The sequence below is a fragment of the Sander vitreus genome, chromosome 1 (assembly GCF_031162955.1).
Source record: "Sander vitreus isolate 19-12246 chromosome 1, sanVit1, whole genome shotgun sequence".
Classification (NCBI taxonomy): Eukaryota; Metazoa; Chordata; class Actinopteri; order Perciformes; family Percidae; genus Sander; species Sander vitreus.
This window is the reverse complement of record NC_135855.1, coordinates 19,311,903-19,456,081: the sequence shown is the minus strand read 5'-3', so window position 1 is coordinate 19,456,081 and position 144,179 is coordinate 19,311,903. Positions and strand designations below refer to the sequence as shown.

General features: G+C 39.8%; 6 protein-coding genes across 14 annotated transcripts; all 6 read left to right on the top strand.

Annotated features, from left to right (window-relative positions):
- The first annotated feature begins 2,621 nt into the window (after window positions 1-2,621).
- On the top strand, window positions 2,622-8,078 carry nsun3 (NOP2/Sun RNA methyltransferase 3). 2 transcript variants are annotated; one of them, XM_078247049.1, is made up of 7 exons: window positions 2,622-2,877; window positions 4,260-4,319; window positions 4,437-4,540; window positions 4,629-5,107; window positions 5,552-5,706; window positions 6,249-6,370; window positions 7,264-8,078. In XM_078247049.1, the coding sequence occupies exons 1-7, from the start codon at window positions 2,710-2,712 to the stop codon at window positions 7,598-7,600; spliced, it is 1,425 nt and encodes a 474-aa protein (XP_078103175.1). In that variant the 5' UTR covers window positions 2,622-2,709; the 3' UTR covers window positions 7,601-8,078. The 2 variants fall into 2 exon arrangements, with proteins under 2 accessions (XP_078103175.1, XP_078103184.1); XM_078247058.1 differs by lacking the exon at window positions 4,260-4,319.
- A 27,423-nt stretch (window positions 8,079-35,501) lies between these two features.
- LOC144515842 (ephrin type-A receptor 6-like) lies at window positions 35,502-100,722 on the top strand. 3 transcript variants are annotated; one of them, XM_078247007.1, is made up of 20 exons: window positions 35,502-35,580; window positions 45,172-45,236; window positions 64,060-64,188; window positions 65,530-65,679; window positions 65,782-65,943; window positions 66,060-66,288; window positions 76,232-76,387; window positions 77,434-77,784; window positions 89,415-89,539; window positions 90,145-90,307; window positions 91,879-91,984; window positions 94,372-94,466; window positions 96,341-96,466; window positions 97,357-97,542; window positions 97,663-97,724; window positions 97,843-98,055; window positions 98,167-98,316; window positions 98,417-98,610; window positions 99,398-99,547; window positions 100,608-100,722. In XM_078247007.1, the coding sequence occupies exons 1-20, from the start codon at window positions 35,502-35,504 to the stop codon at window positions 100,720-100,722; spliced, it is 3,006 nt and encodes a 1,001-aa protein (XP_078103133.1). The 3 variants fall into 3 exon arrangements, with proteins under 3 accessions (XP_078103133.1, XP_078103124.1, XP_078103142.1); XM_078246998.1 differs by having other exon boundaries at window positions 94,372-94,442; window positions 97,357-97,724; XM_078247016.1 differs by lacking the exon at window positions 35,502-35,580 and having other exon boundaries at window positions 45,180-45,236; window positions 94,372-94,442.
- Window positions 100,723-102,619: 1,897 nt separating this feature from the next.
- arl6 (ARF like GTPase 6) lies at window positions 102,620-109,393 on the top strand. 2 transcript variants are annotated; one of them, XM_078247037.1, is made up of 8 exons: window positions 102,620-102,767; window positions 104,208-104,352; window positions 105,140-105,201; window positions 105,432-105,500; window positions 105,588-105,682; window positions 105,940-106,069; window positions 106,176-106,231; window positions 107,528-109,393. In XM_078247037.1, the coding sequence occupies exons 2-8, from the start codon at window positions 104,233-104,235 to the stop codon at window positions 107,551-107,553; spliced, it is 558 nt and encodes a 185-aa protein (XP_078103163.1). In that variant the 5' UTR covers window positions 102,620-102,767; window positions 104,208-104,232; the 3' UTR covers window positions 107,554-109,393. The 2 variants fall into 2 exon arrangements, with proteins under 2 accessions (XP_078103163.1, XP_078103155.1); XM_078247029.1 differs by having other exon boundaries at window positions 104,201-104,352.
- Window positions 109,394-113,469: 4,076 nt separating this feature from the next.
- On the top strand, window positions 113,470-118,318 carry slc5a7a (solute carrier family 5 member 7a). Its single transcript, XM_078257285.1, has 8 exons — window positions 113,470-113,653; window positions 113,998-114,111; window positions 115,361-115,516; window positions 115,636-115,784; window positions 116,054-116,197; window positions 116,615-116,768; window positions 117,300-117,517; window positions 117,631-118,318. Exons 1-8 carry the CDS (start codon window positions 113,470-113,472, stop codon window positions 118,303-118,305), a joined length of 1,794 nt encoding a protein of 597 aa, XP_078113411.1. The 3' UTR covers window positions 118,306-118,318.
- An 8,987-nt stretch (window positions 118,319-127,305) lies between these two features.
- Window positions 127,306-129,420, top strand: LOC144522286 (uncharacterized). Of its 5 annotated transcripts, none has more exons than XM_078257254.1 (7): window positions 127,306-127,619; window positions 127,714-127,776; window positions 127,895-127,927; window positions 128,061-128,162; window positions 128,255-128,287; window positions 128,572-128,726; window positions 128,829-129,420. In XM_078257254.1, the coding sequence occupies exons 1-6, from the start codon at window positions 127,601-127,603 to the stop codon at window positions 128,652-128,654; spliced, it is 333 nt and encodes a 110-aa protein (XP_078113380.1). In that variant the 5' UTR covers window positions 127,306-127,600; the 3' UTR covers window positions 128,655-128,726; window positions 128,829-129,420. The 5 variants fall into 5 exon arrangements, with proteins under 5 accessions (XP_078113380.1, XP_078113371.1, XP_078113398.1 ...); XM_078257245.1 differs by having other exon boundaries at window positions 127,306-127,625; window positions 128,258-128,287; XM_078257272.1 differs by having other exon boundaries at window positions 127,306-127,625; window positions 128,258-128,287; window positions 128,375-128,726.
- A 5,911-nt stretch (window positions 129,421-135,331) lies between these two features.
- On the top strand, window positions 135,332-136,834 carry LOC144515832 (BTB/POZ domain-containing protein KCTD12-like). The gene has a single exon (XM_078246984.1). The coding sequence runs from the start codon at window positions 135,469-135,471 to the stop codon at window positions 136,258-136,260; it is 792 nt and encodes a 263-aa protein (XP_078103110.1). The 5' UTR covers window positions 135,332-135,468; the 3' UTR covers window positions 136,261-136,834.
- Window positions 136,835-144,179: the final 7,345 nt, after the last annotated feature.

Genomic DNA, 144,179 nt, shown 5'->3' with positions numbered 1-144,179 from the left:
AATGGTCTTGCATGGCCAGACCTTACTTCACAGCTCTGCGGAGTAAGGTCTGGCCCCTTTACACATAGCTACACTTCTGGATAAAAACGGTCTGGGTTGGTTACATTTCTTTAACCCAATCTCAATTGTTTTGGGCGGCACTAAACTCCCGCCGCAGCAACGGTGGATCTGAAGAATGTTCGGGGAGGAACTTGTTCCGGTGGAACATTTGCACCCCGCAAAATATACATACAATATTACATGAAGTTAACACAATACAGTAATATGAGCTATTTCAATTCATTCTGGATAAGGGAGTGTTTATTTATTTCAGTGGCCACTGGAGGAGTTTTGGGATTTTTAATCAAAAAAGACCTGACCCTCCCTTCACCAGCAATGCATTTTGGATGACCCCCCCCAATGATATGGGAAAAAAAAAAAAAAAGGATGACCCTCCTCAATTTATTGATGCATTCTGTACTGGTTTGCACTTGGCAAAAATATACAGATACCCATTGTTTTTTTGTTGTTTTTTTTACAGCCATGACTTGTGACTAAACCTCTGCATTCTCATCTTACGCATCACACTATCTGTTATGGTGTGGTGGCCATTTCAGTAGATTTACTCACTAACACAGTTGTGGAAACACTAAGCATGGAAACTAAATGCACACTTACTGCATTACTTCAAATACTAAACTAGTATTCACATGAAATAAAACATTGAGACCATTCAACAAAGGACACTGGAAAATAACAAATTCAACACTGGTTGCTATCATATGGTTGCTATGGACTCGTCACTAGGCTTCCTCAGTCATTTTATATTTTAGCATAGGTAGCCTAAGCTTGCCGAGGCTGAACATTATCTAAAACTCCATTTCTCAGATGAGCGTCAATTTGGGAGCTTGCATGTTACCACTCCTTCCTTCTCAAATGCCTTGAAAAGGCTGTCGTTTGCACAATTTCACAAATAATCACCGGGACCGAAAAGGATATTTGAGTCGGGTATGGCTGCAGCCAGGAGACCTCCCTCTCATGCTCTCTCAGTTTGGTGCAGTCCGCGTGCTTCGACTTTTCAAAATAAAAGCTTGTGTCTGGTATGTTTTCGTACGGTGTTTTGGATGTTTTTGAACTAAACAGTATGGCAATCATGCTAATGAATAAAATATTTTTGTCTTAGTAACAACACGATGGAGCTAGCAAAGCAGTTTTGTGTTTATATGTGCAAGCGGGATTTATTCAGTTTGGGTAATCCCACGGTCTCTAAAGCTACAGCTCAAACTGTCTGGCTGACTAAACAGGGAGGGACCCATCTGCTAGCGATAGGGGCTGAGACTGAGAGAGCTACATGGATAAATATGCACCAAACAAGCCACTTTGAAATTTTGCTCTTATGAATACAAAAGTTGGGTGACCCTCCCCCCTAGACTAAAAACATTGGATGACCCTCCCCTCAACAAAGAATAAAAAGACATGACCCTCCCCTATTTTCCTCAGGTGGTCCATTCCATAAATACCGAACGGTCCCTAAATGGTTAAACGTAATTTGCTCTTGTCCCAAAACGTGCCATTTAGATAGTAAATGCCGTAAAAATATTATTTGTAATTCTTTGCAATCATTCCCCGAAAGAACAAAGCAGGCCTGCCTTATTGCATCCATATTTTCTTCAAAACTTGCAATTTGTTTGGTTTTCCAAGGCTGCCGGATTTTCCGGTGATTATCCAGTAAATTAACTGCCATCGATCCAGACTACATAAATCTCCTAGCTGTGATCTGGCTGTGATGCAGCTTCACAGAATTGTTTTTATTATTGATCAATTATTTTAATTATTTGTCCCTCAACAATCCCAGTTAATTTACTACATAACGTTAGCTCAAGTTTAAGGACCACCTGCGGTCTGTATTACTCAAGTAGACTCGACATGCTTGTCACAAATGTCTAGCTAGCTAAAATTGCAGCAACTTAACGATAACTTATTAGTTCCACAAGTAGGTCACATAGCGTTCCCTACATACACCTAAAGAAAAACCTTTACCGTATTTCTGTCACTTGTTGTCCAGCAACGGGTTGTATCTTAAAACGGTATTTTGATTTCAGAGATGTCCGCTATCTACGCGAAAATGTTGCGGAATGTTTACGTAACTTGCGTCTAGCTAATAACGTAGAGAAGAAGCACAACGGCACGGACTGGGCAGAGCCGTAACGCTAGCATCATTAAATGTACCCGGGCAAACATTTTATTATCCTGGGCAGAGTATCTGTGGGACTACACAAATGTATTTTAAGATACTGAATAACGGGTAACGAAATAAAGTTTGATTTTAAGTTTTGCGTTGGGAATCCACTGTGTGTGTACGAAGTTCTGAGGTCGCAAATTGGGAAAAGTTAAAACATCAACCACAGCAACACAAACAGTGACATTGTTTCTTGTTTAGGTGAGCAATTCTTAAAGGCGATGGTTTAAAGAGGCATCAACGAAGGGGTGACGTTTTATTACAATTAAGCTGTTGTATGGTTCTGCGGAGGCTCCACGCCGAACTTTCGCCGTACAAAAGACGCTGCAGCGAAAGAAAAATCAGCCGTTTGTCAGGTGGAACCAAAGAATGACATTCAGAGTTGATGGGAGGACGGATTTTACCAACGTACGTGTGCCCGTGGAGGGAGGATATTGAAAGAAACTCAACGGTAATGATAAATGTAATTGGACATGTCAAAGTAAAATAGAATGTCTAAATATATGTTCAAAATACAGCAGTCTTGCAGTGCGTGGAGGATAATTTCCTTCAAAACTACAAAGCCAACGCCGACAGCTGTGTTGTGGTCGGTTAAGTGTCACACGGGTCCCGAGGTGGTTTTACAACTGAAGGAGCAAGAAGGAGCCCCCCATAACCAGGTAAACATAACGTAGCTACATGGGTGGCGTTCAGCCCCGTTCTGTCACAGCTTACTGTCAAATTACACATTTTACATAAGGTCATAGCGTGAAGCTAGTCTACTAATCCCTTTAAGTTGTAAAGGCTCTTTATTTTATCAGATAAAGCATAGTAACGACTGTCTATTTGGCTTGAATATTAGCTTGATAAAACCCCAGTAGTTCATGAAAGTTTGGCCAAATGTGTTCGTCAGGGAGAAAATGTGTTTTTTTGCCCACTAGATGGGGTAATGGGTAGGTATGCTGTATCGTTACAGTATTTTCTTCCTCCGCAGCGCTGTGGAGATAGGTCTGGCAATGTACGGTACAGCTACAGAATTTTTAACTAAAAATCCATTTGCTGAACTGATAAAGAAGAATTCGGATACAGCTAAGTTGTGCACAGTATTGCCCTTAAGTTTGGTTTTGGCATTGTTTATATTGTATATATTTTGGATTTGCACCGTATTGTTGTTATCTTAGACGTTGCACTCTTCCCTCTTTGTATTGCTGTATTGATGCACAGCAATTTCCCTCGGGTTAAATAAAGTCTTATCTTAAAGGTGAACTACGCCCATTTTCATGTTATTCCTATGATCTAAGGCACTCCAAAGATATTTGTAAACATAAATAACTCTCCCAAATCGCAAAGATAAGAGTGCTAAAAATGTGAAAGTGTGGAACTGCTCCATAGAAAAATGAATTGGGAAAGATGTTATAGAGGACACTGAGAGCACCCAGCACACTTTCTGTTTCAGAACTGAGAACAATAGAATAAAGCTCATTTTGGCAAAAAAAAAAAAAAAAAATTCTGTTGGTCCATAAAATCATTCTCCCATTCATTGTCTTTGGAGCAGCTCCAGACTTTATACTTGATGACCTCACAGGTTTGAGACCAACAAAGTTAATAGCATATAGTTTAGTAATTGTTTGTGAAAATAGCAAATAATGTTCATTTAATTATCTGCATCATGGTACTGATAAGTTAATCATCAGAGCTCATGATACCTTTCACCAAAGAGACAACAAGCTGCTGCTGCTGCGACACCCACTTAAGCTAGTTGAGGTAGTTAATTAATGCCTTTGGCCTGCTCTAATGTGGACGCATGTTCCCAATTTAAAGAAATGTATAGTAGGACCAATTAGGGCCATTTTTGCTTGTGTTTACTATAGCCAGCATTTACAACCGGAGATGGAACAAACAAGAAAAGGGAATACTGTATTAAATGAAAACTATAGCCAACTGCCTTTCTTTTGGCCCAGTTACAGTAGGTCAGTTAATCTTGAATGGTTTATGGAGCACTCATGTTACGTTTAGCCATTTCAACTCTACAACCAAATATACCTGTAATCATTTCTAACAGGACAGCTTTTGCACTCAACATCCACCAGGAGTAACGAGGGTACAAGACAAAAGACAGCAGGTTTTTTTTTCAGCCTGTTTATAAACTTAATAGGGAAAATCCACCTTAAACTAGAATGTACATATTCCTCTTCCAGTGGTTTTAGATACAATTTTCACTACAGTCTGTTTGTAACAGGTAACAAAAAGGCACAGAAAAGAAAGATCTTCGTGTCAGCAAGTACTGGAGCGCTTTGACAAGCAGTACAGTCAGGAACTTGGAGACCTGTGGCCTTCTGCAAGGTACATTTTCTCAGAAATTAATATTGCAGCATACACACACAGACAGGGTTTGTACTCTTCCTTTATCGGGATTGCTTTTCTCCTGCAGAGCAGTGCTCCTGGACCCTCACTCTTGGCAGTATGGGGTCATGCTCAACCGCTTCACCACTGTGACAGGCATCACACAGATTCTCCAATCGCAGGGCTTTTCCACATTGCTGCCGCAAACAGTGTCAAATTCTAAATACCAAAAAGGCTCTCTGTTGCCACCTGACTACATCTCCAAGTGCCCTCCTAATGACTCCCATCTCCAACCTGACAGCACCTCTCATGAGCTCTGTCAAGACCTTCAATCAGAGCCTTCTCTTCGTTCGCCCCGTCCTACATTACAATGTTACCTCCATCCATATCCACTGCGGTTTCCCTCTCAGGCTCACAGGCCTGGCCAGCTGAAGCAGTACTACCTCCTGAATGCGGCCTCCCTGCTTCCAGTGCTGGCTTTGCAAGTCAGAGATGGGGAGAAGGTTTTGGATCTTTGCTCTGCCCCTGGGGGCAAAGCTTTAGCCATAACGCAGTGTTGCACCCCAGGTAATACAAGTGTTTTCAAAGGACTTTGCAAACTTTTATTTGATTTTATTTATTATCATGCAAGCAGGTATAAGATAGTGGATTTAGTACAGTTCTTTTTAACACAATGCAGTAGAAGATAAAATAAGATAAATATAATGTGTACACTGCTGAGTGTATACATCAAGTTATAACTTGACTTGTTACATTTTAAATATTGGTATTTATAATACTCTTATTTATCAACTCATATAGCTAATATATATTAATGGTTATACTTAATTAGATTGAAATGACACCAAATCATAACCTACCGTATTAGTACGTAAGGGGTGTCAACGGCACACCAAATGACATTTTCCTGAAGTTGCTGCAGTTGAATCTAGGTTGTGTAATGTCTGCTGTGCATAGCTTATTTGCATTGAATACTGGTAACAAATAATGCTGCCCTGTGTTGTGTTCCAGCACTTCTCTGCTGTAATGAACCAGACCCTCACAGACGAGACTGGCTCTCCAAAACCCTGGAGTCTTTTCTGCCTCAGTCACTAATCAGCAGAGTGATTGTGTCCGCACAGGATGGACGGTCTTTTGGGCAAAGTGAAGCAGGAACATATGACAAGGTGAGGGGAGTCTTGTTTATGCCAGCATGTGACTGATTTCTTTCTTCAGTGTCTAACAAATTGAGTTTTTTTTCAAGGCCATGGTTATAAATGAATGAGAACAGCAAGCCTTTGAATAGAAGCTAATAAGCCCAGCGGGAGCGAAGAAAACCGTTTATTCAAAATAGGAACCAAGAAGAGGCAGACACATGGCCGGGAGGTTTCAAAGGACTCAAAGTGACTGATAATGGACCAAAAAATAGAAAAAATGAAACGCAGAATGAAAAGGTTGAGACACAGTAGGAACAAAGACTGAAAGGCAGTTGAGTAGTACAAAAAGACTGCACAGCTTCAAGCTGTATTGTATAGAGGACAGATTTGTTGGAACATTTTCAGCTGAGGTGTAAAGTTTCAGAGTTTATGTGGGGGAAAATATGTACTGCTTTTACCTTAATTAACTATTTACATTTTCTTATTTCTTACCTTTTGCTGCCATTACAGTACACTCTTGAACTCTGACTCAGACTCTGGACTACTCACATTTCTTGCTCTCCCTGTTGCAGGTTTTAGTCGATGCTCCATGTTCTAACGACAGGCGCTGGTTGTATTCTTGCAGCAGCCAGCAGGGGGAACAGAGACTGAAGGAAAGAGCCAGGCTGCCTGCGCTCCAGGCGCAACTGCTTAGGTTAGTCCAATCCCCAACATAGCAAAGGGTAGGATATATATATACACGGGTATATGTGATATACCTGTTAATGTTCGCAGAAGTAAAAAAAAAAAAAAAAAGTCCTGAAATCTAACATTTTTACTTTTAGTCATGAAATATTCCCCTGCACTGTACAGTTGCACACATGTAAACAATGTAAATACTATATAAAAATTGACTTAAGTTAATCACAATTACAAATGTAGTGCTATAAAGTGAAATAACATAAGGTTAGATGGCAATTTGCATCATCTGTCAATTCAGTTCATTAATATTTGAATGTCAAAGCAACTGAAAACAACTAAGAGCACTTGTATCAGTCAAAAGATAGTCAAATATTTTACTGTGTTGAGGGAGGTGAAACTTGACAGACATATACAGTATATTGGAGGTGACCATTTGTATGCAACTTAATATAATACAGCTTTGTAGAATTGTGTGAAATGATAATTTAGATTCTTCAATGTTAAGAGAGTACAGAACCGGAGATAAATGTCTTTTTTGTTCCACACATTCTTCTTTCTTTTCAAAAACCTGGCGCCTACATTACCGACAATGCAACTCGACAGTTTAGTCAGTGTTATGCTAGTAGCGGCTTATGTAGGCTCAACCCTAACCCCCAAACAGAGCTGAGGAGCGGGCTACAGAGGTCTGGTAAGCTTACTTTTTTCTAACTCCACACCCCTAGATTTGTTTTCCCATTTTCAAACTTGTAGTCCTCAGACCCAACCGACGCCGAATCAAGTGACATCACTTGAGGCAATTTGTCAGACTTCGCACAGCTCCCTCTGGAGCCACAAAATGTCTAATGTGTAATATCGAGGAAGTTCTCTAATGAAGTGCAATATATACTGTATGTCTACTCTCTACAGGTCTGCGCTGTCAGCGGTGCGTCCAGGGGGCAGTGTGGTCTATTCAACTTGCACTCTGTCCAGCTCTGAGAACTGTGCTGTGGTTGAGACAGTGCTGAATGACTGTCCAGAGGCTGATCCCGAGGACCTGTGGGAGGAGATCGCCATTCCTTTGGCAAAATACTTTACATTTAGCCCTGCTCACCCTGGTCATGGACAAACACCTCACAGGCCATCCCTGCAGCCACAGAATGGCACTTCGTCCCCTTATCGCCACAGACTCGGCATTTTAGTGGTTCCTCAGCCCGGCAAGACCTGGGGACCCATGTTTTTGTCTCGGATCAGAAGAAGGAAATAGTGTGTGTCCTCCTGTGCAGAAAAGATATTTGGAAACAAGTGGCTAAACATACACATTTGCTTTGTAAAACATTTGTCACCCGTGGGTTTTTTAAGATGCAAAGTACCTTATGGAACTGACATGTAACTCACTCACACAAACTGACAAACATACTAATGCACATTCACAACTTTTTTTCTGCTGCCCCTAAATGGCAAAAACAATCAATAATCGCAGGTTATCTTGTGTAGTCACATTGTATTATTTTAGCCTCTATAACCCACCCCTTTTTTTATTTATTATTATGATTTATTGTTCCTGGCAACTATAGAAATTACTGACACTGCAGATGTACAATTCAATGATATCGACTGAAAATGTTTTTTAAGTGCTTCACATTAATAACAGTGTGTCCATATGGTATAATAAAATTGATAATACTGTAAGACTACAATATACTGCGATGCAAGATTTTAATATTAAAAATGAATTCACAGTGTATTTTATAAGAAGTGAGTGCTTATGGTGTGAGTAGTGTGAGTGGTAGTTAGAGAACGAGGGATGACATTACAAGACTTAGCACCACAGAAACTCCCATTCAGAATCTCCATCTTCTGAAGCCTTGAGTAAATCATGTTGCATTTACTAAAATTTGATTACCTCTTGACTCGACTCATCACTGAATATTTTAAAAGTTTTTATGGGAACATCGTATTACTGATGCGTTTATTGTCCTATGTTTGTTTTTTAACATCTAAGTGCCATGACACTATTTTAAATATCAACACAACGACATTACATACTCAACAGGAGGCTAAACATTTCCTGTCTGAAAGATTAGTTTAATAACCAGAAGGAGCAGTAATGATAAAAATTAACACAGTTTCTCTTTCTTTATCCCTGCTATTCCCTTCCTGCATTGTGCTATTCTGAATTAACACATGCTTCAAGTCTCACTAGCAATAATCTCCCATCAGTCATTATACTTCCCTTCAGTGTGATTGAGACGGCAGATTCATCTTTTCTAGTGGCTCATTACCTGGGTGAACTGTTCTTGTGTCACACTTGAGTGAAAAGTAGACTACGTATTTCATTGCAGTGTTGTAGCTTTTCATCAGGTTGTGATTGCTCAGACCAGAAGCCGAAAGGTGTTTTGAAAGTAACTGTAGACAATAACACACAATAATTCATATATTTTTACCCTTTTGAACATAACAGACTGACAAAGTATGCTGTTGCAAAGGCATTTATGTGTGAAAACCCGTATTTCTTCCTCGCAAATATATATGGCTGGTGGTTCTGAGCGAGCCTATGAGACGCTGAAATAGGTACGCTACAAGAGCCTCGCACCGGTTTTATGCGCCTACTCTGTGGACATACACACAAGCATTATTGGGTGCATTTATATGGCTATTTTTATTGGCTGTCCCACTTTCGCTGCATTTCTGCGTGTCTTTGAAAAGTAGCTTCAGTCTCTGATATGAGTGCATCATTACACCACCACAATCAACAACCTAAAAGTAGCGAGATGTGGAGATGAAGTGGGGCTTCATTGAGGTTAACTGTGGTGCTGACCTTTGTGTGAACTCTGGTTTGTTGATGTTCCTCATATTGCAGTGTTTCCTCAAGGGGAGAATCTCTGAGCAGCTTTTCCTCCACTTCAAAGGGAGAGAATGTAGGCCTGCTTTGCATAATCAGGTGGGGAACAGCTTTTTGCCAGAGAGGCAGGAATTAATTTGTGGCACCGCCAGATGTAATCATTAAAATCCTAGTCATTGACAATAAAGGGAGGAGGAGGAGGAAATAGAGGTTGGAATTGTAAAACAGTATATAGAATGAGAAAGAGATCTGGAGCATTGGATGGTCCTAAATGCCAGAGGACATTATAGCTAAGCAGGCTAATCTGGCCTGAGCTCTGTTGAGAATGGCATTTTATTTCAGTCTGGTAACATTCAGCTCTGTCACTCTGTGTTTATTTTGTATGTACATTACTATTTTAGTGGTGTACACCGTGAGAAAATGCATCAGGAGAACAGATATTAGGCAGCTATATATGTTAGTCATGCTGAAAGCCATTTAGCAGTATGTGTAGGCTTTAAAGCTCCACTCACAGCCTGTAAATGTACTGGATGGCTCCGGCTCACTGCTCTCTTTAACCTCGTTTCCAGCAGCTAGCAGCTGTTTTCAGTTCTCAGACCCATTGTACTCTAGCTGCTCAGCACCGAGCAGTGGATAGGTTAGTAAAAAGTTAGTGAATTTTTTGGGCACAATATTATACACATTCTGATATATTCATATACAGGATACTGTATAGAACATCACTGACTTATGGCTTGAATGCTTATTCATTATTTATGTCGCTAAAATCCAATCGGATTCAACCCACAAAAATCACACTGTCAATCGGATATTTTCCCACTTGTGACAAATGTTTGACTTAAAGCGTTTGACACTGAATGTGCCAGACAGTTGGCAACAAGTGGGCCTATAGATTTAGTACCTTTTGGGGTATCCATCACTCATTTCAAACGTCATCATTTGTCAATATTCCATTAGTGGAAGTGAGAGACCAGGATTGCTCCTCTTGATTGATTGTCACGCTACTAATCTCTGAGGGACAAAAGTCTGCAAAGAAGGAATACTTATAGAGGTTAAGTTCACTTGTTTGTCCATGTGCACACACAAAAAACACAGGAATTTTGTTACTTAGGCAACAGCATTTTACCAAAGCACACACTACTGCAAAGAGTGAACAAGCCTGCCAAGAAAACGTAGGTTAGCAGTCATAGAAACACATTATGGACTAGGAGTGGGCCAACCAACTATTGTACACCTGTGATGCAATCCTAAAAAAAAAAAAAAAAAACTCAAGTCATCATCTTGCCACTTCTGGCTAGATAGGTATATGATGAAACAGCATAAAATGTGAAATTACTACCAGTGAGATTTCAGAAGGGACAGTTCAACTTAATTGTAAGTTTCTGTGTAATCCAAATACAACACATAACAAATTTCCTCTCATGTGTTTTATTGCCTGGGGAGACTTCAGACGACATCAATGTCAGCACAGACACACTATGCCAGAGGAAAACGAATGGGAAGGAAAGTAAGAAGGTGAGTGACAGAACTTTAAGATAAACAGATATTTCCACACTTTTATCTACTTTTTTGTCTGGCATACACACTGCCTCCAAATGCAAAAGAAACTCCACAGAGAGTAAAAGGGTTTTTTGTTTGAGTAGAGATTAAGTAGGGCAGTGATCCTATATTTCAGAGGATTCCAGTAATATACTGAACATGTATAATTGAAGTGTCTCAGAGAGCAACATAAAACTATAGTAGTTGAATTGTAGTTGGGTATATTTCAAAGTGTTAAAGCGACATAAGGTGGCTAATGCTTGCTGATCTATTTTTGTTAGTTTTTTACCATTAGTTCACCATTTCTTCAAAACGGACTCAAGGAAAAAGCACTCAAGCATCAAGAGCACTTCAAGGCTAACTGCAGTGTCGTCCCTGATGAACTCCACCAACAAGAGGTGTGTGTGTGTGTGGTTGTTCCTCCTGTAGTCCTCCGTGCGCCTCAGCAGCTACGAGTAAGGAGACATCCATAACAACTGCATGAGAAGACAAAGCACAGGCTCAACAGACTGAAGGCAGGGCAGATTACCCTGGCCCGGACATTCAGCCAAAGGAAGGGAAAGAATTGATCGCGAGATATAAAAACCATATAAAAGCCTTGGACAGTCTTGCAGCGAAATGGGATTTGAGAGAAAGCTACCAGGTCTTTTTTCAGTTTTACGTATGAAATCATCCCTTTTCAACAAATGAATGCAAATTGGAGCAGCAGATCAGTAACACTGGGAGCGATAATGGCAATTTAGGATGTGAGTGAATACTGACCACATAAACAGTAACCTGTGACCAATATGTCTGGCTCTGTCTACAGAAACAGAATGTCGAACAGCAAAATAAACATTAAACCATTCAGTTTTACAATAGGGAAATAAAGCAAAACTTATAAAAAGAAGATGATGAAGCAAAGGAAACTAGCACCTTGGTATAACTCCCAAACTCGCAAATTAAAACAAATCTCACAAAAACTTGAAAGTAAATGGCGTTCCACCAAATTGGAAGAATCTCGTTTTAGATTGGCAAGACAGTCAAAAAAATTATAGGAGGGCACTCAGAAATGCCAGATCAGACTATTACTCAACACTAATAGAAGAAAATAAGAACAACCCAAGGTTTCTTTTCAGCACTGTAGCCAGGCTGGCAGATAGCCACAGCTCTACTGAGCCATCTATTCCCCTAGCTCTTAGTAGTGACGACTTCATGAGTTTCTTTAACGATAAAATTATAACAATTAGGGATGGAATTTATCACCTTTTGCCCTCAACTTCTAACAGTTCACGTTTGAATGCAGGAGTGCTAGAAAGAACGACAGGACCTGACATATACTTAGACTGTTTTTTTCCTATAGACCTTCAACAATTAATGCTAAAAGTCTCTTCAGCAAAGCCATCTACCTGTCTCTTAGACCCCATCCCAACGAGGCTACTTAAAGAAGCGTTACCCGTGGTTAACACTTCATTACTAGATATGATCAATATGTCTTTATTAACAGGTTATGTACCGCAGTCATTTAAAGTAGCTGTGATAAAACCTCTTCTGAAAAAACCCACCCTCGATCCTGAGGTCTTAGCCAACTATAGACCTATATCGAACCTTCCCTTTCTCTCCAAGATCCTTGAGAAAGTAGTCTCTAATCAGTTATGTGACTTTTTACATAGGAATAGTCTATTTGAGGACTTTCAGTCAGGATTTAGAAAGCATCATAGCACAGAGACGGCACTGGTGAAAATTACTTCTAATCTTCGACCTTCTAATTGCTGCTGACAAAGGACTTGTCTCCATACTTGTCTTATTAGATCTTAGTGCTGCATTCGACACTATTGACCATACCATCCTTTTACAGAGACTGGAACATTTAGTTGGCATTAAAGGAATCACACTAAGCTGGTTTAAGTCCTATTTCTCTGATCGATCTCAATTTGTTAATATCAACGATAAATCCTCCAAGTACGCTAAAGTTAGCCATGGCGTTCCTCAAGGCTCAGTGCTTGGACCAATTCTATTCTCCCTATATATGCTTCCTCTAGGCAATATTATTAGGAAACATTCAATTGACTTTCACTGCTATGCAGATGACACCCAATTATACTTGTCAATCAAGCCAGACAAAACCAGTCAGTTAGCTAAACTTCAAGTGTGCATTAAAGATATAAAAACTTGGATGACCTACAATTTTCTGATGTTAAACTCAAACAAAACTGAAGTGATTGTGTTGGGCTCCAAACACCTCCGAACTTCATTATCTAAAGATATAGCTACACTGGATGGCTTTGCCCTGGCCTCCAGCACTACTGTTAGAAATCTAGGAGTTATTTTTGATCAGGATTTGTCCTTCAATGCCTTTTCATTTTCGTAACATTGCCAAAATTAGGAATATCCTGTCGCAAAATGATGCTGAAAAACTAGTCCATGCATTCGTTACTTCTAGGCTGGACTACTGTAATTCCTTACTATCAGGATGCTCAAATAAATTCCTTAGGACTCTCCAGCTGATCCAGAATGCTGCAGCACGTGTTCTGACAAGAACTAAGAAAAGAGATCATATTTCTCCTGTATTAGCTTCTCTGCATTGGCTTCCTGTAAAATCCAGGATTGAATTTAAAATCCTTCTCCTGACCTACAAAGCTCTAAACGGTCAAGCACCTACATATCTTGAAGAGCTCTTAGTACCTTATTGTCCCACTAGAGCACTATGCTCCCAGAATTCAGAGCTTCTCGTGGTTCCTAGAGTCTCTAAAAGTAGGATGGGAGCCAGAGGCTTCAGCTATCAAGCTCCTCTCCTGTGGAACCAGCTCCCGGTCTGGGTTCGGGGGGCAGACACCATCACCATATTTAAGAATAAACTGAAAACACTCCTCTTTGAAAAAGCTTACACTTAGGGAGCGAATAGAGTAGAGTAGAGGGAGGCAGGCCAGTACAGCCCGATCCGGTTGGGGAGAGTTCTGGCCCGACCAGGCACCTCTCTTTAGCCTGCCTCTCTTAGTTATGCTATTATAGTTCTAGACTACGGGAGAAGTTCCTTCCCTCCTGTGACACACTGAACTGCTCTCTCCTCTCTCTTTCCATTTGTTTCCATTTGTGTGCATCCTTGCCCCAGAAATGCTTGTTACTAACCTAGCTCTGGGGAGTTTACTCCTCGGAGTCCTGATGTTTCTTTTCCCGTCCAGAATATTCCCTTGGATTAAGGTGGCACCACGATCTTGGTTGGAGCTGTCACTGTGGTCCAACGCTCTGCAATGCCCTGCAGTGTCCGGCAATGCTCTGCAGTGTCCGGCTGCGTCCTGCCAAGTGTCTGCGTCTTGCTACGCCCACCCATGCTGTGCTGTGCCATGCTACATCCCGTAATGCCCTTCAGTGCCCTGTTATGACATGAACTACTACGACTACCATTTGTAGTCACTATTCCATTATCTTTGTGACTATTATTGCCACTGTTCAGCACATCCCCAACCGGCACCGTCAGACACCGCCTACCAAGAGCCTGGGTCTGTCCGAGGTTTCTTCCTAAAAGGGAGTTTTTCCTCGCCACTGTCGCATTAGCCACTGCTAATGCTTGCTCTTGGGGGAATTACTGGAATTGTTGGGTCTTTGTAAATTATAGAGTGTGGTCTAGACCTACTCTATCTGTAAAGTGTCCTGAGATAACTCTTGTTATGATTTGATACTATAAATAAAATTGAATTGAAATTGAATTGAATTATAAAAACAATGTAAGCCTCATTAAAAACGTGTATAGCAGAATTACAGTATGATTTTTTCACGTCATAAAATAAGTCTCAACCGGCCCAAAATAATCTTGTAAATATTTGAAGCACTGACCTTTCAAGTACTGTTTTCTAAAATTTACACTTGTTAAAGGTGTCCTTAATTTATGTATTCGTCCTATGTGAAGTATACTGAATTTATGTCAGTGAGAGAAAAGTCAATCTATGCAGCTCTTTTTACAGAATAACATCACTAATATAAATTTCAATGACAAAAATAACACAATGACTTGCCAGATGTGGATCCTACTTACAAGAGTGCAAAGCTGCACACTTGGACTTCAGTCAGACCTAATCAATGAAAATTAGGCCATGACATTTGACTTGGACCTGATACACTGCCAGACAGGCCTTGAATAGACACATCTCTGGAATTTGTTTTAGTTTTTTGGGCATATGTATTAAAATTATTTGGTCTCAGCAATGTAAAAAAAGAAGAAGCAAAACATCCCAATTTCATAGCATTTTAACTGTCGGCATTAAAAGACCTGAGAGATTTACAGCTTGAATTTGAAAACTTGACTTGAGACATAACACTTTACATTGACTTACCCCAAAAACCTAAAAAAAAGCTCTACCAAACTAATGCAGCTTTATTTGCCACCCACAACAAAAGATGATTTACTGTTTAAATGGAAAGTGCTCTACATTTTAAGCAGATAGGGGAAATTTCGTCTGAATTATGTTTTTTCCCGATATTATTCTGCTTCTTAACATGTGATAATCATTCACTCTCTGTGCCTAGACTGCTGCAGATTCGGTTCAACTTCAGGGGAATGCATGCTTCAAATTTTCGTAATTTTTTAGAAAATCTCTCTCTCATTCCAGTACTTCTCAGTTCATGTGTATTTGATTCTGCCTTAAAGGTACCTACACACTGAAGTCCTGTGTTAACACTTATTTGACCCCTACATGGATCCCTGTGGTACATATTCTCTAAGAATCAAATGTTCACCCAGAAAAGGTGTACCCAGGTGCAGTTGCCTCATCTCAGTTTTTACTTCACTTCTGTTAAACTTCCTGACTTCAAACCTCATTGAAGTGGACACTCCCTGAGTGAAGGAAAAGCATAAATAATGGATTCTTCACCCAAAGTGGCAGAAAAGGGGAACAGGAAGTCAGAGGAGAAGGGGGGATGAAAGGACTTATTAAAACTGATAGATTTCATACCAATACTTTCAGTTTAAAGTGGCCATATTATGCTCATTTTCAGGTTCATAATTGTAATTTGAGATTGTATCAGAATAGGTTTACATGGTTTAATTTTCAAAAAACACCATATTTTTGTTGTACTGCACATTGATGCAGCTCCTCTTTTCACCCTGTGTCAGGTCTCTGTTTTAGCTACAGAGTGAGACCTCGCAACTTAACATCTTTGTTGTCTGTCGCACATGCGCAGTAGCTAGGTAAGGATTACATGAGCTAGCTAGCTGTTTCTGCAACTTCGGCCTGTACAAAGCAGGATTAGCCGGGAGACTTCTTCTAAATGACTTTGTGTGGAATACCTGCAGAACAGGGACATGTAAGTAGTTCTATACAATTTATTTTGTAGATTAGGGTGAATTTGTGTGTGTTGTAGCAGTGTTTTGCCATTGAGAATGAGCTAGCATGCTAGCGCTAGCATGCTAACCGTTAGCCCCCTAGGCCCCTCGTCTCGGTTAGTTACGTAGTTTCTATGCGTGTGGAAGCACCAGAGACACAAAATAACACCCCAAATTCCAGAAAAAGTGATTTTTTCATAATATGGGCACTTTAAAGGTTAATAAAAACATTAGTGGGAGATGTTATTTAAAGGATTAAATGGGTAGAACTTCCTCAAATTATGAAGATGTTGGCAGAGTGGTTTGTGGTAATTCAGAAATCATGGAACCCCTCCTGGAGCCTACCTTTAACATGCTTAGATTGGATATTCAATACTCTATTCATCACATTTTGTGTGAGCACTTATACATAATATATTTATTATTTGTTTTCAGTTGTAGTGGAATGTGTGCAGCTGTTAAGTGTTGCAGGATGCCATCCTCTCAATTTTTTCCACACCATTTATTTCTATTTTGATGAAACAAAAACTTGGGCAGTTTGCCTTTGAAATCTGACACTGATAAAATTACACTGATTGTGCTACATTGGGAAGTTTGAGCTTTTACAGTGATAAAGTTTGGTACTGGTTTTGTTTTCTTACAATACAATGAATCTTTCCAAAAAGGTTTATTTGACATGTTATGAAACAAGAGTGGCTTTGTGAGGCTCCACTTTTGCTGATAGTCTATTGCAACTGTCACTCTGTTGCTTTGAGTTCAATGCTAACAACATCATGCTAACATGCTCACAATGGCAATGCTAGGTAGCATGAAGAAGATATGTTTGCCAAGTTTACCGTCTTTGTTTAGTGGGGGTAACACGATTCTCCAAATCCACAACTGGATTTGACTTTTGATTTTAAGGTCACGATTCAATTCAATTTTCAATTTTGTTTTTTTTCAACAGGGATGGCAATGCCACAATAAGAGCCACTATAGCAGAAGGGTACTTTGCAGAAACAGTTTGAGTTTCTCAGACTCCGGCATTCATGGGGTCTGGAATAGTCAAGCTGCAGGCTACCAATTAGCTAACGTTACCCTGTGTCTTTAGCTGCATGCTACTACACAAAGTACAGCTGAGGCTGATGGGAATGAGGTATTGGAGGTATTGGACTAATTGAAATGTTGACCTGATGGTGGCACTAGATGAAAAGTCAGAGGATCACCAAAGTTATTATTATTATTTAATTTATCCTGAGGGGGACCCTGAATGTCTGAATTTAATTGCATGGCAATTCTTAAGTTTTTTAAATATTTCAGTCTGGACCAAAGTGATGGACAGCAGCAGATTGACATCGCTATCGATAGAGCGATGCAGTGGCTTAAAAAAATCAGTAATTGGTGCAAAATGGGTCCTGCATCATTTCTCAATAAAAACACTGCAGGCTTATTTCCAATTAACATGACTCAGTAGTCAGTGTGCTGACCAGACAGGTTGAATGCCTGCCTTGTTTCAAGAGTTTCACAAGGCATACAGAAGGTGACACCGAGGACAACGCTGCACATAATCTGAAGTCAGCAATAAGGCAGGTGGCAGAATGGAAATGTCTTCTATTTATCCTCCCTGTCGATTTATTCTTTACCTGCCTCCCTGTCCCTTCTGTGCTTTCAGAACTTGCTCTCCTCTCGGTCTCCTTGTCGCTGGATGACTTTTTGTCTCCCTTCCTCTGTGTCTATACAGTATATCTGGCTGTCTTTCTCTACCTCCTCCCCCCTCCTCTGTCCCTCTTTCTCTCTCCCTCTCAGAGTCAGCCTTTGATCTTGTCAGCCCTAGCACAGAGGTAGACAGTGTTGCTGTTTCTCTGCCTATTAATGTCTTAACTCTTGCTCTGCCTTTTGCAGGAGGTCTACTGAGACATAATTTCCCCACACCGCACAGTCTAATGACAGGCCTGGACACCCTTAATCACAAGCATACTGTGTGTGTGTGTGTGTGTGTGTGTGTGTGTGTGTGTGTGTGTGTGTGTGTGTGTGTGTGTGTGTGTGTGTGTGTGTGTGTGTGTGTGTGTAATGCTGCTGCAAATTCAAATAAAGTGAGGAACAGGTTTAAAACTCATATAAGCTGAAATAAATGTGTTGACAGCAATATCACTCCAGTGTCCTGCCAAACACCAAAACGTAGCCTGCTGTCTGTTTCCATAAATAATACACAGCACACACTGGCCTATTGTAATCTGATGCAAAACATCATTTAGTGGCATCACATGCATAGATAAATAAGATAAGATATAAAATATAATGACACTGAAATGAAAAACAAAGTGGGGAATAGTATAACTTCACACAATAATATTATCACGTACGCCAATTTATACAGCATAGGATAAATTAATATATGAAGGTATCAGAAAAATCTTGGACTGACTATTTCACAATATAAATATATTAGTATTTCATCCTAAACGTCTGTGGTCCTAAATTCTGAATCGTCTTCGCTCCAGGAAAATGGGAAGAAACAAATGTCTCTGTGACAATAAAGTGAACTGGTAAATTAAGATAAATATCCATTCTGGTGGGTGCCAAGATTGCTTTCCTAGTGTCACCCAAAAATAATGATATCTAGAGAGCACAATCCTCACAGTTAGAGAGTTGAAGATTTCCTGAAACAGCTGTGAAATGATGCTCAGCCACACTGAAACCTTTACCCTTGCGGTGACTTTGAATAGGGTGCTGCATACAAATATGCACATATGCAAATTAGTTGCCTTAATCGGTTAATTGACTTTTTCTTTAGCTCTGCTTAAATGCTTTAAACGGAAGCAATGAACCGGAAGAGGCAGCACTTTTACGGCTCCTACAGTAATCATGGCCAGAGACGGAAGGCAGTTCTTGATGATCCCTTAATTAAGCACGATAAAACTCTTTAACTTAACTCCTAAACAATACTTGAAACCCCCCAACCATGTTTAGACACATAACTATTTTCAAGCAACATAACCCAACATCACTTACATTTATAACTATAACATGACCACAGTTTCCCGAAGTGATTATAGTTGCCTAACCTCAGCCAAACTCCACGATAAGATATAGAAAGCAGTTAGCAGTGTAGATTTTGCAGACACGCTCAGTAATCAGTAATAATCTTAGCATCATTGTGTTTTCCCCAAAATGTGTTTTGCTAATATGCAAATGCTGGTTGGTCCAAGACCAGGCTGGTCTCACAGAATTCTGGCTCACTCTTTCTCCCCTCCATTTCTCCCTCTCTCGCTCTCTCCTTGCTGTCTATTCATCTTTCTCTCTTTCCTGGAGTGATGGCTCAATTATCATTCCTCACACCCAGGCTTCAAAAGGGAGCAAAATGGAGCAGGATTTCTTGACTTAATAAAAAAAAAACTTTTAATTTCCCTTACTCCCCCTCTCTGGCTGTAAGAGTTCACTCTGCTCAGTAGTGAATTGTGACACCTGTAATATAAGAGGTTTCTGGACTGCAGCTGAGCTTTGGAACGATTCAGTGAACTCAATACTTAACAGATGAGGGTGAAAACTACTGAATTAATGTATGAGGGAAGCGATTAGTCATAAACTCTGCTCTTTTATAATAATCATTAAAACTGATATGAACAATGCAATATCATGCAATCTAGATTTTGTATTAAAATATCTCATCAGCTGGTTTCAACTGTATTAAATGATGGAGAGTCATTTATTCCAACCTTTCCATGCTTATTCTATTTTCTTGCTGCACATCCTTCCTCCGCTTCCCTGTTTCTGAAGGCCATCTTTCGCTCACCCCTTAATCCTCTCTTTCCCTAAGTGCTAGATCCCAGCCTCGAGCCTTGGGGATCCACACGACTTGATTGTGTTTTGATGTTCTTGTGAAACTTACAAGTGCACTCAGCACTCAAGACCCATAACATACATTTTCAAGACCGTTTACCCAGAGGAAAAGAGACGGAGGAGAAGGGAAGAGTATTTACTATTACCGCTGTCAATACAGTACACTCACAGCTGAATATATGCACACAAAACCCTGCATTGTAATACATATGAGGGCAAAAACATCCTGTATATCGACTGAAGGTGAACTTGTAAATCAATGAATCCTTTCCTATTCACGTCCTGGCCCATGACCAAAGTGACATGGACTGACTAAACAAGAAAATTGTAAGTCTGTTTTTTTACTTTGTTTTCCTGTTTTGTTATCCCATAATTTTAGCATATATCTTTTGGTTTCTCTCTGTTTTATTTCATTGTTTTCATGTATGCAGTTATCAATTATTGTAATTATTAACCTACATAAAATTTGACACACAAAAGGTAAACAAATACTCAACCGATTACTTGATTTTACAAATGTTATTCTTAACTTCCTACTAAAACCTTAAATCTTAACTGGGAGGTTCTGTTATTACTCATCTTTGTAACATCTGACTGTGAGTTAAGTTTAAATTGAGTCATTATAAAAGTATCAACTTGTCCAACGTTTGAAGTGTTTTAAATGACTGAGACCGATTACACTTTTAGTCAGCTTGTTGTTGTTGAAGATGTCACTAAACTCTATATGCGATAATAAGTAAGACAAAAATTATGCAGGTGCGACGCAAGAGAGGAGGGAGGTGTCAATCAAGCACCGTTTGTACACACTATACAGTCCTGAGAGGGGGTCTAATTAGGCAATATAAGTGAAAACCCCTGCATGAGTGGGCTAAGTGTATGTAGGGCCTTTAAGGCAAATTTTACAATACATATCTTTAAAGGCAGTTTTCTCAAAATTAGTTTTTCTCATACTCTGAGCCAGAAATCTCCACTTCAGTAGCGCTTACATACACCAAACTTTCATTCCTATCTATATTCTGAAGGTTGGTACAGAGGGGGTTTCTTCATATATCATTCATAACCTGATATTTTATTATTTTATTCATTATTTATGGAGTGATAAGAAGAAAAATCTTGTTTGACTCTAACATGTCAACAAAATGAAACAAGAATTTTGAAGCTGGCTTTATCTAATGTTCAGATTTCTGTTCTGGAAATGTATGCACATTAGCACATATTTAATAAGATAATGCCTCAATAGCATCTTTAAAGATAACATTTCAGAAAACTTATAATAGATCAAAAATAATTGTCTTAATGTATGTAAACAACTGGGGAAGCTGCGTGGTGATATTCATTAGTCAAAATGTTTACCCAATCACCTGTAGTGTCTCCCCTTTCACTTACCAAAAGCCGCCATGCCAACCACTTAATAGCACCCATAGGTAGAATTGCAAACCATAAGCATTAACACTACCTTAAATATAAAACCCAACTAATAAACCGAATGAACGAGTTCATAGTAAGCATGACAATAAATCATTAATTAAACTAAAACAATGAACTCAATTAATATTGAGTCAAATATTAAAACTGTACATGGTGACACTACGTTTTTTTGGTTATTATATATATTTTTGTTTTATTACAACTGTGCTTTCATTTTTGTACATTTGACCATCCTTTCTATCATTAATGATAACCATTTCTCACAGCAGACATTTGGTCTTGTCAAACACAGGTGTTACTAATAACATTAACAATGGCTCTGTTCTATTTAAGTGACCCTGAAACTGAAGAAGCTAAAGGAAATTCAACATTAATTGTATTATTTACACCTGTGTTTCCTACATGTCAAAATGTCTTGACTGAAAAAGGCCCATGATGGCCACTTAGCAACCATCAGTAGCATTGTTAACATTGGCATTGGCATTAGCCCTGCCTTAAATGTTAAACCCGAACTTAGTGTTCATATAAGTTAATAAGTATTATCAATCAAATATTGATAAAACTTAAAAACTGACACTCATTTAAAGGTTCACATACGTTAGGTGTAATTACTCACATGCCCATATGTTGAAAGGGTTTTAGTCGCTGTGACCTCTCCTCTGTCCACACAGATACTGAAGCAATATCAATTTCTGCGTAAAAATGACATCTGGCTTCAGCAGACTGAGTATACAAAATTAATCTAGTATCTTCCAAAGTTGTCCACTATAGTGCCTAGAGTCTATAGTGTATAACTGCTGAGAAGACTTTGCGTTTGCGTATTTCTCTTGTCTGGAGGTGGATTACATTAATGTGACAGGTGGCTATTGGCCAGAATATCAAAGCTGGACTGAATGAGGTCTGTTTCCTCCCTGTCCCTGAAATCAATAAGTACTATATTTGAGGAATAAGGCTTTGGGAATCCAATATACTGAAGTTATATTTAATTAATCTTGTAAAAGAGCTACTCTTTAAGGTTCTTTGGGAATTTAATAAAGCTATTAACATTGTAAATGTTAATATGTAAATCAAACCGTAGATACTGAGTGATTAGAAACGCAAAATAGCTGATATGCTCATGTCCTGCATATGTACCAGTTTTCTAACAAGCTACAGGAGACTCTTACTGGTTGGGCCAATAAAGAGAATGGCTGAACATTACACACACACAAAATAGTATGGGTACAGCAGCAAGTGCACATACACACAGACAGACATGTTTCACATGAAAGTATGTTCATATGATCGGATGCACAAACATTAATCTGTAAGCAAGGGCAACATTAACAGAACTTTGTTTATTTTTCTTTACCATTTTAGTTACCCTCCTTTTGTATTACTTACTTCCTAAACTGACACATACGGAGAAATGACAGATTATTTTGTAATTAATGCCAGTTGAAATATGCCAACAAACAAACATGAAGGTCAAAGCCTTGGGGGAAACAATATGTCCAATAGGTGTGAAAAAATAAACAGTCTTTTGTGTTGTTGCTTCTTTGCCACATTCATTATGCACAGCTAGTTAAATGAATAATGCAGGTGACTAAATGGTACTACAGAAGTAGTTAAATTATCATCATGAATTATAAATGTTTTATTAAAAGGTTCCTAGAGATTTTAGTCACACAGTGAGGCCGTGCATAGTCAGTTTGCCAGACTTGTGTGTCAAATAAACTCCTCTTCATCACAACCTACCAATTGCAATAACACCAGAATGTGTTCTCAGGTAAAGCGAAACACTTTCACATGGGTGAAATTGAGTTTTTAGTTTGTAAAGGAAATAAAATGACACTTGTTTAAGGTCACTGATGCATCTTGAGTTGTTCACAGTCAGAAGCAGCTCAAATGAGCTCAGGAACAAAATGTGACAAGACTGTGAAGAAAGTGAGTCATCAGCATGTCTGGAACAAACAAAACTCGTGAGAAATTATATTGTTTTCTTTTTTCAACTGTTCCTCTCCTAATTATAAATGGTCACAAAAAACTTGAATCTTCTTCTACCACTTCAGCTTCCTTCACCTCTTTTCTCTGGCCGTGTTTCGTCCATATGCGTGTCCATCACTCATCAGCTATAACAAGGAAATTAGTGGGGAGTTCAATTATTAATGGGCTTTAAGATTCAAAAGAAGATACACTTCAGCATACCATATACATCATCCATCCATCCATTTTGCATATTGTACCTGCTTATTGCATTCAATGGAGCCTTTCCCAGCATGCATTTGGTCAAAGGCAGGAAAAACCCTTGTCAGGCCACGGCCACATCAATTTCCAAACACAACTTTTTGTTCCAGCTAAATCCAAATTAAGCTGCCAAAGCCACAAGCACCATTTCTTTGAGAAACTACCAGAGTGCACCTGGTCAGACTTAAAGGTGCAGGGAAAGAAAAATCTGGTGTGAAAAATGACTGTGAGCCAAATTTATACTTTTCCGCAAATATAAAGCTGAACCAAAAGTAGCTGTAGTTTTGCATTACCATATATAATTAGTCAAATGCAACGCATATTAGCATTTAATATGACCACTTAATTGTTATTTTACATTTACATTTTAGGCAATTAACATTGCAGACAGATTTATAGTTAATGCAACATGAAAAGGTCAAAGTCTTCAAAATAAAGACATAATGGAAAAGAGAAGTGCAAGGAACTGTTTTATTTAAGTAAATGACATCCATTGGGTAACATAATAAATAAACAATTGATTACAATTGAATGTCTTTACAAAAGTGTTATTTTCATACAGATTCTTGTTAAGACATGGCACTATGTATGACACTTGTTGAAGACAATTTAAGGTTAATCATGTTAACTGAAAGGTAATGAGGTGGAAGATCTAGTGGAGATGAAATAGCTGGCAGGAAGTAGAAAGACACAGCGGGTCAAATGAGTCTCTAACCTTTAATTATGATCAATGAGCCATAAGACAAAGGGTGGCAGGTGTGAGGATGGCAAAAAGGTATTAAGTTAGATCACAAATGGACAGAGATGGAGAGAGTACAATGAAAATGATTTAATTTGTATTAGGAACCAGTCTAAGAGTCTAAGAGCCTCTGTGAGGCTGTAATTTGGCACAGTGGTGCTTTGAACTAAACGCTAATGCTAGCTTAGCAACATGTTCACAATGGCAATGCTAACATGCCGATGTTGACCAGGTATAATGTTCACCATCTTAAATGTGCTTGTTAGCATGCTACCATTTGTTAACTAGCATTACAAATAAAGTGCAGCTAATGGAAATATCAGTAATTGTGAAGGTATTTGATTATAAACTAACGTATTGGACGAATTAAAATGTTGACCTGATGATGCTGCTAGAGGAAAGGTTAAGAGATCACCAAAGATTAAAGGTCCTATGATGTGCTGCTTTTTGGATGCTTTTATGTAGGCCTTAGTGGTCCCCTAATACTGTATCTGAAGTCTCTTTCCCGAAATTCAGCCTTGGTGCAGAATTACAGCCACTAGAGCCAGTCCCACACTGAGCTTTCCTTAGTATGTGCCATTTCTGTGTCTGTAGCTTTAAATGCTATTGAGGAGGAGAGAGGGGGGGCAAGGTGGAGGGTGGGGGTGTGGCCTTGACCAACTGCCACTTTGCTTGATTGCAAGCCATGATGTCTCTCTCTTTCTCATGGGCGGGCCAAATTCTCTGGGCGGGCAAAACAGAGAAAGGGGAGGTAACCTTCCTCCTTATGACGTCATAAGGAGCAGATTCCAGATTGGCCCATCTGAGCTTTCATTTTCTCAAAGGCAGAGCAGGATACCCAGGGCTCGGTTTACATCTATCGCCATTTCTAGCCACTGGGGGACCATAGGCAGGCTGGGGGAACTCATATTAATGTTAAAAAAACCTCAAAAAGTGACATTTTCATGCCATGGGACCTTTAACAAATTATCTTGAGGCGGATGTGACAAGAATGTGTATGCTATATTACATGGCAACCCTCCAATAATTGTTGTTTAGTGACATTTCACGAAAATCCACTAAAGTAAAAATGAGTAAAGTCTGTAGGATTTATCCTCTGGGGACAATGAAACATTGTACAAACATTTATAGCAATCCATTCAATAGTTGTTGACATTTCAGTCAGGGCCCAAAGTGGTGGACAGCCGACAGATCGGCATTGCCATCCAAAGAGCCATAGCGCTAGCATGCAAATAAAAGACCTGCAAGCTAGAAGACAAAGATTAAGGCGAGTAATAATATGTCATTATTATTATTATTATTTCTTTCTTTTTCTTTGAAGAGAAGCCGAGATAGGGAGGCGGTGCGTCATGACTGTGGCTACACACCTTCCCCCGCCGGTCTAGGCGAACGCTGCAACTCCTCACTCCCTAACTATAAGCTTTATCGAAGAGGAGAGTTTTAAGTTTACTCTTAAAGGTGGTGACGGTGTCTGCCTCCCGAACCCAGACTGGGAGCTGGTTCCCCAGGAGAGGAGCCTAATAACTAAATGCTCTGGCTCCCATTCTACTTTTAGAGACTCTAGGAACCACAAGTAACTCTGCATTCTGGGAGCGCAGTGCTCTAGTAGGACAATAAGGTAGTATGATCTCTTCAAGATATGATGGTGCTTGACCATTTAGAGCTTTGTAGGTCAGGAGAAGGATTTTAAATTCAATCCTGGATTTTACAGGAAGCCAATGCAGAGAAGCTAATACAGGAGAAATATGATCTCTTTTCTTAGTTCTTGTCAGAACACGCACTGCAGCATTCTGGATCAGCTGGAGAGTCCTAAGAGTCTTATTTGAGCATCCTGATAATAGGGAATTACAATAGTTACTGGTGATCCAGAAAGGCTTGTTACTAACCTAGCTCTGGGGAGTTTCCTCCCCGGAGTCCTTATGTTTCTTTTTCCCAGCATCTTTCCTTGGATTAGGATGACACCAAGATCTTGGTTGCAGCTGTCGCCGTGGTCCTGCTTGCTACACCCTGCTACGCTCTGCGGTGCCCTGCTGTGTCCTGCTGAACCTGCTACGTCCAGCTATGCCCTGCTGTGCCACGCTACATACTGTAACACCCTGCAGTGCCCTGCTATGACATGAACTACTACAACTACCATTTTCTAGTCACTGTTCCATTATCTTTATTGTGACTATTATTGCCATTGTTCATCATATCCCCAACCGGCACCGTCAGACACCGCCTACCAAGAGCCTGGGTCTGGCCGAGGATTCTTCCTAAAAGGGAGTTTTTCCTCGCCACTGTCGCACTATGCTTGCTCTTGGGGGAATTACTAGAATTGTTGGGACTTTATAAATTATAGAGTGTGGTCTAGACCTACTCTATCTGTAAAGTGTCTCGAGATAACTCTTGTTATGATTTGATACTATAAATAAAATTGAATTGAATTGAATTGAATAAACTGACAGTAAGTAAGTCGGACTCGTTTCAGGTGAGAGTTGGCCTCCGCCAGGGCTGCGCTTTGTCACCAATCCTGTTTGTAGTATTTATGGACAGGATATCGAGGCGTAGTCGGGGTGGAGAGGGGTTGCAGTTCGGTGGGCTGGGGATCTCATCGCTGCTTTTTGCAGATGATGTGGTCCTGATGGCATCATCGGCCTGTGACCTTCAGCACTCACTGGATCGGTTCGCAGCCGAGTGTGAAGCGGCTGGGATGAGGATCAGCACCTCTAAATCGGAGGCCATGGTTCTCAGCAGGAAACTGATGGAGTGCCTTCTCCAGGTAGGGAATGAGTCCTTACCCCAAGTGAAGGAGTTCAAGTACCTTGGGGTCTTGTTCGCGAGTGAGGGGACAATGGAGCGGGAGATTGGTCGGAGAATCGGCACAGCAGGTGCGGTATTACATTCAATTTATCGCACCGTTGTGACGAAAAGAGAGCTGAGCCAGAAGGCAAAGCTCTCAATCTACCGGTCAGTTTTTGTTCCTACCCTCACCTATGGTCATGAAGGCTGGGTCATGACCGAAAGAACAAGATCCAGGGTACAAGCGGCCGAAATGGGTTTCCTCAGGAGGGTAGCTGGCGTCTCCCTTAGAGATAGGGTGAGAAGCTCAGTTATCTGTGAGGAGCTCGGAGTAGAGCCGCTGCTCCTTTGCGTCGAAAGGAGCCAGTTGAGGTGGTTCGGGCATCTGGTAAGGATGCCCCCTGGGCGCCTCCCTAGGGAGGTGTTCCAGGCACGTCCAGCTGGGAGGAGGCCTCGGGGGAGACCCAGGACTAGGTGGAGGGATTATATCTCTAACCTGGCCTGGGAACGCCTCGGGATCCCCCAGTCGGAGCTGGTTAATGTGGCCCGGGAAAGGGAAGTTTGGGGTCCCCTGCTGGAGCTGCTACCCCCGCGACCCGACCCCGGATAAGCGGATGAAGATGGATGGATGGATGGATGAATAAACTGACATTGTTATACAGGATTACACAGGCTACTGATCCTAAAAAAAAACTGCCTTTAACATGCAAATATTTGAACACAAACCACTACTTTCATCTGTTTAAAGTGCAGTTTTGTCATCACATTATTATGTTATGGATTAATATAGAATTATCCATAATAGTGTGTGCAGACCTCTTATAACACTTTTGAAGGGCATGAAGCCTTTCACATCCCTTAATCAAGGATTCAACATCCCACTGGGCCTCTTAGACACAGCTTCAATCCAATTTCTAAACCCTAAATCAAGGCTTCCCCTCCTGCCACCGAGATCGATCTCAAAACAACAGGTATTTACAGGTGTTCAAATGTGGTCACGCATCGACTGAAAGCCTTTCTCAGCTTTAGAACAAAGGCAGGAGGGGGAGTTGTCACAGTTTATGTGATGTCCTAGATGTTTGATATGTCACCTTCTCGTCGCACTGGAGATGTAGGGTTGAATACCTAAAGTGTCCTCTGACTTGAAGGAAGACATTGCAGATGTACTGTTATATGGATAGGTATCACCAAAAGGTATAACCTTATCACCAATAAACACTTTAATACGATATGTTACAAAGGTCAAACTCAAAGCATGACTAACCTTGTTTTCACTTTTCTGCTCAAACTTTGTGATATTTCCTTTTTGGCAATGTGATGATGATGATGGTGACTCATGAAGAGTGCTCTGTTTTGAATGTCTTAGAAGAGATTTTAGTGGGTTATCTGTATTGTTTAGTGTGTATCTATTCAGTCCCCTTTATTTATTTTCACGGTTATTGCAATTCCTCCTGGGTATCAAAAAAAACACATTAACAAAATGTTAATTGTGACCTTTTTGCTTTTGACTAAAATGAAACTTCTCCCTGAGGGAAAATAAAGTTTATCATTTAAACACTACACGCTTTCAAAAGGGCAGAACAAGCCTAGAATAAATATTAAACTTAACATACATGCAACTTAATTTTCATATGGCCCATTTTCTCGTTCAGTGCTCAGTGCTCCATTTAATAGCAATGGAGTTGTGGTTAATAGTCACAGGATTTTTAGGATTTTTCGTGGTGACTTAACAGCTTTGAAGCTGATGTGTCTTTAGGTAGATAATGTTATCAGCTTTACAAGACAGCAACTTAAAAGTTCAAATCCAGATTTTTCAAGCATATCCTAATGGGAATTGTAACATGTATATTGATATATATTCAAAACAAACGGAGGGGAAGTGTTATATTAACGCTGGCTGGAATTGAAGAAAAGAAGACAGAAATACCAACCATTATACACAAGTTCAGAGGAGTCCATGCGAACACTGACACCTTGAACGTTAGTTTTACCACTTTAAAGGACTAGTTCATTTTGAGAAATGAAGCTCAGCGTAAGTTCTTTCAGGGAGACTTCAATAACGTTATCACATCTCTCCTAATTGATCAACTGTTTCCTAGGCATTCACTTTTCAATTAAAGCCTGTCAGATTCAGCCATGTATTTCACAAGCTAATCAAGGAATGACATCCCTGTTTTAAATATGTTCTCTCCCCTGTCAGTTGTCATTTCAGGAATAGAGTGCGACCCGCCCCCCCCCCCCCTTCAACCCCCAGTCTTCTTCACCCATGATACCCAGGGTTTTCGTCCAGCTGACGATGTAGTCTTTGTGCTCCTTCATCACCACCACCAGTGTCTAGACTGGTGAGCGGAGACTATTCCCTTCTATTCACACACAAATACACACCTTCTAAATGACAGTATTGTCTTTTCCCTCTTCTATCAACTCCCTTTCCACTTTTCATGTAATCATTGCCAATAAAATACAATTGTGTCTCTGTATTTCTCTGTCTGCTTCCCAGATATCTCAATTTCTTGTTCTTCTCTTTACCGAGCTCTCCTCCTCCTTCCTCTAGCTCCGGTTCTTCCCCTGTCCTCACTCTTCTGCATGACCAGTTCCATGTCAGCCCTTAATTGTGTTTTGATGTTCCTTCAGACCTGCAATTGAGCTCCATTCTCGCCAGCCAAAACAGAACAGACATTTGTCAATACACAGGCACCGTGAGATTCCCTCTCTCTCTCTCTCTCTCTCTCTCTCTCTCTCTCTCTCTCTCTCTCGCTCTCCCACATTTTCTGCACTTCAACACCTTTTACCTTTCTTTCTTCTATCCTACCTTTATATCCAGACTCTCCTTAGCTGTCTGTCTGTCTGTCCAAGAAGACTTCAGAGAGTGTGAATTGGAGCAGGAACATCAATATAGGAAGAGACCAAAGACCTCCTTTCCCCTTTGGGCATTATGCCACATGTGATCACTGTTACTTATAAGACACACACACACACACACACACACACACACACACACACACACACACACACACACACACACACACACACACACACACACACACACACACACACACACACACACACACACACACACACACACACACACACAGTTAGTCTGTACTAACACTGAACTAAGCTCAGCTAGGAGAGTAAATATTTGTGCTGTGCAAGCTACAGTATAGACAGAGGAAAGCTCCTCACCTCAGCAATGTGCCACCAAATCATGAAATATTCACAGAGAGAAAGATGGGAGGAGGGGAGAGAGTGAGAGGAAAAGAGAGAGAGGTCATACATAACAAAATAAGATGGACGGAGGAAAAAAAGTGCGTGGGTAGGTGGCTTGGTGGATTGGTGCTACAGCAGAAGATCTGAAGGAGGGGAATGAGTTGTTTGTGGAGAGGAGAAGGAGAAAGGAAAGAAAAAGCAGAGGAGGTGTTGAGGAAGGCTAAGAGAATGAAGGCTGAGGAGACAGAGAGAACGAAACGCAGAGATGAGAAAGGTTGAAGAGTGTGACACGACAGAAACAAGGCAAAGAAGCAGAGAGGGATGAGGGATGTGTACTCTAAATGTGGAGGACAAATAAAGATAAAGATGTAGACTGAAAGGCAGACCAATTCAGGAATAATCAGGCAGCACAACACCGCAGTGTCCTACAGCAGAGGAGATGTGTAAGAGTAAATGGGTTGCAGGAAATGATGCTCTAAAGCTCTTTACGGTCCCAGTCAGTCTGCAGCTGAAGAGTGATAATCCCTATCCAGGACTTAATGAGGGTTTATTCTTTCACAGGTCATTCTGTCCTGGTAACTTGAAAGACTTCTCATTCGTACAGCTACTCTGTTCACTTCCACTCTGCTCACTTTGCAACTTAAGAGGATCATTACACAATTCAATTTTGCTCTCTTTTCTGAATCATGTTAATGTAATTAAAGTTTACTTTGAGGTAATCATACTTGAACGACAGTTCCAAAGCCCATCTTTAAAAGCTTCCCGTTTATTCTGCAATTTTTCTCACTGTTTTATGCTCAGTTTTGTAGCCATGCTAGCACCAGTGGTGGAAGAAACGTAGCAAGTTTTAGCATAAAAATATACTTGAAGTAGTCAAGGTAAAAGTACATGTTACGCAGAATGGCCCACTTTTAGAATCATATTATTATATTAATGGATTACTATTATTATATATATTATATATATATATATATACAAATATACATCATAATGTATTGGTTGATTTATATTTTGTATTAATAATCAGAATCTGCAAAGTAACTAAAGCTGTCAAATAAATGTAGTGGAGTAGAAAGTACAATGTTTTATATTACTTATTAATAAATATATATAAAGTATAAAGCAGCATAAAATGGAAATACTCAAGTAAATTACAAGTACCTCAAAATTGTACTGAACTTAGTTACATTCCACCACTGGCTAGTGGTGCCTGATCCATCACTTTGGTCCAGAGTGAAATGTCTTGACAACTTTTGGACAGAAAACCGTCGAAGTTTCACATTCATGGTCCCCAGGTGATGTAATCTTCAGTAATCACCTGGTTGACATTTTTGGTTCACAGTAGCATACCTCTGGAACTATTGGATGGATTGCAATGGCATTTGGTACATACATCCATGTTCTCCACATAATGAATTGTAATAACTGTTATTAATGATATGTTAACATACTGATCTTTCTGCTTGCATCATTCCAAAAAATATTTCTGTAACTTAACAAAACTGACAATCTGCAACACCATTAATTATCCAGCAAAACGTAAATGTGCACTGGTATCCCAAATTGGAATGATTATCCCATCTTGCCATTCTCCATGGCAGCAGGCTTTTTAAGTGAGGCCATTTGGAACAGCTAGACAGTCTGTTATGAATCACTTTTCACAAAATTGAGTATGTGGAAAATGTTGTGATTATTTCCATCTAAAGTGAAGTGTAAGAACAACAGTGGCTTTGGGGGACCTGGAACATGTATGGGCTTGTGTAGTCTTTGTAGATGATATGTGTAAATGGCAATCAGCCTTAAGTCTTCATTAAACAGGTGAAGCAGCATCTGTGTTTCCGTATCTGGAGTAACAAGATGTGTCACTTCTCAATTCAAAGACGCACAAGAACTGAAGGTGTTCTGGTGGATGGAAAGTGATTGTTAGCCACTGGAAAGAGGGAAAAATCAATCTGGCAGTGCTGAGGTATTGCTACTTGAGAACAGAGCATGAGCCTTTGCACTCTCTGTTGTGTGTCTGGACAATAGTTTTTTATTTGTGTCTTTATCCCAATTGAGTTTTCTGTGTCAAAGGCACTTTCGTAAATGCAATGTAATATAAACTGATTTTCAGTTACAGGTATTGTAACATTCATTCATTCGCTGTAAGGTCTGTCTTTTGAAGTGTTAGACATTATAAACAGTACCATGAAAGTTAAAGAAACTTTAGAAAATAAAAAAATAACATAACACACATTTGAACAATGTTAAATTAAAAAAAAGTTATTGTGTTCATTATTGACCTTCATGTTTTTCGTTGTCACAGCTCTTTGACGTGACAAATTCTAGACCTTTATTGAAAGACAGTGATGGCCAAAACACTTCACTCACCATCATTGAATAAAATAATTGGTGGGCAGTCCACACATGATGCAGCTGCTGTGCACCATCCCTGTTAATCTTCTCTCTCCCCTTAGCAGGAATCTAAAGACACCCTTTTACATTATAGATCATATATATTATAGATGCATTAGAGTATACTAATATACCTTCCCCGATGATTTGCACTTACTGTATAACACATTATCCAGTGCCAAACATTACTGTACATTCAAAGATCCCCTCCTGTACGGCCAAGAGCTACATATTATTTATTTACATGTATTTATTTTTCCAAAAGCCAGATGGTAAAAGTTGTACTGCAGTATTTTTGGCTTTAAGTCAAGTAGATGTTATTTTTTAAAAAAGAAAACTACTATCAGAACACAAAGACCATGCCAAGCATGTGAAAGGGGGAGAGCTAAACAGCACTACACAAAAGGCAGATTTACCAAAGGAGTCAAATGTGCAGCAGAAGCAATATAAAAGCCTAAACCCCTGTTACAGCCCTGTGACGTTTGTTTGCTGAGATAATTAACACCAGTGGGGTTTCACATAAAAGCTTTGTCTTGAGAGTGATGCTAGATGATAGCGATATCAGTCATAGATCCTGGTGCATTATGCTCATAACAGCTGATGTAGCTTTGAGCTGCTAGCCTCAAGCAGAGATGAGGAGTGGCCTACAGAGGTCTCACTTTTTTCAAACTCCACACCCCCAGCTTGGGTTCATTTTAAGCTTTTGTTCATTTTTAAACTGGTAGTCTTCAGCTTCTTATACAAGTGACATCACTTGAGGTAATGTATCACATTTCACATAGCTGCCTCTGCAGCCACAATAGGAGTTATACTTATATATATACTATGCTACTATAACTTTTTTTCACACATGCAGTTGTACTCACCAAGACCTGTAACACACTGTGTTAAAAAATGTTTTTAAATCACGCCTAAAGACAGACAAACTAAATGATTCAGACCCACTGCTTATAGGGCAAAAATTGAATTATAAAAATATGGAAAGCAGTTATGCTCCATTCACTCTGCAGGAAGTAAATGGCTTAAAAGTGACCATTAGAATCAATAGGTACATGCTGAGAGTCTTTCAAACAGCAGGTAGAAACGGATGATACATCAGAGAGACAGACAAGGCTGGTCAGGTTATAGTGAGTACAGTCAATCAATCCAAAAGTATTCCAACAAAATAAATTGGAAGAACATGGTCATTACCAGTCATCATACCGTCTTGTACTTGTATATTTTAGACACAATAATGCTGTGTGTGGACACAATCCACAATCTATTCCCACTTTTTTTTATCTTTCTCATATCCTGCCAATATTAGCAGAGGGTGGAAATACTGATGGGGGAACGGAAATTGTCCCTGGAAACCTGAAGCAGCAATATCAGAACACTTTGATTTCGTTAGCTAAATTAAACATTTGGAAGTAGGGAAAAACCTCACTTCTGTGCATACAGATGGCACACAAATACTCCTAATTTAAATGTCCGAACCCACTAAGACAGGCAAAAACTAAATACTAGAGACAAACTCTTCTGCGGTCTGGTGTCACTGTCCATGGTGCTGAAATGCTGTATTATCCCCGATGCCCACTGAGGCGCATTGAGAAAAGAGATGAGTCCTTTTTCCTTCATTGAAAGGGGCTTAAGGACGCGACAAAAAGTATTTTTTTAGATTTATTAACAATTACCAAACCACGGATATCAAAACACTCGGCTGTTTGCAAACCTAAACAACAATATAAAAGTAATATAAAATTCTTCAATTTTAATTAATCACTCTTGTGTTATATCAATTCATGATGGCCAGCAAGAGGAACATTAAATTACAGTACATGAATCATGTATGCTTTAAATGTGACGCACAGCACAGGAACATACAAATAAATGTAAAAGTGTGTGTGTGTGTGTGTGTGTGTGTGTGTGTGTGTGTGTGTGTACCTTCAACCCACCATGCCCCATATCAACTTATACTCTATTTGTCTGCTTGCCTTCCTCCCCTGCCACCATAAATAGAAACTGGCCCAGACACATTACTATTCCTACAACATAATCCAATGCAGCCAGGTATAACCTACATCATGGCACAGAGATGGATAGACCGACTTTAATAATGGCTTCATATTTCCTTCCATCTCCCCAGTGTTTCTGTCTCCCCCTGAATCAATAACAGAGAAGACCACACATTCCGTCTGAGGGAAACGAGTGACCCGCGCGTTTTACGTCATTTAAAGTAAGAAATAGCACAAAGACAAATAGCACAAAGACAAGTAAGATTGTGTTAAAATAAATCGGCTACTCTGCTTGCGCCAGAGCATCCCTCCTTTTCTGAGGAGAGAGATAGAGAGAGAGAGAGAGAGAGAGAGAGAGAGAGAGAGAGAGAGAGAGAGAGAGAGAGAGAGAGAGAGAGAGAGAGATACACACGCAGTGGTACAGAGACACAGGGATGCACTGGCTGAAAGTGAGGCGGGAAGTCCGGGATTTTCCCATTCTCTCCATCATTCCCTTGTTTTGGAATAAAAAACATTAAATGACAAACAGACTGACTTTACCACAAACACTCATCGGGGAAGTTCGCTTTTGGGATAGTCTTTCTATTCCGACCTGTCCGTGTTTAAGGTTTCCAGACAAAATCCTCCATTTACTTATTTATGTTCTAACTTGCTACAGCTCAATCCGTCGGGTTTTTTTTGTGCGCAATGGCTGGCCGTTTACATCGTATATCTGCCCGTCTCCACATGGAGAGGTTCGGGATGGATGCAAAATAAATAAATAAATAACAACTCTGGATACGGGGAAGATTTCTGAGCGTCGTTCATGAAAGCTCCTTATTTTTTCATTTTGGGGATCTATTTAGGAGTCTGTGCAGCGTTTTAGTTCAGAGCGCACTTGTGTCTGACTCAACGATGTGCTCCGGTGGGAAATACGGTGTGTTTTTGTTCTTGCTTAGAAGTATCCTGTCGGACCCGGGAACCACAAACCAAGGTGAGTATAAAGAGCATCTAAAAAACACAGACATCGAACAAGGGTGGATCTGATCATTTCAAAGTATTTCCCAAAAATGTCAATCCTCGATCTGCTCTGCCCAATACGCGCAAAACACAAGGTAACTTACTGTTTTTGCAGTTAAATAATGTAAAGAATGGAATTCCTTCACTTATTTGTGCCATGACAGCGTAATCTTTTCACAGGTGATTCGATGCTATGTTGTACATAATAATGACACCATTAATGTGTTTGACTTCAAGTGTTTTGCTATTTACCTCCAATGTCAATTTGTTGGTTGAACCAAGATATGTCTCTTGGTTTAAACATTAGATGACAGTGGGTCTATCTGGAATTTGTCAAACAACAACAACAACAACAACAACAACAACAACAACAACAACAGAAAACGCATTCAGACATGCGTGCACAGCCTAAAAATGTATTTGGTTCCTTGGTTTCATTAGATGTATCTGTCTTAGTTATTGATACTGTATATATTACACAACACCACTTTAAAACATTAAACAGTAAAAATTAATGTCTTTGATACTTTTTCAACCTCTTTTAAAGTAGATTAGTCTGACTCTAAACCAAATCAAAACTACACATTTGTACATGTGCAGCTTCAAAATGCATGCAAGAGTGTTGGTTAAACCAAAAGATGTCATTCTTGGTTTCAGTATTTATCTTGATAACTAAGACTGAGAATGGAATGATCTATCTGTACTCCTAAACATTCATACTGTATAGTTTACAACACATATGTGGTGGTGATAATCATGTTTTAGTTAATCAAATGTAATTTAATCATTGATACTGTATAGTTTGTATATGTTTTCAACCAACTGAACATCCCAAAAGAGATTCATTTTATTTTAAATTTTACAATAAATACACATTGGCATACACATTTACAGCATCAAAATGCAAACAAAATTATACCCATAGGGTTGTGATGCTGTTACAGACAGAAGCTCCATCTGCCAAATTATGGAAGAAGCCCTGACATTATACTTCACCTCCAAAATCTGATCAACGTTTCTGCACAGAAACATTGCCACAGCTATAGATACCACAGAGGCAGACAACAAATGTCAGCCTCTGACACACTCGGTCAGCTATACTGATACTTTTGAGATGCCTGTCTTCTGTCTGTAATATAATATTTTGGGCCAGTGGTTTTCACTAAATGTATGAGAATAATTTCCTACTTTTCATGATTCATTTCCAGTCACATAGTCAGTGTGTACACTTGCATATGCATGAGAAACACAGGACATAATAATTGTATCTCCCCTCAGTACTCATAAGTCACGTGGGTATGGTTGCCATAATGCAATCTGTTCTTGACATCTTCCACTTCGCACATTTTCAGAGGTCAGTTTGGTATTCCTTCCTGAATGTTTAATGTTTAGGATACACATTTTCAAAGACGACAGGAGCCAAATGTCAAAGTCTCCACTTCATTTTTCAGTGTCTTTGTGTGTGTGTGTGTGTGTGTGTGTGTGTGTGTGTGTGTGTGTGTGTGTGTGCGTGCGTGCGTGCGTGCGTGTGTGTGTGTGTGTGCGTGTGTGCGTATGTGTGTGTGTGCTCAGTTTTCCCCACAGGATGCCTGTCTTCCTGTGGTGGTGACAGGCTAGAATTGGAGGTGATGCACACAGGGGAAAACTTGAAAAAAATGACAATGTTAGGAGTTTAATATATAGTGAGAGCAAGCATATGTTAGCCAGGTGCAAATTATCTGAGTGAGTTTTCTAATGAATGTGTATCACTTGTGTTTGTCCGCTCAGACTGAGAAAGTGAGAGAGATTAGATGTTTTTATATAACAGGTTATTTATCTGTCATTTAGCTGTTTGTGGTCAATACAAAGTAATTTGGTCTAAATTATGTCATAGATATTAGTAAATTCTTGTCTGAAGTTACCTTGCCTATGTGATGTCTCTCCCGACCCCCCCCCCCCCCCCCCTTAGCTACTGTTGCTATGCGTCTGTCAAGTATGTAACACATATATAACGGATTACAATAATGGTGGCAGATTTACCACTTAAAACTCATAGTAATTTTTTAAACAACGTGTTTATTTCAGACATAGTCCTGTCGACGACCAATTTTATTGGCTGATGGTAGCTAGCTAGATAATTATTCTAACGTTAGCTCCATGAGTTGTTTGAAGACACTTTCACTAGTTTCCAGCTGACTTGATTCAAAAGGGGAATCCTGTAAATGGGGTCTTAATGCATTCCATTTTTTTTATTTATAGTGTCAAATCATAACAGGAATTATCTCAGGACACTTTACAGATAGAGTAGGTCTAGACCACACTCTATAATTGATCGTACTAAAAGCCCCAGGTCAGCATCCTCACCGGCTCACCATATAGAATACATGGAAATAAACAAGCATCATTGTTCTTGTACTGCAGTGTAACATTAGTTCTAGTATTATACGCAGTAGGTGACATGAGGAGGGATGCCATCCCCCTTGTTAGCAAAATGACCAACATACATGGCCATGGTCTTATCACCTAGTAGCAGAGAGTGCAGAGGCAGAGAGTTTGTGCAAGTTAGAATATATGACCCGACCATGGCTCTGAAATAGCAGTAGCCTAAAGCAGGATTTATGGTTCTGCAGGGGCTCTACGCAGAGCTTACGCGGTAGCCTGAGGTTTATACTTGTGCGCTGGTGTCTGCGTCATTCTAGCGTTTCTCTTTGAGAGAATAGCAGAGCCGGCGTGTGTGTGTGTGTGCGCGTGGGCAGTGTGTGGCAGAGCGAGTGAGAGAGTGATGGGGATTAGCTTCAGAGCAAGTACCGACTCTGGAGGCGTAGAGGGAGAAACAAAGTGTATCCCCTGTGCTTTCTGACCACGGTCGGAAAGCTGTCGCAGGAAAAGTAGAGAGCATTCTCCTTCTCCTACCGTGCCCCTCATCTTTGGAATGGCCTCCCACTACATCTTAGAAGAAGAAGCTCACTCAGTTGACATTTTTAAATCCACATTGAAAACCCATCTCTACTCATTATACTGCAGCCAACCATAACACATCATCCTTTCAAACCTTTTCACTTATTGTCTTATGTTGCTGGTTTTGTATTGTTGTAAAAGAAACATCAAACTGTTCTGTATCTTCTTAACATAAACTGCTGATGTTTAGCTTTGTTTGTATTTTTAAACAGTATGATTTCCCTTTATAAAAAAGAAAAGACTAACCAATGTGTCTGGCCAAAGGCTTTCTCTTTGGTTGGACTGTAAACTTTCTTGTGAACTCCTTGTTATGTTTGCTAAGCTACGATTGGACGATCGTGGTTTGGGGGGTGGGGTTTAGTGAACGGTCAAATGGGTATTTTGTCTGAAAGGTATTCAGTTCACAAGCAAGAAAATCCTCACATCTGAGAAGCTTTAACTAGCAAGTACTTCATATTTTCACTTGATGAATGGCTCACATATGAATCAATGTGTCATTGGTAAATTTTCGGTCAATCAACGCATCACTCAATTGACTAAATACTTAAACATTTCTTTGTTATAAAGGAGGGGGTCTGACATCTCTATAACATCTTATCCCAACACAGCAGTAGCATTCAGGCAGATGCTGTCTTCCTCTTTTAATACAAGGCTACAGCATCATCTGTGTCATGATCAGGGGAATTAGATGCTGCTGTCGACTTTTATTATCATATCATATATAGAAAATAATGATTCTTCCTCTCCCAATGGCTTTCTGAAACCACATCCTGGAAACTGAAAAAAACAAGGGCCCATATAGAAATGCCTATCTCTCTGGGGGATCTCAGCCAAGTGCTTGTCTACTTGAATATCCTCAGCCAAATACTTAAATAATTGAGGATTCTAACTTAATGTCTAGCTTTTGAGTGGGAATATATATATGTACATTTCCCTATGTCACCCCAGGGGCATAGCACAAAATTCTGGGCCCTGTAGAAAGGCATTTTCTATGGGCCCCTCCCCGCATCCACAGCTATTCATTCTAGCATCTTTTTGGGCCCTCCTCACATGAGGGCCCTGAGTACTCAGCCCCCCCAGTCTGACGCCCCTCTGTCATCCACAGACATATGCAGCAATTTTCTGAACACTACAGCTCAATGAAGGCTGTGTACCTAGTACCTGTGTAGGAATACACTGATTATTTTTCGGACTTACTCTGAGTTAGTTGGCAATTGTGGTAATAGGTTAGGTAATTGATACCACACTCATGTCTGTGAGGTAGGAGATGATTAGTCTATATCCTATATAGCGCCGCCCATGACAATTGTGATTGGTAGCCAGACCCTCCTCCGCAGCACTGTGGAGGAAGGTCTGGCAAAGCGAAACTAGGAGATGATTAACTAAAGAGCTAGCCTGGTTCTCTCCAAAGTTAATACATCTGCCACCCAGCACCTTGTTAAGACCACTAAACACACAACACAACACAAATCTAAAAAGCAACAAGTTGTAATTTTCTGTTGTGACATTGGAGTTGTTGTGACGTTAACAGTGACTGCATTTGTGACTGTTTTCAGTGTCAAATGCTGCGGAAGTTTGTCTGTTGCAGGTACAAACTTTTTTGTTCAGTACAAAACTAGGCCTATACAAGAATTGTTATTACGACTAATAGCTCAGCAACCACCCTATCTACAACAGAGTTATTACATTGTGATTGTTTCTGTGTTTCAGTAAGTTCTTAACCAGGTAGTAACATGCTGCATTTCATGGCTGAGCTGACAACAATGCTTTCAGTAATGGGAGCCTCAATGCTGAAAACATCTGAATACATTTAGTTTAGCTTCAGGATTCAGTGTTTGGATAATATCAGCGCAAGTGTATCAATGAGATATCACAAGACAAATTGTGGCAATTTACTGGTATATAGATTATTTGTGCCCACCTTCTATTCTAAAATGTGATAATTTCCTATGGTCCTAGGACAGTTGCAGATGATTATGTTTCCAGACACAATACCCAGACAAGAGTAATGTGATTTGTCCTTTTGATAAATACTCGTTGGCATATGTGTGTGTGTGTGTGTGTGTGTGTGTGTGTGTGTGTGTGTGTGTGTGTGTGTGTGTGTGTGTGTGTGTGTGTGTGTGTGTGTGTGTGTGTGTGTGTGTGTGTGCTTTGAGTGAGAAAATCTGTGTATCAAATTCAGCACTGTGGTCTTGGGTCATCTATTATTTCCGGGCTCCAAAGACAGTTGCAGGAATTTAATTATTTTATGACTACATTACTGTGTATGGTCTGTGTGTGTGTGTGTGTGTGTGTGTGTGTGTGTGTGTGTGTGTGTGTGTGTGTGTGTGTGTGTGTGTGTGTGTGTGTGTGTGTGTGTGTGTGTAAGAGAGGGACAGACAGACAGTGAAGGGAGTTGGTAAAAAAAAAAAGTTTGCTGCTGTCAAACATGGTATGGAACATCGCTCATGATTATGAAAGATAGTTTTTCTAATTTAGTCAAAAATCAATATCTCTCTGTCTCTCTTTGTCTTACAGTCTCTTTCCCTTCCTCCCTCCCTCCCTTCCTCCCTCCCTCTCTCTATGTCCTCCTTTTAAACAGAGGCTAGGCCATCATTTTATAATGCAGCCCTTAATTACCAGCAGAAGATCAAGGCTAAATGAAGTCTCTGTAAATACTGAAGTGGTTCATTTAGTCTCGCTAAAGTGTATCTTCTCTGGTTATCTGACTCAAAACTCAAAACAAGAGCAACCCCATTAAATTAGTCCAGATTTGGCAGTCTGCCGTACACTGGAGTGACAGGTCGTCTGAAGATGTGACTCTTTGGTCTACAATGTCGACCACTGAAGTGGGACGCGCTTTATTGATAGAGATTGTAATTAACTGGCTGTGCGGAGACAAAGGAAATTGCACATTCATCATATCAAATTGGCTCAGGGGACTCAGCAAGGGCCAGATAATGGCTCTCTTCATGACTGAGCCGTGACCAGAGTGCAGACAGCTTGAGAATGTTACACTTGTATGTACACAATGTGGTCACGGACACACACGAAGAAACAAACTTGTTAATATGCTGACACAAAAACATCAACAAACACTAATGCTGAGATTAGATTACACTATATTTTTGTCTTTTGAAGTGTTGACTGTGTCAGATTAGCTATTAGAGTCATAAATTATTGGCACGACTTGGCAGAGAGACACGGCAGACTAAATGTTGGACCTTGACCAACCAGAGATAACCTGTTTCACGACTTGCATGACATACAGAGACAGCCCTGTCTCCTAAAAATCCATTCCCATACATCTAAACTGCATTCTCAATTACGTTTTACAATGTCATCTTTGTCAACCCTGTCTCCTTCCTAAAAAAAATATGTTCCCATTAGGGTTGACAATCAATTAAAATATTGACTCGCGGTTAGTCGCAAATTAAATATTGTACCAGTAAATATAATATTGTATGGTGAATGTTCAGCTCCTCTCTCACAAAGAACGATACAGGACAATCCTTCTCTTCTCTTTATTAAAGTCAAAGTATGTACATACTGTTTTTAGACTGTTTTTATAGACTACACACAGGTACATATTGTATTGAGTACTATATACCAGGGTCCTTTCTAGGACTTGAGTATTTTCGGGGTTTATTTAAATAAACTGAATGCAATAGCACAAAGAGCAGATTACAAAAACAGCGCTCGGCTTGCCCAGCTTGTTAATAGCCAGTGTATGTTCATTTCATCTGCCCAGTTTGTAGATGTTAGTTAGCTTGCACACACAATATGGCCTAACGAATGGCTTGGCAACCCAAAGGCATAGGTTTTGTTTCCAGATTTATACTGTGACATATGATGTAGGGGGTGTGGGGGTTCTCCCCCAGAAAAGTTTGAGCATTAAACACTTAATTTCCTGCTTTCTGGTGAATTTTTCTGCATCAATTTATGTTGGAAATATCTTTATTTATGTAAAGGGAAACATAGATGACAATTCAAAATATAAAAACATAATTGTAGGCCTATGTATTGCAACCAGGCTCTCAGGCACTCTGTATTGCTTTCAACTATTTTTTCTCCTGTAGATCAACTTTTCTAATTATCTCTTCTGACTGAGTCAGCACACATGTAGGCATCATTTACTCTTCCCTCTTTTGAATCATTTGTTGGGGAAGTAACCTCTTTAAATGTGCATGTGGGACTTATTCACCTCAATGATACATGCATTAATTTTAATTGTTAATAAACCCCTGGACTTTAGTAGCTCAGATGTGTTTCAGCAAGATGTGTGCTCATGTTCTAAACTTGGTGGCACATTCAAATTATAACTCATCTTTGTTCTCTGAGATTTGGAGGAGTCGTGATATTTTGAGAAAAATATATATTTCAGGAAAAAAATACACCAGCGTTGGAATATTTGCCCATGTCCAAAAACCTGTTGATATCCAAATATTTAATGTTTAAAGTAAGTGTGTTTCTCCTTCCCACCAGAGATGTGGGCTTTTCTTTTGGGCATGCATCTCTAACGCAGCCTTGCAAACTGTTGGTTAGTTGGTTTGTGTAAAACAACCATAGAACCCAGACCGTGAGCCCTAAACAGGCAAGGGGCCATAAACTGTTGTAAACTGCGGTAAAAACCTTGATTGAGACGCATATTCAGAATATGCTGCATACAAGTCCAAAAAAAGCTCTTAAAACCCGAATAACACTAGCTAGCCCACGTCTTAATCGGAAAATGCTATATTTGGAAAACGGCCTTATTTGGAATTTCCAAACAGAATAAGCTGACCCAAAATCATGACCCAAAATCAAATGGATTTTGTCATCATAGAAATACAATTTTATTTCTGTGGTTGTCATATTCTGAAAAATAGTGGAATGGAAACATACTCAGTGTGTTAGTATTACCAAGTAATGTTACATTCAGGTCAATATGCCCATCTGCTGTTGCTTGATGGGCTTGGATTTGCCCTATTATTCTTTCAGCATATTTTTTAAGCATACAGTATCTTTGAGGTTATTCTGGAGAATATTCTCGACAGTATTTGTCATTGTTTTGGATTGTTGCAATAATAATATAAATTTCCATAAAGCAAACATATTTGTCTGCTACCATGATAGAACAGAATGTGATAAATGTACGATTAAACGAGTCAATATTTGAATCGATTGTCAACCCTAATGGGAAAATATTTCTTTAGGAAGGAGACAGGGTTGACAAAGATGACATTGTATAAATTGCCAAACTAAGCGAAAGAAGACAAAAACAATCTCTTTTTTATTTGTCAGGTTATCACAAGGTGTCCCAGATGCTGCAGGACTTATGCACTAATGCACATTACAACGAATGAAATTTCCCAAGTCTGACAGGTCGGCTATTGTTGCGATTTTGCACTTTCAAAACAATGAGGCCAAGATCATCATGTGCATTCGGTAATCTATACATATCAGCATTGTCCCAATTTGACAAAATTTGTTTACACATCTCATTGCTGCTATCCAACCCTATCGTTAGATAAAAACATCCATATTGGGCGATTCTGCTAAACATTTTGTGTCCATTTTTTAATAAAAAATTCTCTCACTGAGTTCTCATTGGGTTCTTAATTAAAATTAATTCCTAATTTCTATAATATCTGTGCATGTCAACTATGGTATGGTTACATATGGTTAAGATTGTGTTCATGACAAATAAATAAAGTGTGGTTAGTCAGGCAACTAAAACACATAAGTTTAAGTTTAGGGAATGGCTGTGGTTAATAAAACAGCAAATGTTAATTGCAGGTACTGAATGTGATGGGAGGCAAACTTCAGTCTCCTGCATGAAAGACACAAAAGAACACACGTCCATCCATCGTCCAAACCTCCATATTGTTACTTATCTCCTCGCTACACATAGTCTAGGGGACACTACTTATTGCGTTGGCACTGATAATTGGAACCAGATCTAAATTGTGAGGAATCATCCAATATGGGCATACTTTCTAGGGATACTGGGCTGTGGTATCAAGTGACAAAATGATATCAATTAGCTCAAGGGGGAACTTCAGTTAACGCCAAACAATGTGTTATTGCTAGTGAAGGGGTCACTATTCATAAAGGTTGGCTGTATTTGTCTTAAATTAGTTTGAATTAAGTCACATTCAGTTTAGTTAAATATTCAAAGTTCCCATAGTCCTTCCATCTTTCCCATTCATTCATCTTTAGCTCATCTTTGATGTCATGTAGCACAGAAAAGTCCTGACCTCTGAGAAGGAGAGTACTAATCTTTCAGACTTCCAGATTGAGGATGGATCTGTGTTAGTGTTGCTGTTGTCCTGCACTTTCCTAAGAGCCGTTATTTCATAGGTGGTTGACTCTGATAAGGGCTTTACAGCTCTGTCAGCTCCTCATTGACAGCTTGATAACTATTGTCTGCTTTCTTCCTGTTTTGTCACCTCCATTTCTCTTCTTTTTAAATTCACTGTCCAACCCCTCTCACACTCTCTCTCTCTCTTCCCCTCTCTGCTCTCTCCTGTCACTCTTTGTGCTTATACTGTTGTTCTTTCACTCTTCCAACTTTTCTCCTCATTTTTACATTACTTTATTTTGCACCACTCACTCTCTCTCTCTCTCTCTCTCTCTCTCTCTCTCTCTCTCTCTCTCTCTCTCCTAGTGGTTCTGTTGGACACTACGACAGTGCTAGGAGAACTGGACTGGAAGACCTATCCTGTCAATGGGGTAAGTAACATTAGCATTTCTTAAAATATGAGTATTCACTGTTAAAGCTATAGTGCGTAGTTTCTGTCGCCCCCATGAGCAATTCTAAGTAATGACAACAAAACTGTTGGCACGTCCACATGATACAAGCCTTCCGTGATCGCACACCGCCCCCACCCTTCCTCCACGCAGTTGCTAGTAGCCAAGGTGGACACGTAGGATTAAAAAAACATGATGGACTCTTCAGAAGAGGTAATTACTGTATCTTAACTTGATTTTCTGCGTGCGAAAGTCGCTGGATGACACAATCTTCTGAACACAGCCATACTGAGAAATACAGAGAGAGTCTTTGTAACAACTCATTTGGTATTGGCTTGAATGTAACGGACGTTCATTAATATAAAAAAAATTACGCACTGAAGCTTTGAGCACTTGTTGTTTCTTTACAAACGTGCATCCATTAAAATAATGTATGAACATCCAACTGTCCTGACCTGACCTACAACCTATTTCCAAAACTGAACCCTTGAGACAGAGTAGTCAAAGTTGTCAAATGTTTACACTTACTGTACGTTAGACAGACAGGACCTGGGTCATTAAAAATCATACAGGCAGCAGGTTACATGTTTTACATGCCAACCTTTCTGACAGTAGTCAGACCAATGTGTCATCCATTAAACATTGTGCCTCATTCACCAACCGTTCTTATGAAGAAATGTGTTCTTAAACCCCACTTACGCACTTTGTACGAAGATTCTGACATTCACTAATGTTTTCTTATCTTGGATTTGTTCTTAGCTAAGAACAAAGTCTACGAACACTCAAGAGCACTCTTACGCACATTTGAGTGATGACAATTTGCTCCAAATAATTGGTTACTGCATTTTATTTAATTCTACAGTTGTTTACAATGATAGTATTGTACTGTAATGTATTTCTGATCATTTGTTGAAAAAGAAATCACAGTATGTAAAGAAACACTAACACTGCAATTTACATCAGCAATTAAACTGATTAAATCCTGCGTTATTTGGTGATTGATCACGCTATTTACAGTGGGGCAAAAAAGTATTTAGTCAGCCACCAATTGTGCAAGTTCTCCCACTTAAAAAGATGAGCGAGGCCTGTAATTTTCATCATAGGTACACTTCAACTATGAGAGACAAAATGATAAAAAAAAATCCAGAAAATCACATTGTAGGATTTTTAATGAATTTATTTGCAAATTATGGTGGAAAATACGTATTTGGTCAATAACAAAAGTTCATCTCAATACTTTGTTATATACCCTTTGTTGGCAATGACAGGGGTCAAACGTTTTCTGTAAGTCTTCACAAGGTTTTCACACACTGTTGCTGGTATTTTGGCCCATTCCTCCATGCAGATCTCCTCTAGAGCAGTGATGTTTTGGGGCTGTTGCTGGGCAACACAGACTTTCAACTCCCTCCAAAGATTTTCTATGGGGTTGAGATCTGGAGACTGGCTAGGCCAGTCCAGGACCTTGAAATGCTTCTTACGAAGCCACTCCTTCGTTGCCCGGGCGGTGTGTTTGGGATCATTGTCATGCTGAAAGACCCAGCCACGTTTCATCTTCAATGCCCTTGCTGATGGAAGGAGGTTTTCACTCAAAATCTCACGATACATGGCCCCATTCATTCTTTCCTTTACACGGATCAGTTGTCCTGGTCCTTTTGCAGAAAAACAGCCCCAAAGCATGATGTTTCCACCCCCATGCTTCACAGTAGGTATGGTGTTCTTTGGATGCAACTCAGCATTCTTTCCCCTCCAAACACGACGAGTTGAGTTTTTACCAAAATGTTCTATTTTGGTTTCATCTGACCATATGACATTCTCCCAATCCTCTTCTGGATCATCCAAATGCTCTCTAGCAAACTCCAGATGGGCCTGGACATGTACTGGCTTAAGCAGGGGGACACGTCTGGCACTGCAGGATTTGAGTCCCTGGCGGCGTAGTGTGTTACTGATGGTAGCCTTTGTTACTTTGGTCCCAGCTCTCTGCAGGTCATTCACTAGGTCCCCCCGTGTGGTTTGGGGATTTTTGTGATCATTTTGACCCCATGGGATGAGATCTTGCGTGGACCCCCGGATCGAGGGAGATTATTAGTGGTCTTGTATGTCTTCCATTTTCTTATAATTGCTCCCACAGTTGATTTCTTCACACCAAGCTGCTTACCTATTGCAGATTCAGTCTTCCCACCCTGGTGCAGGTCTACAATTTTGTTTCTGGTGCCCTTTGACAGCTCTTTGGTCTTGGCCATAGTGGAGTTTGGAGTGTGACTGTTTGAGGTTGTGGACTTATTTTCCCAAGGAATTTGCAAATAAATTCATTTAAAATCCTACAATGTGATTTTCTGGATTTTTTTTTCTCATTTTGTCTCTCATAGTTGAAGTGTACCTATGATGACAATTACAGGCCTCTCTCATCTTTTTAAGTGGGAGAACTTGCACAATTGGTGGCTGACTAAATACTTTTTTGCCCCACTGTATAGGGCCAAAATGGAGTGTTTTTTACTTCGTTACATTTTGCAGCAATTATCTATACTTTCTACTCCACTACATTTCTACAACGTTCCGTTACATTTTCTGATCAGTTTTTCCCCCTGCCAAAACGTCTTCCTGACCATCACACGTTTTTGTCTCACCAGTGAAGTGTTGCCATAAATATATATGTGGGCACCGCCGATCCTCCATCGGCTTCCAAGCCGGCTCCGGTGCTCCAGAGCCTGGGCGCAGTGCCGCTGACCCTCGGTAATACAGCCTCCGGTAAAAGTGAAAATGAAAATGTTTGTTTTTTATTTTTATATTATTATTTTTAGTTGCCTCTCCACAGCATCGTTTACTCCTCCGCCAGGCAGCGTAAGACGCGTTCATATCTTATTTATTTGGCTGGACCTCTTCACATCTCCTCCCCATTTTCGCTGCTTCACACACTTTATTTGCTTACTTGCATGGTTAAAGAAAATAAAACCGTCTTAAAATACATCCATGAATAAAACCAACCGCATTCCATTCTAACAACATATTTCCGTTTTATGCTGGTTACGATAGGAACTTTTTTTAAAAGCCAGCTGGCCTTGTTTGTGGTATTGGACATCTTCTACTTTTACTAAAGTAAATATGTCTCTGGTTATTTGTACTTTTACTGAGATTCAGTACTTCCTCCATCACTGCAATGTACAAGTCATCTGCGACAACGACAATTATCTCTTGAACGCAGTCTCCCGCTTCCCAGGAGGTGCACAGGAAATGTCATGTCCTTATATGGGAATTTGCGGGGCGTTTTATTATGCTAATTAGGAACAACTGGCATGTGCTTTCAATTACGAAGACGTGGGATTCATCAATTCTAAGAACACAGGTGCGAACAATTCTGCTATTTAAGAACACGTCATGAATCCGACGTAGACTTTTCTTAGGGACTTTCTTAAGAACATATTTAAGAGAAAACTTAGGAAGATATTGGTGAATGAGGCCCAATGATTTGGTGATTTGCGAGGGTCAAAAAACACCTATATGTCAAGGTTAAAACTGAAACTAAACATGATTGAAAAGGGAACAGTCCAAGTTACATATAATTGTTTCAACAGCATTTCAATGCTTTACTTCAACATGTGTTTCACAATGAAATATAATTCAGCCTGCCAAGTCATGTAGAATGGATTATTATGCGATTGTAGAATATATCTACAGCATTGCTGTTGGGCGTCTAGACTCTGACTTTCCCAACACAAGGAACCCCACAGCACAGGAAGGTGTGATGAGCAATGATACTAACTTTACCCCCTGAGGGAAGGTAGACCCAGAGCCTACAGGTGGATGCTGGGGTGGCGGTTGGGCTTTTGACATGCTGTATGAACCGTGGCAGCACTAGCAGTAATTGACAGCATAGCTTTCAGGTGAGCCGTGTGGCAGCTGCCATGCAGAGTACCCAAGTCAAACTTTCGTTTAAAAGCATAATTAGGACGGAAGCGCCACTTTTAAGATTGACAGTATTTTCGTTTTCGGTCAAATGGTCTTTTGAATGGGAGTGCTAGGGGCACTATTATGATCGCATCAAAATCGCTATTTTTAAAACACTATGAAGGCTCGACACAACAAACTTTGCTCGAAGTATCACCAGGGGCTCTACACATGAATTTGAGCATTGAGAACATTGTTTGTGTACACAGAGTTTACTAAAATGAAAGGTTTTGAACAACTCACTTTAGCAGTTGGTTTTTCTGCTCGCTGCCATCTTGACAGTCAAAAAGTGTTGATCTCCAAATGCAACGTAACAGGGAGGAGAGTAAAGATGGAAAGCTCCTAAAGCTTAGTTCCATATAAATGCACGGATAATTCGTTGTTTTGTCGTTAGTGAAAAACAATATTGACCTTGTAGTTGAAAAAGAAGCCTCATATAAGAAACAATACTAAAATCAATAGATGCGTTCATTTGCATTTGGAGATTGACACTTTTTGACTGGCAAGATGGCGGCGAGCGGAAAAACCAACTGCTAAAGTGAGTTGTTCAAAACCTCTCTTTTTAGTAAACTCTGTACACAAACAATGTTCTCAATGCTCGAGTTCATGTGTAGAGCCCCTGGTGATACTTCGAGCAAAGTTTCATGTTGTGTCGAGCCTTCTTAGTGTTTTAAAAATAGCGATTTTGCTGTGATCATAGTAGTGCCCCTAGCACTCCCATTCAAAAGGCCATTTGACCGAAAACGAAAATTTGACTTGGGTAAATTCACAAACAGACCCTAGGTTGCATTTTGGCGAGAGTAAGAAAGTAAGAGAGCAAGTACACCACCATGAGTGTATGTATAAGTGTATAGTGGTCGATTCAAGTTGACTTAAATGGTTTGCAGGCTCCGCGTCATTCAATGAAAATATGTTTAAACGATGGCTATACTGTTAATGTAAACTTAACATCTAAAATAATTCACTTTTCAACTAAATTTAGCCCTCTTTTAAGCTAGATGTGCAGATGTCAGGAAGGAAAATGTTGGTAGGAACATTTTAGGAATAAAATGTGCTGTTATACTTTAAACCAATTCAACAGAGAACATAGACGCAAACAGAACTGCCATTTCTGGAGGCTGCTTTTCAAAATCTTCAAAAAACGTTTACATGCTTGTACTGGAAACATGTCCTTGTTACAGAAACCCAGATACATCATTATCTTACTTTCGAAAAACCAGAATGTGTGATCCTGCTTTCTCAAAGAGAAAAAGGAATACGATGGCATGTAAACACCCAATCCAGCTTCAGGATGTCTGATGGCTGCCTGAGCATGCTCGTCTTTAGCGAGGGTGACAGAGTAAACAAAGCATATGATAATTAACAATATCACAGTGTACCTGTTGATACAGGTAAAAGCCTGACACCACTGTAAGCTGAGATACACTGAATGTCATGTATCACCCTTATCCTGTTTCTCTAGCAATACGAAGTAAAGTGGACAGAGGTTGTTAAGATAAAACCAGTGGTTTCCAACCAATTGGCTTGTGACCCATTACAAACTGTATGTATATGTATGTGAGTTGTTAACAGTTCCACCAAAAAGACATTCCCCCTCTAAACTTCTCAGATGGTTTCATTTAAATAACTGTTTGAATACGTGACATGAATTTGTGTGGCAGAATTTAGTTTTTTGCTTCTCTCCTACCCCAATAATCATCTAATCTCAGATTTATCTGATCTGACTGTATCTACTGTAGAGAAATTTGCTCCAGCTCAACCAGCTATGACAGTAAAATGCTGATTAGGGACCCACTCACTGATTGCATCAGTATTAAACAAATAAATTCAGATATATTAATATATCATCCACAGTGGACATTTTACTGCAAAACAAGTATTTTTTATTTTGACAATACTTCTGAACTCTTACTTGTGTAGGATCTTGAAGGAAGGGCTTAACGTGTAACTGAGTATTTTTACATTAATGTACTGGTACTTTTACTTAAGTAAAGTATCTGAGTTTAAGTGGGTTTATCCTGATTTGTTTACACACCACCACAGACAGCAGACAGTGATCAGAGACTTGGATAATGTTATTACCAAGTGATCAGGGATATGGATAACTGGGTTAATTTATGTCTTATATAAACATCATATCCTGAATATGATTTAGGACAAGAAAGACTCATAACAACTGTTTGCATGCAAACACCCCAGTCCTGAAATGCTGGATTTCCACTAGTTTCTTTTGATGTTAGTGATGAGATGTTCAGCATGAGCTTGACATCATCTAAAGATGAACCACAGCAGATAACAGGTTCTGCCTTATTACAGCTTTTGACATGAGTACTAATTCACGTGTTCAGCAAATAAATAAAAAATACTTGCATAATGTTGTTGGTGCCTGGTGGGATACTACTATATAAATGTCAAGTTCTTCTTCCTGTGCTACTACTTATCTCAACTTTTATCACGAGCAATGCATACTTTACCTCAAATAAAATATGAATAAGAATTCACAAACACTTTGAGAGACCATATCCAAAACATAAAGGCAATATAAATCCCCTAAAACACAACAACTTTTACTTAATAATCCTTAGTAATCTCCGCTGGTGTTTTTTATTAAACACATACAACAATGTTTACGTGCAATGAATACAGATTTGATCAAGGCTTTAGAATATCCAGATATTAAACTAATTTAATTGTAGCATGTCATTCTTACCAGGCTATACCTGAAGGGGAAATGCTGTAGATTTCATTCTTACAAATATTTCAGCTGTGACTGAGCAACCACCAGCAACAAAAATATTTTTTCCATGATGTTATGTCTAATTCGGGACACGAGGTGGTAGGGAGACTGCTTGTGCTTTCCAGCTATTATTAAAAGTGTAATAAATCCTTGGGAGCAAACCCAATAAATAGAAACAAAATACTGGGATATTTTCAGGGCCAAATAACAAGCCTACACAGGTTTTTGCTATGGAGAACAACAATACCATAAATTGTTTTAAGAAAAACATGACGCCACCACCCAGATTCACATTAAATCAATAATTCATCACAACTACAGAGATAATAGCTAATATCAAGATATGTTTGGAAGTGAGTTGAACTGAAAATGGCCTTAATTACTAACTGGTCTATCATCGAACACACCTCTTCAACATTGCGTGGAAGTCTGGGACAGTGCCCAAGGAGTGGCAGACCGGGGTGGTGGTTCCCCTCTTCAAAACGGGGGACCAGAGAGTTTGTGCCAGTTACAGGGGTATCACACTTCTCAGCCTCCCGGGGAAAAGGATACTCCAAGGTGCTGGAAAGGAGGGTTCGGCCAATGGTCGAACCTCATATTGAAGAAGAACAATGCGGATTCTGTCCTGGTCGTGGAACAACGGACCTAGGGTCTCATTTATAAAACTGTGCGTAGGATCCTTACTATAAGTGTACGTACGCCCAAAAGCCCAAAATGGCGTACGCCAAGAAAAAGTCAGCTTTATAAAACCGTGTGTACGCACACCTGTAAGCAATGTTCCCTTTATAAATCACAGATTACCTACAAGTGTGCGTACGTGAATCAGCCTCTTATTCCGCCCAGTACACGCCCATTTTTTAACCATAAATAGTCAATGCAAAGCACCTCGTGAATGCTGATCAGTATATGAATGACACTGGCAGTTGTTACACCGAATCATGATGACTGGCGGAGAAAAAGCAAAAAACTTCTCAGACGTTCAGGAATTGCTGCAAATTGAATTATAATTTCGGCCTGTTCTTGCACAGTGTAGGGAAACCTGATCTATAACTACATGTATTAATAATACGTCAAAAATGGCAGGCATTATGGCACTCGGGGACAGCTTCGATATACCAGACCTAGATTCAACAGAACTATATATTATATCCAAACAAGCCTTAGTGATAAAGTTGAAGATTAGATATAATATTTATAAAAAAAACATTCAGCTGTCCCTGAGTTCCCTCAAATATTTCCCTCAAAAATTTCCCTCCGGAAACAGCCGGTTTCCCCCAGAGTGGCGAGTACCTGTATTTGGACCGGGATGGCACGGTTCCGGCGCGTTGCCCTCTCTACTGGACCACATTCAGTACATAGATCCAAGAGCTCAGCTTTAGGGTATCTAAATCGGCATATTAGCCAGTCATCGTCATGGTCCCTGAAGTCTCTTTTTCTCCTGATTCTTCCATTAGCGTAGTCCTCCTGCAGTGCCGTCATGCAGCATTACGCACGGGTTCACCGCAGTATTTATATGTTTACAACAATTTGGGATTGTTAACAACTTGCCAACACAGCATCAACTAGTGGTATCCCCCCCAAGATACAATTTGAAGACGAAAGAAAGTGTAATAGGCAAACACACTTTTCTTCACGCAGATTTTGACATGAACAGTATTAAAGTTCGGACTGATAACGAGGACATTAAGTGTAACGATTGCGCAAGAGCTTAACGGCTGTATTTTCAGACTTTGACATTTGATGATATATGCACAGTTTTAAAGACAGATATTTAGTTATTTACACTGTGCTCTGCCATTATCTAATGGTAGGGTATTTGATGCTATCCTGTATTCCATGCAGTTGGGCCATCTCCTCCTCCTGCGCTCCGTAGCAGACAATGTGACGGCGAGACAGCGCCGATTAAACATTAAGAACACATTTTTATTTAAGATTTGAGTTGGAGGTGTTTATGGAACAATTATCACTCAGTACAAGCGCAAATAGCACTGCTGGATTTAATCTTCATGGTAACGTGGATGATATGGAGTGAAAAAATGTGCGTGAGGCATCAATACTTGAAAATATTACGAGTAATCGTTATTCCCACATTTACTTTTTGCAGTCTGACTTCAGTTCACCACCTCACCATCTGCGTCGCCAATTCCTATTTTGTCCCCAAAATGTGCGTACGCATGGGTCAGAGTTTGCGTGGAGGACCGCACATTCTCCCGTCAAGTTTGTTTTTTATAAATCGCAACCTTTGCGTGGGAAGTGGTGTACGCACATTTTCAGCCCCATTTTGTGCGTACGCCACATTTATAAATGAGACCCCAGCTCTTCACTCTCACAAGGACCTGGGAGTATGCCTTTCCGTCTACATGTTTTTGTTGATATGGAGAAGGCGTATGACTGGGTCCTCTGAGAGATACTGCGGGAGTACAGGGTGAGGGGGTCCCTTCTCAGCGCTATCCAATCCTTGTACGTGCAAGCGAGAGCTGTGTCTCTCGCAGTAAGTTTGACTTGTAAGCTAAGGAATCACTAATTTTGTAGTATCATTCCCTGACAACTCCTGTTCTTGGAACTCCATGGACTCTTCTCTCACAGTTCTTCACCACCACTGGCAGTGTAGTTTGCTTAATAACCAGTCCCTCCAGGAATTCAGTGCGACTCGCATTTTTGACCAATCACCACAACTTAACTGCAAATTTGCCCAATAACCGGAATTTCTCGCGACTACAACCAATCACAGCAGTCCCACTTGCCAAACTTTGCATCAGTATGTGACGCTGAGAGCCACTGACCAAGCGGGAGTGAGAAAGGGTTGACGTAACACACGTACATTGCCAAATTCATTTCTTTGTTTCTGATATGAAGACAAGAAGTGTGTGACTCGAACATCTCACATTTACCAACAAAATGTACAGCGAAAACAAAACATTCAGACCAATCTGCCAACCTGTATACATTTTAACATCAAAGTCCGCTGAAAGCTGCTGCTGTTGTGTCAGCTCTCTTCAGCGGGCGGGGCTGCTGCTCAGTTCCCCCCCGCGACTGACGCACGCACACACAGAAACACACACAGTGGATGCAGGAAAAACCGGAGATGATACATACAGGATGATCTAAATTGAGGACAGCTATGCTTGTTATTGTCAGTGTTATTATTAAGTGCAATGATAAGTTAAAGTCCAATAAGTACTTTATCCAACCGCATGAATGTGTGTCCCAGCACAGGCCAGGATAGGAAATTAACTAACAATGAAAAAATCAACAAGCCATTGACAGAAATGTTCAAATTTGATTAATTCAATAAATTATTATTTTTTGTCTTAAATCCACCAGCCTTTTTCATATTATACCAACATTTGCAGCATCCTGAGCCTTTTTGGTAAGGTTACTAGGAAAACTCAGCCCAGAGTAGTTTTATTCTGCCTGAAACAAGTTTTAAACAAGTATACAAAACAAATCTCAACTTCTTTTTTTTTCTCTCGCAATTTCATTGCAAAATAAATACAAAAGACATCGCAACTTTTTTCACAATTTTTACAAAAGCTGCCGCAAATTCAGGCATTTTGGGCCACAACAATCTCAAAAAAAGGCCACGAAATCCTGGAGGGACTGAATAACATACAGAAGCCATGAGTAGGCGAGGAACAGCAACTGGCTGGCAAGAGCAGTCGTTGTGTGAGGCAACAGTAGAACGTATTACAGCCAACTTGTGTTGAACTCAGAAATTAATCTAAAGTTATACTTTCTCACCTATAGCTCTACTTCCAGCAAAGTTCTCAGAGAAATAAATTGTCATGAAATATTGGCGATGGCGCTAAATTAAATATTTAACGACTTAATTTAATGTTGGCTCATAAAACTGACACATATATTAAATATGACTATTTCTATTAATGAAAGTGATGTTTGGTTGAAGCCATGTTACCTCAATGCTGAAAGAATAGGCTTCTGCTCTTGTTAGTAAGCCTGTTTTTTTTAAAAAGCCATCACTGATTTGGAAGATTATCTCTTTATCTGCAAGGAAAAAGTTCTATCTAAACCTCTTTTCAGCATGAACAACTTTCATAACAACTTTCCACTGACTAACTTCAGTAGCTGTCAAAGATTACTTTCAGTAGTAGACCTCCCCCCGTCATAACAAGTAGAGTTAGAAACTCACCACACGTTTCCAATGTCTGAACGTGTCTGCACAATGATAAGGCTTTGCAACTGCTTCTGAATGTCTTGGAGAAGGCAAGTGTATCTCTGGGACGTCAGTGAGGGGCTGACTCAAGCTGGCATCATCAATTTTCAAAGCAGGATGCAGATTGCTACTTTACCTGAGAGTTACAGTAGAAGTCCTCTCTGAAGCCTGGTCCAGATAGGATGTGGAATAAACATATTGCGATTTACATACGCAGGTTGCACCTGCTCTGTCCAGTATTGAGTACTGGGAAAAAAACAGTACAGGGAGTACAAATGGGAGAAAACAGGTTGCACTGTGTTTCAACAGCATCCAAGTAAAATATTGTGTCTTATTATTTGTTTATACTGGTTTCATAATTTGTGTTTAAGCAATCACTGGTACAAATTTCAATTCAATTTCAATGTATTGTTATTTATAGTGAATTATCACCATGGACCATGGTCTCAGAACACTTCACAACAAAAATGTACAATTACAATTTACAATTTAGCCCATATAAAAGGCAAAATTTAATATTAAATATAAAATCAACAACACAAAAAGGAATATAATTGGAACACCACAGGTTAAAAATAGTTAAAACATGAAATAAAACAACGAAGGATAGTGCATAATAAAATAAACAATAAAACAATAAAACGGGTTCAGAGGTTATAGATTCAATACATGTCCGTAATGATTTGAATAAAGAAATGTTTTAAGTCGGGATTTAAAAATGTCCATTGAGCCTGCCTTCCTAACGTTGGATGGAAGACCATTCCAGAGGGAGGGTGCACAAAAGGCAAAGGCCCGGTGACCAGCTGATCTTTTTTTTATATTTGGGATGTTCAGGAGACCAGCATCCATATGGATATATGGTGTAAGTAGCTCCCTTAGGTAGGCAGGCGCAAGTCATTTTAGGGCTTTTTAAGTCGAAAGAAGAACTTTAAAAACAGCCCTGCCTTGCACAGGTAACCAATGTAGAGCAGCCAGAACTGGTGAAATGTGGCTAAATGTTTTTGTCTTAGTCAGAACTCGGGCTGCCGCATTTTGTACGAGCTGGAGACTTTTGGTCGTACAGGCAATTAGTATTTCTGCATCATGCATTGATAGCATTGGTCTTATTCTAGAAATGTTGCCTAGATGGTAAAAGGCGGTCCTAGTGATAGCCTTTATATGTGGGCGGAAAGTTAGTTTGGTCAAAGGTGACACCTAAGTTCTTAACAGTCACAGACATTTAAAATTTGTTTCTCTGCAGGGGTGCTATTTTTGGCTGGCCTCACTATGAGTAGCTCTGTTTTGTCTGCATTAAGCAGCAGGAAATTCTTGCCCATCCAATTTTGAATTGAATCTGTGAATGGTTATTTTGTAGAAGAGGGACATATAACTGTGTGTCATCTGCTTAACAGTGAAACTGAACATCAAAGCTGCTGATGATGGAACCAAGATGGAAAACAGCATAGAGCCCAGTACTGACCCTTGTGGTATACCACAGCCTACCTCGCACAGTTCAGAAGTGGATTTATTAAAAATGACACGCTGAGTTCTACTGGATAATTAAGAATTAAACCAAGAAAGTACTGTCCCTTTGATCCCAACATGTTTCTCAAGCCGGGAAAGAAGTAAAGTGTGGTCTATTGTATCGAAAGCTGCCCTCAGATCGAGGAGTACTAGAAATGATGCTTGGCCATCATCACATGAAAGTAAAAGATCATTTGTAACTCTCGTTAGGGCGTTTTCCGTGGAATGACCAGACCGGAAACCAGATTGAAATTTCTCAAATAGGCTGTTGTTAGATAAGTGGGCAGTAAGTTGTTCCACAATAGCCCTCTCAAGAATTTTTAGCCTACATTTCATATGTGCATGTGTTCTTCTATGGTGACATGAGATAAAGGAATTTGAAAAGGATTTTATTTTTTGTTAAATTTGCACAGCACATGCACAGTGTGTTGCAGAGGCTCACAGAGCGGCTGACACACACACCCTCCAAATCTTGAACGCGGCTGCCCCTGTGCATAAAACAAGCTGATTGGTTCATAGAACTTTGTCACAAAACATGTTCAAAACAGAAATAAAAATGTGTTCTCATTAGTACAAGCATAAAAGAATCAGCCAAGCAAATGTCTGCGAACAACACAAGTGTTCTGTATGTTTGCATACATGCAGCTTACATAATAATTTTCCACTCTTAAGGATGCTACATACAAGAACCATCCCTGCAGCCACGAGTACCAAACCCCTCAGCACAGCTCCAATACATTAATAGGGCTGCCATAGGGAACTTGTGTAAACTGAGCAGCTGCTATATGCTATGTGTCTGTCCACTTCAAGTCTAAAGGGTAAGACTCACATGAAGGGTCGTCTTTTAAGCAATAACGAAGTCTTCCATGATTCTCCCACTCTCTCCTTCAAATCCTCCTCTGTTTGCAGACACCGTACTAATTAATTGCTGTGTTGCAAACTTTGTTAACCCTAACCCTAACCTTTTGCAAAAGTCAATAGGCCACTTCATATGTGTAGGTCTTATTGTAGTGTGAGTGTAATTTTGTTGATATTAAGTGTTTTAATTGCTTTTTGAATTAGGTGAGGACATTTTTGCATTATCCGTAGTTTGCAAAATCTTCAGTAATTCATCACAGGGTCAGCCTCCAAACTAAGTCAACAGTGAGCCTTTTTCACGGGCCAGTTTCAGAAAACCTGGTATTGCACTCTCATATCGCACTATTAGTGTTACATTACATGTTATTTAGCTGACGCCTTTATCCAAAGCGACTTACAGTTGCTATATATGTCAGAGGTCACCTTTGGAGCAACTATGGGTTAAGTGTCTTGCTCAGGGACACATTGGTTCATGTATTGCAGTGGGAATCGAACCCTGCGCCATCACCACCCAGTGTCCAGTGTCAGTTCAATACATTCATTATAGTTGTACACCTTGTAATCAAAACCTGGTTTCTGTCTGCTACAGTCCGCTAAGCGTGGGGCTAATAGGCAGAGTGATTAGTAGGTGCATATCTGATTGCCTCAGAGAGTGTGGGCTGCAGCTCATCTTTCAAACTCTGGGTTTGCATTTGTTTTCTCTGCTCTGAACCATGCCACATCCCAAGAGGGCATTTTAGAACACTAAGGCACACAGAGTGACAAATTACCATTTTCTCTTGTTTGTATGCATAATGGAGCTGCACTTACTTAATGCTGATCTTATGCAAACCAGAAAGTCTGCTTTCTTTAAAGATACTGAGCTTCTGTTTTCGGTCTGTAAGGAGGACACTGAAATGACCAAATAGAGTGTATATGTTGAAGAAGCTCCTTTGAAGTGTGTAAGTCTTGCTTAAAGGTACAATTCCTTTCTATGACTTCTGAAGCATTTCCACTTTTATACACTAGCAGAAAATCTCAGAAATGACAAAGCAATGGATAGGCCTTGCAGTCTTACAGTCTGTCATCCACTCACTTGAGTGAACACAGAATGAACGTTTGAAATTTAGCCATGCTAGCGGCCCGGCTCTAGAAATGTTGGTCTGTCACTCGGTCAACCACATTGGTCTAATCAGAAATATCTTCACAACTATCAGATGTATTTCCAAAATTTTTGTTCACAATAGTCACTTACACACAAATTAAAGGCAATATAGGGTCCAGGTTGAAAAATATCAAAATTCTCCTTTAACAAAGCACAAACACAGCATTATTGTCTGGCTGAAGGTCCAAATGAAAGAGGAAGTGCTTATGATTGATTAATCATTTAGCTCCTGGGTGTCACATAGAGCTAATTTAGATAGCTTAATTAATATTAGATTAATTGCTTTTGTACGCTCCAGTCAAGGTTAGAGTGTTATTTAGAAATTAATATTTGAGAACACTCTACCTCAGTTGTTTCAATTTCCTCCAGGACTCAACTCTGTCTGTCATCTACCTTCATTGGGTCTCTCTTTGTGTAACATATTTAAGATATTAATCATTAAGGACTGTGCAGCCACAGTGTGTGTATTATTCTAAAATGAAAAAGTATGCATATCACATTCAATACAGCAGTTTTGGACAATTTTCTCCTATTGGACACCCCATGTTGCAGATATCATGGCTACAGAATTACGTAATGTAGGTACCAACAGGTTGACAGTCAAATCAATAAGCAGTCACAGAGTGCTTTCCATTTAGCTACTGTACTTGCTGCTTTCTCACGTCCTCCATGCTCCATTCTGTGGACCTGGAAATGTCTGATAGTCTGCAATCATGGAGGAAACTTCAGTCCTCTGCGTCTTGAAGACTGGAAGAGAGCGGGCTTCCAGAGAAAGGGTACATCCTATGCGGAAATATTTTACTGAATACACCCCTTCAGTGAAAATCTATTTAGTAGCTCTGTCCAAATTCAGGATATGGATCCTGTAAAGACAGCATTTCTAGACATGACCTGTCCCATTTCGAGGGTTTCTCCGAATGTGGTCGAGCTATGTAGCCTTCTTTTGCCCACATTAGGAGGACACAACTCAAGCTTTTACAGCCCTCAGTGTCCCATAATCAATTGTGCACCATCATGTGGTTAATGGAGCATTTCAGTGATCCTTCAACAACTCAACTCGTAATATCAAGAAAGGTCACTTAACTGCATTATATCTGGAATTTGCTCTCTTATTTATTGGTCTAGTTCATGTGATAAAAAACATCAGATTAAATACACCAATGAAAAAGTCAACTCTGTAAATAATGGAGGACAGGCATACAATCTCCTATTTGTGTTTCTTTGCAGCTTGGGTGTATTGCTTTACATATGCTGTTGAGTGCAAATTCTTTCAGTAACTTTAGTGATAAATATGGCCATGGAGATTTTGGACTTGTTAACGACAAAGAAACATATGCACCATTAGGTTTGGTCTCTGTGACCCCATTTCCACCTGGTATTAAAATGTGATCTGAGTGATCCGATCACAAATGAACAGCTCAGACCATTTGGCCACATTCTTTTAGCAGTGTGTACGTGTATGTGTCCTGGGCCCCATTAAGGACCGCCTACTCAACTGTGAGCGAAACTCAAACTCAGTCAAAGTATTTCTCATGCCACAGAAAGCACTTAGAGTGAATTGTGTGTTTTGGATTATTATCATACTGTCAGTGATGTGTCTTTTTTTTTCCGGTGCTGCCTGCTCTTATATCTTCAGCTCTCTAGAGCTCTCTGGAGCTCTGTGTCTCGCGGTTGCTTGGAAAAGGCAGCTGCGGGGCACAGCGAGTAAAGGGTGAGCTGGTGAGAAAAAAGCATTGGTTATATTAATTTTACTGAAATACTGTAGAGGCGCAGCCAAACAAGAAGTGACTTGTAGTGTTCAATCAGAATCAGAATCAGAATCAGAAATACTTTAATAATCCCAAGGGGGAAATTATTATTGTTACAAACTCCAGATATACAAACAACATATATTATACAGACAACATATATATTAAAAACAAATATACAAATTTACAGTAGAAAGATCAATGGTTGGTTTAACCTTAGCTTTGATTTTACTATAAAGTCTAATAAAAGGATGAGTTCACAAGTTCAAGGGAGTAACAAGTTCTCCCAAGTATCTTGTGCTCTTGAGACATATAATTATGTCCAGCTGCATAAATGACAGAATCTCAGCTGCCCGCCCATTTGTTACTACAGGAGTTGTGCGAAAGAAGGTCTTCAATACACGTTTGGGCTTAGGGCTTTTGAAGCTCTGATCATCACCGTTAAAGCGAAGCAGATAAATGAGAGAGTCTGGCTGATGCAACAGCTTGAAAACACTAGTGAAACTAACCCGGTGTCTCTCAAACGTCATGTTTCTATAGAAATTAATTTTCACTACATGCAATAGAAAGTGCACAGGTTTAACACGTTATGGAGCAGCTCTGCAACCAGATCATTCCTGGGTGCATGTACTGTAAGTTTTTTTTAGCAAATTCACCAGCAAACTAAACTGTTTAGATTCTTGACATGAACATGTTGCACAGGATAGATGTTAGTAGTAGTAGTAGTTAGTATTAGTAGTAGTATAATAGTTATCCTCTGGACAGCGAGTCTCTTTTTCCTTTTTCTCCTTTTTCCACCAGGTGGCACTTGCCCGCTTGCGGTGTGAAGCGCGTCTGCTCTATTCTCGCAGATGTAGGAAACCCCGTGATATATTATCAGTGTTGGGAGTAACAGGCTACAAAGTAACGCACTACAAAGTAACGCACTACAAAGTAACGCGTTACTGTAATTCCATTACTTTTAGTGCTAATGAGAATGTAACTAAATATTTTTTTCATCAAGTAACGCAATTACAATTACTGAAATTTAAATGAGTTTGTTACTCACGTTACTCTCTTTTGTGAAAAATGAACGCTTGCAGACAAGAAGACAGATAGGCCTACTTTAGCTGCTTCTGATCTAACGTCGCAGGACCTTATGGTAGCTCAATGATACACCAATCGAACAATGAGCATTAAACCACAGCATGGCCGATAGTGCGGATGAGCTGTCTCTCATGGAAGTATGGACATTGTAAAATCATCATTTAGTCTTCTTTACTCTGAACTCCTGATTCAAGTAACAAGTGAGCAGTGACACACACGTTTTGGGTGCTACCATATATATCACAGTATATACACAGGCATGTTTTAACTACCGTATATATCACAGTATATGCACAGGCGCATTCTAACTACCGTATATGACAGACATTACTTTTCGGTCGTCGAAATTAAAGACAAAAATGTAGTGGTGAGTTGTCAATTATGTGCAGGTGTAAATATCCTTTCCACATCTAAGAGTAGCAATTCAAATCTTATGAAGCACCTGTTGAAGCAACACGCTTCGACAAAGCTAGTAGCGAAAGACCCAGCCCTACGGATGCTGAAGGCGCCACTCCATGCAAACAACCAAAGGTAGATTTTACACGGACTGCAGTGCAGCCGATAAGCCGGGCAGAGCTGAATAAATAGATTGCTAGGTATACTGTAGGCCAATCACTTTTATTTCATTGGGCCTAATGTGGTAAAAAAAAAAACACTGTTAAATGACTGAGACAGTTGTTATTTTGTTTCAAGTATTAAAAGGGACGTTTGTACTACTGCTTGATTTGAAGGCCTGTTGCCCTTAGAATAAATAGGTCTAAAAATTATGTTTATTGTGTTAGACTGTTCAGTACTGTTCATATTTACATTTAAAAAGCAGACATAAAAGTAACTTAAAAGTTACTTTCCCTAGTAACTAATTACTTTTGATATACAGTAATTGGTAAAGTAATTCAATTACTTTTAAAAGAAGTAACTAGTAACTGTAACTAATTACTAATTTTCAGTAACTTGCCCAACACTGTATATTATTGTATTGCCATTACCTGTTTTCCCTGTTTTTATACAGAAGTATAGTTTGCTAAATATATCACATTTTTTAAGCTGGATATTGGATGTGAAAAGAAGGAAATGGTTCTTCCATAACATTGCAGTTTAGATGTGTCTGAATTTCCCACAGCAGGAGTAATTTATATAGTTCTATTTTATAGCAATCGATTATCTGTTCAAAACATGTTCTATGTTCTATGCAAAATGTAAAATGTTCTATTAAAGAAAAGATAGGAAATAAATATTTGTGTGTGCTGTAAAGTGGTTAGAAAAAATGACATCGGAATCGGCTGAAATCGGTATCGGCTGGTCAAATTCAATGAAAAATCGGAAACTGGAATAAGCCTAGAAAATTGTAATCGGTGCATCTCTAGTCATACCCTTTCTGTGCAAATGTCTGTAGGTTAAAACTACTTGTGTTCATCTAACAAATTAAAGATTGAATTAAATTGATATTCATAATCTGTTTGTAGGTCTCTTTTTTGATGCTGTAAGTGGTAGAGCCAAAGACGATTTTTTGGATTATAGGCAATAGAGTAACTGACTAAATACTCTGCTTGCTATATGGCAATTGTTATTTACATAATGCATCCATACAGTATTTCCTTCTCATATTTTTACAGTGGGACGCTATCCCAGAGATGGATGAGCAGAACAGACCTATTCACACCTTCCAGGTTTGCCACGTAATGGAGCCAAACCAGAACAACTGGCTAAGGTCTGGATGGATTCAGCGGCAGGCTGCACAGAGGGTCTGGACCACATCACAACACTTCCTCAGACACACTGTCCCAGAAATTTGAATTAAATGAAGTAGTCTTGAAGTAGGGCCTGGTTGTGATATTGCCTCAAGGTTGGGAAAGTGTCAACATATGAGAAAAAAAAATGGCAGGCAGATGTAAAGTAACAAAAAACCACGACTTCACTCTGATAGAGACTGGTTGATTTTTAATACAGAACAGTCCATGATAAATTAAAGATGGTGCAGGATTTCTTCTTTACACATTGACTGGAGTGCTGCTCAGTCTAAAACAGAACTGTATCAAACTCCTGAAGACCCTACTAATCTGGCTGGTTTGATGCAACCATATCAGATTTTCAAATTACATTTTATCAAACCGTTGTCACGGGTTGCATTTTATTCTTTTTACTATTGCTTGTATGCAATTATATGCTGTCTTGTTTTTTAATTACTTTCTATTAACTGCTCTGATGCTTGCACTGAATTGATTTTTGTATATGTAAACAAAAAGCCTGGCATGGGTCAGGCAATATGTAGTCTATATCCACGACGTTCTACTTCTGGGATTGCTAGAGTGCCGTCGGATATTCCGCCGGATGTCAGTCTTTTCGGCCCGGATGTCCGTTACCTTTTGCTTTCTTTGTGTTGGAATTTTAAACTCTGGTCGATTTCTGAGGACTATGGTTAACTGCTCCTCATATCTCTGCAGGGTAAATCCAGACAGCTAGCTAGACTATTCTGTCCAGTCTTCTGTTGCACAACAAAAACAACTTTTGAACATACGTTCCACCAAAACAAGTTTCCTCCCGAGGCTATTTTGCAGCGACACCGTGGCTCTGTCTGGCGCATGACGATTGTGATTGTTTTAAAGAAATGCCAATAAACCGAAGCATGTTTTTTCTCCCATCCCGGAATGCTGTGTGGACTAGCCAGACCCTCCTCCGCAGCGCTGTGGAAGATGATCTGGCAATGCGAGACTAGGCAATATGTAGACCCAAATTGAAACCAAATTGTTTAAAGGGGCTGTACTCGATATTCCGAAAACAGTGGTCTGGCATTGCCTCCACACGACTCTCACAGACAATTCCCTAACTCGTTTAGATGCTTTGTCACAGCCCTCACCGTCTGATACAGACGCACAAGGCACACACAGTAACACAACACACAGAGAAAGTGTGACCTCATTCTCTGCTCAGGACGCCATTACTCCGCTATATCCTTATCATAACAAATAGTTGTTTGCTGCCATATTAATGTTGTGAATATCGAGTACAGCCCCTTTAACACCCCTGTATTTGTAATGTCTAATGAGCATGTGATAATTTAATTATTTATCTATATTTTAACTCAGGTATATGTGGAGCTACGTTTCACACTGAGAGACTGCAACTCCATTCCTTGGGTGTCTGGTACCTGTAAGGAAACGTTCAACCTCTTTTACCTGCAGACAGAAGAACCACTCTCAGAAGGGGCCCGGTTTAGGCCTTCTGACTATGCCAAGGTTGGTTATCTAAGCGGTATCACGAAAAAGGGTTCTCTGTTGCGCTTCTGGTCGGATTCAGTAACCGTGAACTGTGATAACAAGTGTATGTTGGCTTTAAAGGTGGATACCATAGCGGCAGATGAGAGTTTTACACAGACAGATCTTGGAGATCGTGTTCTTCGTCTCAATACCGAGGTCAGGGAGGTGGGACCAGTGACACAGAACGGCTTCTACTTGGCCTTCCAGGATGTGGGAGCTTGTATTGCTCTCGTGTCTGTCAAGGTCAGTGAACAGAGGTGGTGCGACTTATGTTCGCGTGAATTACAGCCATGAACTTGTATTTTATGTTGTAACTATATTCCTTTCACAAGACTTCCTGTTTTCCCCTTTCACACAAGGTGTTCTATAAACGCTGCCCATCGACTTTAAGGAACCTGGCAGCATTTCCTAACACTGTTCCACATATGGACTCATCCTCTCTGGTTGAAGTAAGGGGTGCATGTGTGGAGAATGCAGAAGAGAGGGACACACCCAAATTGTACTGTGGTGCTGATGGAGACTGGCTGGTACCACTGGGACGCTGTGTCTGTAGTATTGGCCACGAGGAGATGGATGGCTACTGTCGGGGTAAGAAGTGTGTTTGTATACTCATTTTAGAGCAGAAGACTAACAGTACACTAAAGCTGGAGATACAGGGAAGGAATCAAATGATAAGAAAGAAATGGGGAGAAGGGAAAGGAAGAGAAGGCAGTGCATTATATTAACAGATCTCTAGGGCCTCCCCAGTCATCTGCTGGAGTTTGAGTTTACAGAACTGCTATTTCCTCCTCTCAGTCTAACACCCTGCATCCTGGTCTGATCCTCTACATCCCCATCTATCTTCATCTCTTCACAGCTCCACTTGCCCCTCATCATCTTCTCTTCTCTCTTGTCCACTTTTTTATGCTTCACTTACACCCCCCCCCCTCCTTCTTTCTCCTCTGTGTCCCTTTATTTGCTCTCTCTTCATTCTTCCCCTTGAATTCTTACTTGCTATCTCTCATCACCATCCTTTTCTGCTATGAGATCCTAAAAAATGTGAATAAGAAGATATCAGCGTACGTCACCAAGGATTGCCTGACATTTCACAAAATTACTACTTTGGCTCTCATGAGAAACTTTAGTTTCTATCAATTATTTGGTTCAAATGGAAAAGTAATTTCTTGTAATCTCAAGCTGTTTTGGGGTTTCTGCTGTTTATATGTCATGCTGTGGTAGATAAATGTAAACATTCAGCCACACAACATTTACATAAACGGTCTCAAATCTAAAACCTTTCATAAATACCACAAAGCTTCTGGCTTTTCTTGGACACCTCCTCTTGAATTAGTCGTATCAGCATAACATAAATATGGATTGTTGTCAGCAAAACAGATTAAGAAAAAAGTTAAAGAAACTGTTGAGTTGTTCCAGATAGTCTTTGGCCTGGTTTCTCAATTAGACTGTGCAGACAGACTGGGGGCTAGTTGGCTAATTGCCTTCATTTGTTAGTTTCACAGCTAATTTAGCTGGCACCTCGTCTTTTTTAAAACTCGCCCAACCCTCTCTTTCATTTACGAAGCTCAGACTTACTGTTGTAATTAAGGCAGGTGCTAAATGGAGCCACACTGCATGATTACAATTGAAGTGCATCTCATGTTACTTGCTAAATTTTGCAGACTTACAGAAGTCTCAGCTGGTTGGGGTGAAATTCATGAAGTATCCCTGTGGTGATGTGGTTACTTAGAGAGAACTCCAACAGTCATTAGTACAGCTGATATATAGGACAGGCTGTAATATCGCCTTTATTTGCTCTGCGGCTGTACATTTTATTTTCATCTTTTCATCTTCTTCTCTTTTATCTGCTTCTTATTTATCCTTTCTCTCTCCCTCTCTCTCTCAATCATCTCAAAGATGTAGTTAAACAACACAGAAGCCTGTCAGGAGAGATTATTGATGAGACTGCAGTTTAGGAGCAGCACGCTCACGGTGTCCCTCGTATATATATGTCCTACATCTATATTCTCCCTGTTCCTCTCCTTTAGTTGATAGTAGTTTTTTTTCTTGTTTGAACTGTGGTTGCAACAGTAGGGGATCTTGGCAGCCGTTACAGTGAATGGGTCAGTAACTCATGTAGCAGTAACCCACTTGGCACTTAGAACACTATGTGTGTGTTTGTCTATTTATTCAGTCATATGCACTCAATGTTGAGAGAGAGTTTAGATTAAATAAATATATATATATATATATATATATATATATATATATATATATATATATATATATAAATATATCTGTACATGATTGTACATCGTAAATATATAGAAACTATATGTGTATCTATATCCACAAATGCACCTATACATTTATACTCTACACGTAAACATTCACAAAAACAATCATACACTAACATACAACCAGGCATTAGAAAAAAATCCCATGAAAAGACAATGTACAACACAACCTCACTAAACAAGATAAAAAACAAGCAAACCCCAAAGACTTCAGCTATCCATCTTTTGCAGGAAGGGTTGCTGGGTTTGTTCTGCACTGGACGTGTGTAAGATTGTTGCTGCTCCATAGCAGTCTGTTTGTATTTGCTGCTCTTGTCTGTGGAGGCTAATCATGGAGTAGATGCGGTGCGCGTGTCATCTCTTTGACCAGCTGAATGGCCGCCTGCTCCCTCCTGCTCTGAAAGATGGGAGTTATGGTGGTGGGGTGCAGCCTCTGGAGATAATCTAGTTGTTCTTCGAACTAACAAACCAAAGTTGTCAGACACCTCTAGTTGACAGTAGAAGTGTAATGTATTTTTATATTGCATTATTGATATATATTGTGATATTATATTTCCTTGAAAATCTATTTAGAAACCGCATGGATTAAATAACCAGGCAGGATTGTCTGTTTTCAGCTAATCCAGCCGACAAATTGAGGTATTTAGTCACATTGACGTAAAAAAAACTAATATCTAATATATTAGGTCTGTCAAAATTAACGTGATAATATTGAGTTAACGCAAATTCCTTTTAATGGCGCCAATTTTTTTGACGCACAATTAACGCATGTGCGTTCTGTGATTTGGGCCTCAGGCCGCTCTGTCTGGGAAATCAGAAAGCCATGCAGCAGTAATGATGCAGAGAAGCCTCCTCCCCCTCGCCAAAGGCAGGCCGCCCTGGATAGTTTGCAACAGAGACGCCTGGACAACTGTTATTGGCTTGAGTTTGCCATATTATGCTTTCAGCATATTTTTTGAGTATATAGTAGCCTACCTTTGAGGTTATTCTTGAGAATATTCTAGACAGTATTTGTCATTGTTTTGTTGCAATAATAATAAACATTTGCATAAAGCAAGTATATTTATCCGCTCTCACTTTGATAAGAGCATTAAAAACTTGAAAAATATCCCTTTTAAAGTAGGCTACATTTAGAACAGATAAAAAATGTGTGATTAATTTATGATTAATCGCGAGTTAACTATGGACAATTATGCGATTAATTATGATTAAATATTTTAATCGATTGACAGCCCTAATATATATATATATATATATATATATATATATATATATATATATATATATATATTGCCATAAACCAGTCTTGCTCTTAAATTTGCAACAATGCCCACAAAGGTCTAATACAGCCAGCGATAATAAAAGGACAGCTATCTCGGTATAAACGATATGGCAAAATCTTTGACAGTTGACAGATCTATGTCGTCTCACATCATCCTGCTGCCCAACTGGCAGAACTGACTTCAGGGATATTCACAAGAGACACAACAAGCCTATTTGTATTAGTGCCGCATTCATGTGGAATCTATCGGAATAATCAGAAAAAATGAGTTACAAACTACAAGCAACTACAGAAAAATGTGAACAACCACAATAATGATTTAATACAGAGTTCACATCATCACTTATGCACAGGCAATGGCCATATTGGTATTAAGATGAATTAAAGAGAATGCTGACAAGGGTTGTGATACAAAGTTGTACATGATTACCTATGTAATTGTTGTAGCCAGTTACTACATAGAATACAGTCCATGTAACGGTAATAAACTTACTAACGTATTTACTGTATGTACAATGCCAGCAAAATACAAGTTATAAAACCTAAAAACTGTTATGAGGCCTACAGTGTATTTTCCCTTTTGACAGAGCTAGACTCGCAGTTTCCCCTTGTGTCAAGTCTTTGTGTCTGCTAAACATTTCTCAGAGTTATCTCTGCACTGCACTGAACTTATCATCCCACGGTCTCTAAAAGAAAACAAGTATATTTCCCAAAATGGCTTTTTCTTTAAGATTCACTCTACTCTGAAATACTGTTGGAGCATCCTGGATAAAGGACAAGGAAATCAAAGGAAATGTAAAGGAAACCAGAGATATTGCTATGCTATTGTTTGGATGTGCAGGAGCTACAGTACAGTCGGGTTCAGAAATGTCAGGTAATGTCTATTGAGTTTGATGTGCTGTGCAATTCTCAAACGGCATCTTCAAACTCATTAACATTAGGTTAGAAGAGATGATCAATAGTAACAATGCATTATGGTCTTGCAATGAATGATTTATGGCTTTAATGAATTACGGCCCATTCTTTTTTCCTATCAATAATTTCCATAGGTCTTGCAAAGCTTGTGCTGTGATGAAGACGTGCACTTTGCAAGTAGTTGCAGGAAGTTTAGGCATGAACTTGCGGTGACTTCTGCTTTCTCCTCAGTTTCGTTTTGGAACACTGCTTCAAAGGGTGCTGTGATCAAAGCTGTCTGAGAGGCAGCATGGGGAAAGAGCAAAAGAGGGGGAGAGCGAGCGCGCACGCAAGAGAGAGAGAATAGGTGATACCCCAACGCTCCCAAATATAAGCAGAGCTCTGCGCTAACACGTCCATCTTTCCCTCCCAGCTGCCTAAACAAAGGCATCAGCGCTTATCAAACCCTTCTTTCCACCCCAATAGCATTCTGCCAGACTGTTTTGACATCTCAATCGAGTGCTTTATTATTCCATTCCTTTCATTCAGTGTCAGCCACAAGAGGATTACTCAGAGATAGGCTGGTTATATCATGACCTAGATAAGGCAACATCATAGTGCTAATGCTATTTGTTCCACATCCTTTTGTCACACCATCATATTCAAAAGGAGACAGTGGGCAAAGCCAGTAGAGACGTCTTTTTGAATTGTATTTGAATCAGAATAAATATGCAGACAAGACCAAAAACCAACTAGTAAGCTAAGTGATTACATTCAATAGCTGGCAAATCTTCCATATTCAAATATTTAGGTTTTAACAAAACCTTCTGAATGATCGGTTTTGCAGCTAACACCTCCGGTACTTTTCATCAAGTTGATACGAACACAGATTAATAATCGAAAGCAAATTAACAGAGATTTTCAGAATCACACAAGTCCATCAGTGTGTGCTCTTTTTCCCCACGATCCATCCATGTCGAGAGTTCTCCAATAATCGACAAACATTAGCTTGGTCACTGATGATCTCCGCTGTCTCAAGACATAGGATTGATCAGGCAGAAAAAGTACAAACTTGTGACCTTGAATTTAGGTAAAGTGGATTAGGAAAATGAGGAGATCAATACATTCTCTTAGTTGTATCTGAGCCCCTCTTCTGTCCATTAAGGACTGTGTTTTCTCTGGCCTTTAACGCAGCTCAGCCAGACTAGAGCATCACTCATTCTCTGTGAACTTCATATCTGCATATCAAAGCTGAGAGTACAGAGTAAACATAGTCTCTGGGTCCATCTGTTTCTGACAACGTAAAGCCAAGAGAAAACGTCCAACTACACACCCAAACAACTCAAAATCTCTTAGTTGGCACGTCATTCCTTTCCTGCAAATGTGCAGTTGATGAACTTCCTTTGACCGAGCCCCTGTAGGTTATCTAAACTCAAATCAAAAGCATCCTTAGGTGCTACTCTTGACCTGAAGCTAAAGTTTAATCACTGCAAGGTGTTTTAAAAACAAGTCTTTTTTAAGCTGCTCTGATCAATATTTCCATGGATCAAATTACTGTGTAATTTAAAAGGGGATCACTTGCAGTGACGTACCCACAGACAATTACCCCCCGACTCTGCAGTTCCTCTCAGCTCTACAGAGCTGTGCAGCATCTTCTAGCACATAGTCTGTTTTCCAGACCGCAACTTTACTGTTTTAAGCAAAAACGCTCCAGAAACCCACTCTACACTACCACCACCACTCAGACAAAGTTATAAACTATTGGTAAACACAGTGGAGCATTTAGCAGCTAAAGAGCCAAATATTTCTCTTAGTAGTTGGTGGAGACCAATACAGAGCTACAAAGTGAGTGCATTTTGGGCACAAACTCGACTCCAAACGAATGCTACTATAGCTCTGTATCTGCTGCGTGTAAAGTTGATAATATTAGAATCTTGTGTACAGCTTGTTGCGCCTACTGCTTCCTGCTTCTCAATTGTTAAGATTTGTTTATTTCATTTGCGATATAGTAGATTGAATGATCTTTGGGTTATGCACTGTTGGATGAATACAACAACCACAATTGCCATAATAATTGATAGTAATAAAAAAAAAAAAGTTAGTTTTGGCCCTAAAGCTAATAACTAGTGAAACATACTGTGTCTGCATTATTGTTGTATGTTTTCTGTGTGCAGCAGTATTTGCTCCGAATGGGAATATGCATTTTGTGCCAATATTGTTCCTTTCATGAAAAAGAATGTGTTCCAAGACAAAAAAGCCAAACAACTGATAGTGTACAAATTGGATCTCATTATGTGCCTGTGTGTGCATATATGTGTAGGGGATGTTTTCAAACTTTTTGATAAGAATAGTGGTATGAGTATTGTAATTGCTTTTTGGTGGTGATCTTTCCAGCAAATCCCAGAGCAGGGAGCCGCTGGAAATTCAAATTAATCTGTGTTTGTTGCCTTTGGCTGGAGCTCAGCATAGGAGGAATGTAATATCCAAGTGACTGAGGTGCCTCAAAAATTGGAAGCTGGGTGACAAATTACTCTTCCCATTAGAGCTAAGCAGCAATGCGATTTTGGCGAGGATTTCTGTCTGCGTGTCAATCTTTTATCTCATCCCTTTTACATATCTTTATACTCAATTCTGTCCACCTGTTTATGCAGATTGTTTTTTCCTTGCATCTCTTTCCTTCTTGCATTTTTCATTTTCGCTCATCTCTACCTTGCACGTCATCTCTTATTTTCTCTCCCATTCAAAACCACTGACCATTGCTAAAAAAAATACTGTAATGACCTTTGACCACTGTGTTTCAAGGAAATATAGCTAAGTAACATAGAAGATAATAACATGTAAAAAGCAAATTGACAATTAGTCAACTAATTGATTAGTTGTCCAACAGAAAATGAATTGACAATGACTTTGATTATCCAATAATCGTTAAGTGGTGTACTCAAGCAAAAATGTCAAATATTTGCTGGTTTCAGCTTCTCAAATGTGAGGATTTGCTGATTTTCTCTGTTTTTATATACTTTTATATTGAATATATTTGAGTTTTGGGCTGTTTGTTGGACGAAATAGTGGTCACAGTGAGTGAAAATGTGATCTGAGATGCACATTGCAAAATGTGTTATGTGGAATTGTTCATTAGCTATGTGTGATATCTTTCCAACTGAATGGACTCACAGTAGTAAAATAGACTGAAAATAGAACTCTTTCTGTGAGAGAAAGGGCACAATATCCTGGAATGTAACGGTAAGGACCTGTAGTGTAGCTACTAGTTGGTCTACATCCTCGACGTTCCACTTCCGGGATTGCTCCGGTGACGCAGGAAATTTCGCCGGATGCATGTATTTTCGCGAGAATCTGGCAAAGCGAGACTAGCTACTAGTGCACCCCAAGTGCTAAAAGAAATCCTAGAGGAAACACTGTCATTTTATTATAAATTACGTTATCGTTCTCTTCAACTCATGCTTGTTGAATGCTAACAGTTTCACAATGACTTACAGGTCTTTTAATAAACGTTATTGATGTTTTTCAAGTGCTGTTAAAGTTCTTTACATGATTATTTTTTGGATGAAACACATCTCATTTGCAGTTATAGTAGGTTTAAAAACTGAAAAATAACAAATATTCCATCTCAAACTCTATGACATAGTAGAAATAAGGGTACCTAAAAATGTATGCGGTCAAAAAAATTACAGATAGAAACCATTGTCTCTCTGCTAAGTTAATTATTGCAATTTGATTTGATAATTTTTTTAAGCAACAGCCTCCACTTTCAGTATGAACTTTAACTAATCCACAGTATGACACTGTTCATGGTGTACATTGTAAATTAAGATAAAAAATAACAATTTACTTGAGTCTTTGTCTTTATTTGATAACCAATTACACAAAACAACGTGTATAGGGGCCAGTAAAAATTGATTTTGAGCAAGTAGAATTTTCTTTTCACTTGACCGACCGGGCAGGTGAAAAAATACCTTAACATTGAACCCTGCAGTCAGTGTCTTCTTTCCTGAATCAGCAGCTGTAGTAGCAGCATATGCTAGCGGACTATTGTCTGAGTCTGCAAAAAAATAACACATAAACATCGGCCACTGCCATTGGTGAATGATATCTTATTTGGCGATAGGCTGATGGCAGTCAACGAGGCGAACATCGGCCGATACCGAATTAATTGTAATAATAGCTGAGTGAACAACTGAACCATTGATGGTATAACTGAACATGCTCTTAACACGTTTCGAGACTCACACAACAACAATCTAGCCTGAGGTAGAAAGTCTTATCCTTATTCAACCAGTACTCTCCTACAGGTCTCGTAAATATGTAGATACTAAAGATACTGCATCAGTTAGTCCGCATAATAAGCTTAGGGATTTAGTGTATCTACAACTACTGAATTAATTGAATCTGAAGGTCCATTACTGCATGAATAGAAGTACCAGGAGCAATTTGATTCAATTTACTTTATTTCACCAGGATAATCCACTCTGTAACAATAATCTTTTACAAGGAGTCGTGGGTACAGTACCAGATTCTGGGTAGCAGCTGGACATCATTCATGCCAAACAATATGCAACTTATCACTGTACAATAAAAAGGGCTAATATAAACAAAAGGATTATAGTAGCAATGTTTCTCAATGAAGGCAATACAGCATCAGACAATAACACACGTATGTAATATGGTCTGTCGCTGATGATGTGAGAAAGAAAAGAAAGAAATGTAGCTCCCTACTTATGTAATTGTGGGGGAAATATTAAAAAGGCTGAAATTATAAAATCCTTCTGGCTGGCTGCCATGCAGTCTTAATTGAATTTCCAAATGAGTAAAATGTTTCTCTAACATTGCATAGTCTGTCTTATAGTTGGCATATTTATTTGATAACTTTGAAATTATTATCCATGCACCCACACTTCTCATACAAATCACTCCGCAATACAATTATCCCCAGATTTTTTAATCACATTAGTAGTGCTTTATTTTTCTCTGCTGAGATAACTCTGGGGAAAAGGAGACAATCTGCAATGGTTTTGCCATCTTCTGATAAGCGTTAAGGTAAAAAGAGAAGGAGAGGCCAGCAGGAGGAGAGATGGGAAAAGGAAAAATATTGGAAAAAAGATGGGGGGGGGTTAGAGAAAAAATTTGGAAAGATAAGGAAAGGCGTTGGTTGAATTGATGGAAAAAATAAATGGAAAGTTAATGAGGTAGGAAAGTGAACCAGGGTAAGGACAAAAAACTAAAGAATACTTAGGTCAGCAGAATAGACCAGGTAAGTGGATGGAGGTTTTAGACTGAAAGACAGCTATAATTACATTTTCATAATACATTATATGTATGGTAATAGCTATTTTTTAACCTGGCAGACAAACAACACAAACTTTCATCTGTCCGTATTCAAGGAAATCTGGGATTGGGGACTTTATTAAACCTGCTGATTAAAACAAATGGGCTCCAGAGTATTTTCCATAGCTTAATTTATACAGTATACTTTCCCCCCACGATTTCCTATCAGAACTGTTGAACAGGGACGTGTTAAAAAGTTATGGTTATTTATCTAATGTCAAGTAATTTGTAAAGTAAAGTGATCGGTAACTTTGTTCAATGAGTGATTAGTCGAAAGTGTTTGATTCTTAATTTTTTAGATAACATTTCTAAAATTCTTGTTGACTTTTGGATCTTAACAGGAAACCCATGAACATCTGCTATTCTGTTAACTTGACAAATAATAGGCTACCTCAAGAAAACACAGGTATTGTCAAAAATGCGGTGCTTCCATGTCTGCCAGCACCTATGAGCTGTTTGTATGTGTTTATTTTAAAATACCGGTATGTGTGTGTTGTGGGAGAAAAGGGGTATTACAGGTGTGTGCCATCTGTTAGACTGGATAATGGAGAGCACCATAAGCATGTGGCTTAGTAGCTAATAGATGACAGTGATCCATAGTACCTAAAAAATAAGGTCAGACCACAGGTGAGGAGAGCAGCTGGAAATGTAATTAAATGTATGTGTGCTGATGGAAATGCAATTGCATGAGGAACATTAACCTTGTCTAACTGGCTTTTTTCTCCCCTCTCCTTTTCTCCAGCTTGTAAGCCTGGTTTCTTCAAGGCATTTGCAGGGAACACTATATGCTCCAAGTGTCCTCCACATAGCTCCAGCCATGACCAGGCTGCCACCATCTGCCACTGTGACAAAGGCTTCTACAGAGCTATCAAGGACTCCTCCACCATGGCTTGTACAAGTTAGTAGAGCAGTTACAAAAGACAAACTCTCTCTTTTAGCTGGAACATTCATAGTTTCTGTTCGCATGTCTGTCATTTATGTTAGTCTGTTGTGCCATCTTTCTTTCCCCCATCCATCTGGTCTTTTTTTCAGCAATATGATTGAGCTAAATTTAGATATATGCCAGCATTACTTTATTCCTCCCTATCTCAATTTTGAAAAAAACATCTGTTATGAAGTACTTCATTCATAGCATGAGAAATTATGACGTAGCATCCATGAAATTGACAAGTAGCATACTGGAATGAAACACGTAGGGCACTCTGAAAGCTTACCACCCACATGCCTACAAACAGATATTCAAAGGCACACTTGCAACTTCAGTTCTGATCACTTTGCCAAACCAGACATTGTACAATTTAAAGATAAAAATGATAAAAATCTGTGTACAATCCAGGAAATTGACACATAGGCTGTTGGAATAAAATATTGCAGAACAAGTTAAAAGCCAACCACCCACCCACACACCTACACACACAGTACCTACACACATCCACACACACACACACACACACACACACACACACACACACACACACACACACACACCAGATTCAAATTATGCTCACTTGCTGCTAAAGGGCCATTTAATTGACAGATTTTGGTGATCATGTGCCCACTTTAGCTTCATCCTCAAGGTCAGATGAGTGGTGTATTAGCTGTTATACTTAATAGTGATACTTACATACAAACATGCATTTTTACACAGTAGTATGCCACAAGTAAGATCTTATTTCTGCTCATTTCATCATTTTTTAGTAAACCGTAGACACTCATAGTGGCTCTACCAAGAGGTCTACAGTCTGAATTGGCACCAGTGATCATAGATTATTATTATTATTATTAATAGATAATTAATTAATAATCTTTAATTCAATCAGACAACAACCAAACCCCTCTATATGTGTTATGCTATATTTGTACAAGCCTTTTTCTTTAAAATACCTGACAAAGATATTAGTGCGTTATCAATGAGTAATCTCAATACCTTTTCTCTCTCTTCAGGGACTCCGTCAGCTCCCAGGAACCTGGTCTCATTGATCAATGACACGGCTCTCTTCTTGCAGTGGATGCCTCCTAGTGACACAGGTGGCAGGGAGGACATCACTTATAACATCCTGTGTCAGCGCTGTGATGGAAGAGACGGAGACAGTGGTGTGACACAGTGTGAACCATGTGAGCCAGACCTGCGGTTCATCCCAAGGCCCCTTGGTCTGACTGGTACCTCTGTGGCAATACTAGATTTTGCAATGCACGCCACCTACACCTTCCACGTGGAGGCTGCGAATGGCGTCACTGGGCTCGGGGTGTCTGCACGCTCGCTGGCGAATGTTACCGTCAACACACACCAAGCTGGTGAGTTGCAGAGCTCTTGTTCACTTCAGTGCTACTTTCCAGTTCTGTTTGATTTACTGTCTGCAGATCCAACTGTGGTAATGATGACAAGCAGATCTACCTCCAAAAGAATTATATAATTGACTTGTATTGATGTTCTTGACTTGGATAAAATTTACAATTAATTACTAATTTCATGAGTGCTTGAACAGATAGTGAATTAATTAAGTCGTTTATTAAGCAAAAATGCCAAACATTTGCTTGTTCTACTGTAGCTTCTCAGATGTGAAATTTCTGTTTGTCATTACTGTAATTAGAGAACTTTGGGTTTTGTACTGTTAGTAAGACAAAAAAAGCAAATCAGTTCCACGGTCTATTTTCTGATTAAGGTATGACTTTTAAAAAAATATTTGAAAGATAAATAATGTTTGTTGCAACCATGAATTTCATAATTACAGAAATCAATTTTAAAACATTTTGCAGGGCTGAAATAGTACATGGTAAACCACAAAATATTGCCACACATTTGTCATTTTAATCCTGCTGGCATGGGCAAAATGGCCATCTGGAATGGTGGCAATTTTCCCAGTGGACCATTCAGACTGTGGGGTGGCAGGGAGCCAAGCAAAACCGAAGAATTGTTTTCAAACTAGCAGGTTACAAAAAGTACTGCTGCCGGGGCGGCCTATAGCTCACCTGGTAGAGTGTGCGCCCCATGTAGGCTCAGTCCTTGCCAGCGGCCCGGGTTCAAATCAGATCCGAGGCCCTTTGCTGCATGTCATCCCCTCTCTCTCTCCCCCGTTTCCTGTCTAAAAGAATAAAGAAAAAAACCCAACCCTAAAAAATATATAAAAAGTACAGCTGCCCAAAAACACCCGCCGCCCCTAACTATCTAACTAACACAAGCATTAACAAGATATCGAAACAAAAATAAAGTGGAAAAATAGTCTGCATTTCTTGTAGTGCTCATCCACAACATTGGTTGGAGTATCTGTGGACTGGCTGTGAGCATTCAGTTTAGGTTGAATGCTTACAGTCACTCACTTATAGATACTGGTAATGTAACTGTCCATTGTATTTGATAAATTAAACTGTATCTTAAGGCTTTGAGTTAAATTCCATAATGTTGGTGCATATTGGCTATAGGACACTATTGACTGCAGTTGTTCCTAAAAATCACAAATATTAGTTTGCAGTACATTTGCAGTTTATGTATTCCATATGTTCTCTTTTTTGCTGGACAGATTGTTGAGGGTTAACATTCAACTAGCCATATTTATTTCTAAAATATTAGTAAAGGTTACATTTATAGTCTTATGCTTGACATATGCATATACTGTACTTACATAATACCTGATTCATAGCTCATAAATATTGTGTTTGCATGGGAACAGATGGAGACATTTATGCTACAGTAACAGGAACATTTATTTATTCTGCACCTAGATTTGCCTTTCTCCCTCCTGAGCACCCTGTGGCTTATTCCACATTCTCTGTCTCTCCATCCCGCTTAATGTGTCAATAGGTGAAACATATATCTGACCCTTAAATAGCTGACAGAGCCATTGTGACTTGAACCCAGTCCTAATTAGCAGTTTCTGGCTGACCTGAGATCAACTACAGATAGATGTCCTCAAGTTAGCACTGCATTGGGGAAAATATAAGAGACCTGAGTTCTAGAGACTACTGGAACCTGAACCTGATATTTTAAGGGCAAGAATATTGATGGAATAATTGATGGAGAATGTGGAAATGAAGGAAGCAAAGGGAGTGGATTAATACATTATACTGGGATGTATGTGCACATTTTCTCTCCTTTCAGCAAGTGCAACAAGCCAGTATTGAGATGAAATTTGGATGAGAACAAGACAGACCCTCATCAGTGGCTCAGATATCAAAATAGGGATTTAGGTATATCTGTGCTAAATCATCTTTGTGTGCAATAATAGGCTGCCGTAACCGTAGCAGCAAGGTTGTTGCGGTTTATCATTTTGTATTCTAACTCACTAGATAACAATAGGAGAAATACTTTTGGTTTAATAATACAACTGTGGAGACAGAAAGGACGTGGAAATAACATACATATCATATAAAAAACAGTTTATCATATTTTCAACTTTTTGAGTTTTAGAGACAAGCTCAAAGTTTAGTCTACAATTTTCTGTAGGCTTACAGACAGCTATCTGTCCTATTACATTTAGATTAGATGGCAGGAACAAAGTCTCTTAAAGACATCTGGTCTGTATTCCGACGTCTCGGTTTTGTGGTATCTTGATCAGAATGGTACTGTGAATGGTGCGATGTGATAATAAACAAGACTTAACCTTTTCTCAATGCTGCTGTTTAGCAAGTATAATGTTGACCATGTTCACTATTTTAGTTTAGCTTGTTAGCATGCTAACATTTGCTTATTAGCACAAAACACAAAGTACAGCTGAGGAAGAATGTCATTAGTTTGCAGTTATTTGGAAGTAAATAGAAGTATTGGCCAAAATAAAATGTTGACCTGATGTGGCGCTGGAGGAAAAGTCAGGGGATCACCAAAGTCAGTAAGATTCATCATGTGGGGGGCATGAATGTCTATAGCAAATTTCATGGCAATCCATCAATTAGTTGTTGAGATATTTCAGTCTGGACCAAAGTGGTGGACCAGCTCTAGACTTTGACGTGTGATTAAAAAATATGACCTATTTCCTTTTAAGTTATTATAAATTTCTACCAACCTTTTTGTGTTTTTTGGCTCTCTGTAATGATTTATTATAGTTATGTTGACACTTCTCTCAGTTTTTCAGGGAATATAGAGTGCATAGTTGGTAAGTGGGGAAAAAATGGTCCCAATAATCATAGCACCTGCCTATTGATCTTGAATCAGGCTCCTTCTCATTCAAGAAAGGTTCATAACTTCAACAGTCATTTCTCGTGGCTAATTCTCCCCTGAGTGAAAAATATTGTATCAAGTATTATTTTTAGAAATGTTTTGCTGATAGGCTGCCATACTATGGAAACCAGATGTCAGGTGTGTATGAGTCACTTCATACCCGTCTCTCCGGCAAAGGCAGCTAGACTGACAGGAGGAAGCTGAAATGCAAAAATAATCTCTGTGGAGGAGGAGGAGCAGCCTGTGGGGATGTTTCTATTAGGATGTTTAGAATGGATTAACTTGTCAAATTGCCTTTCCTCAGTAGATACACTGTATGCACATAGAGCCAGGCACACATGTAAACAAGCAGGAAAACAAATCCATACACGTATGACATTTGAACACATATTTGCTTCACCCATGTACCACCCACACACACACACACACACACACACACACACACACACACACACACACACACACACACACACACACACACATATATACTATTAGTTTAAATAAATAACCGTTCACTCACATTTTATGTTGGAAAAGGGCTAAGTAAAAAGGAAAGTATTCTGTAAGTTAGCCCACTCTACATCATTCATACGGTTTGAATGCAGTTTTCTGTGGCTCATTATCTGCAGTTCATTGGACTGAAATGTTTACGTGAATCCACAGGAAATTCACACATATATATCTCTCACAAATGTAAATGAACAATTAACGTCTATATTTTAGCTGTACATAAATAAAATAAAACATAAAATCATTCAGGAGGCTTCTTGATGATGCTGTCTAATGACAGACAAATGTTAGAAAATCTATTTAAATTCTTCACAGCACCATGTGTCTGATGTTTAATGCGAAACATTTGTTTCAGAAGCGCTCCAAAACATACTTTAAATTCAAATGAGGTGTAACATGTATTGAGTTGAGAGAAAAGGCTTGTTGTAAATCTGTGCTTGTCCAAACTTATGTTTGGATGGATTTGGGATGGACAGGTTCATTGCCAATTAACACAGATGCTGCAAGGTGATTCATGTAATTGATTGTGATATTATGTCAATGATGGAATAATAGCCAATCAAAAGCAGAATTAGCAGTTAACTGGATTTTTTTTTTTTCGTTTTTTTTTCTGTTGACATGCTTTTGCATTTGTAAATTGCATATTAATGCCTCATTATGCTTTTAATTATGCTAAACCTATTAATCAAACTTACTGATAAGTTATAATGCCCAGTTAAGGAAGATGCATGATCACTTTGTCTTTGAACAGAGTGGAGTGTTTATTACCTTCTGATTATATAATATACTGAAGTAATCATTCAGTTTTGTAGTCATAAAAGTTGAACAATATTTGTGTAGTCATAGATTCTCAGAAGACACATTTGATCATCTTGGATGCCCCTTTGTGTGCACTCTCCTCCGCACTTAATTTCACTTTGTAAAGCAGGATGCTGGTTTTTGGCTTGTTGTAGCCTGGCAAGGCAGCAACGCAGAGCGGAGTGAACAGGATGATCTCTGTGTTTATGCAGAGCGAACTGCACTCCCCTGAAAATACACTGTAGTTATTGCTCAGCAGAGCGTTTCTCACTGATGATTCCTCCCACAAAGTTCACTGCAGTATCCTGTGAAGAGGCACAGAGAAATCAGTGCAAATTTGTGTTAGGTTCTTGATGCACAGAGGAAAAATGTGCTCCTACAATGAGCAGAGAGACAACCCACAAAGATAGACTCACTCTGTGTTAAAAGTAATCCTTATGTAAGATAAATGCTTGTGTCCAAGCAGAGGCTGAAACTAAAGATTACACTTGTGTCCAAGTTTACATGTGTTTTGTTGGTGGTATAGGTTAGGTTTTATATTTGTGAAGCCTGGAAGAATCTAAATTAATTGAATTACGGTACATATCTAGTCGAATCAAATCATTCGCAAAATATGAGATTTAATGATGCATTGATCCTTGCTGAAATAATCAAAATTGAATAGCCGCTGGTTTAAATGGTTAAATCCCTACAGAGTTGTGCTCATTGTCTTTTAATCATTCCAGACTACTGCTCTGCTACTACACTACTACAGATTGTGCTGCACTTTTTAAAATTGGATAAACACATACTTATTAATAAGTAATTAGTAATATGGTTCAGTGATATTTTTTGTATTATTTTTGTATTTTTTGTATTGTCTTCTGACTCGTTGTTGGTTCACTGTAACAAACGTGTGCCCAATCAGTATGTTTTTAAGTCACATTGCATTCATAAGTGTGCATGTATAGCCTGTGGTACGTAGTTTGATTATAGCTTCACATACAGTGAGTTATCACTATGACATTGTTTTAAGATTGCCAAATGTAAGAGTCCTTACCCTCCAATCTGACATTTAGCCAGCCAATGCTGTTGTTGGCCCTTTTTCGAACATCTGTGGCTGTCAATGGCATATAGTGTAACTGTTGGTACTGTCAATTTATTACCTTTATCTTTTCTGCTTAGGCAAGCAAGAAACCACAAGGGGAAAATACCAGTGGAAGGCAAACAACTACAGTTACAAATGCAGCTTTTTAAAGTGCCCATATTATGAAAAAAAAACACATTTTCTCTGGGATTTGGGGTGTTATTTTGTGTCTCTGGTGCTTCCACATGCATATAAACTTTGAAAAAAAAACATCCATGCTGTTTTGAGTGAGATACGGGTTTTTGAATGTAACCTGCCTCCGGGTGAGCTGTTCAAAATCTGCACGGCTTTCTACGTCACTAGCCGAAACCAGGGGGCTAAACCATGCTAGCGGTTAGCCCCCTCGTTCTCAATGGGAAACACTGCTACAACACACACAAGTTCACCATAATCTACAAGAGAACTACTTACATGTCCCTGTTCTGCAGGTATTCCACGCAAAGTTGGAAGTGCGCCCTCGTTTAGAAGACGTCTCCTTGTACAGACTGAAGTAAGAGAAACAGCTAGCTAGCTGATGTGATCCTTACCTAGCTACTGTGCATGTGCGAATCCCAACAAAGATGGTACAGAAGTAGAATGTCTCACTCTGTAGCTAAAATAGAGTCCTGAACACACAGGGTGAAAAGAGGAGCTGCAGCAATGTGCAGTACAACAAAAAATATGGTGTTTTTTGAAAATTAAACCATGTAAACCTATTCTGGTACAACAATTATGAACCTGCGCCCGTGTTCCTCCCAGCCTCCCAACGTAGGGGGGGGGGGGGGTGAGGACCGCAGACGAGTACACATGCAGCGGCACATCATTCCATGATTGAAGGCGTGCATGGTTAGTGAGAATTGTATCATGATTGATAATTATGGGGACACCTGCGTTCCACCCAGCACCCAGTGCAGACGGGGTGAGGACAGCAGGGAAAAACACACATGGAACGGCGCATCATTTGTCGTTGAGTGTGGACAGGACCGAGTGGGTCATGGAGGGCTCAGACATATCACGCAGGTAGAAACGGATGAATGGGCATGGGGATGCCCAGGAGGCCGCTGCGCAGATGTCGGCTACTGTCATGCCTCTGAATAAGGCGGTGGACGCCGATAATGCCCTCGTATAGTGTGGTCGGATGCCCTGGGGGGGCTCCGCCCCCTCCATGTTACAAGCCTGGATGATAGCTTCGCACAGTCAGTGAGACAGACGCTGTTTTGAAAGGGCCGCTCCTTGGGAGTGTTCCCTATAATGTACAAACAGCTGCTGTGTCTTCCTTATGTCCGCCGTGCTTAAAATGTACTGTGATAGCGCATGCACCGGACACAAACGATGAAAAGCTTCCTCCGCATTGTTGTAATGAGGCGGGGGGAAAAACCCTTCGAGGGAAAACACTCTCGACCGATAGGAATTTGTCAGAACTTTCGGTGTGAATGAGGGGTTAGGCTGTAAGGTGGCTGCGCTCCCCTCTAATGAAGAGGCAGGACGGCGAGACTGATAGCGCGTCAGGGCAAGGAGAAGCGCCGTTTTTAGTGATAGCAACCTGAGAGAGGCTTGTGCCAGAGGCTTGAAAGGAGGCTTCCCCAAAGCTCGAAGCACCAGGGCTAGATCCCATTGGGGTGTGAGAGAGCGCACGGCGGGTTTCTGACGCCTGACCCCTTTCAGAAAACGCTTCACCAGGGGGTTCGCAAAAACCGTCCTCTCTCCATAGCCTTCGTGGCTGGATGAGATAGCTGCCGCGTAGACAGAGCTAAATCATTATCCACCAATGTTTGGAGATAAGTTAACACGAGAGGCAGGGGACACGATATGGGGTCCGCACCCTTCTCCGTGCACCAGTGCTGGAAAGCAGACCAACGCCCTGCGTAACACGTTGTAGTAGAGGGGGCTCTGGCGTTCTGGATACCAGGATGCGCTCGTGCGCTCCGGTGCCACTAAAATGACTGACAGATTCTCTTCCTTCCAGTCGGAGCCTTAATATCATCATCCAACGTATGTTTAACTCCCTGCGAAGTAATACAGCTTCTTAATCAACGGGATTGTTGACAAAAGGAAATGCCATGTTCGGAACAAAAACGTTTAATAGTCTGCCTAACATGGTTAATAAACCAACCCTGTTTTTTTATTCATGCAGAGAACAAACTGCTCTAAAATGCGCCTGATACAGACTGAATGAATGAATGAGGAAATGAAAGAGCGCTGTGTCAGAGGGAGGAGACTGAGAGAAACTCGAGGTTTATTGAAGAAAACCTGCTCCCGACCAGGTTAGGTTCACAGGCTCAGTTACCATAATAACTGATTCTGAGGTTAAGTTACCTCTCTTTCTGAAACGGGCTGGAGTTACCCCTCTCTCTCAGGTTAGATTAACCTCCCTTTCTGAAACACAAATGAGTTTCCCTCATCTCAGGTTTAACAAACTAGGCAGGTTCACTAAACCTGCTTTCTGAAACAGGCCCCAGGTCTTTCTATGGCTGCTACTACTTTGACCAGTTAAACATTTGGGTAGAAAGGAGAGGTTCATGTTCATAACCTTTCATATGGACCTCACATGGGAAATTAATGGCTGTTCACTTGTCTTTTTTAATATTGTTATTATTTTTATTATTTTGTTTACAAAACAATAACAAGAAGAGTCATGCAAAGTTCTCACATGCTAAATCCACGTGTGAACATTTTCCACTGTTTTATGGTGTCCTGATTCAGGAGCTTTTCTCTCTTTTAATTTGCCCTTTTCCCCAGTGGATTCTCTTCTGTTTGCATCTCCTTTGCTCTGGGAATAAGGCTGACGTCTATTTATATGCTCAGATGCTGGGGAGATGCAACCTCGTGGGATTTCTTTAAAGCTCTCTCTGTTCACTTTTTCTCGCTCTCTTCTTCCCCCTCTGTCCTTTCTTTATCTTTCTGTATCTCTAGTTGAGGGTTAACCTATTTTTTTTAATGTTGCCAATAAACCAACTATAGAGCTTATAGATTCTCAATTACCTTTTGATGTGTGGAATTGTGATTAAACTATAATGACCTTAATTGTTTTCTTTGAGCTCACTCATACAGAGCAGTAGCTTTCTAACCTTTGAACCTAAAATAGCTTCTTGCATAAGAGTTTAGAGGGTTTTTAGAGCATTTTCTAACATTGCAAAAATGTTCACACACACAGTGGCACACACACACACACGCATGGTGATAGATACATAACATTATGCTGTACTCTGCAGACAGAAATCCCCTCTAGTAATGTGATTCTCACGGACATTCTTATCCCTTAAGTGGGTTATGCATATTTATGTGAAACATTTATGTGAAACATTTATGGGTAACATTCTTGCTTAGATATGTTTTAACTGATTCATTGAAATCACAAGCATATATTATATTTAAAAATGTACTTAATTATTAAAATTTTGGTCTGGTCAAGGAATCTTTTTATGGTTTTAACTACATTTAAAACTAATAATAAGCCCTTACAAACATAATCGGGGTCCTTGTACAGTGGTTGTTGATAACTACAGAGTGACAAAATTTGATTTTGCGGGTTTAGAAGTAGTCGAATAGTAGAATATCAATTCATCATTCAAGACATTTTTTTCAAGCAAAATAAGCTAAATATTACAGAGTTCCTGGTTCTTTTCTTTGCTTTATGAGATAGTAAGTTAAAAATGTTTCGGCTTTGGACTGTTGGTTAGAAAACACAAGTTATTTCAAGATTGATTAGCATTTTTCACCGATTTCTGACATTTTCTTGACTAAATATGTATTGATTAACAGAAAAAAAGAAATCAGCAGAGTAATCGATAGTGAAAAGTAATTGGTAGCAGCAGCCCTACTGTGAACCTTTTAATTTGTGTTTGATTACAGTGTTAACATCGTATTGTCAATATGGGTTATATGTCAGTCAGACAGAAACTATAAAATATCCACAGCTAAATCTGAAATGCTTCACGTACCTCATATATTTATTAACCTGAAAGAACTTGCTGAAAGATTTGTTTAAAGGAACTGGTGTTTAATATTGTGCTCTTTGTTAATGACTGCTTTTTTTCTTGAGTAGACAATGCACTTATTATTAAGCTAAAACTTCCAGGTATGGCGCTGATGACATTTGCTCAGCAACTCATTGGATTTTGTCTGCCTTGCCTGTGCAGTTTTGCACTGCAGTGTTCTGTCAATACATGGTGTATATTTTTGTTGGTGTGTCTGCTGTGTGCCATTATTAACTGCAGCAGGCAGCCAGACTGAGAGGCTTGAGACCCCACAACATCTCCAGGCGCTCTGTGTGGCTCAGACACCACCTGCCACCAGGATATAGAGGACACATGTTACCTGCAATAACATGGCTGACATGGCAGATGTGTGATCTGGCTCTGCAAACTGTTTAAAAGGCCCTGTTTGGACCTGGCATCAAATTTGGATCTGAGTGATCGGATCACAAGTGGACAGCTCTAAATACAGGGGGAAATGCCCTCCGGACGCATTGAGGAAACATTGAGATCTGATCACTAAAACCGCATTTGGATGTGGTCTAGGCCGCATATATCCACATTCTTATAGCAGTGAGAACAGTTATGTGTCTTTGGCCACATTAAGGACTACACATTTCTCATGTCCCAGAAACCGCTGAGAGTGAATCGTGTGTTTTGGATGTTATTATCATACTGTTGGCGATGTGTCGGCGTATTTTTTCCGGCGCTGCCTGCTCTTATATCCCGCTGTTGATTGGAAAAGGCAGCTGCCGGTATACGATAACGTTATTTTTAGTTTCATAAAACCTACCCGAATTCACCAATTTGTAGGATATTATTACAAACATTCTGACTAACGTTACATGACTCCTATAAGCGAACATGCTACATAAAAAGAAGCAGATATAATATAGAAACTAAACTTTTGTGGCTTTGTGTAGTTTGAGTTCATAAAGAAATGCATGTTCACAAAGACTGAATTCATGCATTCTAATATAAAAGTTGGCCACCTAAAATTTATATATTTGTCTCCACGAGTGTGCATTTTTGCATGAGTCAGCATCAAACTTTTGCTTACTGTGTGCACCAATTTTCTCTCTGCTCTTTTAGTTTTGTTTTAATACAAGTCCAAATGATCGAGCTTCTGGACTATGAAGCATCATGTCTCGGCCGTGCTGTTACAGTTACGGTGCTGTTATGTGCTGTATGTAAAAGTCGCATCTGAAGCCCAATGTGTCCAACTTGATACAGCGACACGTCACTTTTCTGAAGTGCCACATCCGGTCTGTGGCCTTCTGTGTGTAGTAGGTTTTCTGCTTCTCTGAGCGTGAGGACAGTTTAAGACATCAATCTGGACTGGAATTTGTATTCCAACAATGATCTCCCAAACATCACGCTCGACAACAGAGGGACTGGATCTATTAGTTTACCAACTCATATTCTGTTCAAGCAAAGGCTTTATGAATAATTGATGATAAATATTTGAATCTCTGCTGGGTGATTTTGTGTCTCCTCAGCAGCCTTGTGCAAAATATTCCCCCAAATTCAGTAATAATGGCAAACATGTTGAACAGTTGCTGTAGTTCTAGTGGTTTGGTTAACAAAAATGTCCTGGGAGGACAGGCCACACATCATACTGGAGCTGGACAGTAAAATGGTTTCTTGGCCCTACTTTCCCTTTGGGTATTCCTGTGATACTAAAACAATTTATCTTCCAAACTGCAATAAGGTTGTTATATTTCTTTTAAAGTTGTTTTTCTTGAGATTGTCTTCTGTAAGCTGGAGAGTGGAGAAGTTACGTATACAGGATGCACTTTTCTTAGGCTCTATTTCAGATTTTCTTTCCAGTTTGGACTTTTGAAACTTTTTGTTCAATGATGAATTTTTTTGCAGTGGCTGGAGATACTTTTAAAATGTGTTTTTGCGGTCGTGTTTCTGAACTCAATGGATTCAGTTTAGAGTTCTCTGCAGTGGCCCGAGCTGTAAATGGCTCAAATCACTAATTTCACAAGTAGAACTTTATTTGTCCCTAGAGAGGGCAATTGGTTGTGCAGCAGTGACAATAGAAATAACACAAAATCAATTAAATGCAACATATAGTAAAAACAAAATAAAGAACATAAGTTCAAAATAAAATTTATTAAGCGTGGTTGGGTGGTCAAGCTAATATTAGTTAGTTCAGCAGTGAGATGTTGATTTCCTCATTCCCCCGGACCTCTGGGTGACTCAGTCCTGCTGTAAACTTGCATTACATTTCTCTTTCTAATGTTTTTTCCCAATCATATTCCCAAGAATTACTATTTGGCACATGACCCTTAGTACATAAGTTAGTCACTAAGTCAAATTATTTTATTATTCTTCTTATTTTGTAATCACATGCTGTACTCTTTGACTGCATCTTCAGGTCCAGCTCTGGTGGGTGTAGTCAGGAAAGACTGGGCCTCTCAAAACAGCATCGCCCTCTCCTGGTCAGACGTGGAACGGCTGCCCTCAGACATAGTGGACTATGAAGTAAAATACTTTGAGAAGGTAAAGTCTTTTATTATACTAAATTAGACAGAATGTTTTCTTAGACCATGTTCATGTAGCATGTGTTAATGGCTTAGTTGTAACAGTGGTTTGTATTACAGATATTTTAGTACTGAAATGCACCTAAGTGATTACATTACATTACATTATCATTTAGCCGACGCTTTAATCAAAAAATGACTTACAATTGCTATATATCAGAGGTCGCACACCTCTTGAGCAACTATGGGTTAAGTGTCTTGCTCAGGGACACATTGATTGGTGTATCACAGCGGGAATCAAGCCTAGATCTCCCACACCAAAGGCATGTGTCATATCCACTGCGCCATCACCACCCGTTCCATATACCGAGAACAATCACTGCTTACAGAACAATGTACATTGTTAGAATGCAGAAACCCAAATGTCAGTGCAGAGCATCCATAATGTATCGCTGTCTCCGTTTTATTCACCATCTGCTCTGAAAGTTAATTGGATGAAAATGAGGCGTTTGCTTCAAACGTTGTTGTGATAATGGGTCTATGCAAACACATGTTCGTCTGTCTGGCCAAAACTTGCCTTTTGGTTATCATCTCTGACAATCTGTTTCTGTTTTTTTTTTTTAGGAGCAAGAGCAGCTGAGCTACTCCTCAACACGGACCAAAGCCCCCAGCGTGGTGGTGACGGGCCTCAGGCCCTCGACTGTCTATGTCTTCCACGTGCGAGTTCGCACTGCTGCTGGCTATACAGCGTACAGCCCCAACTTTGAGTTTGCTACTGCAGCTGAGGGTACGACTGTAGGGGAGCAAGCATGCCTTTGTGTTTATACTGGCTGTGTTTTAGGGATGAACGGCACTGATATTCAGTCATCCAGTCAGTTAGATTTGTGTTGAAATTGTAATTGATATAAAGTTTTGTTTTAAAACAATGCACAGGAAAAGAAAGGAGTTTTAAAGCCAGAGATTTGAAGCCATCGGTGTTGATCAACAACCTCATGAAATCCATGGATACATTTTATGATCATTCTTTGCTATGGATCAGTGAAACCCATCAGTGCTTCTTCAGGCGTGAGCCTTTTATTTAAATGTTTATAACCTCTGTAGGTTGCTGATGCACACATAATGCTCTGCTGATTCTAATCCTGAAATATGCAGCAATGCTCATCCTCCTACAAGATACACACTTTTGGTGACAAAGATGTAGATGTCCACCTTCACATTGTCATACTCCCATATGTCAGTGCATCTGACAGAAGTCCATTTAAATACTCGGATTGTACAAATGTGCCATCTTCTCTCTCACCTTATTCAACCCATACAATACTCACTCTCACATAGTGTCATGTCACAGCATGTTTTACTGGTTTACCTTCATTTTACCAACAGTTGGGAGAAGTCCAACAATATTAAAATGTTATCCTCAGTTAAATGTAAAAATAAATGGTACTTTGGATTACTGACTAAATATGTTAGTTTTCACAAATGTCACTGAGATGTCAGTCCATTCAGGGATACATCAGGAACTATTACTGACCTCTGTCTCCTGCTACCCCTGACTTTTTGTTAGAAACACATAGACACACTGCTAAAGATAATGTTACACTGATGTGCAAAAATGCACAATCAAGGAGATACAATTATTCTGTCAACTTTACCAATACCATGTCATGCCAACTTCTATCTCAAAGAGCAAAGCAATTTGTCTCTACTGTAAGTTGTGTCGTAAGGATCTGTTGTCAAAACCTTCCTTCAAAGATATTTTTCATATGTATTTTCAGTTTGTTTGCTCACAGGCAAATGTGCAGAATAGTTCAAAATAGCTTTTAGTTTGGTGTGTAAGAGTTACGAAGACGACTTTCCCACATACCAATGGAAAGTGAAAATAAGTCACGGTTTTAAATAGATGTATGTGTAAATGCCAAATTTCTCAGTGTACAGGATTAACTGCTCATGTATTTCAATCTCTTTCTGGATAATGAAAATGCAGTCTGATTTAGGCCCTGAAATCAGCAGCAGAAGCAGAGCAATTAACAGTCATTTTAAATAAGCTATTTATATGATTAATGTAGTTGCATTGTTCATAGATGTGTTTAAGAAGGGAAACCTGAGCGAGCATAAGGATACTATAAACTGACTGGATGCCTTCTTTTGCATTTTCATTAGTGATAAATATATATAATATAATATAACACAGAAACTGAATATCAATTTCAATCCACTCACTGTGTTCAGTAAATTGCAACAGCTGCGTATAGCCAAGTAGTGTGTCAGCTCTCCAGTTTGAACTCTGGGAGAGAGCTGGTTATATTAATGTAACAGGTACTGACTGGCTTGGCTTTGCTATGTTCTCACTTTCCGCAGATCCTGATATCGCTGATCAGGGTCAAGTTCTGGTGGTTGTCACAGCGTCTGTAGGAGGCTTCTCCCTGTTGGTCATCCTTACCCTCTTCCTCCTCATCACTGGACGGTAAGTCTTTGATGCTGGCTTATTGTTAACACCACACACGCACGCACACACACACACACACACACACACACACACACACACACACACACACACACACACACACACCTCTGCGCTTCTCCTCTCATAATCTCCAGAGTGACGCTACCACCAGAAGACTCTTAATGGACTCTCTGTTTGCCACCAGCCAGACACTCTTATTTTCCAAATGACTGAACCAATTTTCTGCCTAATTACTCAGCATGTAATGCATGTACCAGCAGTTTGCTCCATTCCATTAACTTCCACAGGTTAGTTCAGACCGTTGTCTTCAGTCTGCCTCTTATTAATAAACAATGAAAAATGGCCCTGAATCTGGAGGTAATTTGTCTGGATTTTGAACGAATTATAATACAGGCTGAAGTGATAATCTTTGATCACAGCATTCGCAAAATAAAATCTGAACTCAGAATTGGGAACAACGTGTCTCACTATAACGAAAGAAAATAGATTCAGGTACTTCCCGGAAAACAAAATGGTAGACATCGACAACTCTCGACATCTGGCCACCTTTTTGTATGCTCATCCTAAATCTTTCTTGCGTTTATTTTGTAAAGAAGAAAAAGGCTAGGAGAATCATTAGAGATCCAAACCACCCGGGTAACAGACTTTTCTCCCTGTTGAGGTCGGGAACAAGGTACCGGATACTCCAGGCCAGCACTGAGAGGCTCAGGAGGAGCTTCTACCCTCAGACCACTAGGATCCTAAACGAGGACACTGACTAAGACTGCACCTCACATCATACGCATATATATATATATATATATATATATATATATATATATATATATATATATATATTATCTGTTTTTAATGCATAAATTGAAGGAACTGACAGAATACATTTCGCTGAAATTGTGTTTTTATATGATTTACAAAACTCTCAACTGCACAGACAGTCGTAAATCGATTGTTTCAACTTGATGAACGCCTCCCATTAATGACCAGGTGTATGTTCGTGACATTAGATCAGTAGCATTATCAACGCCACCAAGTTGCTAAATAAGGCTCAATTTGTGGAAGAATCCAAAAAGTTACTCAATTAAATTTAAACTCTGCCTCAGAGTAAGGCATTATAATTCTTATCATTTTAAGTGTTTTTTTTCCTCTGTGGAGGAAGGTAGACTATCTGTACATGACTTGTACAACATAAAACACCTGATGCAGTCTGTGCATGTACTATGATTGTGTCCATGTGGACTAGTGACACTCTGTGTACTGTATGTAGGTATGTATGCATGCACTATGTCAGTGTTTCTCAAATGGGGATACTTGGAAGTACTGCCAACGATTTTTTAAATGCATAATTCCTAAAGTAACTATACTATATTAACGAAAGACTTTAGTGATGGGTTCTAAACATTCAAAATGTAGGCTAGCATTTAAGTGTTTTTTCAGTTACAAGGTTGTTGTTTAGCCTAAACAGGCGCAGCACTCTATTGTACCTCTTTATATTTGTTTTTGTTTTTCTACCAAAAATGTTTTGTGCTGTTCAGGGGGTACTGGGCTAAAAAATAAATTCAAAGGGGTCATATTATTGAAAAAAAGTTTGAGAACCACTTTATGTTATGTTGTATTTCCTAAACAGCAGATACTGTATGTGTATGTGTCCAGGACAAATTTTCTTCGGGACAATAAAGTCTATCTTATCTTATTGTTATCTTTAATTTCTCTTTGACTCAGGTTCAATTGAGTCTTCATATCAACAAAGTGTTTTTTTCCTCTTAAAACTGGCTAATAAACAATTCTTCATATAAATAAACGTCAAACGTTTCACGGACTGAAAAGGATCAGCACATAATCGACAGATTACATTTTTAACAGGCAGCCTTCTTCTGTGTGGTTTAAATGGAGGGTGCAAATTGCTCTTTTTGCTTAACACTAGTGTTTGATTGTTACTTTTGTCCCGACTCTCCCTCTATGGAGACTGAGCCTTGAAAGCCTTGAATTTGTGGGACTGTGAACAGAACAAAAACTGGAAAATGGAAAAAGATAAATAAGAAAAAACTACATAAAGGCAAGAACAAAAAATTGCTCTAAATGAATGGGTTATAGAAAAGAGGAAAATGGCTGTCTGTTTTTCCACCAAAGACGTCTTTTCAAACTAAAAGATTGCAATTTCTGCTGTCAGAACAAATGTTCACTTTTCCACTTTTTTGTTGTGATGTCATATTTGTCTTCTGCAATAATGTCAACTAATTTACTGTGTTGAGCACAGAACAACGAGATGGTTTCTGGCAAAAAGAGTGAAGACAGTGAGGGAAAAAAAACAGGGGATGTACGCTATAGGTTTTTTTTATGTAGTGATGAAGGTGATTCTTACTCTGTGGCAAACTGGTTCACCTGTACAGGTGTCAGGGGTACATTAAAGCCAGGATGAAGTCGGACGAGAAGAGGAGGACTCGCTTTCACAGTGGACATGGTACTGTATATAGTGTGTGTGTGTGTGTGTGTGTGTGTGTGTGTGTGTGTGTGTGTGTGTGTGTGTGTGTGTGTGTGTGTGTGTGTGTGTGTGTGTGTGTGTGTGTGTGTGTGTGTGTGTGTGTTTGTGTGTGTGTGTGTGTGCGTGCGTGCGTGTGTGCATGTGTGTGTTTTCTCACACTGGTGAGCTTGCATTGACAAACTGCATGTTCCAACTCCCAGGGCCTTAGTTACAACACAAGTTCTACAAAGAGTGGTCACAGTTTGCCTCGGAATTGCAATTTTTTTTGATGCAGTATTTTGTTACGATCCACCACTCACAGTATCTCATACACCTAATTATTGGATTGTGACAAACCGCTGTTCGGTTAAAACAATTACAGGATTGAAACAAGTGTGGTGTACAACTAGAGATAAAAACAGGGTTATTGATTGGCTCCATAGGGGAGGCGTGTCATTCTTTGGGAACAAAATGGTGTCCTGTAATTTACTAACATAGTTTAGTGAGAGCTCCTTTAGGATTGGATCTGAGGCCTGCAGGGACACAAGTGTGGCTCCTGAGACAAATCGAACCATTCTATCATCTGTGGGCCTAATTTGGGAATTTGGGATTGATCCAAGAATAACATGAAAGACTGAATGAAAATATTGTAACCAATCCCTCCACAGAGATCAGTCATCTAGTTTTCCTTGCAGCACACGACAAAGACTGATAACGGTCTTGACAATACAAACATGCATTCATTAACCCTTGTGTTTTTTTTAATAGTTATAATCCTTGCCTTCCCCAGCCTTTTCTTGTTGTCTGTTCTTTGCTGTTGTGTGCTTTGCTGGCAGGTGATGCCAGCAGGCTCAACAAACTGTAGGAAAAGGCTTGTTCTATTATAGAGCTGAGCTTAGACACCCTGGAGACAGAGGTAGAGTGTAGAATCCCAACTTGAATCTATCTCAGACGAAGCCTTCAACGCTCTACAATATGAGCTGACACAGCTATAAAGTACATTTAGTCCCCAGCTCATCTGCTCGAGGTGTACCAAGAGCTGCTTCAAGTTATCATTTGTGCCAGTCATCATGCTCAGTGCTCACTGCAGCAGCATCCCCAGCCTCAGCTATTGAGGAGGATGCTGAAGCCTGGCTGCCTGCAATGTCTTTATACGCTGCTCTTGGGCATTTTCTGAGCTCTTTTTTTTTGCTGTTTTTCTCCATCCCTTGAAACATCATAGAAATACCTTACAGTATAATAGAAGCAAATACCATGAATTATGGTCTCATACAGTTGAAGCAAGAATCAACGTCTGTCGCACAGCCTCAACATAAATTATATTATATGGTTCAGTATACCACAGGGATGTGGTCCAAAGACAACGTGTTTATGCAGGCAAAACCTTTCAAATGAAAGATTTCTTCTGCATTTTGAAAAAGATATGTAAAGTAAGTAGTGACGACAATGTGGTTCACAAAACAAACAGAAACAAAGAATGGGTAAGATAATGGGTAAGGGTGTTACACGTGTAGAGTAAAATGTGCGAAATTACAGTTGTGTTTAAGAAAAGTATTTTAAAATCTGGTGAGGGAACCTGTGGTTCAAACCTGCCATTACACTTTTGGGTTTTACTATATACGATGTAGTACTTTATTTCATTGTATTGCACAGGTGCTCATGTTATTGTGTCCATCTCTTGTATGTACAAAGGTAGAAATAATCAGATCTACAGTGCCAACAAGCATCCGTAAACCTGCGAATGTTCGCCATGGAAATTTCTGCAGATTATCAGTGCGTTTGCTGTGTGTGTGTGTGTGTGTGTGTGTGTGTGTGTGTGTGTGTGTGTGTGTGTGTGTGTGTGTGTGTGTGTCAAAGTTTCATTTTATAATAAAAGTAAATATTGTATCCTCTTCCAGTCCCATTCTCTGGGATAAAGACCTATGTGGATCCAGATACGTATGAAGACCCCACTCAGGCGGTGGAGGAATTCGCCAAAGAGATAGACCCCTCATATATATGCATCGAGAGGGTGATTGGTGCAGGTAAAATGGATATACACATGTAAATACTGTATGTACACCAATGTATACAGGCTCATAATTATACTGTATACTGTACATGTGTTTCCTGTATTTATGGCAGGAACAGCACAGGTGTCACCTGTGTGCAAGAGTAATACATAACTTCATATAATGCATGACTGCTAACCAGATAGAAGAGGTTATTTAGTGTGTGCCATTATCTTAATCTGGGTATTTCCTAAATTCCTATGTAGGATTACACAGGCATATTGTAGAAATGCCCTAGTGATGGTTGCCTAGCACCTGATAATGTTGATTAACATTTTTATTTTAGAAGAAATGTTAAACCTTGTAAAGTTCGAATAAAATTATTTTTACAGCCCCTCTTAGCAAGCTGATTTTAAAGTAGTATATAGCATGATACCTTAGCTGCAAAGCCAGTGCTGCTGACTATGAATAATAATGTTTGATGGTTCATTAAATCGAACAGACTGTGTCTGCTATTTAGCCCATGAGTAATTATGAAGGTGCCTCCCATGTGCCTAGTTTCTGTAGCATGGGCTCCATCTGGTGGAGTCAGTGTGTACTTCCAGATGTTGAAATGACAAGGCAACTGCTGTCTACTGTTGTGTGTTTACACATTTCTCTCTTGTTTCAATTACAGGTTTTAATTGATTTACCAACTGTGAATCATAATGTTTATTTTTTTACCTGATTTCTTTAAGCAAAAACATACATTTATACTTTACAAAGAAGAGGAAATAATGATAAATTATATGGGCAGCAATTACTGAATGTATGTATTGTTTTTATTATTTCATTGAGTTGCAGTAAAAGTACAACTATTGGGAATATGTCTTATGATGTATGAAAGATAGTGCACCCTTTTATGTATTGTGTTGTTTTGACAGGTGAATTTGGAGAAGTCTGTTGTGGGCAGTTGCGCATACCTGGAAGGATGGACATCGCTGTGGCAATAAAGACACTTAAAGGTGGCTACATGGAACAACAGAGGCGAGACTTTTTGCGTGAGGCTTCAATCATGGGACAGTTTGACAACCCCAACATTATCAGGCTGGAGGGAGTGGTTACTAGGAGTAAGCTCTATATGTGCATTTGTCTGTGCTCTTCTCTTCAGCATCAGTTCACAACATTCTTTACTTTAGTCTCCTTTCTCTGTTGCTCATTAAAATCCTGTCTTTTACCTTTTTCCTCAGGCAGACCAGTAATGATAGTCGTTGAGTACATGGAAAATGGAGCACTTGATTCTTTCCTCCGGGTGAGAGGAAGACATGTTCACAGATGTTCACCTGTTTCCTGAAGAAATATTGTCCTCCATATATCATATGTTTGTCCTCTCTCTTTCTCTCTCTTTCTCACTCTCACAACCATACTAGGCACGTGACGGGCAGTTCACAGTGCTCCAGCTGGTTGGTATGCTGCGCGGCATCGCAGTAGGCATGACCTATCTTTCAGATATGGGTTACATTCACAGAGACATCGCCGCTCGTAACATCTTGGTGGATGAAAACTTGGTGTGTAAGGTGTCTGATTTTGGCATGTCCAGAGTCCTCGAAGATGATGAACCTGAAGCAGCCTACACTGCTACAGTAAGTGTGGATCTAACAGTTACTGCAAGATATTACGATCTGACAGTTAGGAATGTTGAATATCTCTTTAACCAAGCTTATTTTGTGTTGTTGTTATTGTTTTTGTGTCAGGGAGGAAAGATACCAATTCGCTGGACAGCACCAGAGTCTATTGCTTATGGAAAATTTTCCACAGTAAGTGATGTATGGAGCTACGGCATTGTCATGTGGGAAGTGATGTCATATGGCGAGAGGCCCTACTGGGAGATGTCCAATCAAGATGTAAGCTGCTGATCACATTAAAACTCCATAACCACTATAGCATGATCAACACAAAAAGCATTTGCATTTGTATTTAACTTATTGATGTTGATGCTCTCAGGTCATTTTATCAATTGAAGAAGGATACCGTCTCCCAGCACCAATGGGCTGCCCTGTGACACTGCACCAGTTGATGTTGCACTGCTGGCAGAAGGAGGCTAACCAGCGCCCACGCTTCAACAATGTGCTTTCTTTCCTGGACAAACTCATAATTAATCCCAGTAGTCTGCTCACTCTGGTGAATGATGTGCAGAGGTAAGTATCAATATGACACTTTGTGAATGGATTGCGTGTTTTAGCCCTCTAACATTAAGTTGCGTAAACACTATCTAAAGCATACTGTACAGTTTTATGGTTTTCCTACCTTCCAGGCAGCCATTACTGTCCATTTCTATAGGGGAATGATAATCATCTTGCACAGAATTAAAACTTGTTTAAGATACTGTAGGTAAGCCACACAGTCAAAATCTATTTAGCTTAGATTTGAACAGTCATCACTGCATGATAATGCAGTAATTAAAATAAGAGAGTGAAAAATACTTGTTCAGGTGCTTATTAGAAGTTTCAAAATGTAAAGTTTGATTGTCAGCTCCCTCATAGCATTGTATTCATGTATCTATTTATGTACTATTTGTTAGAATATCAAATCCCAGAGGAAAAACATTAAGTGAGCGTGGACATCTTGTTTATGATTCTGTAAATGTGGTACAGCTGTATCACCAGACAATAATAATGTAGTTTTCAGGGGGGGAAAATCAATAAATCTGTAATATTGACTGGGATGGATTACTAATTTGACGCTAATTTCTGCCAGTTGATTTTCATACCAGACCTCATACAGTAACTTGAAACTTTTGTTTCTTATGTCTCAATTTTATTTAAGGCAGGTTAGGGTATGTGTTGGAAAATAATTAGTGAACATTATTTCTGTCTACTGTATACAGTTTGTCGTTGAAAACCACTGCCACGGTAATTCAAAGAATATTTAATATTCAGATCAACAATATGCTAACTTGTCTCTTGTCTCGTTTGTTTGTCTCAGTTACCCTGACTCCCCAGAGGACATGCCAGACTACCCTCTTTTCATTTCTATTGGCGACTGGCTTGACTCCATCAAAATGAGCCAGTATAAGAACAACTTCCTTGCAGCAGGATACACAACACTGGATTCCATTACCACCATGAGTATAGAGTGAGTGAAGCCAAATTATACAGAGTGCAGCTACAGTACGGTATCAAACGCACACTAAAAGAAAACAAGCATCAAAGGAACAGAAAAAATTGTGAAATTGTAATAAAATTGATTCCACTATTAAGCTTTGACAAGAAATTATCTGGACTGTATGTATGTGTAACTATATCACTACAACTACTACAACAGTAGCATTACAGTATTTATCCTTATATTCTAAATATGGTTATTGTTCATACTATCAAGTTTTCCCAATGTGCTCGTTGTAGGTATTCTAGTGACATTTCTAAGTCTGATCTAAATTGTTTTCTCTCCTGTTTTTATGACTTAAGAACAGATTTTGCAACTATAGGTGCCTTCAAAAAAATGTAATGCTCAGAGGATCATTTTTCTAAGTTACTTGTTTATCCTTTTGTGAAAACAGGTGGAAAATAAAGTTTTGGCAGGTGATATTTTGTTGTTGAAGTCAGGATCAGTGTGTGTTGTTTTAATACTCATTTCGGCCACAAGAGGCAGAAGTGCACCACTTCCCCATGATCTAAATAGGACTAAAAGCATTGATGTTTTCTCCATGTGAGTTACTTTCTCCATGCACTCTAAACTCTGCTCTCCACCTTTAGTTGAAATCGCAAAATCAATCTCATACGTCGTTGACAAATAAGAATTGTTCCTTTTTGAAAAATTAAAACTCAGATGGAAGAAAACATGAATGCTTTTGGTCTTTTTTAGAACACAGGGTAGTGGTGCATCTCAGCCTCTTGTGGCCAAAATTAGTATTACAACAACAACAACAACAACAACAACAACAACAAAAAGAATGTAACTTTGAAATATTATCCTGGCAAAATCTTTTTTAACTGTACTTAAGTTATAAACACATGAGAGAATTTTGTTTTAGATCAGAATTAGAAAAGGGATCACCAGATGTTAAAAAAAATTCTAACTTGCCGCAGCTTAATTTGACATTTACAAATTTATTGCATGTTTGTCATGATGTACAAGTAGGTCTGCTGTTCTTATGAAACTAATTCAAAACTGTAAATCTTCTTCTCCCCTTTAGCGACATCAGGCGTATCGGGATCTGTTTGATTGGCCACCAGAGGAGAATCATAAGCAGCATACAGTCTCTTCGCCTGCAGCTTCACCACATCCAACAGAGCGGCTTTAAAGTGTGAGAACTTCGCACAATGACAGACTGTGTACACACTGAGTCGGAAACCACTCAGACTTCCTTGGCATCCTCATTCAACTAATTGCACAAACACCAGACTGTTAGGTGTAGCACACGCTGCTCATGCGAGAGCGGTCCGCTGCTAGACACACATGTGGTCTAGTTAATACACACTCATCATCTTATGGATCATTATCAATACAGCCTCCACAACAACCAACCTCTGTCAGCGTTGGCCAAATGCGGTCTCTTTATTATCTCAGCAACAACTAGCATTCACTTGAATTTAGGACTTATTTTCTTTAGTGTCTATTCAAGTGTTCACCAATACCTCTTCTCTTTCCAAGTGACAATCCAATGGTTTCTATTGACTTTGAATGGTCTCAAGTCAGTTACCTCAAGACCAGAGAAGATGTGGATAGGACAGAAGGTATGGTAATGAATGGTACAGTATGCGATTTTAATAACAACCTTTCCGACTGGTTAATGAAACAATTGACCAGAAATAAAGATTGACAGAATGGTAAATATACAATCATGTTTTTTTGAACTGAAGACCACTGAATGTCAAAAGATTTTATAGAAATGTACGTTCTATCCTCATGATAATGCAGTATGTCTTGTAGAAAAAGTCTTGTGAAAGTTGTATGTTTTAATCAGTATGTTTGTTCCATAATAAACAACCCTATTTTAATAGTTTGTTTTCTCTCAGACTTTAACCACCCCAGGCTCGAACATCTACTGTAGCTCTCTTCAAAGCAGGCTGATAAATGCTCACACACACACACACACACACACACACACACACACACACACACACACACACACAGGTATCCATGGATGCACACACTCTCTCTCAAACACACACATGCACAATAACAGGGGCCTCTTAATTGTCACTCAAGAGACTGACACGTTTTCTGGACATGAAGAATTGTCAGGTGAGTTTGTCAAACGGGTGCTTATGGTAGGTTACAGATGAAAGGCATACAGACCTTAAAGAGTAAAGTAATGTGCTATACTGCTTCTGTTATTTTATTTTTTACAAAGGCATTTGATTTTTCTACGCATTGTCTATATGTACGACTGGGTTAATAGAAAATTGAATACCGATACCGGTTCCTAAACAGTAATTTTTTCGATACCAATTTTATAAAATCCATTTTACCAAAAATCAGTTACAACGTTACATTACAATTTTCTTTCAGCTCCTTTACACCTATGTGAAGCACACTAGTCAAGCCTCTCATGATACAACATCACACACACATGAGCCCCGTCTCTCTGTGCGTAGTGTTTTCCCTGCATGCCTCTATGACTTGTAGCGTTAGACAGCCACTCACAAGCATTATTAGATCTTGGTACAAGCAAGCTGCATGCTTATTGGCTCACTGACACTGCTGAGATTTACTCAAGTATTGAAATTTGGTAATCAATGACGAGGCTTTTTTTGATACTATGGAGGCAGTTTGATCCAGTGCCTAAAGTATTGAAGTTCAGTACACATATCTTTATTTCAGTGTAATTGTCCATAGGGATTTGTATAATTAACTCACAAATGCAACTGCACAGATAACACAAAAACTGAAAAAAGAAAAACTGATAAAATGGGTAAATACAAGTAGAAAATGTGAATAAATAAAATTGGGGTGGATTCACAATTGGGTAAAGCCCCATTATAGTACTCAACATAACAATTATTACTTTTTTAAATGTTAACCTCGTAAGCCTAAGAAATGTTTTATATATAAATTATATAAATAATTTGTTTTATTTCATTTATATTTTGTCGGGAATCTTTGTTTTTGTTTTTTGTTGTTTTTCATATATTCCTTCTTTATTCTACAGTACCAAATAGGAGGTAGTCTTGTGGCCTGCAGGTGGCAGCCTTGAGTCAGCACCAGCACACTGGTCTCCCAGCAACACGGTGTAAACAACGAGCATGAGAGAGAGTAGAAGAGAAATGAATGAAACACTGGTTTGACCCTGGTCATTGATGAGCTAGCGTTAAGTGCATCCTGGAAGCAAAACCCCAAGGCTAAACTACAGGTAACCCAGCTCTGCAAAACAGTTTGGTAAAGGATAATACAAGCTAACGTTAGCGGTATCGTCACCAGCTATCGTATCAACCTTAACTGTAACGCTATAATGTTAAGCTAGTGTTTAAACACGTTTAACGGTATCTTACTTCATGCTGTCTCGTGTTTGTGGCTGTCTTGTAAAAGTGGCGACATGAAGTGCCTAACGTTAGCTAGTTACTGCCCATGTAATCCCAACAAACTGAAGTAATTAACCTAGCTAGCGGCTAAACGTTAGCTAAGGCTAGCTAGCAACAGTAACAACAGGAGATTAACTAGCTAGCTAAATAGCTGAATGTTAATTACATTAGAACCTAGTAAGAGCCAAGAAATCTTAGAAAGAAGGAAGAGCCAGTAGTATTCTGACGTTAGCTACATGAGTTTGTTTGTAATAGAGCATCTTTGTTAACGATAACTAACCAACCATCAAACTGTTAGTGGTATTTAATAATATACTGTATATTCAGCAGGGCTAACGTTAGCCAGCTATCTCCATAATGTTTCATATTATTGTCAGGAAGTGGTGCTAATCGTCAAATGGAATATATGACCTATATGTTTTATCTTTCTAAGATTCCTTGGTAAGAGCTCTCTGAGCACGTTAGCTCAAGCTAAAATGTATGTGTCGATAGCTGTTGCTCTGTAGCATTTAGTAGTAGTAGTAGTAAGTAGTAATAAGTAGTTGAGGCCGTGTTGGGTGCATGCAACTATACTGTATTAATGTGGGGTATCTACTACAGATCACAAATAGGAGCTCAGCGCAGATACAGCTTTACCCAAAGCAAGAAGTCAGAATAAATATCGGTGTGGAAGTGAAGAACTATTGCTCTCTGGTAACTGCGTCAACAGAGGTGCTGATGTAAACCTCTAAGACAGAGGTATTCAACAGGGGGTCCTCAGAGTTAATGCAGGGGGGGCCGCCAAATTATGTTTAAAAAATATTTTTTTGAAAGTTTCCTTTTTCCAAAATGAAAATGTCTGAAAATATACATCAATATGAATCCCAACATATTGATAGCAAAGTTAAATTGGCCTGTTTGTGAAAACAAAACATTTAATTTACAAATTGAAAATAAGCTTACAAAGGTAGCCACTATGGTAGCTATACAGTTCAGCTTAGGGATTCACTTCAACTTCCACATGTATATTTAACAATAAAACAATGTTTACATAATCCATATATATTCATTTACATCCATCCGGCCCAGTTTAATATGCAACTCAATTGTATACAATACATGTACAAACTAGTAGGGGGTCCCTAGTCGGTCTCTCTTTTAGCTTAGGGGTCCTTGGCCTAAAAAACGTTGAAGACCCCTGCTCTAAGACAACTGAACTGCAATCTGTGGAAGAGATGCTGTTACCATCTGACTGTTGAGTATGTATGACCTTTTTCTTGTTGAGGTGACAGGCAGCTGGTGGTTGCTGGCTAGCCAATGGGGCTGTTTGACAGGTTGGCAGGATGGCTGGGGTTGAAGAAGGAGGTGAATGTGCTGTGTCTTGGTCTGGACAACAGTGGAAAAACCACCATCATCAACCAACTTAAGCCCTCTAATGTAAGTCTACCTAATGCTTTCTACAGTGATGTTGCAAAATAAAGTAGCATTGTAAAGAGTTTCTGCCATAACTAATGTAAAAATGTTATTCGCTCACAGATGCACGTCATATTTATGTTTCTACTAAATTAGTGATTACAGGAGTTGTACAAGTACATTTCCAGGCTAATAGCCTGACATCCGCTTCCGCTCTCTGTGTGTTGCCGTTATCAAAATCGTGCAATAAGGCAGGTCTGCTTGGTTATTTCGGGGAATGATTGTAAAGAATTACAAGGAATGTGTTTACAGCATTTACTATCTAACTGGGACGTTTTGGGACAGATTGGTGGGGATTACTATGGACAAAGTATACACAGCGTTGCACTGGTAAGAGCAAATTACGCTTAACCATGTATCCAGCTAATTGAAATACTTCATGTAACTGTATTGTGTGAACAGTTAGCTTCATTTAATATTGTATGTGCCATTTCTTTTTTTTTTGCGGGGTGCAAATGTTCCACCAGAACAAGTTCCTTCCCAAGACCATTTTGCAGAGCCACCGTCTCTGCATCCAGAGCTTAGCGCCGCCCAAGACGATTGTGATTGATTTAAAGAAATGGAAACAACCCAGAGCGTTTTTTTTTTCTCTTATCCTAGAATGTATCTGTGGTGTAGCCAGACCTATCTCCACAGCGCTGTGGAGATAGGTCTGGCAATGCGAGACTAACTAAACTGAATTTAGGACATGTTGCTAATGTGTACTTCTTAATTAGGTTTTTATCTACAATATGCTGCATTTGTCTTTCAGGCCCAGGCACAAGACATCGTCCCAACCATTGGCTTCAGCATAGAGAAGTTTAAGACATCCAGGTAGCTGTTCATCATAAAACAACAATGTGTTGGACATTTAATAATATTGGTAGTCCAAAAAATTGTATGTCATCTTCTAATAGTTGCATATTTCTGTCTCAAGTCAATTCATATAATGTTGGAGCTATTCAGATATATTACGCAATGTTTTTTTCAACCCCATACAATCGCACTGAGCACATAAATGTTTTCTCTCTTCTCTTCTCTTCTCTTCTCTTCTCTTCTCGTAGTCTTTCCTTCACAGTGTTTGACATGTCTGGTCAAGGCAGATACAGAAACCTTTGGGAACACTACTACAAGTGAGTTTGCCAGTGCTACAAAAAACACCAATCCTATTTGCCGTTTGATATACATACTAATTCCTGTGATCACTTTGTATTTCTCAGGGAAGGCCAGGCTATCATATTTGTCATTGATAGTGCAGACAAACTGAGGATGGTAGTAGCCAAAGAAGAACTGGACACATTACTAAACCATTCTGGTATGCTCATGTATATTTAACATGATTCTTGAACTTGGGTTTGAATCCCAGCCCTGTTAACTGTTGTGTCTGTTTCATGGGCTATTTTCAGTCTAAACTGTGCCCAATGCAAAGGCGGGTGTTACTGTTTTTGGAAAATAAGCACACGTTTTGTTTTTGCCAGTAGCATATTTTCTATATTTTTTCAAGTTGTTTTGGTTTCACAATATTGTTTCTCATTAGTAGAACTGACATCACCCCTCTCACTCTCACTACAGATATTAAACACAGGAGGATCCCCATTCTGTTCTTTGCTAACAAGATGGATGTCAGGGATGCTCTGTCTTCTGTCAAGGTCTCACAGCTGCTCTGTTTAGAGAACATCAAAGACAAACCCTGGCACATCTGGTATGAACATACATACACACTTCTTTCTATCTTAGTATGCCAGGATATGAAAAAATATTTAAAGGTTTTTTTGCTTTTTGTAATATGATGTGTTGATTTGTTTCAGTGCCACTGATGCTCTGAAAGGAGAAGGTTTACAGGAGGGAGTCGACTGGTTACAAGGTATGATGAGATATTAAATCACCTTTCACCTACATTTTATACGTTTGGTTAAAAAAAACCTTTCCATATAAGAAATGTTGAGTTTGTTTATAGAAGCAGGATAACAGGAACAAAGCACCTGCCACGGTTTGTCTTACATAAATTCATCTTTGTTAAGCTAGCAATTCAATTTTACCTGGATATGAATATTTTATTTAATGGTCATTTGTAGATAAACCAAAATGATGTGATGGACTTACATTATTTCTATAACTTCAAGATTAACATTAGCCACCTAGTGAAGACATGGCCGCTGTTAATTAGAAGCAAGAACCTTACAGACCGTTTTCCAAACCTACAGTGCATTTTATGTATTTTTGTATTTATACTTTAATGGAAACTCCCATCAATTGACCTATTAGTTTGTTGTTGGATGGTGTAGTTTAGGTGGATACAAGAATACATTTATATTTCCATTACAGTTAATAATTTTTTTTAATCTTCATTTCAAGCCTTAACAAACCGTTTCCCAGTAAATCCTACAAATGTGTAGAAGTTGAAAAAGTCTTTGTTTTTAGCCACATTGTGTTTGTTTTAATGCATTAATCTGTGTACGACACAACTTTGTATTAACCTGCAAAATGTAGTCTCTCTGTTCCACCACGTCAACATCCTTTTCTTTTTATTATGTTTAACGCTCTCACTCAAATCCTTCTCTAGATCAAATTATGCAGTGAGTACTGGGTGTTTAATAAGTGTTGTGTTATTTTATTTTTGTGTTGCTGCGTAGCTGTAAAATATTTTATTTAAAACGAAACAAAAACTCCCCATCTTTTTCCTTACCACGTTAACTGTGTTATTGTGACTTGAGTCTTAAAGTAGCTGAGTGAACCCCAAGGTTTTCTGAACTAACAGTACAGTACGTCTTAAACTCATCACCAATCAGCTTCCCATTGCATCTACTGAATCGAGGGTCCCCCAATAAGGGTGGTGCTGATGTCCTATATCAAATTCATAAAGCAGTACTCCACCTGAAGTCTATCCCTTGAGTATAAATGCTCAAGTTTCAAGGCTTGAAAGGTGGCTCTGAAAGGTTTATAGCTTTGTTGCGATTGAAAGTCAGTTTAAATTTGCATGGACATTTACATGGAGTCAAAACGTCCATCCGCTGTTGATCCACTTGCTCACTATGTTGGTTCCGTCCATTATTAGAGACAGTGATACATACATTTTACACCGATTATTTTAATTATTATTGTTTTTTACATAACTTGCTCTACATTTTGCTGATGAACTGCTTTTCTCACATTTTTCCAGATCAAATCAAAACAATGAGAATGTGAGGGCATGAGGATGGACGCGCCAGAAGTAGCAGCATTCGTGGAATTCTTTTGTGAAAGATGAGTTGAGCCAGTTTTCAGAGGATAGCGATGTTTTAAATTGGGTATTTAGATGGTCCTTGGGTGCGGGTCGATTGGTTTGAAAAATGAGTACGTGATTTGATTTTTCTGGAACCAGTAAAAATGCATCCAGCGACAGTGCTGAGTCATTGAGAAACACACAACATTGGCAACTGTAACACATCTATTTTGGGTAAATTCTTACTTCTCCATGCAAGTGTTATGAGTTTAAAGCTATAGTGCGTAGTTTCTTGTCTCCCCCAACAGGAATTCTAAGTAACGACAACAACACTGTCGGCACGTCCACACGATACAAGCCTTCCGTGATCACGCACGCGCCCCCACCCCTCCTCCACGCAGTTGCTAGTAGCCACGGAGGACACGGAGGATTAAATAAACATGATGGACTCTTCAGAAGAGGTCATTATCTTCATTGGAGCTTCTGCGTGTGAAAGTCACCGGACGACACAATCTTGTGAACATAGTCATACTGAGAAATACAGAGAGAGTTGTGTGGAGCTGATAGATTAGCTTTGTGGCAACTCATTTGGCAATGGCTTGAATGTAACGGGCGTTCATTAATATTAAAAAGGTTACGCACTAAAGCTTTAAACTGATAAATACAGCTAATAATACAGAAATTATGGAAGATTCTATTTTCCACTGCACGCTTACAGCAGGGGATGAATGCTCTGACCTGCAATTTTATGGCCACTGCTTGAGAGCAGGTGACAGTCTTTGTCAAGCCTCCATGCATCAGATATAATTCTAAATATATTTTGGCAGTAATGTAAAGTACTAGCCTGACAAGCCAGACCCACATCAAGATGTTGGGTCTGGGAACTCACCATTGGCAGGGCTCAATCCGAGGGGCGGGATAAACGGTTGTCTTTCAAATTCCCTCTGCACTCATAGCCAACCAGAGCAACGCTAGTTGATAGATGAAACTTTTGCCGTATCCGGTCGGCAAAACTCCGAACACATCTTCCTTTTTTAAGAATGACTTCAGTTCTTAACTCCAAGTCTTCCAGAGTCGCGGCCAAAGCCGATTCGAAAGACCGCTGTTCGCCAGCAGCAGCAGCCATCTTCTTTGTTTTCAAGTAGCAGGGAATTCACACGGAAACCGTCGCAACTCTGCCGTCCTTATGTTAAGCCCGCCCACCGACTCTATACACAATGTGATTGGCCTGACCAGAATTTGGTTTTTCCAGCTTGCAAGCCAACGGAGAGTTGCTAGACTGACCCTGGCTGCAAATTACATTTGCTGCCGCTAGGGTGCGTCTAGATTTCTAGGTTAGTAAAGTACTATGTAATGGGCTAATACATAAAAAAACGACCTGTAAGGAAGGTCCTTTAGAAATTGTTTTCACCTCTGAAATATGCCAAATGCATCTCTCCCAGGGCCTCTGTAGATACATTACTATTATTTGTGTTTAAAGCATCCCAACAATTAACTATGATTTACTTCAGCAAACTGTCATGCATTCCACTGCAAATCGCCTTTCTCAAACTTGTATATTGGGCCACCTCACCGTCACATTACTTAGTCACTTGCTTCAGATAATATTTCATGCAGCTCTGCTCATGTTAGATTATTGTTGCTCTTTTTTTGAGTAGCTGTGGAAATATATTTTGCCTATTGCCAAGGACCCAGTAGATTTTGTTGTATACATTGTTACTTGTAGCTAAGTCTACATGTATTGTTAACTTAGTTGTAACAAATGATTGTCTTAAAGTGAATGTCAAGGTAATTAGTTTGCTTAAAAATCAAAACTTGTCTTTACGAAGCTATTTTTCAACCAGTGTTTTTATCTTTGCCTTATTTCATTGCTCAAAGGGAAAAACGGCGTCATATCATTTACTTATCGTGCTTCAGCGATTCAAAGGCAGACTACTGAAAAGAAAATTCATTTGTCCAGTCAGTTTTTAATGCAAGCCTTTGATCCTCTTCTTTAGTCTCTGACTGAAAAGCTTGCATCAAAAACAATGTCTGTACAGATCAGACTTTGGGGTTGCTTTTTAGTTTTTGTGCATCACCTCAACGAAGCTGTATAGCAAGTGAGAGGTAATACGCTGACAACTGACAAGAATGTTTGATAAAACATTTAAAATAATAGTGATAAATTTCGGAAACTACAAAAAGGCCTTGTGACACTTGTAACAGGGTACAATCACTAAAGATCACTAATGGGGGTCCTTACATTCCTGTTCCCTTTCAGGGCTGTACCATACACCATTGTTTGGTTTACATTAAGACAGGATTTTGTTCATGGTTTAAAATATTAACTGTAGAATGTATTACCAGAGTGTATGGGGAAGATAGGACAAAACAATTCTTTCTTCTATTAGTTTTTGTGAATTTAGTTCTTGAAGTTGTGAATGAATTAAAGGTCAATTCGTGGTTAGTCAGGCAAGACAGATTTACAACCAAAGAAAACTTTGATACAAGAAAAACAATCATTCAATTAGTCATGTACTTTAATTTAGCTTAAAGACAAGAAACACAAGCCACAAATTCAGCTTTTGTTGCTGTCAGGGTTTTAAATGGTTACATCCTGAAAGTTGAATTGTTGTTCTGTAGTGTTTCCGTTGCAAGGAGACATTTCCAGTGGAAATTGGTCCATGTGTTACTTTCAGCCCACTCATATTAGTGTCCCTGTCTAGACCACTGGAGGACGCCCCAGTACAAAATATTCACATTCTTCTCATAGTGGCGTTAAGGACACCATATTGATTTTGTAATATATTGTCTATTTCTAACTGTAAGACATTTCAGAGATTTACTGGGACAAGTTTCATATCCTTCGGCCACCTTTATATTTTCAAAACAAAGCAAGGGGTCCTTGTGAGATCATGTTTCATATCCTGCAGACATCTATTTCAAAACAAAGACCCTCTGAGCACAAGTTCACTTTAGCATCAGAGACTTAATATAGATAGTTATCAAATGAGCTCTGTGTATGTTGTTTATTACATTGTGTGTGTATATTTTCAAAGAATAAATGCTGTGAAAAATGAATACTGTTTCATGATTTGGGAAAAAATGTCACTGTGGTGGCTTTATACAGTATGTGACTCATGTTATCGTCTCTCTCTGTGTGTGTGTCTCTCTCTCTGTTTCTCTCTCTCTCTCTCTCTCTCTCTCTCTCTCTCTCTCTCTCTCTCTGTCAAACATCTTCAGCGCTGCCAGCAACAGCTGCTCATTAAACCTCGAGTCCTTGAGCACCGAAGAATTTATTTGGTTGAACATAAACATTCATTCATGTTAATTAAGTTATGAGGATTTATGTTATTATTCTTTGCAGTACACCAGTTTATTTGTGTAAGTTGTTTGAATCTATATGTTGACATAATGACACAATTAAGGAAAATGTGTATGTAGTTACTGTAGTACCATCAATCCACAAACACGGAGAGGCTCAGCTTCAGTTTGGCTTGAAGAAAGTGTCAAGGTCATGTGGCAGCCATCTGTCAAACATGCAGTAATAAAACCTTTCTAGCTCTCTCCCGGATGTTTCCGCATCAGTAGCACACAGAATCGCTGGTCTGATGTCAAACTGAATCCAATAAAGTCATGTTCCAATTACTAAACTTTTCAAATAGTTTTAATTTGTAAATGTATGTTTGGTAGAACATACTGTTGAGCCTTTCAAGCAATCAAACACCTGAGCCTCAGCCCAAATAACTTCTCCTTCCTGTGTGTGTGTGTGTGTGTGTGTGTGTGTGTGTGTGTGTGTGTGTGTGTGTGTGTGTGTGTGTGTGTGTGTGTGTGCATGTGCCAGAGTTTTTGTGTTTTTTTTGTAAGTCAGACTGTATCATTAAATCTCTCCTGCTGCTCTTCAGGATCCATCCTAATTGGATGTCTGACAGTTTTGACAAGAGTAGCCCAGATTAAACGACTTCAGGAAGAGATGGCCATTAAGTAGACACAGGTCATTGATATATACATTATACCCTGACGGGGATGTGGCAGGCACAGTACACTTAAATGATTTCTAATTGCTCAAAGGTGGGGAGCATTTTTGTCCCAGATTTCTTCCATGGTAGGCCCAAAACAGGAGGAAGATTGGACCATGTCTGCTTGAGAATTGAAGAATAGCAAGTCTGAGGTGAGGTCGATTTGCGTGAAGATTATTACATTTTAGTAGTTGTTTTTTTAAACAGCAACAGGGCGGTTTCTTATTCTACTCATTCACGCAAAAAAAAAACGTTCCTGTGGAGCAAAGTTAATTGCGGTTGTAAAGTAAAATGCCGGCTGAGGAGAGTGACAGCGGGTAAAAGGCCACATGAAGTATAGCTGCGCAATTAGGCGGCTGTTACCGTGTTACGCACAGAGTTTGAAGAAGCACGAGCCACATGAAGCATAAAAGGCATCCACAAGTTATTGATTATTCAATGTTTAAAATGGCAATGTTGATATTACTATTCATGTCATGCCATTCAGTGGTTAAAATAAAAAAGCAATCCCCGTTATTGAGTAAATGAATCTCTGCAGCCCTCACAGTCAGATCAGCCAGTAGCCTACACTGTGACGTGTTTCCATGCAAGGTGCTCATTAAGAGGGACGTTTGGTTTCTCTGACGTGTGTATCAGTCCTCTGACGGCACCGGCCCCCTTTTTAAGCCTCAGTAAGTCACCCGGAAGACCTCCACCAACGTTGCACTTAGCTATTCCTCGCGATGCAAAGGGGTGGAAGAGGCTCTTAATAAACCTTCAAACTGTTCTGCTCTCTGTTTTCTGCCTAAGGTGCTCCAGCACATGACTCTTGAAATACTTGAGGTAAGTTTTGCATGTTTTTTAAGCTTTTCTAACCTGTTTAGGTAAAATCAAACAGGTTTATTATCAAATTGCATTTTAGACGATGATTTATTCTTAATTTGAGCATGATCAAAGTGGAGCTCGTATGTGAGAGTTCACTCTCTACAGTATAATTTGGATAAGGCTGTCTTGAACCTGGTTTGGTTTCATTTTTTGTCATGAATTCTGTGCGTAATTTGAATTTTACGCGCATCTGTCCGCGCATAGATGGACAGAATGAGAGGTAGAAAAGAAAAAAGTCACGAAATAGCTAGACCAACTGTGATTTTTTTTTTAAACCAATTCTCACGGTTTTATTTCATTAGTGCGTAACTTCACTCAATTTCATTTATGTTGGGAATAATCTGTGTAGCCTATAATTTGATTGAATTAGTGAATGTAGCTGGCACTTCATGTATTTGGCTGAAGGAATAGAAAATGACAAAATCGAGCCTCCAAGTTTCTTTACAATATATATATATATATAGTGAGAACATATATTGTATATAGTGAGAACATATATTGTTCTATATATATATATATATATATATATATATATATATATATATATATATATATATATAGAACAATAGAGGTTTATTGACATTTTTCACAATTAAACATGTGTGCACATTGTACAGTTCCAAACTTACAGAAGTGTACTTTGACCACTCAAGTCTTCTTTACAATATTTTCACTTTACTTATTATGATAGGCTAATGTAGATTGACGATCGCCACAAATTACCTGTCCTGAGTTAAAAGCCACATTTCAGGGCCACAGGCGCGCATGGAATATTACATCGGCAGGGTAAATTCCCTCTTTTGGGGGACAAAAGAACCTCTAATCCAACTAAAACCTGCTAAAAATCTAACCTTTCTATCGATTTTAAACGAACCTAAAAGGTAAAAATGTTGCAGAAAATGAAATGCCCAATGATTGTTTTTATGATCCATAATTACTTAATTAATACTGTATTTTACTTTATATCTGACCCTCTTCTCTCCGTGCGCCAAGCAGGTCTCCATGCCCTCCCGTTCCTAGCGGGAGACCGGCGCGACTATGACCTTCCATGTAGAGGGGCTTGTGGCTATCGCGATCTTCTATCTACTGATCCTGTTCGTGGGCATCTGGGCGGCATGGAAGAACAAACACTCCGGGGAGGCGGAGGGCACCGACCGCAGCGAAACTATCATGGTCGGAGGGAGAGACATTGGATTATTTGTCGGTGGATTTACCATGACAGGTGAAGTTTGTATTTATTACTCAATAACACTGGGATTTTAGTAGCTTTGCCCGTTTTGCAAGGCTTCAAAATTAACACTTGGGTCTGTTTTAACAAGTTTAATCATTCATTCTTCAACGTGTGAAGAATCAGCTGAAGGAGTAAAAGTGAGAAGAACATTAGTTTATTTTATTTATTTTTCAAAACATTCTAGATTTTCTATTAACACAAATGCCAAATACAGTAGATGTGATTTTGTTTCTCTAGTGGTGACGTGTGTGTGTGTGTGTGTGTGTGTGTGTGTGTGTGTGTGTGTGTGTGTGTGTGTGTGTGTGTGTGTGTGTGTGTGTTTGTGTGATTTTCAGCGACCTGGGTTGGAGGAGGATATATCAATGGCACAGCTGAGTATGTGTATCTGCCTGAATATGGTTTGGCTTGGGCTCAAGCTCCCTTTGGATATGCCCTCAGTCTTGTTGTGGGTGAGTGCTTTAAAGGCCCAGTGTGTAATGTGTTTAGTTGTTCATTATCAAAAATCTGTGTTGCCCGTTCACAAACTTGTCATTTTTCATGAATATTTACCACCACCATCAATTCCAAGTATTCCTTTTGGCTTGAAATGTAACATTTGCATGAACTGGGGTTGACGCTCCATATTCATGCGCCATCTTGAAATACATTAGCCGGTAAGGGACATACAGGACATACTGATCCGCCTTTCGCATTTTCGCTGTCACATGATAAACTCACAGGTGCTGCTAATCCTGCTAATGGGTATTGTAGCTTCCCGGCCCCGGCAAGTTTGAAGAAGGAAACATGGAGGACCACACGTATTCAAAATCCAAATTTCAGGAACAGGAGTCTTCTTCTTCGCCCAGAAAAAGAAAAAGGATACTGAAAAGAGCAAGAGACCGGCTTTTTGAAGCGTGACGGCTACCGTAGCTGTAATACGTACTTTGAACTGCGTGGTGCGAGAGAGCTGATTGCGATATATGATCTCAACGCTAGAAGGGAGAAATTCCTACACATTGGACCTTTAAAATGCTGGTTTAACATTACTTGTAAGCAGAAGCATAACAAGGGAGTGAGGGTCCTTGATTATACCCATTTACACTAAAACACACTCACTTATTTGACCACATACCTGATTGAAATGATTGGTTTGGGTGTTAATCAAACCGTCACCAGTGGTCCTCCATTGATACTTCTGAGGGGGAAGTTTTAAACCAGTTTGCTCAAGTATCAGCCTCTTTTGTATGGTTATGTCAATTTTAAGAAACAGTCCAAAATTAAACCATGAATATCTTGGGGGGGGGGGGTTACAACCCCCAATAATCAATACTGGCCAGTGCAGCCCCCCCCCCCCCCAAAACAAAAACAAAACAACAACAACAAAACAACAACAACTATTATAATTGCCTTTACATAGATAAAGACATTCGCCCCATCACTTGAGGTATAAAAGGCACAAATTGTTGCAGAAAAAATCACCAGAATGCAGGAAATGAAGTGTTTGATATGCTCAAAATTTCAATTTTGCTCAAAAGTGGAGCTCTCAACCACCCCCCTCCCCCCCCCCCCCCAATGTTGAACCCAAAGTTATGCCCTTGATGAATATATATGAATGTACACTTTGGGATTATAAAAGGCAGTTAAGTCTAGATTTAGGATAGATGGTGGATGGTGGGTGCCTCAATTCCAAGCCTGTAATGTGTCCACTCTTTCTCCCAGGTGGTCTTTTTTTCGCTAAGCCCATGCGCTCTCGAGGTTACGTCACCATGTTGGACCCGTTCCAGCAGAAGTATGGGAAACGCATGGGTGGCCTCCTCTTCATACCTGCACTCATGGGTGAGATCTTCTGGTCTGCTGCCATCTTATCCGCCCTTGGTAAGTTTCAGTTCCTATCTACAATAAAATGAAAGATTCTTGTGGGCAACACGATCAAAGTGAGTTTTTGTCTATATGATGTTGCAGTGGCCGTAATATCTTTTTGCTCATGACCTTAGGTGCTACCCTGAGTGTGATCGTGGACATGGACATTAATGTCTCAGTGGTTATCTCAGCACTCATTGCAATCTTTTACACTCTGGTTGGAGGACTTTACTCTGTGGCCTACACTGATGTTGTCCAGCTCTTCTGTATCTTTATTGGCCTGGTAGGTTCATGTTGAGCAGAAGTTAAAAGTAGATGATTACAACTAGTGTAATTAGATACCCTTCTTGAGTACATTTACTGTATTTGTCGCACATAATTTCGTCGCACCTTGACTTAAAAATGCCAAATCATTATAATATATTATAATATATAAAATAGTCACAGATGCTGCAAAGATAACTAATGTGGGGTAAATAAAGAGCTACATTTATAATAACCATTAAACCTACACGTGTTTGTTGTACTGTTTTTGTTTCTGGACGTCTACAGTGGATCAGTGTCCCTTTTGCTTTGACCAACCCTGCGGTGTCAGACATTACCGTTACTGCGGTGCAGCAAGTGTACCAGTCGCCCTGGAGAGGCAGCATCCAGAAGGGTGACACCTGGGTCTGGATCGACAACTTCTGCCTCCTGGTACAGCCACCTTATTCATCCCTCACTTCATCAGAATTTAGTCCACTGAGACTAATCTGAAGCTCTAACACTGAGTGTATCAATGAACCAAATACCATCACGCTGCGACTATTTGTTGATTGTCAGAAACTTCTTCTGTGAGTGTCATCTATGAAGTGTAAAACGACAGCTCTCTATCAAATCATTTAGTTGAACCTCATGGCAAGGAGCTTCATGCACTCTGACATTACTGTCTTACATTTCTTCTCATGTTAACTGTGTTTTTTGGGAGTTTTTTCTTATCCAAACTGAGGATCTAATGCTGTACAGATTGCCTTTGAGGCAAATTTGTGATTTTGTGCTGTATAAATAAAACTGACATAACTATGTTGGGGTTGAGTTCTGCGAATTTAATTCACTGGTCTAAATCTACTGCAGATGCTTGGAGGAATACCCTGGCAGGTGTATTTCCAGAGAGTCCTGTCAGCCTCCTCGGCCACCTACGCCCAGGTCCTCTCCTTCCTGGCCGCATTCGGGTGCCTCGTCATGGCTGTGCCCTCCGTTCTCATCGGGGCCATCGGGGCCTCCACAGGTTCGAGAGCTTAATACATGAGCTTGCATATGCACAGCTCTGAGTGTGTTTTTGTTTGGAGGTGGGGGTGGCGGGCATGTTGCCCTTAGATCTGAGAGAGCCTGGTAAATAGCAGCTGGTTTACCTCATCCATAATGAAGCATCAATCCATTTAATAACCATGCTGGCTGTGTAAATATTACATTAGAGGGAGACAGGGGACCAAATTAGAGGTTTGATCTCCAGATTTTTAGGCGTCAGATTCATCTGTGAACATCTGAATACACAACTTTGTTTTTGTCTTGTATTAACATGAAACTGATAAACATGAGCTATCATTACAAACTTAAAATGATGAGATTGTTTTCTATGTCTTCATAAAGTAATATTTTATTCGTGAGGCTTCAAGTTCATCCTTGCTTATTCCCATTATCCATAAAATGTTGTTTATTTGGGTATAATGACGCTAAAATTGTAAAAACAAAGAAAACTAAATAAAAAAGAAATATTGCATTGCTCTCATATTTCATTTTATATCTTTCCCTTGTTCAGACTGGAACCAGACAACATATGGTGCCATTCCTCCGAAAGAGAAGGACCAAGCGGACATGATTCTACCCATCGTGCTCCAACACCTCTGCCCTCCATTTGTCTCTTTCTTTGGCCTGGGTGCAGTGTCTGCAGCTGTCATGTCATCTGCAGACTCCTCCATCCTTTCAGCGAGTTCCATGTTTGCAAGGAACATCTACCAGCTTGCCTTTAGACAGTCGGTGAGTATGTCATGTGTGTGCCCTGAAGTCATCTGACAAAATGTTTGGCTTGTTTATGGCTGTTCTGCACATGTATGTTACAATCCTTTTTCCACTCCTTTCTGTCTCCTCAGGCATCTGACCGTGAGATTGTGTGGGTGATGCGTATTACTATCTTTGTATTCGGCGGCCTTGCCACGTTGATGGCGCTGGTGACCGGGACAGTTTACGGCCTCTGGTACCTGAGTTCAGACCTGGTTTACGTCATCATTTTCCCCCAGCTGCTCAGTGTGCTCTTTGTCAAAGGCACCAACACGTACGGCTCTGTGGCTGCCTACCTGTGCGGCATGGTGCTGCGTATAGGTGGAGGTGAACCCTACCTGCGTCTGCCTCCTTTCATTTACTACCCTGGCTGGACCACGGAGGAGAGGATACACCACATTACTGGAGAAACGGAGGAAGTCGTCATCCAGAAGTTCCCCTTCAAGACCGTGTCTATGCTGGCCTCTTTCCTGGGTAACGTTGCTTTCTCCTACCTGGCAAAGTACCTGTTTGAGAGCGGGAAGATTTCACACAAGTACGACTTTCTGGATGCAGTGGTGTCCATGGACAGTGGAGAGATTATGGATAAGACGACGCTTGTGACTCGCAGCAACAACATCGGGTTGTCGGAGATGGCGCCCGTCAAACCGCGGCTGAGCGTGACCTTGGCGGCCGCCTTCACGCGACGCGACACATTGCCGGCAGAAACAGTGGAGGAGGAGGAGGAAGAGTCCAGCCCTGATTCCTCCCACCATGATGAAAAATGAAGAAAAAACTAAATAGACAGAACACGTTGAGTGAACTGACGGAGAACTGGTTACTATGTCAGATCCTCCAAAAAGAAGTAAGAGACAACAGGCAAACATCCTCCCTTTGGGACTACAAAAGTACCACATCCAGCATGTGGTGATTGGATAACAACCACATGTCAGGATATATAGCGTAGACGCTTGCTGATTGTCCAGACATGAAGTTGTCTTTCTGTGAAGTAAATCAAACATTCACTCATATAGTATTTATGCTGTAGATAGAAGGGTGTATGTATAGTCATCCATTTTTTGAACTGGCTACTTTAAGAAAAGTGTGTTCAGATAATTTGATTAATTTTATTTTGATCCGTAATGAAAAAGCTGATCAAACTGCAAATGAGCGGAGATTAAAAAAAAGAAAGAAAAAAAAAAGATGCTGCATACAGTTTCTACTGTGTGGTGAAATATTTGATCAGAAAAATGACAAGGAATCAAACACATGGCAGGTACTTACTAAGAAACGACTGACAGCACAACCATATTTTGGAAGGAGGGTTTACTGTACATACCAATTGGATAAAAGCAATAACACATACACACAGTTTAGCACCTGTGCAGCAACTTATAAATCTGATTGTGTGTGTGAGAGAGAGAAAGAGAGAGAGAAAGAGAGAGAGAGAGAGAGTTAAAGTAAAATAGATCATCAAAAGGAAATGATGGCAAACAGGATATTTTATAGCTTTAATATGTCATATCAAACCAATACAGTTATGTTATGTGTAATTAACATTTGTAGCACTGAAATAATTAGGTTTTGATTTATGAATGAATTAATACATTAAATAGACTGTAATGTTAAAAAGTGAAATACGTTCAACATATTAACCAAAGCCCAAAACTAATTTAGTTTGATTCAGTTTTGTCAGGCTTTTCATGATTACAGATAAACACGTCATGACTGTGAATCAAGAGAGAAACAACCCATGTATCATGCTGAGTAGAAAATATACAAGCAGTAGTGACGGTAGTTGACTTGAAGCATTAGCTAATATTCTCTTTATTAATGTCAGGTGTAGAAGCAGTTTTAATCATAAGAATCAGTGTAAATTAGTGTTTAAAAATGATCTCGTATTCAACTGCCTTAATGAAGCTCTTAAAAACAGTTTTATTTCCACAGTTCTGCCTGGACTCTGGTCAGACTGCAGCGAACAAAGACTTGAATAAGAATGTAACCTCTACAAAAAGATCAAATTATCTCAAATAGTGTACTTCTATTGTACTTATTGTGTCTGTTTTTGTTTGTGATTTTGCAAAGTCAAACAGTAACTGTTGACAACAGCGTGGCGGCAGGCCCTGCTTCACAGATTTGTTGTAAACAGCAGTGTACAGATTATTTTCTCTGTGATGTGTATGTTTGTATGAATATGGAGAGAAAAATATACACATAGATAACAGATCATGCTGTTTATTCATATAAGATAGAAAGGATGCTGTCTAAATGTTTATTTATTTTTGATGTTATAAAAGATGAAACAATAAAAAAAAGAACAAATTATTTCAGGAAAATATATAAATTCTACTTTTGGAACAAGATCAAATTGGTATTTCACTTGTTTCTGTTCACTGACTCTTGTTAAAAATACACTGTGAATATTCCAAATGTGGTTTTACTTAATTTTCTTACTAAATTGGATTTTAGCATGCAAATTTTATTTAGCTGTCTTTTTTTTATTGGTCATGATGCTGAAACATGAAAAGCATCGTGGACATTCTGTGGCATCTCATTTTTTAAAACAAAGCTATATTCTCTTAGGTTCAACCAAAAAGTGATTCTTCACTGTCAGATTGTTGTATGTTTATAACTTTAGAGGCCTGAAGAGGTCATTTACACAAAAAAAGACCAAAGGCCCTTTTGTGTTGCAGACAGTTTTGTCGGCTTTCCTATTCTGTTAATCATTTTCAGATGTATCTTAGGGCCCATTTTAAGGATTTCTGTTTTATAGGAATATTTTCTTTTCTGTGTGTAACTTTAAGCTCATATGAGGTATCTCAGACTTCAGACCTTCAGCTGTCTGTTACAGTAAAATATATTTCCTTTCTTTAGAAAAAGGCTCATATTAACTTTGCAGTCTGTTCAAGCTCTTTCTTGTCTGTCAGGCCCTTCAGCTAGCTGGATGGTAGATGCAGAAAGAGAACATGTCCGAAAACGTGACTGAAATTACAATCGCTTGGCTTGCGTCTTTGTCCCCCCTCCACGGCCACAATGAAAGACAGCATCTTAAAATAGCTCTGGCTCTCCGGTTATTTACATTACCTTAAGTGCTGTACTCTCTGTCGTCTGGGACTCGGGGAGGAGCCACCCAGGGGTGGGTGGGGCTGCTGTTGGTCAGGCAGGGAAGATGGATTCTGGGTCGGGGGTTAGAGGGGGTGTAGCTTACTGGCACCCGTTGCCATAAAATCCACCAACCCTGATGCGCAGGAATGACGCAGGTGCCCCACCCATCCATCGCATCCTCCTCCCTCCATCGCTGGCGTCCTTTCGGACGTCCTTGAGAACTAAGACCAATCCCATAAAAAGAACCGAGGATGGGGGAAGAGAGAGAGAGAGTGTCCCATCTCCATTCATAGAAAGTACCTCAGAGAGCACTCATGATAATTAACAATTATGAAGAAAAACTGTCACTTGTCCAAAAGTCAATCCATTTATTTAAGGCTTCGGGGTGAGGAGGACAATGTTGGGGGATGGTTTTTGCTTTCTTCTAGAGAGATTTGGATGTAAACCAAAACAGATTCATTCGTTCATTCATTCATTCGTTCATAACGACTGGATATATTCAGAACGTCCTATGATGCCATTCCAGGAGTCATTGATATTTGGCCAGTGCAGATATTAGTCCTGCATTTGTAATAATATCTACACATTTTGTAGACGTTTGTTTTGATAGAGCATCCTCTTCTCTTCTTTTATGTTTACACATAAGTGCTCCGAATGATGTTTGTTTTGCTTTTCCATTTATTTAGAAACCCATGAGGACTTGATCGCCTAGTCACACAAACTGAAAACTACCCTTCCAAACCTCTCGTACAGCTGCATTTTTACCTTCCTTCTTGGTCTGGATGAAGATTCTTTAAGTGTCTAATTAGGTCCCAAAAGGAGAACAAGCACCCTTTAAGCTCTGGCCGACATGTTTAAAATTGGCTATTTGAACCATTTTTCCTTCACTACATTTTATCTGCTACAGTTGTCTGGCTTATTTTCCCCGACCAACCTTGAGAGATAAAAGAGAATTCTGGGAATCAAGGTCCCACTAGAGCACTTTCCCTCAATATGGACACGAGGAGATGAGATTACAGAGAGCAGACGGTGTATTCAGATAGACATCTAAATTGCTGGAGTCAGGCATAGCTTTAGAGAGCAAAGAGACTGTCCATGGATCACACTGCTCGCTGGAAATGTTTGTGATATGGAATGTTTTTTGTTTAACTTTTAAAAGCTTGGAGTAGCCTGAGCTATGATTTTCTTTGGTAAATTATATCTTATTTCAACTAACATAATTGGCTACCAGTGGCTTAGCACATAATTCTGGGCCCTGTAGAAAGGCATTTTCTATGGGCCCCTCCCCGCATCCACAGCTATTCCTTCTAGCATCTTTTTGGGCCCTCCTCACATGAGGGCCCTGGTTACTCAGTCCCCTTTTTCCCCCCGGTCCGACGACCCTGTTGGCTACCACCTTACATAAATTAGGGTGAACTCTGCATCAACAAATGTACAGTGTAATAAAATCCACGATACAAGCAATAACAGAAAGTCAGAGAATATGTGTCTTAACAAAACATCAACATTTAGATTGAATTAAGGACTATAGAGTACAACAAAACACATTTTCAACAATATCATGGTAGAGCAAGCAGGTAAATGGAAACTCATGTTGTATGTTCAGTTTAAAGAGGCACTCCACCAACTTTAGATTTGAAGATCAGTTAACTTATAAGGACAGCTGTATATTGTGTGTATGTCTGCAATACAAACTGGGGGTGTGGAGTTTGAAAGATGGGCATTTACCTGCCAGGGACTGTCTAATGAAAGATTACTGAGATGCATTAAGAGAATTTAGGATCCCACTTTTTAAGGCTTGACTCGTACAAGCTCTTCAAACTTGCACTTGAGTGGGGTACTGTCTTCAATCTCAGAGAGCTTTGATCTGACAGAAGCTCCAAACAGCCCCTGCACCCATCATCACCATCCTGTCAGAACTGTTCATGAGGCTTTAAGTTTCCACATCACACTTGTGTAAAATTGCATACTGGACCATGATTGGCCTTCACATGTCACAAAATCATGCTTGTACGTACACGTCTGAAACTCCCATCGTCAGCAGATCCAAACGGCCATCATTTTGCACAGCGAAGGTCAAACATCCAAGTGCAGTAACAATATAGAAAACACATTTCCGAGTGGACGGGGGTTTTAATATTTCTTGTTGTCAGTAGCGAAAAAAAAGTAAAAAATGCGTGATCTGAACATGATGTAGAGCTTAAGACATGGTTTCTGGATCAGAGTGTCTCTTCTCCAGATGGCGTGACACAAGGCAGCTCATATTGCATCTGTGGTTGAGGCACCATCACGTCGGCGGGCCACTATTTATGTCCCTCTTAAGTAATGCCCCCTGTAATCTAATTGAAAGGCAGCTAATTGAAACACAGGAAGAGGGCGAGGGAGGGAGAAAGGCAGAAGACAAAGAAGTGATGTAGGTACAAGAAGGAGATATAAGAATGTATGTGTGTGGTATATCAGCATAAATGTTGATAAAAGAGTTTTTACTTAAATGGCACAAACATACAGTTTTTTTATACACAAGTACAGACACATGCACAAACATAATGCCATGTCTAATTGTTTCCCACATATCTCTCCATCTCCTCCATTGGTCTTTCCAAGCAGCTGAGGAGCATCTTTAGCAAAATGAATGTAGCGGCTGCTCTAATCGAATCAGCCACGAGAACCTAATTATAGAACCGGCTTTGTTTCACTCGGGCCGGCTGCAGGTAGAACTGTCTGGGGCTCAGCACAAGAAGATTCCTAATAAGTCAGAACCATGAATCAGCTTCACTCATATGGAATTAGAGCTGGGATTGAAACTGTTACTCAGATCCTTACGAGACTCGGTTTTACAAGTGGTGGAGAGCCGTCAGCTCCAATGGATCAATACGAATCTAATTGTTTCTAATTGTCCAATGGACCTGCATGTATGGAGAGTCAGTGGGGCAGAGATTGAGAAACAAAAAAGACCTCTTGCATGTGAAATTCAAGTGCAAAGCAACAGTATTAAATGTATTAAAAAAAAGATGATGCAAAGTTACTGTTACAGTATTTACCAATTGATTTGGCTCAGTTTTCATAAAAGAGTTTCAATCTGCAAACTTTTTTAGTGCAAAAAAAGCCAAGCCTTGAAGTTTGCAAGAGTTTCTCCCTATTTTAACAACAATGCCCTGGTGAGCATTGCAACATAATTGCTAAAGACTCTACCACATTTCTGATATATGAGTGAAAAAAAAGAAGCAATGAAAATGATTTCCTTTTAAACCGTTTTAAAATGTTGCAGTTTTTGAGTGTCTGTTGCTATGAATGTGTAGTGAGTACAACATTTGGGCAAATTGTTGTTTAATGTTATGTGCTTTACAACCATACAATATCGCTGAACTTTAGCTTATTGTATTTAAGCTTTTTAAGACGTTTGTACTTGTATAACCATTGTGACAATAAACATCTTGAATCTTGTTTCATACCAAGGCCAGAGGAGCTTTAAACGTGAATGGTTGAAAATGTTTTTAAGTGCTGTTGGATTGTTTTTTGTACATGTTATCGAAGTGATGCTTGATGTCTTAAACACAAAATTTATGGTTGATACAGAACAGAGAAGGTGACTTGATGCAGTCCAAATCATACTTTCGCTGTATGAAAGCAGAATTTACTGTGGTTTAAAATTAGACTCTAAATTGCTTTTTTTTAATAATTTACAGTAATTCAGCATAATTCAATAAATAAAATGGAAGGCATTCTTACTCCTGTGCATATTTTTACATACCGACTACTGCATGCATTTTCCCCCTCATTGCTATTTGTATAATCTTCTCTGTAATGACTGTTGCAAACTCAGTTGTGATGTGAATTAGTAACTGTTATAGAGTAACTCTATATTCTGACTTGTGTTTCTTTATTCATATGAGGGCTGCCCTGCTGCACAACATGTTCCACTCGGTCCATCTCTTTTCTAAAGACAGCAAGGAAGGGGCACGTTGGATGGACGGTCATTTTTCTTATCCCATTGAAAATCAGTGGGGAGAATAATGTAGCAGCCACACACACATACACATACATACAAAGGCACACATTAGCCCCGGGGGACCTGTTCACTCTCCGAATGAAGAGGGAGGGAGGGTGGATGGGTCCCATGTGAACTATTCACATGCGCACACAAGGGCCCTTGTGGTGGTGGTGGTGGTGATGGGGGGTGGGTGACACAGAAGGAAACATGTGAAAATGCAGTTTCTATGTCATATCATTTTATTAATATAGCCATAAGATTTTAGACAAGAGAGAAATTAAGATTTTTTTTAAAATGTATTTTAAGGACACAAAACATTTGAGATTTTGTTAAATTTGACCTAATTAAATTCTAGATTTTGACTACAGTGTTATATTGATTTGACTGCAGGAGGTGCAGCATAAAGGGACAGTAATGGTGAAGCACAAGAGAAGAAACAAAGGACAAAGACAGGAAGAAAATGTTAGGAGGGTCGTCGTATCTCTTAGCTCATCACGACGCACATCCAGCCTCCAGCCCCACCCTGTCCTGTGTGTGTGTGTGTGTGTGTGTGTGTGTGTGTGCGTGCGTGCGTGCTTTTGAGCGTCTTTAGTATCACAACCAGTGCCCTGGCTGAATCTGAGCCAGAGGATCCATTAGAGCTGATTGAGGAGCACAAGGGTGCAGACATAACCCTGGGAGAAGGTGACGAGAACACACACGCACACGCACAAGTGCTCGCACACACGCGCAAGCGCACACACACACACACACACACACACACACACACACACACACACACACACACACACACACACACACACACCAATCCAGGCTAGTCACACAAACCATGAGTAAAACTAGAGCTATAAGCAGCTATGTCATAGCCATATAAAGACAGACACATGAGCACAGAGATGCCCATAAACTAGATCCACCATGTTAACGCATTTAAACATGCTCAAAGACACACACAGTCACGACCCCACCCACACACACACTCTTTTTCACAGCAGAGATTTTGAATTATCACGGCAGGTAAAGCACAGGTGTTAATAATATTAATGATGTCTCTGTTGTATTTAAGTGTTCCAGTAAGCCATGACAGTGTGACAGCATGCAGACTACAAGGACCCAAGAAGGGAAAGCTAGTAGAATACAGTAAGAAAAGTCAGACTAGATGTGTATGGGATATGGTGACATCCAATTGTGGGGTCAAGAAGAAGTCAAAGTGTGTTTTGGAGAAAGAGAGTAAGGACGAGTGTTTCCCTGTTGACAGAGAAGCAGAGAGGGTTTCTGCCTCTCGTCTGTGTCGTTGTGTTAGACAGGAGCAGGGAGAGGATCACTGGAGAGGAGCTGAGTGAGGGCGAGAGAGGGGAGACAACACATGGATGATGGGACGGGTGCTGTAGAGAGCACAGAGACAGTTTTGAGGAGGTCACACTCCAGCACGCTGCAGAGTGACAGTGTTTGGCTGGGTGTCGCATCAGGAGCTGCTCATGTCACAAGCAGGAGGTCTTAAAGGGGTGATAGAATGCAAAACCGATTTTACCTTGTTGAATAACGACAGTTCGGTGGGTAAATAGGACATACATAGAAGCTCAAAATCCCATTGATACCCGTATCCTCTGCAAATCTCACATTTTGAAACTGCCGCTGAATCACACAAAGCTGGAAGCTGACGTAAGCATCCCAACTCCTAGTCTTTGTCACGCCCCAACATTTGCATAGGCTACACCACTGACCTGAGGTCAGCTTAGTCTTCTGAATCTAGCTAGGTCATGCAGATCTCCAGAGGTCCGCTACTGAATTTCTGTGAGAAATCACAGACATCAAATTATGCGATAAATCAACTATGTAGAGGTCAAATATGGGCCGTTTTATGAAAATTGATGGCTAATTGAAAATTTTGTCTGACTGTGTGTCGCAGTTCAGCAGGAGCTCAGCAGGCTACGTGACAGCGGCCGGTGCTGCCTCGCCGCCCGGCGTGTCCTACTTCATAGACTCCGGCTCGCTGTGAGCTAGCTGGATCTCCGTCACGAAGGGAAGCCCGCGGCGCTCCATGACAGATAGATAGAACTTGGTGCCCACCTACCCCACTAACACAGAACGTTTAGGGAACGTTTAGGGAACGTTGGGGAACGTTAGTTTCTGGTTCCCTAAAGGTTAGTTCGAACCAAACCAAAAACTAACGTTTAGGGAACGTTCCCTCGTGGTTATAACGTTCCCTAAGCGTTAAGGGAACCAACCAAATGAAACGTTCTCCTGTGGTTGCACTGTACCTCCACACAACGTTCCCGTTTGGTTGTTTTTGGTTGTTTTTGGATGTTCTGAGTGCGGTTTTGAAAATGTTTATTTAAACCAGCTACATTTAAGTTTTTGAAATAAGCATATAAAAGGTTTGCAGTAACTTGATTTAGATTCACTCAAAAATGATTGGTCTTATAAAATCTAAGTAAGATAAACAACATAGCAAGAGAATATATTTATTTTTAGGCTGATAACAATTTTGTTAAAAATACTTTTGTGCTTGATTTTGTTTTTTTAACTGTATTAGGCGAAAATACTTAAAACAAGAATCTATCAATAGAACGATTTTTCTTTCATTTCACTTATCACTAACAAGTGGTTCAGTTCAGTGTACAAATCCAACTGTTACACCCCCACGCCAGTAGGAGGAAGACAGTGCCTCTGCTTTCAGGTGACCGATTGAAGTCCTGTCCTGACTTCCGTATACAACACCGGTATACTATACAGTATTAGCGTTTCCCAAAACTGCCGGGGCTATCGGCTCAAGCTAAATAATGGAGCTAGTTAGCTAGGTAGCTAGCTAACGTTAACGTAATATGTTATGTCTTACGATACATCCGAGGGCTGTATGCTGTAAAGCCTGTAACGTGGATGAGAGATAAAGCCATGGATGTATTAAGAGAAGTTCTGTTAACAAAACTGCAGGCTAACCTAGCACGACATAATGATTACACCGCCTTGGTTGTCTAAATACATCTATGGTTTATTTAGATAATGGTAATGGTAAGACCTCCAAGTACAGACTACTTTATTTACACAATTCAAATATTCTTTTTGCAATCAGTACAAATTGTATGGTCTTTTATTTCAGATGAATCCGTTCCACAAGCAAGAAAGCATTCCAGGACGGAGCGTGTGTCCGGAAGCCCTGTCCGTAAGTTAACATTTATGCATGCGTTTAAGAAACCAGTCATATTTCCTACCATGGAACTACTGACACTCAACCTGGTGCATATCACGTGACTGTTCTGTCTCTTCCTGCCTTTTTTTAGGTCAGCAGAAGTCACTGCCTCCACCACCTGCATGTACGTTTTTTTTAGTTTTTTTTTTTTTTTAGCGAAGTCTAATGTAACAGCATAGGTTCATCTTTTGCAATGACATGTGCAAGAAACCTACCATAAATTAACTGACCAATATTCATACCTACTTTCTTTTTAGATGAGTCAACACCACACAGGAAACCAGCCGGTCGCCCAGAGTTGGATGGGTCTATTGTAACGCAAGCTCGGCCTGCCACTTCATCTTGGGACCCGGTTGAAGGTACAGTGGCTTTGATTTTTCCATTTTCTTTTCAATACAATTTCATGACAAGGAACTTGAGAGTAACTTAACTTTTTTGTTGTTGTAAACAGCAGAACTCGTCACACAGGAGACGGAAATGAGAGGTAAGAAGACTCACTTAAGTTGTTCACATATGCAAGTATATAATAATATAATGTATTACTAAACTAACACCATTCATTTTTCCATAGCCTTGATGAGAAGCTGGATGAGCTGATCATGCTCTTAAGGAGCTCCCAGTCACCTCCCTCTGCTCCAGTTGATGACATGTTGCTGTCACCCTGCTCGGCAGTCACTGAGCTGCATGAGTTCTGACAGGAGTCTCTGTCCTAAGAATAACACTATATAATTGCATAAATTCAAATTTGTATTTCTATATGTTTTACAGCAACTTTTCCTGACAACCCTTGGGGGTTCGACTGGAGGTACTGCCATCCGTCGCATGCTACGTGCCAACCAATGACGTTCTAAAACCGTATAGCCTGCGGGGCAGAAAGGCAAAGAAGGTCTTCCAGGACCTGACAATCTGCAGAGTTATAACAGGCAGGTGTTATTTTATTGTTCACATCATTATTATGCTTAGCTTGGCTGATAAGAGGTTTTAATTTGACTTGTAACTTTGCTTCATTTTGACTTCTACTCTAGCGGCCTCCCAGAAAAACTTCCCCGTGCTGACTGCAGCAGATGTGGAGGACCCCACAGTGCTCCCCCCCCTCACAATATCCTAACAGACCAGTGTCAAAGGTGGACTCATTCAAGTTTCTGGGCTCCATCATTTCCCAGGACCTGAAGTGGGAGTCCAACATCAACGCCATCCTTAAAAAGGCTCAGCAGAGCATGTACTTCCTACGGCAACTGCGGAAGCATGGCCTACCACAAGAGCTATTGGCCATCTTCTACACTGCTGCTATCCTCCTGCCTCCTCCCCTCTGGCAGGCGCTACAGATCCATGCACAGAAAAACAACCAGACACAAGAACAGCTTCTTTCCCACTGCCATCACTATCCTGAACTGCTGATAAGTGGGGTCATCCACACTTTGGCCATTTACCTACACATTACATACTTTATCATTCCGATATGCATCTTGCACACTACATTTGCACTACATTGGCACTCTACATCCCACTCCATTGTTTTTTTTTCTTATTTGTATAGTTTCTGATTGTTATATTATTTTTTTAGGCCTTTTATATTTTTTGTATTTTGTTAATTTTATATTAAAGTTTTAAATCCCATCAAGTTTGCATGTTGCCTGTTCATTCATTCCTGCCAATATATAATAATTCATTCCTGCTCATGCACAGACAGTTTAAACTAATAATAAAATTGGTACCACAGTCGTTAGTTATTTAAAGGTTAGGGGAATGTAAAAAATAACGTTAGGGGAACGTTCTTTAAAAGTTACAACGGTAGGGGAACGTTCTCTAAAGGTTACAACGGTAGGGGAACGTTCCCTAAAGGTTGCAACGTTAGGGGAACGTTCTTTAAAGGTTACAACGGTAGGGGAACGTTCTCTAAAGGTTGCAACGTTAGGCGAACGTTCTGAGAACGGTCGATGTAACCAAAAACTAACATTCCCTAAACGCCAGGAAAACTTTCCATGGGAACCAAAAATTGTTACCTGGGTAGCCGCGGGGTATTGTTATAAACCAAATCTGTGGTAAAATGAATCTGATTTAACCATAGACTATAGGCTATGGAACTGGAGTGTTTCTTCAGAAACAAAATGGCTAACGTTAACTTGCTAACTGCTAGCTTATCTGAGAAGACAACTTTTGGTTCCCCATGTTGCAATGCTACCTGGTTAACAACAGCTGTCAGGGTCTCAATCTTCCCTGAAAGGATTTACCAAATATGAAAGCAGCAGGATAACGCTGTGAAATTGGGCAAATATATAGCTACCCAAACTGAATGGACACACCAAACTGAGGAGAACAGGTAGGCTATGTGCTCAGTCAGATTACCTGTGTTAAACTGTACAATTGTGTAATATGTGCACTGACTGCAAAGTGTTGCCGATTTTTCCAACTAAAAAAAACATTAAGTCTAACCCCCACATGTGTCACATCAACATAAAGCCTATGATGTCTTCTGTCAGGGTAAACAACCCTCAGCCCAACATGATGTAGGCTATGGCTTTAGACATATGAACCAAAACGCTATGGATAGATACCTGAAGGGGAACCCATATAATGAGTTCACAAGCTGCCATATCTCTTAACCTTCATCTTCTCTTGGAAATTTATGGAAAGCTAAAATTTACAACTTCCTTGATCCAATTATCTTCTGCCAGACTGTGAGGAAAATGGTAACCTTTAACGGCAATAACAGACACAAGGTCCAAACTGGACAGAGGACGACTATTAGGTGTATGTGGTGTGCAGAGAGAGAGAGAGAGAGAGAGAGAGAGAGAGAGAGAGAGAGAGAGAGAGACTTAATCATTGTATTTCATTATAGCAAAGTGTTTGTGATACACCTGTTTTTCAGTTTCAGTTGCTTTATACGGTGGGCAGAAAAACTGTCACACAGAAGAGCCAATGAATTTTTGTTTGGTTGCTTTTCTATTGGTGTTTTCAGTTTGTGGTGGGACATTTATGAATAATTCTTTTAGCAATTTCTTTAATAAATTGCAAATGGTGGCCGCTCATCGTTCAGGTGAATCAAAAGGTTGGATACAATGTGGCCTATAAGTACATTACACTTGTACATTCAAGAACAACCTGCTTCTTTATTTATTGTCCACTAGATGTCACTCTAATCCAAAGCTAGAAATGTCTCGACTAGGAAAGGCTGGGTGATACATTCATGTTCATGCTTTAAAACAAAAACTTCAAGTGTCAGGAAAGCAACAAGTGTTTGTGCTTTCAGCTGCAAAAGTTGGACATGATGTTATAACCACCAATAACAATATAGTATATCATATAATGTAGCTATAATATGGTGGCGGTGGTGATGTGCTGGAGAAAGACAAAATGTTCAAAGTTACTTTATTAGATTTATCAAGACATGACACAAAGTGTTTTTCTTTTATTGTGTTTAGGTCAAAAATGCATCAACATACAAATATTTGTAATTACATAGTTATTTCAAATGTTTCAAAATGTTTTCTGCTTATTGTAAAGCTTATGTTGTATTCTGAGTTTATTTTAAACAAACATTATTCCAGGATTTGGACTGAATATCCAGATGTTTAAAAAGATTTTTGCTTAAACAAAATCTTTATCAACATTTCCACTGTTGCATAATAGGCTATGTGTGTGTTATCCTTGAATTAACACTTTTGTCCACCAGCCAAATGGCTAGTTGTTTAAATGTACTATGTTTAAATTTTAGCAGCCGCTCAATTTGTTTTTTGGCTGGTGAGTGAAGCAAATCTACCAGCCACTTGCATATTTTACCCATATTTGGCTGGTGGATGGTGCTAATTTTGAACCCTGCTAGCTTTACTTTCCCATCAGATTGGCAAAATCTCAACAAAATTGAATCCATAATCATATTCATTTACTGTATCAACACCATTCTGATTGGTTTTTACATACCGTATCATTTCTGCAACCTGCAGCTGTGTCTCTAAGTGGTTCTGTGTTGTTCCATTATACAGATCTTGATAATTTTCTCTTACAAATAGCTGGTGCTTTTTATGCATCAAACTAAACATCTGAGATAACCGACCAATTATTCAGATAATGAGTGATAATGTCAGCTGTCCTCCTCAGCAGAAGTACTGGTGTGTGGACTGAAATACGAATACAGCCAACACTGCACTTCAAGAATAGATCAGAGTGTTAAGCTGAAATCGATCTTGGGTTAAGATGCATGTGGATTTGAGGAAAAGTATTTTCAAGGGATTGTGGCGAGACCACAGATCAGTCAGAATTTCTTACCTTTTTAAAGTAGAGGTTTTTGGTACATTGTGTTATTCTATTTTCAGTGCAGGGGTTTTACACACAAAGACCCCAGACACACTTATACTACCTCCCCTCTCAGTTGTACAGGAATGTTGGGTTCTTGCATTTCATCTTGGAAACAAAGGATTGACTCTGAGCCAAGGTGATGTAATCAACCTCCATTATATGAAAACGTGAGCGTTCCTGTCAAACACAGCGTAGACCTGCCTCAAATGCAGTGTTCAAATTCTCAGCTAAAACTTGGGAGGCCTGAGGATGAGTTTTATTCCTGGGGGAGCCTTGAAGAAAAAATGCTCCCCTGCCTCTCTGGATTTTGGCACTGCTTGATTCTTTAAATAAAACCAACACCACCTCACATGTTAGCAACGCTTTGAAGCCCATAATGCATCAAATCAATGCATCACAAAAAGTTACATCAAGCTTTTATAATGCATTACAAAGACATAATGTATAATAACAGCCAGAGGACATTAAATATGTTGACAAAACAATCTCACATTAGGGTCCATTTAGTAGCTGCACAGGAGCTTTCGATCAGTCTTCATGCAGATGGAGTTTGATAAGTTTTCTAAATTTTCATTTTACATATATATATGTATATGTATATATGTGTGTGTGTATATATATATATATATGTATGTATATATATATGTATGTATATATATACATATATATGTATGTATATGTATATACGTATATATATATGTATGTGTGTGTATATATATATGTATGTATATATAAGTATATATATGTATGTGTGTGTATATATATATACATATATATGTGTATATGTATATATATATGTATATATATATATGTATGTATATATATATACGTATATATATATATATGTATATGTGTATACGTATATATATATGTATGTGTGTGTGTGTATATATATATATATATATATGTATATATGTATACTCAAAAAAGAAACGTCCTGTCACTTTCAACTGCTTTTATATTTTAAGCAAACTTAACATATGCAAATATTTAATTTATATATAAACAACTAAGACATAAACTGAACAATTTTCACAGACATGTGACTAATAGAAATTGAATAATGTGTCCCTGAACAAAAGGGGGGGGGTCAAAATCAAAAGTAGCCTTCAGTATAGGGTGTGGCCACCAGCTGCGTTAAGTACTGCAGTGCATCTCCTCCTCATGTACTGCACCAGACTGGCCACTTCTTGCGGTTGTTGTTGCCATCCTGTACCTGTCCCGCAGGTGTGATATTCAGATGTACCCATCCTGTGCAGGTGTTGTTACACGTGCTCTGCCACTGCGAGGACAATCAGCTGTGCTTCCTGTCTCCATGTAGCGCTGTCTTAGGCGTCTCACAGTAGGGACATTGCAATGTATTGCCCTGGCCACATCTGCTGTCCTCATGCCTCCTTGCACCATGCCTAAAGCACGTTCACGCAGATTAGCAGGGACCCTGGGCGTCTTTCTTTTGGTGTTTTTCAGAGTCAGTAGAAAGGTCTCTTTACTTTCCTAATTTTTTTTTAACTGTGACCTTAATTGCCTACCGCCTGCAAGCAGTTATTGTCTTTTCGACCGTTCAACAGGTGCATGTTCATTAATTGTTTATGGTTCATTGAACAAGCATGGAAAACATTGTTTAAACCCTTTACAATGAAGATATCTAAAGTTATTTTGATTTTTACAAAAGTATCTTTAAAATACAGTGTCCTGAAAAAGGGGCGCTTCTTTTTTGGCTGAGTTTATATATATATATATATATGTGTGTGTGTGTGTGTGTGTGTATGTGTTATATCTTGACCTTTTTAACTGTTACATACCGTGCTGCAGAAAGACAGACATCCTGTTACCAATAAACACATCTTTACTTGACCTGCATTACTGCAGACAATAAAAAACATTTACCATCGATTATGGTTACAAAAAGCTCCACAATGTTCCCAAATCTTTACCACTTGTCATGAAAAATGAGTAAAGTAAGCAACTGTATTGGGTTACTTGACCAGTGCATCCAATTGTATAAGCTGTGCATATGTTTTATATGTAAAATCTTAATATGTGGTAACTATAGCTGTTAAGAAATGTAGTAAGTAAAAAGCACAATAATTGCCACTGAAATGAAGTAGCCTATAAAGTAGCGGAAAAAAGGAGGTACTCAGGTAAAGCGCAAGTAGGCTACCTACCCACTTAACCCTTGTGTTGTCTTCCCTTCTTCTTTTTTTCGACGTTTTTGGCGCCTTTTTTTCACAGTTTGTTTTTGCTTTTTCCAAAGTTTTCCATTTTTTTATTTTTCTTCTACACATTATCAGCGGTTATTTCTACGTCCCATATTTTCTGATATAAAACAAAAATTTTAAACGGGTCAATGTGACCCGAAGTCAACACAAGTGTCTTTTTTTTTTTCATTTGTACAAAAACAAAGTAGACTATAAAATGACATGTTATGATTTGTTAGTGAGCTGTAGAGGTGCTGGCAGGCAGGTTGTACCTTTGGACAGAGCCAGACTTGCCCCCCTCTGTCTTCAGTCTTGTGTAAGTTGTATGAATGTTCTTATCCAACTTTTGGCAAGTACAGTAGCCCAGTGGTTCCCAACCTTTTTGGTCTGAGGTACCCCCACAGCCCTGTCGGATGAACTCACGTACCACATCCTGCAATACATTTTTTCTCATACAATTGAACTGTCAATATTTAGGTTTGTTTGGTCAGCAATCCTACCACTAGCCTACTAGGCTATTGCTACATTGGGCGAGGCTGAATGTTTCAATCATTTATCCATTAACGCTACTGTTAGCTAATTATTTGAACTTTGTATTCACTACTTTTGAATACCTATTTAAACTGATGTGCTCAAGCAACAGCTCGCTTGCTGACTAGTTTTCATACAATCTGCAAGATGTAGTGTTCAGGTGTTACAGTGTTAACCCTGTTAATATGTGGATATATTCTTTTAATCAAATCTTTTTTTTTTTATTAGTTGAGCTACTCTCCAATCTTTCCACATACCCCCTGGCAACTGCAGAAGTACCTCCTGGGGTACAAGTAGGTTACCCCCTGGTTGGGAATCACTGCAGTAGCCTACACTTGATGTAGGCCTATTTGTCACTTTCATGCATGCATGATGTCAAGATGTTCACAAGTAGGAGGTTGAGGCTTACATGGGGCCTTTGAAGGCATCATTATGTTTTCACAGAGCTTTCCAGTGAACAGTTAATGTCTCTGTTGGCCGTCCTTTTCCTTCTCCTCCCACACAGCCAAACCAATACAAACATTTCTGTAGGCTACAGTGAGGAGACTCTCAAATTACCCGTCTTATCTAGGGCACCTACAGGGACACGACCGGGATAAAACAAAAGAGAGAGAGAGTAGAGAGAGAGAGAGAGAGAGAGATGGCACAAACCGACAGCCAAAGTTCAACTTTCCCTGAGATAGTGGAGCTAAACGTGGGTGGGCAGGTGTATGTGACCCGACTTGAAACTCTCACGGCGGTGCCCAACTCTCTCCTGTGGGCCAAGTTCACCCAGAGCTCCCCGGGCGATCTGCCAAAAGACAGCAAGGGCCGCTTCTTTTTCGACCGCGACGGCTTTCTCTTCCGTTATATTTTGGATTATTTGCGGGACTCTGAGCTTTTCTTGCCCGAGTTTTTCAAAGAGCGGAGGAGGCTGCAGAAAGAATCAGACTTCTTCCAGCTGCCGGAGCTGTCGAGGCGCCTGGCCGCGGTCAGCAAACAGAGCTCGTACACGGAGGAGAGCGGGGAGCCGGAGGAGGCTGAGCTCAGCAGCCCCGTCACCTCCTCCTCGGACAGGAGCCGCTCTCCTGGGGCCAAAGCCGGCTACATCACCATCGGGTACAGAGGCAGCTACACTATCGGGAGGGACATCCAGGCGGACGCTAAATTCCGCAGGGTCGCCAGAATAACCGTCTGCAGCAAGATCTCTCTGGCTAAAGAGGTTTTTGGAGAAACCCTGAATGAGAGCCGCGACCCGGACCGCCCGCCTGACAAATACACCGCCAGGTATTACCTCAAGTATAACTTCCTGGAGCAGGCGTTTGACCGGCTGGCCGAGGCTGGTTTCAGCATGGTGGCATGCAACTCCACTGGGACCTGCTCATACGCCAGTAATGACCCGGGGGAAGACAAACTGTGGACCAGTTACACAGAGTATGTTTTCTCCCGATAAACGAACTGAAAACTGCTATGTGGGGTGTAAGCGTGCATTCATGCTCACGACTTATTTTAACAACCTTAACACTTGGAGCAATCGTCAGTTACAATAGTTATTAGCCTACTGTAATTAATTAACTTTCCCAGACAGTTTCAGCCGTGTCTAGTTTCAGTTTCTTGTGTTTTTGCCCCTCTCTGCTCTGTGCAGTGGGATCAGCCAGAGTTTAACTTTTCTGCCATTTTCTGCAAGAGGAGGACTCCAAACTCAAACGTAGGCTACAACTCATTGGTTTGTGACGAGTAAAGATAAATGTCACTCCTATGTTTTTTTGTTTTTTTTTGTGTGGCCTAACGTTAGTTGGCCTCATAACCTTCATGGTTTTAACAGACTGTTCGTTCTTAAGTAAATTGTATAAACGTACCTCAGGTTGGCAGAAATGTTAGAAGCTGGCTTATTTAGTAAATAGCCTACTGTTTAGCCTCTCAAGTCTTTTTGGGGGGTTCGATTATATCAACAACACAGGCTACAATATCACTGCTTTCAAGAATTACACATGGGTACTTCTTCACAATACATTATGTGCCATCTATGAGCTGTTGTCATTGTTTTCTCTTTAGATATAACTGCAAATAAAGTGTGACATTGTAACACTATTTTCCCTGTCGTCCCCTTGAGTTCACTGTGAAAACGTATTTAAGATGTATGTCTTCATACATTGATGCTTCTTTTCATGCATGTGTACACAAGCATACACATCATCAGTGTTCTTGGGGAATTCTCTGTGAAGGCATTTTAGAAGTTTTCACGACTATCTTAAATGGGCTCTTGCATAAAATTAAATCGAGACATTTTCATTGATATATTCATGGACTTATTAGAGATCAAATCCAACCCCCTTCTGAATAAGAGATGACCTCAGACTATAATGTCACTAAAAAGGGTTTGATGAGAATTTGACCTGAATTAAGTTACATCGTATTGCTTTTAACATTAAATGTGACATTCATCACATCATGAACCATGAAGGTCACTGAATCAAGAAGGGAGTGATGATGGTATAAATAACTTGGTTACAGTAGAAGTGCAGCATGAACTTAACTGCACAACAGTTACATCTTAGACAATCTGCTGCCAAGTCACGGCATTCATAGTAAAGGCTGCCATCAGTCATGGTACTAAAACATTGCAAATTTGCTGATTTCTACACCTTAAAAAAGGTAAAAGTAAAAGTAAAAGTAGGAAAAGTAACTTTGCATTGCCAGTTCTCCTCATAGAGGTTTATCCATGCAAATTATATAAATTACTCTGGATTTTACACATGTTCCCGGCCATTTCACTAAATTGCCTCTTCCTTTTACTATAGGATGATATATTTATGTCCAGTTCAAGCTAAAGCTAAGTTGAATGCCAACAAATTGTAGCCAAAAGAATAAGTTGGTAGCTGATCTGTCAGAGCATAGCAGTGTTCTTCTTTGCAACACAGAAAAGCTCTGTTATCTCCCCTGGGCAGGATGGGAAGGAGGAGGAGTATTTCTTTTTGGCTGACAAGTACAGTAATCAAATGTCTGTTCTCTTGTGGGATCCTGGGGCCCAAATCCAAACTATCCCAGAATCAAGTCTAATCAAAAAAAAGGGGGTTGGTGTAGGCTGTGTTAAGTGTGTACCTGAATTTGAATGTGTTAAAAGCAAACAAAATCATGTATTTCTCAAATGTCCAGGAGCACTGAAGCTGTTACTCTAAAACACATTAGGATTGATTTGTTCCTTAACTCTCTATGTGCGAACAAAATCATATAAAGATGCACACACACACCCTCCAACAAACCAACCTCCCACACACATTTTGCCACCATTAAGCCTTGTAAGAGCTGCAAAGATAGACATGCCATTGCCTACACAAAAGACCTCGTATCTGCTGTCAGCTGATGCTGCCATCTGGACAGGAAAAAGGAAGGATCGACCACAACTCTTCCTCTAATGCGATTTCCAGTAACAGGACGCAGTGCTCCGCTGTCCTTGGCAAAAACACAGCAACAGGGGCTCAGCAAAATCGCACACATATGTCCTCAATGTTCCTTATATGTTCTGCATTAGATTGAGACCATATGAAATTATCAAAAGACGCATTAAACACTTAATTGAATTAAAATTTTTTTTTATGGTTCCTCTGAGATGAGGATGAGTGCATCTGCCAAGCAGCTATTTTTAAAAGACATTGGTGTGTGATTTAAAAAAAAAAAACCCACTTCAAACACATTTCACACGATTCATGCTATTTTTTCTGTAAGAACACTCTGTTCCCCAAATGCTAAAAAAACTGCACACACACACACACACATAAATGAACACACAGAGCGCAGGAGGGAGACCGATAAAGAGAGCCAAATTAGCCTATTTGCAGAGTTGGTGATAACAGCTTTTTTCATATCACTCTCTATGTGCTGAATCTATTACACTTGCTCTGACAGTGTCTGCCTCCAGCTCACTGCGACCTGCATGTCTTTAATAGTGTTTCATTTAATTTTGAATCCTTGTCCATCTCTTCTGATATAGCCTAGACACAATCACACTGTTCACAGACAGAACAACACATGAATCATTAATTAATACAATGTGTTTCTCTTTGTTTAGGTGTGAGAGCAGAAAATAAAATCTGACGGCATTCAGCTAAATGTAACAACATTCTCCCTTCATTTCCATTTTATCTGAAATTTCCCATTTACAATAGAGCTAGCACAGAATTCTAACGGTGGCGGTTACATTTGCATTTATCAATACTGTGTACTGCAGGATTTCTCAAGTACTTTGGCTTAGTTGTGAAGCATGAGCATGAAAATGTGGGATCCTTGCAGACTTTGGAGTGTGTATTTCCCCTTTCGAGAAATAACAACATTCTGACTATAGATAAAACCGAAAGCCTCACAAAAGTCATAGAAAGAAAGCATATGGTTTTTCCCAATTATGTTTTCAGAAGGGTGAAACTTAGTGAAACGTTTTGGCTTATTGGCTCTCTGATAATCATCTTACAAACATTAGCGCCATAAGTGAAGCTAATATTGTAAAGCCGCCTACACGTGATATGCAATTTGCTCTCTGCACGCCACTAGGTCGCAGAGCAAAGCACAGAGAGCAAAGCTCAGCGCAAGTATTCATCGTTAAGGGTGGCAAGGAAGCTATTTCCCATTGCTAGGTAACAACATGGTGTCATATCATTGGTTGCGCTTTCGGAAGGTCAGCGGCAACTAGGTCAAAGTTGAAAAAATTTGAACTTTGAGCGCAGTGCAAAGCGGCAAATCCGAGCAGTGCGCCTGTCCGAGCGCAGCGACTAGTTGGGCGCCACCGCCCTCCCCATAGGAAATCAATGGAACGGCCAGCGCAAAGCAGTTGTGCATGTGTAGGCGGCTTAACAGAGAATCACCAACTGCCAAACATTTCAAAATCCTTAAATCACCTTAAATCTACTTAAAACAGCAATAAGTCTTTATCAATTAAACTAAACTAAATTTAGGATTTCACTCGACATGAAACTATCCAAAGCTGTCTTCATTTGCAGAGTGGACATATTGTATTCATGTTTGTCAGCATAGTAAATCTGTCTGGGTGACAAATGCATCTATTACTTGAAAAAAAATAAAAGTATCCTTAAAAGGAATAGTTAGACATTTTGAAAAATGTGCTTGTTGGTTTTCTTGCTGAGAGTTAGATGAGAAGATTGATACTGCTTCAATATTTGTCCGTCTAATATCTAAGGCTATAGCCAGCAGCATGTTAGCTTAGCTTAGCAGAAAGACTGGAAACAGGGAAACAGTTAGCCTGGCTCTGTGTGAAGGTAACAAAATCCACCTACTGTACCAGCACCTCTTAAGCTAACGGAAGAGTGACATAAAAGACACAATTAGTGATCCAAATGCAATAAAAAAAATTCTACACAAGACTCGACCCTGCGATCACTCCCTTTAATTGATAGATTGATATTTACTTTATTACTCAAACTCATCATTTTTATAAACCTCAAATGTCTGTAGTAAACAAATGACAGATTGTCCCTTTAAATCACTGCAACGTTTCTAATGACAAGCACTAACAGAACAAAGCCGAGCTGTTTAGTAAAGCTTGACATTTCATTGTTGACCTTCGATGACAAAATAATCTCAACTCAAGGTCCACTTACTCGCTTAACACTTGTTCTGGAGCTCTTTCACAGCTCTTTAATCTCTTTAGTTATTAGAGCAAACACTTCACTGTTTGAATAAACCCGTAGAAGATTTGCAGCCATTGACTGCTAATGTAAAGTACACATATTTTAACATTGCAGGCTTTTATCACTGCAGACTCAAACTGATGGTGTTTGCTAGCCACCTGAACACACACTTAGCCCAATTAGGTGTTTGTGTTACCAAGCAGTGGAACCATTAAGGGTTCATACATTCCTTGAATCATTAACAGTTCTCAGAATTGTGTTCAACTAAAATGTAAAAAGTGTTGTGTGCTTTTATGACTAATCAAAGTGAATGTGATGTATCAGTGACTTTCACAAGAAAACAAACATCCCCTTTCACTAATCCTTGGCCAGAGCAGAAGTCTGGCAGAGCTGCTAAAACACTGTTTAAAGCCACAATCCATCATTTGTAAGCCCAGCTATGCTCTTGAATTGTGACTCTAATCCATAGCAATGTGATGCTGACAGTCAGGTCTGACAGGTTTGTTATCATCATAAGGGATTGCAGCTTTATATTACCTCATTTCCTCTTTATTTCGTGTGAGCAGGTCTGTGTTTGAGTACAGCATGAAGTCGACCTCTGCACTGGAGAAAAGGTAAAATGCAGGAAATGAAAGCAATAATAAACTCTAGTCAGGAGTTTGGTCCCTCTGCAAGACTCCTTTAAGTCTGACATAATAAAGTGAAATCCCAGCAATAATACAAGACATGCACATCTGCACTCAACAAACCTTTGTTCTCTTGCTGCTGTTTTTTTTTGTAGCTGATAGCACAGAAATGCAACACAAAATACAAAATAATAAAAACCACAGATGTTTTTAAATCATGACAGCATTTCACAACTCATACAGTACAGCCTAGTTTTGTTACTTGGAGCAGCACTAACGGTGAATATGGGGATACATTTTCAAATCACACTGGCACAATGAAAGTTCGTGGAGGATTTAAGCTGTACAGCAAAATACAAATTACTTTTATCAAGTAAAGGCCGTTCATGTTTTCACAACCAGCAGCCACAATTAAAAACGAAATGTTGTAATTTACGTTGAACTTGTCTTAGTATATTTAGAGCAAAAATGAACAAAACACTGGAAGTACAGTGTTGTCTTTGGGTTATATTTTTTATTGGATTTCTTAAAGTGCCCATATTATGAAAAAATCACTTTTTCTGGGATTTGGGGTGTTATTTTGTGTCTCTGGTGCTTTCACACACATACAAACTTTGAAAAAAAAAACATCCATGCTGTTTTGAGTGAGATACGGGTTTCTGAATGTAACCTGCCTTCAGTCTCTGGGTGAGCTGTTCAAAATCTGCACGGCTTTCTACGTCACTAGCAGAGACGAGGGGGCTAGGGGGCTAACCGTTAGCATGCTAGCTCGTTCTCAGTGGCAAAACACTGCTACAACACACACAAATTCACCCTAATTTACAAAATAAATTGTATAGAACTACTTACATGTCCCTGTTCTGCAGGTATTCCACACAAAGTTGGAAGTGTGCCCTCATTTAGAAGAGGTCTCCCAGATAATCCTTCCTTGTACAGGCCGAAGTTGCAGAAACAGCTAGCTAGCTCATGTAATCCTTACCTAGCTACTGCGCGTGTGCAACTGACAACAAAGATGTTACAGAAGTTGCGAGGTCTCTCTGTAGCTAAAACAGAGACCTGACACAGGGTGAAAAGAGGTTCTGCAGAAATGTGCAGTACAACAAAAATATGGTGTTTTTTGAAAATTAAACCATGTAAACCTATTCTGATACAATCTCAAATTACAATTATGAACCTGAAAATGAGCATAATATGGCCACTTTAAACTGGTTTCTTGCCCTGCAGTCAAGAAAAGAAGTGAGGCTTTTCTTCCTTAATACTTAATAAAGTGGAATCAATTGACAAATAGGAATGCATGAAATTACAGTCAACACTACAGCAGGTTTTGGAGAAACTATTTTCTTAATTGTTTTGGCTTTTGCATGCTTTCTTTCTTTTGCAACACTTTGATGTTGGGGGGGGAATAAAACCCAGGTGCAGCTGCAGACAGACAGATAAAAATCTGTGATCCCCCAGTGGACATTTTCTCTGTCTCCTTCAAGGATCAACCATAAAGCTCTGTCTCCCCGTCTGCTCTGTGTAGTTTTGTTGGGTAGAGGGAGGGTGTAAATGTCACCAGTCTCCGCTGAGCTGTTCTCAGCACCCAGCAGCACACCAGAGATTGGTGCAGCTCCCAGTGACAAAGCTGAGCCTTGCACTGTGCCAGTTAACTAAAAGGTAAAAGGCTGCAGGGAACAGAGAGGAAGAGATTGAGCATCCTCCTCCCCTGCTGTGGCTTCCTTTCACAAGAAGTGCAACTCCCTCCCTCTCAGGGCTGTCTGAAAGGGCAAGATGTGGGAAAGGTGTGTCTGAGAGACTTTTTAATTTGACCATGTCATGAATCGTAAGATACCGCATTATTTTTGTCCTTTGTGCAGTGGTTCAACAAAACAGTGTTTCCTGTCAGCAACTGATACTGAAGAAAGTATAACCTTTAGCTTATAAAGTCCCAGCTTTCTTTGCCTTTGCAGCTAGTCATGGTTTTCAAGACTTTCTCTTAACGTAATTCACGAAAAACATTCAAAAATCCTATGAAAAATCGAGGAAGGGAGGAAGTGACCCTGCCCGGAGGAAGCCCGGGGCCCCCGTCTGGAGCCAGGCCCAGATGGAGGGCTCGTCAGCGAGCGTCTGGTGGCCGGGTTTGCCACGGAGCCTGGTCGGGCACAGCCCGAAAAAGCTACGTGGCGGACATCCCTCCATCCCATGGGCCCACCACCTGTGGGAGGAACCGCTGGGGTCGGGTGCGCTGCCACATGGGTGGCAGTGAAGGTCAGGGGCCTCGACGGACCAGACCCGGGCAGCAGAGGCTGGCTCTGGGGACGTGGAATGTCACCTCTCTGTGGGGGAAGGAGCCGGAACTTGTGCGGGAGGTGGAGCGCTACCGGTTAGATCTGGTGGGGCTTACCTCTACGCACAGTCTTGGTTCTGGAACCATACTCCTGGATAGGGGTTGGACTCTTTTCTTCTCCGGAGTTGCCCAGGGTGTGAGGCGCCGGGTGGGTGTGGGGATACTCACAAGCCCCCGGCTGAGCGCCGCTACGTTGGAGATTAACCCGGTGGGACGAGAGGGTCGCCTCCCTACGCCTGCGGGTTGTGGGGGGGAAAAACTCTGACTGTTGTTTGTGCATATGCACCAAACAAGAGTTCAGAGTATTCGGCCTTCTTGGAGGCCTTGAGTGGAGTCCTGCATGGGGCTCCAGTCGGGGACTCCATAGTTCTGCTGGGGGACTTCAACGCGCACGTGGGTAATGATGGAGACACATGGAGAGGCGTGATTGGGAGGAACGGCCTCCCTGATCTAAACCAGAGTGGTTGTTTGTTGTTGGACTTCTGTGCTAGTCATGGATTGTCTATAACGAACACCATGTTCGAACATAGGGATGCTCATAAGTGTACTTGGTACCAGAGCACCCTAGGCCAAAGGTCAATGATCGATTTTATAATCGTTTCATCTGATCTGAGGCCATATGTTTTGGACACTCGGGTGAAGAGAGGGGCGGAGCTGTCAACCGATCACCATCTGGTGGTGAGTTGGGTCAGGGGGTGGGGGAAGACTCTGGACAGACCTGGTAAGCCCAAACGGGTAGTGCGGGTAAATTGGGAACGTCTGGAGGAGGCCCCTGTCCGAC

Excerpts from the sequence above, each read along its gene's own strand:
- LOC144515832 (XM_078246984.1), top strand. The coding sequence starts at position 135,469 with ATGGCACAAACCGACAGCCAAAGTTCAACTTTCCCTGAGATAGTGGAG.
- nsun3 (XM_078247049.1), top strand. The coding sequence starts at position 2,710 with ATGTCTAAATATATGTTCAAAATACAGCAGTCTTGCAGTGCGTGGAGG. Across the intron at positions 4,320-4,436 it reads TACAAGACAAAAGACAGCAG|GTAACAAAAAGGCACAGAAA; the intron begins GTTTTTTTTTCA and ends TGTTTGTAACAG. Across the intron at positions 5,108-5,551 it reads AACGCAGTGTTGCACCCCAG|CACTTCTCTGCTGTAATGAA; the intron begins GTAATACAAGTG and ends GTTGTGTTCCAG.
- arl6 (XM_078247037.1), top strand. The coding sequence starts at position 104,233 with ATGGGGCTGTTTGACAGGTTGGCAGGATGGCTGGGGTTGAAGAAGGAG. Across the intron at positions 104,353-105,139 it reads ACCAACTTAAGCCCTCTAAT|GCCCAGGCACAAGACATCGT; the intron begins GTAAGTCTACCT and ends TTTGTCTTTCAG. Across the intron at positions 106,232-107,527 it reads GGGAGTCGACTGGTTACAAG|ATCAAATCAAAACAATGAGA; the intron begins GTATGATGAGAT and ends ACATTTTTCCAG.
- slc5a7a (XM_078257285.1), top strand. The coding sequence starts at position 113,470 with ATGACCTTCCATGTAGAGGGGCTTGTGGCTATCGCGATCTTCTATCTA. Across the intron at positions 114,112-115,360 it reads TGCCCTCAGTCTTGTTGTGG|GTGGTCTTTTTTTCGCTAAG; the intron begins GTGAGTGCTTTA and ends TCTTTCTCCCAG. Across the intron at positions 115,517-115,635 it reads TGCCATCTTATCCGCCCTTG|GTGCTACCCTGAGTGTGATC; the intron begins GTAAGTTTCAGT and ends TCATGACCTTAG.
- LOC144515842 (XM_078246998.1), top strand. The coding sequence starts at position 35,502 with ATGTGCTCCGGTGGGAAATACGGTGTGTTTTTGTTCTTGCTTAGAAGT. Across the intron at positions 96,467-97,356 it reads CGAGAGGGTGATTGGTGCAG|GTGAATTTGGAGAAGTCTGT; the intron begins GTAAAATGGATA and ends TTGTTTTGACAG. Across the intron at positions 98,056-98,166 it reads AAGCAGCCTACACTGCTACA|GGAGGAAAGATACCAATTCG; the intron begins GTAAGTGTGGAT and ends TTTTTGTGTCAG.
- LOC144522286 (XM_078257237.1), top strand. The coding sequence starts at position 127,601 with ATGGTTTATTTAGATAATGGTAATG. Across the intron at positions 127,777-127,894 it reads TGTGTCCGGAAGCCCTGTCC|GTCAGCAGAAGTCACTGCCT; the intron begins GTAAGTTAACAT and ends GCCTTTTTTTAG. Across the intron at positions 127,928-128,060 it reads ACTGCCTCCACCACCTGCAT|ATGAGTCAACACCACACAGG; the intron begins GTACGTTTTTTT and ends CTTTCTTTTTAG.